At 37.5% G+C, this 142,959-nt stretch overlaps 4 protein-coding genes and 3 pseudogenes across 5 annotated transcripts; 4 read left to right on the top strand and 3 right to left on the bottom strand.

The window, feature by feature from the left end:
• Positions 1 to 4,870: 4,870 nt before the first annotated feature.
• Positions 4,871 to 15,234, bottom strand: LOC143530118 (anoctamin-like protein At1g73020; annotated as a pseudogene). Its single transcript, XR_013134793.1, has 17 exons — positions 15,187 to 15,234; positions 14,297 to 14,544; positions 14,074 to 14,143; positions 8,324 to 8,439; positions 7,890 to 8,016; positions 7,703 to 7,803; positions 7,531 to 7,622; positions 7,359 to 7,462; positions 6,871 to 7,132; positions 6,545 to 6,677; positions 6,365 to 6,478; positions 6,201 to 6,271; positions 5,983 to 6,110; positions 5,667 to 5,751; positions 5,456 to 5,563; positions 5,223 to 5,381; positions 4,871 to 5,070 (listed from the first exon to the last, which is right to left on the bottom strand). The product of XR_013134793.1 is annotated as an anoctamin-like protein At1g73020 (transcript).
• Positions 15,235 to 21,327: 6,093 nt separating this feature from the next.
• Positions 21,328 to 21,789, bottom strand: LOC143530117 (protein HEADING DATE 3B-like). Its single transcript, XM_077025744.1, has one exon. It carries the CDS (start codon positions 21,787 to 21,789, stop codon positions 21,328 to 21,330), a length of 462 nt encoding a protein of 153 aa, XP_076881859.1.
• A 56,782-nt stretch (positions 21,790 to 78,571) lies between these two features.
• On the bottom strand, positions 78,572 to 79,030 carry LOC143530116 (uncharacterized). The gene has a single exon (XM_077025743.1). The coding sequence runs from the start codon at positions 79,028 to 79,030 to the stop codon at positions 78,572 to 78,574; it is 459 nt and encodes a 152-aa protein (XP_076881858.1).
• A 13,945-nt stretch (positions 79,031 to 92,975) lies between these two features.
• LOC143530063 (uncharacterized) lies at positions 92,976 to 94,211 on the top strand. The gene has a single exon (XM_077025691.1). It carries the CDS (start codon positions 93,085 to 93,087, stop codon positions 93,952 to 93,954), a length of 870 nt encoding a protein of 289 aa, XP_076881806.1. The 5' UTR covers positions 92,976 to 93,084; the 3' UTR covers positions 93,955 to 94,211.
• Positions 94,212 to 105,109: 10,898 nt separating this feature from the next.
• On the top strand, positions 105,110 to 108,674 carry LOC143530062 (LRR receptor-like serine/threonine-protein kinase IOS1; annotated as a pseudogene).
• A 4,007-nt stretch (positions 108,675 to 112,681) lies between these two features.
• LOC143530115 (putative leucine-rich repeat receptor-like protein kinase At2g19210) lies at positions 112,682 to 116,481 on the top strand. The gene is made up of 13 exons (XM_077025742.1): positions 112,682 to 112,766; positions 112,844 to 113,417; positions 113,519 to 113,994; positions 114,089 to 114,230; positions 114,324 to 114,395; positions 114,470 to 114,541; positions 114,620 to 114,700; positions 114,781 to 114,950; positions 115,027 to 115,217; positions 115,320 to 115,459; positions 115,544 to 115,593; positions 115,675 to 115,864; positions 115,948 to 116,481. Exons 1-13 carry the CDS (start codon positions 112,682 to 112,684, stop codon positions 116,348 to 116,350), a joined length of 2,646 nt encoding a protein of 881 aa, XP_076881857.1. The 3' UTR covers positions 116,351 to 116,481.
• Positions 116,482 to 128,943: 12,462 nt separating this feature from the next.
• LOC143530113 (heat shock protein 90-6, mitochondrial pseudogene) lies at positions 128,944 to 140,999 on the top strand (annotated as a pseudogene).
• The last annotated feature ends 1,960 nt before the right edge of the window (positions 141,000 to 142,959 follow it).

Here is a 142,959-nt window from a genome sequence, read left to right as displayed (position 1 = left end):
ACCAACAAAGGTTTATGGGTCCTCCGGTGGTGGGTCCGCCGGCACATGTGTTTTATCCTCCTCCGTCACCACCGCCGCAGTTTTATCCGTACCGCGATGGGATGCCGCCTTATGGTTATCCTCCATGGGGTGGATATAGAGGTTGATGGCTGTTTACTTGTTTTAACAGTTTTATGTTGAATAATATTGAATAATAATAACAGTTATTTAGTTTGGTTTTTGTTTTGTGTTGAAGTTTAGATATTCGCCGTTTTTTTTAAGGTTGATTTCTTGGGCTTCTATAGTACCTTGGACATCTGATTTATATTTATTTTTCTTTCTTTTTGAATATGAAATAAACTTTAATCTTTTAGTTGTAGATAAAATATAATCAATTTCTTCTGAAAGTCGACTGAGCACAAAGGTTTGAAAGATGACTAAATATATAATTATGCCGGATTATAGTTTGTTGGTATTAACATACACACATCATAAGGGTGTGAAAAGTTCCGTTTTATAATGTGTTGGTATTAATAACATATACAACATCATAACATGCGTAACTAATTAAAAATTATGCCCGAAACTAATGTATATGATAGGTTATCTATATTCATGATCAATATTTGCCGTAGGGATTGATATTCTTGAAATATACAAAGCCGAAATCGTATTTAATATATATTTTATTTTTATTTACCTCAGTGATTGACATACTTAAAATGTACGATGTAGAAATCGTATTTTTTCTATAAGTATGAAAATTAATCATGAATAATTCTACTCTTAGAATTTATTCATGATATTACATCCTAAGTTTGCAATTCAAAAAAGCATAGTGACATAACTTGTTTTTCGTTTGTTTCGATGTAGTCATTACCTTACTTATTAATTAAAATTGATGAAAAGATTTTTTAATGATTCTGTTTTCTTGGAAATGTGTAACTTTATTTTCAAGTTTGAATAATCTAAATTAATTAATTGATTTTGAACTAATTAAAACAGAATATAAAATCCACACATTGAAAGTAACATATCATGAAAATAACTCTTAAAATTTCAAAGCCAAATTTATAGGGATAAAACAGTTTACGGGTATAATTCTCGGATTTTATAAGAGTTTACGGGTTTTACAACGAATATATATACTAATGCCTGGTCAAACGAAAATCGCATCACCAAACCATTTTGAGAAAAATTTTATGACAATAATGAATAGTTAGTTTTTGGAAGTGTATATTGTAATTTGTTAACCTTTGATTTGATTTATGTGAGGATTGTATATAAATAACTATAAGGGTTGGATTTAAATAGAAATTTGATTTTCTTAATAAGGTTAGGAAAATGGGTATTTTAGCCTATTTTTATCTCAAAAACATACTTCTTAATCAATCTTCTATAACCACACCACCATTCCACTATCAACTGTCACCATCCACCGTCACAAACTCCTTAGAAAAAGGTCCACAAAAGACGGCCTTTGGAAAAAGCAGACATGAGAAGGTTGTCGGAAAAGCGCCTGTCGATAAAATGCTCTCCAAAAAGGTCACTGAAAAAAGGTCGCCAACTTATCGTCGAAAAACGGTCACCATTTCCATCAATTGTGTTTTTCAAGATTAAAAGAACACTGAAAACACACACACACACACAACGATGAAAACACAAATGTATAACGAAATTTGATACAACACAATTTAGTAAAACTCAATTTTATAAAACACAATTTAGTAAAACTCAATTTTATAAAACACAATTTTAGTAAAACAGAATTAGTAAAACATAATGAAAAAATAAACTAAAAAACAACATGAACCATAATACCGCTATCACTTTTTTTTGTCTTTTTAAACTCATTCCATTTAGGTAGTGTTTGATATGCATGAATAAGATGCAGAATGAAATGAACCATTGCCTTCTCACCACCATCACCACCACCACCACTGCCTCCATCAACCGCCACCACCACCACTCGCCTCCGCCGCCCTCCGCCACCACTACCGCGCCCGCCGCCGCCACCAACCACCCACTTTTTCTAGCTTACCATAAAATAAAACTAATAATTTATGGTCATTCTCACATAGTAACCAAACATGTGAATGGAATGATAATAATTCATTCCATTCCATTGCTCATTCCATTTCATCGCTCATTCCATTACCTCATACCAAACAGACCCTTAATCTTAACCATCCATTACAAATTTGAATGACTTAATTATTTCCTAGTCTTTTTAGGGAAAAAAAACTATTTTCTATTTTATCCTAACATTTGATTAACATTGGAAGTTTAGTTTTTTTTTATATAGTTTTGTTAGCAAATTTTAAATATTTACCTTTTGGGTCCTAGAAGTTTAATTTAGTTCGTTATAGTTTGTCCGCCTAAGTTTTGAACATTTATCATTTGGCTTCTAAAATTTTGCCATATAAGTTATAAATATTTATCTTTTGCCTTCTCAACTTAGGTAATTCTTTCAACTTTTGTTACAATACCTTTTACCATTTTTGACCATCAAACTTTTAGTCTTTCAACTTTGATTACAAAATTTTTTACACTTTTACAATAAAACTTTTAGACTTTCAACTTTGGCGACATAGCTTGTACTACAACAAATCAAACCGATACTGGCCGAGTTCTCATTGCGTCCCCTCGACACGACGTTTGGTAGCTTTGAAACATGTAATGCATTAAACGTGTTTCGTTGTATGTATCGCTAGAAATACTTGTTGCGGTTTATTTAGAGATTGAAGTAGTTCGATGATACACACGAATTTTCAATCTAATAATAATTAAGAGAGATTTTTTCAAGAATGAAATATAAGCGTGTTATTTCTTTTTTCTTGTACCCTAAATTTGACATAGAATCAGACATTCAAGTTTTGGTGATAACTTCTATAAAGAAGTCATTCACGATTGGGTTTCGGGTGATAACAGGGTCCATTTCATTGTGTGTTGTCACCCATTGAACTCCACTCCCAGATGCATTGGAAGCAGAGGTGGGCACAAATTAAATATGGTCAAAAACGAGTCGGGTAAAAAACAACAGGGTTGGCTAACAATTTTCGAGACCCATAGCGGAATGAACTTTTCGGACACATGAAAGAATAAATTGGTCTTTTTTCACACAACATTTTATATAATTAAGTTGCATTTTGTTAAAAATTAAACCCAAAATCAAATAAAATAAGTTATAAATTAATCTATGAAAATAAAATAAACAAAATGTTAAATATTTAAACCTTAAATCAAATAAGTTATAAACTAATAAGTAATAACTAAAAAGTGTAAAACAACTAAAAATCTGCAAAGAATTTAATATAATAAAGTTAATTATGGTTTTGTTGCTAGCTTTATTTATTTATTTTATTTTATTTTATAAAAGAGTAATTCGCTTTCTAGTAAACGTTTACAATAAAGTGGCAGGCAAACGGGCAACAAGCTGCGCCGCTACTCCCTTTTGAATAACAAAGCCAATTCTACTAAAAACAAAGCTTTGAGACATAGGAAATGTGCTAATTTAATACATTTATCAAAAGTGACAAAAAGGTTATTAAAAGCATCTGACAACAAAAAAATAAACAATACAAAACCCAAAACGACATGGTAATAGTGTATATGTTCTTATATAACCAATCAACTTCGCTTGTCTTCCCCCACACCTTTTCAATGTCTACGCGCAACAACCTCCCTCCCATCGTCGGCTGCCGGAAAACTATGAACCAACAGTTTTTGAACTCGTTCTCCCGTCACCTTAAGTATTCATCCCAGTCATGGTAGCCTACGATGGGCACTGACTGATTGTTGACTCGTTATATAAAATGTACCTTTAAAAACGGCTTTCCGGCAGGCGGATGGTGGGTGCGCACTGGCCCACCCTATCCTAGCCACAGTCCCATAGATCCGCCCCCGATTGGAAGGTGTTTCCTTTGAAACCTTTCATCACTTAGCGGCTTGCCCCAACAAAGTTCTTAAATACTTGTAATAGTTATTACTCCAATATCAAAAGTCAAAACATGCTATTTGTGCAAAATATATTGGTTTTTATAAATCCCAACTAACGAATTGGCTGATATTTTAATGTATTTGTTCACAACGGTCTGTGACAAACGGAATCATAACGTCGTTACTTGCAATTTGTCGGAAAAACGTTTTTGTCCGTAAAATTCACATTTTTATTTCTGGAAAACTCATCGTTTTCGCCCCAAACATGTTTGTAACCTTATATCAGACCTCAAGAAACTTTTTTTCTAGTAAAAGCCCCAGTTATTGAGGTCACCGGACCCCTAGAACCAATGTCGAATGATGGTGGTTGGTTAGTCATGAGTAAGCTGGTGGTGTTCAAGTTGTGTTTAAGACAAATACGTTAAAAGTTAGGACCGTCAACAACCAACTTTTTAGTTAGGACCGGCATCGACCAAAAAGATGATAATTTGAGATTAATAAAAACCAATATACGTCTGTGCAGAGTGCAAACTTAACTTAACTAGCAATGGTGAGTGTACTGATATGGGAGATCGTCACGAACAACTACTCTTTTCTCGTTAAGGAGTTCGGGAACTCAGAGCGTCCAGTTCAGCAAAGAGCTTAATAATCTATACAATCTCTAGGAAATGAAACCAGGATGATCAACTGATTTGATAGTTTTGTCACAATGTTTTCTGATTGCCCCCTTTGTTTGCCATATCCTGGCTTTGTTTGCGGATAGTTATGTAAAACTCCAATCAGTTAATGTAATCACTAATCCGATTTTTGTTGAACTACAATTCTTATCATTAGGCGAATGCATTTGACATACATTATTAATATAATCTAAAACAAACAAAATGAAGATATAATATACTATGCTACAATCCGTGATTCCTTAGATACAAAAAAGCAAACACCCTAAATTGCATATAGTTAACTACACATAATTGGAATCGAGTGTTCTACCACCAGGAACGTTATCCATTAGTTGCGTGTAACATATGTTTTGTGCTTGGTGTTGCGTTCTGTGATTGGTTTGCTTGAGATGTCACTCAATAGTTGTTTAGAACACATGTTTTGTGCCTGATTCGCATTTTGCAATCGGTTTGCTTTTACCTAATCAGGTTCCTACAAGCGTAAATGCAAAATGTCCATGTTAGCTGATGTCAAAATGGATATTTAGATGCCAAATCTGAGAGCAGATTTTATGCATTTAATATACTCTGGTTGACTTTTAAATCTGCCTGACTCGTTTCTAATTCATAAGTAAAATAGTGTACCTCGGGTACAATCCTTGAGAACCCAAACTTGATGAGAAGGAGAACATGTTCGACGATGAGGATGGCTGCAAGACCGGGAGATATATTCCAGTTCTTCTCCTTATCATATAAACATACTAGAAGTATGCAGTTGGTGCATATCAATACAACTATCAAAAACTGAAAAACAAATATAAATAAATAAATAACTCAAAACACTGGTTTAAATTCCCTTATAATGCAGGAGTTAATACCTGAAATATGTTGAGCCATGCCCCTATTGTTGCAGCAACTCGAGGAGCAGGTCTTCTATACATGGCAAGAATTTTTAATGCGTTCGCTCTAATTTGTGTAACACTACTCTATAGACCACAATCATCATATATAAATTTTTGCAAATCCCATTTTATGGGTCAAATTTCTATTTATTTAGACTTGAAAATAAAAAAAAAGGTGTCAATTTACCAAGGCAGCAAAAGCAAATGCAGAAGGAAATGCACAAGCAAACATCATAATCATTCCAAATTGCAAAGCTAATTCAAGAAATTCGGCACAAGATTTTTATTACTATCACCAACTTTTTGTAAAGAGGTACTCATAAATGCAAAAATGTTAACTTTCATAGGGAAATTTTTTTGTTAGAAACCGTTCACTTTTGAATTTGCACATAAGTCCCGCCACTTCATTTTTGCATGATTAAATCCCTACAACTATATCATCAACCTTTTTTGTGCTCGGGACTTATGTGCGCTTCTTCAATTTATATTTTATAATATTACCATCAAAGAGCCCATCTTCAAGTTCTTCACAACACTTGCAGAAAACTTAGGCTTTAAATACTCCTTCTCAACCCTTGAATTCAAATAAGATTTTCTGGCTGTCACTCCCTTCTCCTGTTTTCTTTTATCACTTCACATAAAGTGAGTAAGATTAGCTACAAACTAATTAATATAATGGTGGTCAAACTTGAAGACCAAAGTCAAAGTCAAAGAGACATACTGAACAGCACTATATTTCCTATAGCTGTATTTGATGTAAGGCAGCAAGTTTCCTATTACAATTTCCAGCACCTGGTAGACAACTTTATATCAAATACATTCATTCTAACATATAATAAATAATAAAAAACTAATTTGAAGAAAGATATCAAGAAGTTTGACTACCTCGGATACGATTAGACGTTGGATAATTATATGACGGAGAGCCGTGAAATCACGATACATTATTGCATGATAAAGTAGTCCAATGTATGTCTGCATAAAGTACAGCCCAAAAACCTACATAAAAAAATTAAATTCATTATAGTAGTCATGTAATAACATTGTTTGAAATTTGGTTCTAACCTTGTAAACCAAGCTGTTAGCTTTGTATTCAGAGTTTTTATTCTTTTCATCCTTGATTAGCTTCACGGACTTTTTTCCGCCCTTTTGTGTGAAATACTGGATAGCATATAGATAAACAGCCGTCATCCCAAGCCTGAAAATAAAATTTGCTTCAAATAAAAATTAATTTCCAATTGCACTAAAGAAATACACAAAAAAGTTTTAAAGCATAAAAAACTAGCATACTTTCTCATTTAAAACACAAAAAAAAAAAAAATCCATGAATGTAAGAAGTATGAGAAAGCATGTTGGTTTTTTATGTTTTTACTGCTAAATAAAATGCTCACTTCATGATATCAGATCCAATACTCTCATACAAATGTGCATAAGCCAATTCAAACGGAAGCTGAAGGCCGATTATACTCAAAATAATAATTGCATCGTTTTTAAATCTTAGCACATGACCGGACCATTCTTCTCTCTGGATCTTCTCTTTCTCCATGGATTTATCAGCCCTGGATTTTTTAACTAATTCTATAGACGAACTCCATTCGGTGTCATTATATTCATAAGCAGACTCTGCACCAACTGAATTACCTATATGCCACCCGCATGTTGGAAATTAAGGGCATTAAATCAGAATGCACAAGTTATAACAAAAGAACTAATTACACGTGGTCCCAAGTTTTAAAAAACTACATCCACGGTCTACACTGTTCACTTCGTTGTAACATGTTTAATCATGTGAATAGTGGGGTCTGTGGATGTAGTTTTTGAAGCCAAAACCGTAATCAGGCGTTTCAAACATGTGTAGTTAACTCTATTATAAATTACCTGGCCAAAAGAGTAGAGTTTGTTCGCTTCCAGAATTGGAGAAACAAGGCTGCCCATGAAATTATGCATATAAAGAAAAAAGGAAGTACCACAAACTGCAAAGATCTACAAAAACAACGACAAAAGTACACAGTTATTAAAGATTTTAGTCTCTAGGTTATTAATGAGCGTACAAACCTGAAATTAACCGATTGCACATCCCAAATGCAGCTGCGAAAAATAACCAGTTTGTGTACATTCCAAGGAAAGCAAAATATGTCGCAATCTATGGCGAAAAAAAATAATATCGTTCTTGAAATTTATTTTCCGTGTTAAGCAATTTATTTAAAACAACTACGAGTATACCTTGGCTCCATAGTAAGCATAGATCTCATCAAGGGGTTGATTTGTAAGGTCCCACCAGTTCAGGGCCCAACATTTCAAAAGCCGCTTTCTCTTCAACTCGTCTTATTAAACAAAGCGCGTCATTTATAAAGCATGGTGAATCGATACGTGTAAAAATTATTAATAAAAATAAAAATAAGGCCCGTACCATGGATAGGAAAGACTTCTTTAACAATGGCTTCGTTTTCCAGCTTCCGCACAAGCGATTCTCCGGGCTCCCATCTAATATCTCTACTGTTGGATTTTAAAATGACGGTAGAACCACTTTTGTTAACCTGTGCATTTTAGTGAGTTCATTGTATCATTATTAGTGGCGAAGCTTGGACGTGAACGCCGGGGGGCCGAACTCAAAATGTATAGAAAATTTCATAAACGAGGGGGGGCCGGGCTTAAATTTTTGGTCGAAAATAGGCAAATTTACACTACACATAAAATATTTCGGACGAAAAACGGCTAAATTTACACTAACGCGCGAAAAAACCGGCCCCCCCTGGCCCTCGTTATACTTCGCCCCTGATCATTATGGAACATTAATGTCGTGTCATGTATGATTAAGGCTATTTAAACGCATGCATAACTCACGATTCCATAGATCATGTGATTGTAACAACGAAAACGCTCATTCCAGCTGAATAACGAACCATCGGTTTGTTTGGTAAAAGCTTCAGCCTCGTTCAGTTGAAATTGTAAATCCACTCCTGTAGTAATATTACACGTTCAGAAAAGCGTATTTGCACATATAATCAAGTTAAATGGAAATCCTGAGCACTTGCAAATAGGGGTGTGACCAGTGCTGTAGAACTCGCTAAGCGTTAGTCGGGTGGTGGGGTATAGACTAGCGATTATTAAGGATTAATCGGATTGTAACTTTTCAAATATACTTATACATACCATATTTTGTATATAAAGTTTTCAATTTTGACCGGTTTTGACCAAATAGAGATTAATCGCGACTAGACTAGTCGGTGGGGTATGAATATATATCGATTAATCGGTGCCTAGGCGGGGTTTTTACAGCCATGGGTGTGACACAACATGAACCTAACACAGAGTTAACAAGTTTGAGTTTAGTCTTAATGGTTTCAGGTAAACACCTATGTAAGTGAGTGAGGCTTGGGTCAACCTGGCGGGTTTGCAAGTCGACTCGTTTGTTTTTATACAATTTGAAAAATGTGTTTTATTAGATGTGTCAGAATTTAAAGGGTAAATTACAGTTTTGTCAGGTAAGGTTTTTAGCAAATTTCAAAAATCATTCTTAAACTAAGAAAATTACAAAATCCTTATTTACGTTCATATGTTGTAATGGTTCACGTGTCCTTTACTCTAACAGGCGTCAAGGGTGGTTTTGTCACTTGCGGTTGCTTAACCTAACGAAGAAGAGGGTAGTTTATGTTAAAATATACAACACTTGGGGAACAAGGAAAATGGTTGAAAGAATGCTACAAAGAAGGAGGATAATATTAGTTTGAATTTGAATATGTTTTAGTATTTGTGTTGGAGTCAAATTAGGAACCGTAGCCATTGTAGTTTAGTTATTTTATTGTATTGTTTATTTTGAGTCAATAAACCAGAAAAGAGTCGTACACAAGTTGTGTACGAAATTCTCGGTGTTCTTAGTTGCTTGATTCATCACTTGAAAACGTTACAAGTGGTATCAAGAGCCAACCCATGGCCGATTTTCAAGCGGTAGGAGGCGTGAAGAAACTCAACAACTAGAACTACAAAACATGGTCGACTTGCATCCAATCGTATTTGCAAGGTCAAGACTTGTGGGAGGTTGTAAACGGAGGAGACACGACACTACCAAGAATCGACACCAATGGGGCGATAAATAAGTGGAGAATCAAGGTGGGGAAATCGTTGTTCGCCTTGAAGACAACGGTTGAAGAAGAAATTCTTGAACACATACGAGAGGCAGAAACGCCTAAAGCGGCATGGGACATACTAGTCGCGTTGTTCTCTAAACGGAATGATTCGAAGCTACAATTGCTAGAAAATGAGTTGCTCTCCATAACGCAACGAGATCTAACTATTCCCCAGTACTTCCACAAAGTGAAAAGTTTGTGCCGAGAGATCGGGGAATTAGATCCGCAAGGAGTGATTGGCGAATCAAGAATGAAGAGAATTATCGTTCACGGTCTAAAGTTGGAATACCATAGCTTTGTCGCGGCGTTGAAAGGATGGCAAACTCAGCCGACCCTCAAATGAGTTTGAAAACCTACTTGCAAGCCAAGAAGCTCTTGTAAAACAGATGAGTGGCGCAACCGTTAAGACCGAAGAAGAAGCCATGTATGCGAGAAAAGGAAAGGCAAAGACCACTACAAACCGAAAGGAGGGTACTCGAAAAAATATGAGAACCCGAGGCGACACGAAGCTGAAAGAAAGCCAAAGGAAGGGTTCAAACCGGATCAACGGGGAGAAAAGAAAGGTAAATATGTTAAAAGGTTTTCCTTGGAGATGTCATAACTGTGGTATAAAAGGCCATATGGCCAAAGATTGTAAGCAACCAAGAGATGAAGGAAACACAACAACAGTCTAAGAGGAAGAACCATGGGATGTTGAGGCAAACGTTGCACAAACGCATGACCCGATAGCGTTAACAGCAAAAACCGAGGCATGTTCGAACCAACTAAGCGAGTGGATAGTTGACTCCGGATGCTCTAATCACATGACCGGAGAGAAAGGTAAGCTTCACAATCCATCGAAGTACAAAGGGAATCGGGTAGTCGTGATCGCCGATAACTCTCAACATTCGATCGCACATGTGGGGGATGTGAGATTTCCGGTTGACAAGGAGAAGAGGGAGTTCATGCTAAACGATGTATATCATGTACCCGGCATGAAGAAAAACTTATTCTCTGTGCCACAAGTAACAGCCTCGGGTAAGTACGTTCTCTTCGGGCCAAATGACGTGAAGATTTATGACAAGTTTGAAACCACATCAATACCAATCTTACAAGGAAAGAAGAACGAAACCGTATATGTGTTGTCAGCTGAAGAAGCCTACGTTGAGAAGACAAAACAGAATCATACTGCAGATTTATGGCACACGCGATTAAGTCACGTCGGGTATGATCGGCTTGAAGTGGTGATGAAAAAGAAGCTTGTTCTCGGTTTACCGCAAGTAGAAGTAAACAAGGAGGTTGTATGTGCCGGTTGTCAATATGGCAAGGCGCGCCAACAACCGTTCGAGAGCTCAAAATTTAAAGCCAAAGAACCACTTGAGTTGGTCCACTCCGACGTCTTCGGACCAGTAAAACAAGCCTCAATGAAAGGCATGCGGTACATGGTGACTTTCATAGACGATTATTCGCGTTATCTATGGGTCGATTTCATGAAAGAGAAATCAGAGGTGTTCGAGAAATTCAAAATTTTCAAAAGCGAAGCTGAGAAAACAACGGGTCGAGTGATACAATGCCTCCGATCAGACAACGGTGGGGAATATCTGGCCACTGAGTTTAGTAATTATCTAAAAGCTCATAAGATACGTGGGCAGCTTACATGTTCTAATACACCGGAGTAAAACGGAGTTTCCGAGAGGAAGAATAGGCACCTTGGCGAAACCTGTAGAAGTATGGTGCATGCGAAAAACGTCCCGGGCCGTTTTTGGGCTGAAGCAATGAGAACCGCTGCGTATGTAATTAATCGGTTGCCACCTCAGGAACAAGACTATGAATCACCATGTGAAAAGTTGTTTAAAATTAAACCAAACATAAGCCATCTACGGGTATTTGGGTGCGTTTGTTATGTGTTTATTCCGAACCACCTTAGACATAAGATGGAGAAGAAAGCCATTCGTTGCTTCTTTGTTGGATATGACTCGGAGAGAAAAGGGTGGAGATGTTGCGATCCGACAACAAGTGTTACGTATCCCGTCGTGTTGTATTCGATGAAAACTCTTCATGGTGGTCTACCAATCAAGAAGCGTTGCCTGATTCCGATCATTTAAAAGAATCCGTGAAGTCGTCTGATGTGATATTGAATTTAGACGAGAACGAGACAATAGTTGAAGAAGAGGATAATGAAGTTCAAGGAAATGATCAGCGACAACAACCATGGCAAACCGGTGTATACACTCACCCAACAGAAAATACAAGTACCGGTGAAGAAACGGATCTGAGGAGATCAACTAGATCAAAAAGACCGAATCCTAAGTATGTTGCATACCTGGCAGAGGTTGAAGATGATGAATGTGAACCAGAATGCTACGACCAAGCGCGTATAAAAGTCGAGTGGATTACAGCCATAAATGAAGAAGTAACAGCCTTGATAAATAATGAAACATGGGAATTAGTTCCCAAACCGAAGGACGTTAAACCGGTTTCTTGTAAATGGGTTTACAAAATCAAACGGAAAGCCGACGGGTCTATTGATAGGTACAAAGCACGGCTGGTAGCTCGTGAATTTTCACAACAACACGGCATAGATTATGAGGACACGTTTAGTCCCGTGGCGAAACTTACTACAGTCCGTGTTGCACTAGCAGATGCAGCAAGTAAAGGTTGGAGATTATGGCAAATGGATGTTAGTAATGCGTTCCTTTACGATGACCTAGATCATGTCATCCACATGGAACAACCGAAAGGTTTCGAAAGTGTGACACATCCCGATTACGTTTGTAAACTACGGAAGGCGTTGTACGGTTTGAAGCAATCACCACGGGCGTGGTTTGGTAAGATAAGCGAGTTTCTACAACATAATGGGTTTACCATGACAACCGCAGATGCTAGTTTATTTGTGAAAGCGATCGGTACCAAGGTGGTTGTCGTGCTCGTATACGTTGACGACTTAATAATTACCGGAGATAGTGAAGAGGCTATAATCCAACTCAAGGAGAACCTGTGTGTACGTTTTCATATGAAAGACCTTGGAAAGCTCAGTCACTTTCTTGGTCTTGAACTAAAAGAAGAGCATGATAGTATAGTTCTATGTCAACATCGGTATTCGGTGGACTTACTATCACGGTTTGGTATGTTGGAGTGCAAGCCAGCGCCAACACCAATGGATACTACTGTTAAGCTTTGTGTGGACAAAGGAAAGGAGCTAGAAGATGCTACGATGTACCGAAAAATTGTAGGTAGTCTTATCTACCTTACACTAACACGACCCGATATTGCGTTCGCGGTGGGAGTATTGTGCATGGCCAAGAAAACCACATCTAGATGCAGCTAGAAGAGTTCTTCGATACGTGAAAACAACTTTAGATTATGGAGTTAAGTTTAAGAAAAATTCGAAACTTGAGTTGGTGGGGGTTTTGTGATGCCGATTACGCGGGTGATTTGGATACTCGGAGATCAACTACCGGGTTTGTATTTATGTTGGGGCAAAGTACTACATCGTGGTGTAGCAAACGACAACCGACGGTGTCGTTGTCGACGACCGAGGCTGAGTACAGAGCTGCGGCTATGGCAGCTCAAGAGGTGAGTTGGTTGCGTCTTTGTTTGGAAGAAATGAAGCAAGACTTTGGCAGTAATATAACCTTGTTTTGTGACAACTTGTCATCGATAAAGTTAGCCGAAAATCCCACGTTCCATGCTCGTTCCAAACACATCGAAGTCCAGTATCATTTTATTAGAGAAAAGGTATTAAAGGGGGAGATTGAGTTAAAGTATATTGATACAAAAAGTCAGGTGGCGGATGCGTTTACTAAAAGTCTACCGGGACCAAAGTTGATCGGGTTTTGCAGTAGTATAGTGTTAAAATATACAACACTTGGGGAACAAGGAAAATGGTTGAAAGAATGCTACAAAGAAGGAGGATAATATTAGTTAATAATATTAGTTTGAATTTGAATATGTTTTCGTATTTGTGTTGGAGTCAAATTAGGAACCGTAGGGTGCAAGTTTTGTTTGGCTATAAAAGCCATTGTAGTTTAGTTATTTTATTGTATTGTTTATTTTGAGTCAATAAACCAGAAAAGAGTCGTACACAAGTTGTGTACAAAATTCTCGGTGTTCTTAGTTGCTTGATTCATCACTTGAAAACGTTACAGTTTAGTCATTTTACCCTATTACTTAATCCCTAGACAAGTGCATGTGTTCGAACTTAACCCCAAAATCTAAAGTCAGTCAGAGTAAAACATAAAGAATGATTTATGTTATCTCGTTAGTTTAACTAACGAATAATTCTTGAAATTTCCTATAAACCTAAAGGACAAAAGCGATAATTTAAAAGTGAAAAGGGAAGTTGTACTTGTAAATTTATAACTTAAAAAGTTTAAATTTAAAGTACTTATCTTAAAAATATAATATAAAAATGGTTTCGAGTTAAGTAGTAGGCATTGCCAACCCGCTAACACGACTGGTTTAGCACCCACACCATTGCAACTTTACCTAATTGAGTTCTTTTCTTCAACTGTAATTCCGCAGCCGCCTTCCCTATAACTTCAACCGGTGCGGCTAACTGGTTAATATAATATATTGTAAATCGTTCGGATGTTTTTATCGATTAATGAAAAGAATTAATTAGTGTTTTGATAAAAAAAATAATAATAAGACAATGAACAACAAAAGAACCACATGAATTAATAACAATTAATATTCTTAAGCAAATTACCTTGAGGAATTCATCATGAAGGCCAACTACTCTATCAACAATGAGACCAAATTTTGAAACTCATTAATAAGAACCTCAACACAATCATACACATAACCTTCTTCACCAATTTGTTCATCTATATTCCTCTTAGGAACCACCACCCCAATCTCAAACGCTGTTCTTTCTTCCTTTAATGTCTCCAATTCTGACCACCAAATATGCCGTACTACGTTTAAGGTTTTAATATATATATACGAAGAAGATGACTAGAAACTTAAGGAGACACGTGTCTGTGAACTCGTGATTTAAGGAGTGTGATAGATTGACACATGGCAGTGTGGGAATTGGACCAGTCGGCGCCGACTTTTATTAATTGGATGAAGATGACAAAGTTAAATCACCATGAAAACATTGGTGTTAGTTAATTGGTGGGGATGAATAATAATAATAAAACTATATATGGGGTTTCCGGCCTAAGTCAGTTTATTTGAAACTTGCGTCTTTCCCTCTAACTGTTCATTATTATTAGATTAAAAACCAGAAAACTAAGCCTAACATGCATAAACCAAACCGAAACTTTAAAAACCAAACCGAATCAACGTAACTGAATAACCCGAAAACCGAATAATGAAATTTGTAAAGTGACTATGTACGTACTTTATCACCGAATACATATCACGTAAATTAGAAAAGAACAACCTTCGGTTAAGTGTATGTTTTAGTTAATTTGGTTTAGCAAAACAACAAAACGTATGATTGTAAAATAACAAGTATGTATATGCTTTGACATATTGAACGTCATATGAAAGAAAAAACATAATACAAAATATAACTCTTTTAAGTATATATTTTATATAAAATTATCAAAACATAAATATTAGTTTGAACACCTTTTACGTATGTGTTACCATCTTTTCGTGGATGAAAAACCCATGAAAGTATCCCGACTTTTCCATTTTTGTTCTTGGTTTGGCCAACATTTGGTGATAAACTGAGGAAAAGTCCATGAAATATGGTGAAAACTAACAGGGAGAAACCGGGGTAGTACTATTCCCACGCGGTATCGATGGGTTCATCCAGGGACGGATCCAGTGTGGCTAGGGGGAGCGTTTGCACCCACTGAAATCCATAGTTTTCTTTATAAATTTATAATATATTAGGTCTAAAGCCCCAAGTGACCCATCCAAAAAATATTTAGTGACCCATTCATGATTTTTTCAATGCCCCAAACTTAACTTTTTAAATTTTAAGCCCAAATGTAATTTTGTTATGAATAATAAGAATTAAGCTCATATTAGTTTAATTACTCAACCACTTTAATTGAAATTTGAAATTAGCGGAAGACGAACAAATTAGGTTGATGACGGTTTCACACGTGGCATCTCAGGTTAGATAATGTGATTCCAAATTCTTGATTTTATTCTAATATAAAACAAACATTCATAATTCATGGTTCATCACTTGTTAATTTATTTCTTTCGTATTTGAATTCTACAACTACAAGGCGATAACCGGTTTCGATCTTTTGTATAAAATAAATAATGCCCTTTTCTTGAAATTCAAAAGACGAACAAATTAGGGTGATCTTTGTTGTCTTATGGTGAATGATTATTTGGTTTCTAGCTTTCTAATTTATTCATTGTATGAGTGTACCGTTTATTATTGTTGTTATTTTTTTAGTTGTAACATCCCGAAATTTCTAAGAATAAATAATTATATATTATTTATTTAAGACCGAAAAATTTACTTGAGTTAATAGAAAAATAGTAAAATAATAAAGATGAAGGATAAGTAGGCTAATTAGATGTAATTAATTATGGAACAAAAAGGAAAGATGGGCCTAAGGTCCATGGGCTTTAGGGAGTATAAATACCCCTTAAAACACTAATCCTTTCCATTTTCATACATCTGTACATCATAGCCTACACAATCAAAACACACACTTAACCCAATTCCTGTTTTTGAGAAAACCACCCCCAAAGACACAAAGATTTCCGAAGATCTAGCAGTCGGATCGGACTCAAATTTTAACTGAGTGTTCATGGTATATAAATGAATATTTTAACCGATTAGATCTTCGATCAGAGGTCGGGAAGTCCGATTTTTATCAGTAAAACCATAGCAGCTCAAAAGTGAAGATTCCGGCAACTGTTCAGCTGTTCCGGCGACTGTAGCGGCAGTTTCCGGCGAAGGTGAGCTGATGGGTTTGTAGATCGGGACGAGACGGTTCCGTGGCGGCTTGAATTACTCAAATCAGAGTTCGTTTGATATGGTTTTGAGCATCTCGAGTGATTTCAAACAAAAACCTCAAAGACACGTTTTTGTTAAAAAGTCTTACTTTTCATGAACGGATTTACATGAAAATTGGTAGGATGATAGATCGGGTCATGATTATTGATAAAGTAATGAACTTGATAATAAACGGGTTAGTTGGTTCGTTGCGGGTATAACGAGTAGTGTTCGGTTTGTGAAAAGGACGGGTAAACGAAGTCGGTTTTGCATGAAACTTAGTAGGATAGTAAATCGAGTATAGCTATACCATAAAGTTGCAAACTTGAGGATTAAAATGGACTTAACGAACTTATGATTATGTACGGTTCATAAAGGAAACTCTAGATCTAGCTAGAACGTTTTAACACTATAAGGGTTTAAACTTTATGACTAGAACGGGCTAGATCTTGAGGCCGTAATGATGATGGGTGTAAAACGGTTATGAATGATGGAGAAAAGTGGTTAAAAGTTCATGATATGAACCATAAACAGTTAACGGAGCTAGGTAAAAGTGATAAAGATAGAAAGATGAGTTGAACACCCGACCTGAGGGTTCTCGGCCAAGACTGAGGGTTCTCAACCAAGACTGAGGGTTCTCGGCCATTGAGTTCTCTGTGAAAAGAGTTCTCGGTCAAGAAAAGAGTTCTCGGTCAAAAAGGGAGTTCTCGCTCAACATGAGTATTCGGTCAACATGGGTTCTCGGTCCCAAGGGTTCTCTGCCTTGAGTTCTCGGCCACTCAGTTTTCTGTTTGGGTTGGGCCTGAACCCAGTTAAGCCCAGATGCTTTAATGGATAATGGGACTGACTTAAATAAGTCCGCAAATGTCAAGCCTATAAGTTAAAACAAGACTAGCCCATCATCATGAACTTAACCAGCAAGCCCAACTTATACAATACGTTGGTTAACTAAAATACCAACTTAAGTAATTATACGATTAATTAACAAATATATATTTAACAGTTAGCCGAGCTCAGATAAAGAAGGGAATAACGATTAACGGCTAACGCAACAGGATCCAGGACTCTTCTAGCCCCATTTTCCTTGTTATGTTTTCGGGGCTGTGTGCATACTCGATGTGATAGTTAATACACTTACCTTAATGGTAAGTGTATGCCATGTATGATTTATATGTTATTTATGTATATCTTGAATGTGAATGAAAGCTTGTCGGTACGTGAACGATCTTCGGATATTGCACGTATTGACAAGGGAGGTATGTGTATGATAGTTGAATGTGTATGATAGATATATGTGCAACATATGAATATGTATGAATGATTAAAGAAAGTATATGTATGTTACGGGTATGTAAAGATAGTATGCTCGAAGATGAAGAAGTAAGGGATCAGACCCTAATAATATCTGAGATAGAGAAGAAAGGGATCAGACCCTAATATCTGAGATAGAGAAGTAAAAAGGGATCAGACCCTAATAATATATGAGATAGACAAGAAAGGGATCAGACCCTAATAATATTTGAGATAGACAAAGGAAAGAGGGATCAGACCCTAATAATATCTGAGATAAACAAGAAAGGGATCAGACCCTAATAATATCTGAGATAGACAAAGGAAAGAGGGACCAGACCCTAATAATATCTGAGATAGACAAGAAATGGATCAGACCCTAATAATATCTGAGATAGACAAAGGAAAGAGGGATCAGACCCTAATAATATCTGAGATAGACAAGAAAGGAATCAGATCCTAATAATATCTGAGATAGACAAAGAAAAGAGGGATCAGACCCTAATAATATCTGAGATAGACAAGAAAGGGATCAGACCCTAATAATATATGAGATATACAAAGGAAAGAGGGATCAGACCCTAATAATATTTGAGATAGAATGAACAGTAATTATATAGTATGAAAGTAATAAAGTATGAACGTATGTATGAAATTATGTGATGAAAGTAAGTTAGTAAAGTAATCATTATGTATCTTCGGATGCACGATTGAAGGTAAGAGTATGTATTATATGATATATGATTAACTAGAACTCACTCAGCGTAGCTTACTTTTAGTATGCACGCAGGTGAGTAGAATGAGACAGCTGGCTTGAGCGGGGACACATGACAGAAGAATAAGAGTCTGGCATCTGAAGACTGATGATGTTTTATACTTATTGTTTAAATTTGAAAGACAAAGAATGTTTTAAGACAAGTTATGGTTTATTATTGTTATGTTATTGAAATTTTATATTCCGCGCAAAGTTTTAATTAACTATGATATTTAGAACTGTGTTTATGAGTAAATCCACCGTCTAAATGTGAGGCACCGGTAACGGGGCCTTACATTAGTGTTCTACACTATTTAACTTTGTAATCCATTTTATTTGTACAGTAAGAGCTTTTAGCTATGACAACTATGAAAAGGTTTTTGTTATTGAAACGACAAACACCATCTGCCAGACCCAGTTTAGTTGATCTAGATAATCTTCCTTGGGATCATGTCGATCGAAAAAGAATTTTAGATTGCCACCCTAATCAAAGAGACGAGATACGAAGAAAGTATTGGCTTAATGGACCTTGCCAACCAGGTGGACATCGTCATGTCTTTCCATATAGAAAGATAGGGTCTACAGAATGACATTTCAGCACGGGTTGGTATGATAAATACGGTAATTGGTTAGAGTATAGTGTAATTTGTAGTGTTGAAAAAGAAGCACTTTTAATTATTACGAATGAAGCTGTAATTGATTGTTTTTCATAGAATGAAATCACGTAGAGGTCAATTGTAATATGTATTTTGTTTATCTTTAATGAAATTTTGTTTACATTTCTATACGTAGTTTGTTTAATGTAACTTTTTACTCGACCCGTTTCGGTTTGACCCGAACCATTTGGTTTGACTTGTTTTAGTTTGAATTGACGAGTTCTAGGTTGAACTTTTTTTTGCACACACTGGCTAAATTTTCTGGATCCGCCACTGGGTTCATCCCGCCCCCCCCCCCCCCCCCCCCACAGACTCCACTTCAAGTGGCCTTAGACACGGTCACATGGATTACAACATATGATAACCCACCCCACAAAAAGGTCACGGATCCACTTATTGATTGTTTCACGCTTTCAGCATAAATTAAAAAAAAAAAACAATCCAAGCTCAAGGAAATTGCCGATAGATCAAAACTAGTGTTGAATAATCCATTTTCAACTTCATTGATTTCTCAGTTAATCTAAGAAAAACAATCGGACAAGCCCATAAATTGATGATCCAAATCTTGAAGCTGAAGTTCATGACCTCCAAGAGCGTGTAAGGCCAGGCCAGAAAGTGCAAGAAATAAGATAAATTTAAAGCTAAGAAAGAGATTGAGAAAATCAATGTGGACAGATGAATTGCCTCAAGTTGTCTTCACGCCTTGATGTGGTGGTTGCAAGGCTCGATATGGTGCCAAGATGACAACAATCAGATAATCTACCAGACTTGTCCCAAACAATGGGCCAATTTACACGTGAGTTTGTGAGTACGTTCTTAGAACATCTACAACAACAAATCCATACAAATCGACACATCATCGTCACATTAAATTTCGAACTTTTCCCAAAAAACTCATTTTTTTTACAACAACAAACCTTTACAAACCTATTAAAAATATTAAAACTATATATATATAGAGAGAGAGAGAGAATGGTTAAAATAAAAATACATAGCTTTGTAGAAAGATCATAAAAATTTAGAGTTAGAAAACCATGTAGCCTAAATCCTTGATCCTAGGAAACTATTTGGTATTTTAAAAACTACTAATCTCAATCATTAGATCCTATATCAAAATGTGTAGATTTATTCTTACTTTTCCTTAGAAAACTAATTATTATTACTATAACGCACCATATATATATATGTTTGTGTGTGTGTGTGAGAGAGAGAGAGAGAGAGAGAGAGAGAGAGAGAGATGGGACATTGGGACCCGCTTTGTTTGTTTGTTACAAGCTTGCCACCAAGGACTACAACTTAACAAACTTCCTCCACAATGGTGAGATTGTTAAAGAATGCATATAGATTCAAACCTATGGATTTAAAGCCCGTTGTAGATGCTCTTAGATCTACCGCTGTTTGACACTAGTCGTTTGTGTATATAATTATGAAACATGTATGGTTGAAAAATTATTGAAATTAACTACTCTATTAAGCAAAAAAACAACGTTGGCGTATTTTTAACAACTTTACAAACTATTGTTTTCAACTTAAATGGTTTCAATTTCAACTAATCGGTTGTTGATAGTCAAAGCCATGAAATTAACACTTGGGCCGATATATTCAACTATGCTAAAAACTTAGTATGGAAGTTATATATGCATGAAAGTAATGCTCATAATTTGCCTCTAATGATAATTATTTTATCAATGGCGTATCACGTTTATAGTTTAATTCTTTTAACGTACTCCAAATAATTTTTTTAACTTCTAAAATCATCCAATAATTTACTTCCCCTGCCTGGTCATAACCCATGATCTTCCAATTCTGACAAGTATTTTCACACGTTTCAATTTCTAAGAAAAAAAATACAGAAAACCAACCAAACGTGCTATGTTCATATACAATCATGCAAGCAATCCTAAACACCATCCAAAGATTTTATTATTATGATACCAAAAGGTAACAAATTAATAGATGCAATCACAAACACCCTCTAGGCTCTAACGGCACATTCCATATTTTTTGATAGAAAAAACTAACCTATATCAATTTCATGTATAACCCATGCATAATTATTCAAAAAGATTCTCAGTAACAAAAAAAAAGCACTAATAAATTATAAATTTATAATTACATCCTTATTCATTATGTTTCCTTCCCTCTTGTATGAACTGGAATATACGAGCAGCTGATTTTGATGCCAATTTGGGATTATGTGGTACAACTTTAATCACTTTCATTCGTTCATCAAATCCATGCTTTTCTTCTATACAATGATTATCTGAATCTTGAACCATCGGTGTCGTTGGAAAAAGAGGAAGTTCATCTTTTTTCCTTTCATTTGAGCTGCTTCCACTACTTCCATGCAAATCACTCTCTATATTACAAGCAATTTTGGTACTTTTGCCACAATTCAAACCATCATCAATTTTTGGAGAACAAACATGTTTCGTTATCGTTGGAAACCCGTACGATGTCAAAATCGAAGTGCTTGGAAATACACCGATTCCTTGTTGGTAATTAGATGTTGGAATATTATAACCGTTGGTGAGGAAGTCTGCATTTGTAGGAGTCAGGCTCATGCCGTATACTGGCGACATGAGGCCCACAGGTGGCAGAAAAGGTTCCACGAGGGGCTTATAAACAAGCCCCTCAGACTGTGACCTTACTGGCACCAACCATTGGTTTCCAGGAGGAGGTTATAGAAGGACGCACCATGGTGGTTCTTTGTTGCCATTGAGGGTGGGTAGTGGTGTAGGTTCCCAGCCGGATCTACACGGAATATCTCGTTCTACGTAGGTGCGGAATCCCTACGTAAGACGTTACGAGCGTAGAAGACGATACGAGCTAACACGAACAAACACACGTTACAATAAACAAAGACACGTTGTATTGCAACTGGAAACACGTGATATCAATCACAAACACTGGACTACTCGTTACAACTCGTACAATCGTTTTTGATCTCAGCCGTAACCTAGACTATTTAACAGTCGACAACTTCGCCTGGCATGTTCAGGCGAAGTTGTTCCTAACTTCGCTTGTTCCACAAGTTCGCCTATACAAGCGAACTTGTGAGAACTTCGCTTACATACAAAACACAAATCCAACTAACTCGATTACAGACACTATATACTGAACTACTGACATCATGCACCAACAGACTCCCCCTTGGCAGTAGCTTCATATCTTTATCTTCAAACACGTGTCTTGTAATCTTGAACAATCTTGGATCTTTCGTCTTCAAGCATGAACTCCTTCTCGTACACATACCGAAACAACTCTTTGGTATTTCTTCGCTTCGTCTTTCCAAGCAGGAATATAAAATATCTTCTTCTCATTCAGCACCTGCAGATCAGCTTGAGACAAGTTCACTAGATGCTTCGGATCATATACTCTCAGCAGCTCTTGTTCATCTTCGTCCTCCATTACTGCTTCAGCTGTTTCACAATCTACATACCACCACTTCAGATCTTTCAGCACATCCTTGGGCATTTGTTTCATCGGCACTTCTTTTAAACACCGGATCGGCTTATACTTCATGATCATCCAAGGCTTGCCATCTGCTCTCAATCCTCTATCTTTGTCTTCAATAAGTTTTCCCTTTTGTGGTTTCAACAGCTCGAACTTCTTCTCTTTTATACTTTCCTTCCAAACAATCTTCCCAATGACTCTAGCCATGTTATCATCACTCCTGTTTATTAACCCCAATCTGGCTAAGTCTTTCACTTCACATTCTGGCAATGTATTCAACGATCTCAACAGCCTTTTGAAGTACTGAACACCATCATACCTTTTAATCACAAAGAGCCTCAACTGCTCATCATATATCCAGCATATAATCCCCTTTCTCGATTCAGCATAACCTCTAATGTTGTAACTCTTCTTGAACATAGTAGGGACCGCCGGTTTCTTCGTTTTTACGAACCACTGAGCGTAGCCTTCTTTCCATCTTGGCTGCTCTTCCCATTCCGTCTCATCACTTCCAATCTCTTGACTCATATCTGCCTTATCAACTTCCGGAATCTCATGCTCCACATTCTCCTCCACAATCTCTCCCTCTTCTATCTCATTATCAATAACAATCTCTGCACCAATCTTCTCTATCTCTTCAACTGGTAACACATCCTCATCACCTACAATATCATCATCCATCTCCTCAACATCCACGACCACCACATCATCACCCGAACCGCCCGCTGCACTTGTTGACTCCCCCTGAGATGTGGAAGTCCCAAGAGCTTGTTCAGTTCTTGGCAACTCTCCACCTGCACCTTTCGATGCATTGGGATCATCGTCTCGATCATTTCGCTTCTTAGTCCTCAGCTCATCACCTTTACAGCTCGTCTCCCCCTGAGATGCCAAGAACTGCTTCAAAGCATCAATGATTTTGCCACGACCCGTTCAAGCGCTGCTATTCGTTCAGTGTCGGATAAGGTTGCATCGAAATCAAACCTCAGATGTGATATATCTTGAGTGTACTGAAAAGGGATTTCCAATGTAACCGGGACCTCAGAAGTAGGCGTAAACGTAACCGCAGGTGGCAACGTAACCGAGAACCCTGCAGTCGCTACAACCGTCGACTCAATAAATCTTGCCACGACCTCCGTTGGAGTAAGAGTTGGAGGTGGCAAGGATACAATCTCCGGAGCCGAAAGTTGGAATGTAGTGGGTGGGAGGCCGAATGCAGATGAGGTAGCCACCACGGGAACATCCGTGGCGCTTGGCCTTGAAACTTGCAACGATGAAGGAACCATGGTCATACCGGACAGTGCGGGTGGAGTGAAACGTACCACCCTTGAGCTCTCACCAGCTCCCGAACCTGCACCTGTCCGTTCCCTTCTTGATCTGCGAACCAACTGATGTACTTCTTCCTCATAATCTGACTCGCTGTCATCATCGGTTCTCTTTCTTTTCCCATGAATTCGTTCTTGAGTTACCAAAATTCGTCTCGCTTCAGCCACATCATCATCAGAATCAGAATCAGCCACCGTTGTAGCTGCCCTAGTCACATTCACACTCGAAACCTGTGCAACCGAGACTTGTACATGTTCCTCTGGATCAACCCTCTCCATATCAAAGAATCCTTGACCGCCAAACGCAGCGTCAAGGTCTACATTGTCCTCCGGTGACACAACAGGAGCAGCAGGTATAGCTTGAGGTGCTCCAGCCTGTTGTGGTGCCGGATCCCGAAACTCGTCCCCACGAGCTGGAACATACTCTGGGTTGATCAAGTACCCAAATAGTGGAGTATGTCGAGGACGGAGCTCAGGTTTACTCCTCGCACTGGAAGATCTGCACTGGGCAAAGATTCTTTTACTCACACTTTCCACATATCTGATTGGGCGGCGCTGAGGTAACGTGGGAGCAACATGATTCAAGATCATTTGGAGGAATCTTGGATACATGAGAAATATCTCACGCGCCACCGCTCTTCTTTGACGATCAATCTCGTAGAATACCATCTGACTAAAGCTGTAACGCTTATTGTAAGTCAGAGCAGTCATCGCCGACTGCATGGTCGCACCAATCCCATCAGTACCAGCCTTTCTCCCTGACATGCACACTATCATCACATGCATGAGAAAGCGCCACTGGTCTAGCAAGAATCCCTTGCGTCTCTGAGTATCCCCCAAGGGACCAGAGTATCCCATTCTCAGAAACGCTCTATCTCGGAATGGAGCCACAAAATCTGTCGGGTCGTCTCTCGTTTCATCTCCAAACCGCAAAGCCGCCCGGATCTGTTCAGATGAGAACTGAACAATCTGATTGTTGACCGTTGCTCGCATAACCGGGGGCTCGACGCGACAGTCATACTCCACAGTCTGCCAAAAATCTTCAATGTTTGGCAAAGATATCGGCAGTGTTGTGGTAATCGCGTGGAATATACGCGAGCGGAGTAAGAATGTGATGATCTCGCGGAAATCATCAACACCGCTCGCATCCGGGTCTAATGTTATGTACATGTTATGACCCGGGAAAAACTGTCGTTGGTTATCTCCACCTTCATCACCACCTGCACCGCCTGCTCCAGCTACAACAGCCATTTCTGCATCAAACAGACTAAGTTAGATAAACGTCAAGGCAAATCACAAGTTCGCCTCTTACCATGAGCGAAGTTATGATTTATTCTGTATAGGCGAAGTTAGAGGTGGGGCGAAGTTGGGAACAAGTTCGCCTCAACTTGAACTTCGCCTGATAAATGTTAAGTAAAAAGGGCCAGGCGAAGTTAATGATAACTTCGCATCACCACAACTTTGCCTCATATACTGTTACATAATTAATTGTCAGGCGAAGTTAAACCTCAGGCGAAGTTACGGATAACTTCGCCTAAACTGTAAGTTCGCCTGAATATGAATCGGCAACAGTTAGATTGTTCAATCGACGTGTAGTTGGTGAATTTGGAGATTGAGGATCTCGTAAAACATGTTTTTATGACGATCTAGACGTTCAAGTTGATTACGACCACGTAATAACAAGTTTGAAAATCGGGTGTTAGGTTTCGAATAAACGGGGTCGCGTATCGGGTCGAAACGACCTTTTGATTAACCTTAATGAACGTGATTATACGATACCACAACCCGACACACCTTTAATCACGGATTAGAACTGGAAAAATGAACACCGATGAATCGAGATATAAGTTCGCTTAGGGTTTCAGAAGATAAGTTCGCTGGTTTCTGAGAGTATCCCATTCTCAGAAACGCTCTATCTCGGAATGGAGCCACAAAATCTGTCGGGTCGTCTCTCGTTTCATCTCCAAACCGCAAAGCCGCCCGGATATGTTCAGATGAGAACTGAACAATCTGATTGTTGACCGTTGCTCGCATAACCGGGGGCTCGACGCGACAGTCATACTCCACAGTCTGCCAAAAATCTTCAATGTTTGGCAAAGATATCGGCAGTGTTGTGGTAATCGCGTGGAATATACGCGAGCGGAGTAAGAATGTGATGATCTCGCGGAAATCATCAACACCGCTCGCATCCGGGTCTAATGTTATGTACATGTTATGACCCGGGAAAAACTGTCGTTGGTTATCTCCACCTTCATCACCACCTGCACCGCCTGCTCCAGCTACAACAGCCATTTCTTCATCAAACAGACTAAGTTAGATAAACGTCAAGGCAAATCACAAGTTCGCCTCTTACCATGAGCGAAGTTATGATTTATTCTGTATAGGCGAAGTTAGAGGTGGGGCGAAGTTGGGAACAAGTTCGCCTCAACTTGAACTTCGCCTGATAAATGTTAAGTAAAAAAGGCCAGGCGAAGTTAATGATAACTTCGCCTCACCACAACTTTGCCTCATATACTGTTACATAATTAATTGTCAGGCGAAGTTAAACCTCAGGCGAAGTTACGGATAACTTCGCCTAAACTGTAAGTTCGCCTGAATATGAATCGGCAACAGTTAGATTGTTCAATCGACGTGTAGTTGGTGAATTTGGAGATTGAGGCTCTCGTAAAACATGTTTTTAAGACGATCTAGACGTTCAAGTTGATTACGACCACGTAATAACAAGTTTGAAAATCGGGTGTTAAGGTTTCGAATAAACGGGGTCGCGTATCGGGTCGAAACGACCTTTTGATTAACCTTAATGAACGTGATTATACGATACTACAACCCGACACACCTTTAATCACGGATTAGAACTGGAAAAATGAACACCGATGAATCGAGATATAAGTTCACTTAGGGTTTCAGAAGATAAGTTCGCTGGTTTTTGAAATAATGAACAGTTTGACCATTGATATTTCTTTATATAGGGTCAAAATTATACAGGCGAAGTTATGGATAACTTCGCCTATTGCAGGCGAAGTTATGCACAACTTCGCCGATATTAAAATTTACAAAACAAACCCTATAATTTGAACAATTTGCAATTAAGTTTTAAAACATCCTTTAAAGAGTTAAATGATACGATCAAGACCAAGTAACCAGGTATAAAATCATACAACTACATAAGTAGGAAAACTTTTAAATAAAGTACACGGGATCAAATTTCAGTCTCGATAGAGACTACCATGTTTTAGAAAAGATCCGAACAGGAATCATACTAATTACGTGACTGTCACATAGATCCATGTTCAGCTGTATTATGACATAAAGAAACAGGTTGTATGCAGGTAAATAACTTAAGATGGTTTTCATCGCTTCTGTGATACGGGTTAGGTTCAATTAAGCTCAAAACTTAAATGGGCAACCATTCAGAGATTATGATGCCTCATATCTATTCTCAAAGCGTATTTGGTTTTCCCCAAGTCACCCCGAGTTGACCTCGACCCGTAGTGTCTGATTAAATAGTAAGTACATGTTGATCTTTAGACTCTTCTTCCCGTTCTCTATCTTGCATCTTGATTGAGAAGTATTAACATTATAAACTCTAGAATGTCTTAATAACACACACATATTTTTTTTTAAGTATTTACACAACTTCAGAGTAGTAAACAACTGCAAGTCCCGAATCTGGATCACTGCAGTATGTTGACACGCTATCTTCACGGGAATCAGAACACTCACGGGCTCGTGTATGACTGGGTAATCGCTTTTCTGCCTATCATTCGGAAAGATATATATGAAGACATGCACAACTCTTAAGGAGTTTCCACGTAACATCGAGTAGATTTAGTTAGTATCACTTCTACTTTTACGCACCATAAAAAGCTACCATGACATACAATGACTGTTCTAAAGTCTTTTAGGCCTAATAACTTCACTAGTTAAGCACACAGAATCAGTATATCTATCACTTTCCAAGGTTGGATCAATTTTCTTTTAAACATAGTAAAGGAACTTCTTACGAAGTAGTAGACTTGATAAATAATTTCATCTCCCACAAAAAATTTTAACTTCTATCGCCCCGATCAAGTCGAAGTTTTCAGGTAAACGGCTATCCTGAAGATCCAATGGATCAGCTGGACCGACCACATACGAGTATGTGTCCTTCTAACTAAGTATGAACGACTAATTTTCAGCGAAAGAATTAAAAACACATCATAAACCGCCCCGGTCACTTTCAGTCATCTGGTTAATGGCTATCCTTATATTCTACAAGTAGAAATGAGGACCAAACATATCCGAAGATATGTCCTTCAAACTGAGGCAACCGACATAATTCTAAGCGATAGTGACGTTTTTTTTTTTTAAACAAAGACATTAAAAACATGGTTACTCGGGATTGATCATCCCATTCAGCTCAACAAGGTTTTGAAAACGAGTTTTGTCAAACGCTTTAGTGAACAAATCAGCGAAATTATCTAACGTATCAACCTTTTCGAGCACAATCAATTTCTTCTCAGCACAATCCCGTATAAAATGATGACGGATGTCAATGTGTTAAGTTTTGCAATGCTTTACGGGATTGTTAGTTACTGAGATAGCAGCAGTGTTATCTATGCAAATTGGAGTATGAGTGAAATTCAGACCATAATCGCGCAATTGCTGTTGTATCCAAAGAACCTGGGAGCAGCAGTTTGATGCTGCCATGTATTCTGCTTTACAGGTTGAAATGGCGACTGAGGTCTGCTTCTTGCACTGCCATGACACTAATCTGCCTCCAAGAAACTGACATCCACCTGTTGTTGACTTCCGATTCTGATTGCACCCTCCATAATCAGAATCTGTGTAGGCGACCAACTCCAAGTCTCCTCCTTTCGTGTACCACAACCCTAGCTTAGGTTTGCCTTTGAGATACCGCAATATCCTCTTCGCACCCTTCAAGTGAGATTCCTTTGGGTTTGCCTGAAAGCGAGCACAAAGACAAACTGCAAACATAATATCAGGCCTAGAAGCAGTTAAGTACATTAAAGAACCTATTATTGCCCGATATTGGGTTGGGTCCACGTCTGCATCGTTGTCTGAATCAGCACCCAATTTATGGTTGACGCAGACTGGAGTATCAAATGGAGTGTTGTCCTCCATCTTGAAGCGTTTGAGAACATCATGGACATACTTAGTCTGATGAATGAACATCCCATCTTTCTTCTGATCAACCTGCAGTCCTAAAAAGAAAGTTAGTTCACCCATAGCACTCATTTCAAACCTCTTTTTCATGACGGCCTCAAACTCCTGACACATGGCGACTTTTGATGCAGCAAAGATGATGTCGTCCACGTAGACTTGCACCAGAAGAAAGTCGCTCCCTTTTCTCTTAAAGAATAGTGTGCTATCAATCTTTCCCCTTTCAAACTCATTCTCAAGCAAGTAATCGGATAAAGTTGAGTACCAGGCACGAGGGGCCTGATGTAGCCCATACAGTGCTTTATTTAGCTTGTACACGTGATCAGGAAAGTCTGGGTCAGGAAAACCCGGAGGTTGCTCAACGTACACAACCTCATCGACTTTACCGTTAAGGAACTCACTCTTCACGTCTAACTGAAATACCTTCATCTCCTTGTGTGCAGCAAATGCCAAAAACAATCGAATGGCTTCCAATCTCGCCACAGGAGCAAACACCTCATTGTAGTCAATCCCCTCTTGCTGATTAAAACCTTTTACAACCAGCCTTTCCTTGTTCCTGATAATAATCCCTTTCTCATCTCTCTTGCATTTGAAAACCCATTTGGTGCCAATCGCATGCACATTCTTCGGTTTTGCAACCAAATTCCATACCTCCATATTCTTGAACTGGGCTAACTCTTCTTGCATGGCTTCGACCCACGAGCTGTCCTTGAGAGCCATTTGATAGTTCTTTGGTTCAATCTGGCTGATGAAGCAGGTGTACAAACATTCGTTAATGATGCCTGTATCTTTAATGCTTGTGTAAACACAGGTGTGCTCATTCAAGCTTTGTCTTGTTTGTACACCGTCGGACAGATCACCTATCATGTTCTCCAAAGGGTGATTTTTGTGAACTCTCGTAGTCGGAACCGAACTGACTTGCAGATTGTCTTCCAGGTTCGAAGGTAGCTCATCAATGGGTGATTGTTGTTGAGAGTGAAACGGATTGAAGAATTCCTCTTCTGTAGAAGTAGCAGGGGTATCGACAGCATTTGACGAGGAAGGCTGACATTCATCATACTGCGGTCGTTGCACAAAATTGTCTTCCTCATCGTAAAGCATCTTCGTAGCTATTCTCTCATCAACTTCTGCACAATCCAAGTAAGGCATGTTAAAAGATTTGAAAAGTCTATCATAGTCGAAAGCCCCAGGGGGTCCCGTGCTTGGTATTGGTGATTTGTAACTTGTGATATCAGTGTTACACACCACCTCAACCTTGCTGGTCGATATATTAAAGACTCGTCTGTTGGGAGTCCCAACAACATATCCGACTAAAATACCTTCGTCGGCTACTTCACCAAATTTAGAATTTGTCTTTAATATCGAACACGGGGACCCGAATGGTTCGAGACCACTCAAGTTGGGCTTTCTCCCATGCATAAGTTCATAACATGTTTTATTCAGTCTTTTAACAGTTAAAACTCTATTAAGGATATAACAGGCTGTTGCAACAACTTCAGCCCAGAACACCACAGGAAGTTTCGAATCAGCCAGCAATATTCTGGCTCCTTCAATTGACGTTCTGTTCTTCCTCTCAGCCACTCCATTTTGTTGCGGAGTATACGGAGCGCTGTACTGGTGTTCTATCCCTTTCTGTAAGCAGAAGATCTCCATCTGATAGTTCTTGAACTCAGTCCCATTGTCACTCCTGATGTATTTAACTCTTTTCCCCATAATATTCTCAACCTTGGTAATCAAATTTATTACCATCTGAACCGTTTCATCCTTTGACTTCAGGAAATATACCCAAGAATATCGAGAGAAATCATCAGTGATCACCAAACAGTATGATGTTCCACCTAGGCTTTTTACATTCACGGGACCGAAGAGATCCATGTGAAGTAGGTCTAGGGTACTGACTATTGAATTAACCTTCTTGGTGTGATGGGATTTCTTGTGTTGCTTTCCCTTTTTGCACGATAAGCATTGGTCTTCAAAGTTGAAATTTTTTAAGGGAACACCCAGCACCAGCCCATTCTTGACAATGTAGTTCATTTTCCGAAGATGAATATGCCCCATTCTTCTATGCCATAACTCGGACTCCGATTCAGTTGCTTTTGACAGAAGACAAGATTCTTCTGTTGCCATCTCAGTCGACCTCATGTCCATAATATACGTATTCTTTTCTCTTGGAGCCTTCATAACTATCCAATCCTCTGGTATCTTGAAACCAGGATACAGTACGATCGCTTCATTCTTGGTAAAGTGCACAGTGTAATCTTTGTCACAGATCTGCGATACACTCAGCAGATTATGCTTCAGTTCTTCAACGAAATTCACTTTCTCTAAAGTCATTTTTCCATTGGTCACCGTCCCAATTCCAGTAATCCTTCCACCACTCTCTCCAGCAAAACTCACTCTTCCTCCCTGAACAGGTTTCCATTCGTGTAACAAATTCTTGTTACCCGTCATGTGCCGGGAACAGCCGCTATCCACAACCCATAGATTGTTTGCAGCCCTGTTCAACTATTCCTGCACGATTAAAGAAGAGGATTAAAATCTGGGGACCCAAGACCTATTGGTCTTGGGTCGATACATCCCGTACTTTGGCTGTCCAAAGTTAGTATCAGTATGATTTCTGTAAGTCCTAAAAGGATACCTTCTTGTAAATTGACAATGAGGCCATCCAAACCTTCGTGAATTAAATGAATTATTACTCATGATTTGGTTGTTAACAGGGAAAAACTGAGATCGATTTCTTTGAAAACCTGGATTAGTCCAATTTCTGAACTTTGATGAGTTTTCATTTTTACCATTATTGTACTTACTGTTAGTTCTGTTCTCAGTTTTTGAAGGCCTCATACCTCTGAATTTCTGCTTCAGAGGGCAATCAGCAATTAGGTGTCCTAATTGATTGCATCTGAAACAACTCCTGTGTTCAACTTTCTTTTCAATAGTTGTTTTAGATGTTGAGGCTGCATTACTGCCCGTTTGTCTCACATATGGTGGGACATACGGGTTTAGTGGAGAATTCTTTTCAGTTGTTTTATGTTTCTCTCCACTTTTTGGTAACACTGCCTCTTCTTTTGTCTCACTAGACTCGGATGTCTTGTCCGAATTTGATGAGACAGGACTAGGAGCAGAAATCTTAACATTAGAAACAGGCTTACATGTTTCGCCTTTACTAACTTCTGGATCTTTAATCGTAACCTTAACCGGAACTGTCTGACCAAAATCAACATCAACAGATTTCTGATTACTAGGATCATAAGTATAGTTATGATTGTAAGGTGGTGGAACTTCATGATATCCAATTCCTCCCCTTTTAACTGGGGAACCTTGATCACTAACGAGGTGATCAAGTATAGCGGAGGAATTTCTAAATTGCTCAAGTTTTCTGTTTAGTTCCACCACTTTCACCTGGTGATCAACTATCTGTTTATCCCTTTCAGCTATTAGTTTGGTTTTCTCTTCTAACACTTCATAGCTAAGATCAATTACTTGTATTTTCTCAGCTAGACTGGCTTTAAGACTTCTAATATCTTTCTCACTAGCTTTTATTTTTACCTTATAACTGTTTTCTCTAGCTTTAGTGAAATGATGATCTTCTTTTAATGTTTTAAATTGAGCATCCAAACTAACAAACTGATCAGTTATAGTTGTCAATTGTTCAGACAGATTTTCACATTTCGTACAAGGGAGTTTAGTACTTACATTGGTGAGCTGGTCTGTCACTTCTGCCATGTAAGCTTCATTTTCTCCAGTTACTTTCTCACTTCCTGCAGTTTCGATGTTCGCTAAATTGGCCTGTTCGAACACTTCCTCAACATGCAGATTCCAGTTGTACTCCCCGTTCTGTCTGGATATCATAGCCCTATTCTCACTACCACCCCCACTCTGTTGTGTAGACCTGTTTTGACTGCGTTCCACACGTTCATTTGTGCACTCTTTAGCAAAGTGGCCATTCTGTTGACAGTTGTAACACCGGACCTTTGACTTGTCAAAACCTGGTCTCTCATCAACAAACTTTCTACCTGTCTTCTTCATAAACCTCTTAACCCTTCTTACAATCATCGCCATCTGCCACTGCAGATCCATCTCTTCCATATCATCAGCATCGATCTGATCATAGTCTTCATCTAAAGTTGCAGGATCAACAATCTTACCTTTAATGTAATTTTCATACGAAGCAATGAAAGATGCATAGAGGGCAAACTGCTGTTCAGCAGATTTAACACTCACGGGCATCTTCGAGTAGTTGTTGTTCGAAACACTTGGGGAAAAACTACCCTTGGTTGCTTGAGGTTTAGAAGCATTAGTTCCACCAGCTACAAAACACACATCACCATTCATGTTGAGAGATACATGACCTTCATGTGTTGAGTTAGCGCCCGAGTCTCCCTTTGAGTAGTAAGCAGATGATTCAGACTTCGAACTTGAACTTGAGTTAACTTTTGCACCATACATTCCTGGATTCTGAACCTGATCAGTTGGTGTCTCTTTTCGAAGCATGTTAAGTTCAAAAGTTCGTAGTTTGTTGACTGCTGTTTCCAAGTCATAGTCGGCAAACTCTTTGTCTTCTCTCATCAAGACAGTGTACATCTCCCATTTCGGTGGGAGAGCATCAAGAAGCTTTTCTACGATTTCATCTTCTTTGTAAGCAATGGAATAATTGCTGAGTTAAGTCATCAGGTGATAATATCTCGTGATGATATCATCGAGTGATTCATTCTTCAAATACTTGAACACCGAGAATTGGGTTTTAAGTAGTTTAATCTTGGATGCACGAATCCCCACATTACCCTCAAATCGGTTTTCAAGCGCTTCCCAAAGCTCTCTGGCAGTTTTATACTTCCTGAAGGTGTGAAGAATCTCTTGTGGAAGAGTCATTGTTATCGCTGCATGAGCTTTGCTTTCAGCCTCATACATTTTCTTTTCTTCTTCTTCCATCTTATTGTATTTCTTTATCTGTTCACGACCCTCATACAAAGCAGTTGGTGGAATGTAACCATCTTGAATGCACACCCACATCTTAGCATCTTGGTATTTAACATACTGTTCAAACCGATCCTTCCAAGCCACGAAATCGGTACTCTTAAGCATCTTTGGTGCCTTAGTAGCTGAACCCGCTTCCACTTCCATCTTCACCAGTTCCGTAATATTAATAGAAGTCATCTTTTTACGAAACGAAAACACAAAGAAATTCGAAAAATAAAATTTTATTCTTAACAGTACTGTAGGCGAAGTTAAAGTTAACTTCGCTTAAGTCTTATCTTCGCCAGAATTCTTAACTTCGCTCCCTTTTTATATTCGCCTGATTTGGCGAAGTTGAGAATAACTTCGCTTAAGTTAAGCGAACTTGGGAGGCAGGCGAAGTTGTGGGTAACTTCGCTTGAGATAAGCGAACTTGAGAGGTAGGCGAAGTTGTGGATAACTTCTCTTAACCTTATATCTTCGCCTAAACCCTACAAACAGTAGCGGCAACTTCGCCTGATGAACACGATGATTTTGCAGGTTTGATTTCTGGATTTTGCGAGGTATGCGAATGTGTAATGGGTTGTTTTTGATGGTGGGAGGTGAGTAGGACACAAAGACTCGTCCCGCGAATAGTCGAACGGAACGATTTCTACACCCGCGTGATAATCCCGAACCACACAATCACGAGCAAAAGCTCTGATACCAATTGTAGGTTCCCAGCCGGATCTACACGGAATATCTCGTTCTACGTAGGTGCGGAATCCCTACGTAAGACGTTACGAGCGTAGAAGACGATACGAGCTAACACGAACAAACACACGTTACAATAAACAAAGACACGTTGTATTGCAACTGGAAACACGTGATATCAATCACAAACACTGGACTACTCGTTACAACTCGTACAATCGTTTTTGATCTCAGCCGTAACCTAGACTATTTAACAGTCGACAACTTCGCCTGGCATGTTCAGGCGAAGTTGTTCCTAACTTCGCTTGTTCCACAAGTTCGCCTATACAAGCGAACTTGTGAGAACTTCGCTTACATACAAAACACAAATCCAACTAACTCGATTACAGACACTATATACTGAACTACTGACATCATGCACCAACAAGTGGAGGCGGTGGTGGGAGGTCTACTAAATACGGGTTGTATATTTTTTCAGTTTCATTGTTTACTTTTTGATGATCAAGATGCGGAAACATGTCTTCAGACGGCGATTTCTTTAGCTTGTAAAATCCGTCCTCGATCAAAAGATCGGGTGATTCTGCTAGTATTTTTTGAACCTGTTAATTTAAACTTCAAATTATGAGATGCCAATTTGATTAAAGTCTTGTATTTACATAAATGGCATGCAATATACCTTCATTAATCGATGTAACTCGAAGAGTTGCAATTGAAAAACCATTTGTTGTCTGAAATATCACGGAAAATGAAAACATTTATGAACACTTAGTAACTTTGATTAAGCATTTTGATCCTAGATTCAGACAATATATCTGATTCTGGGGTGATATAATCCTTTGGATAATTAGAATCAATATGTTATCCCAAATACAAATTACAGATACTTACTGAATAATTGTTCTCCTTGCCATGCAATATTGTTCTGGACCGATAATTTGTGAAACTTCCTAGGTGTTTATATTATATCCCGAAAGAAAGTATGTCTCTAATTTGTCTGTAATTCTCCCATCATCTCCTAAATGTAATGATCCATGATCTTCACTTTTGTTAACACGAGCAAGAGCTTCATGATGAGTACCTCTATAAATTTTCCGATTCTCTCCCATGAAAGTCCATATCTTTTTTGCATCATCTTCGTAAACCATGTTGTCTTGAGAAGCTTTTCTCTTAAGTGGTAACCTAGTCTTGGGATTATGTAACATTTGTTGTTCATCTATCAAGATGCTTCTCTTTATCGATGGAGAAACGTGTTTGTTTAACATTTCTGAAAACCGACCTCTATCTGAATTATAACATGGTGTTGGTTCTCTACAAATGTCTTTAGACAATGTAGTATTTTTTTTATCTTCATTGGCCGTCATATCTTTATCGGTTAGTTTCAAATGCTTTTGGTAAACATTTGTACTTAAAGATGGGAAACTCCCTCCATTTGTATTGTGTGATCGATCGTTCCCAAATGTAAAACTTGGAGCCAAGTAATCATCATCATATTCAAGTTTCTTGACTATAGTGTTGTTCCTTGTAGTTTTAAACTCTTGAGGTTTTGAATGTCCCGTGTTGCATAAAGTTTGACAGTTAGTCGTTTCTATCGTTTGTTTAACCGTTGTTAATGAGATATTTAAATTAACACCACTCGAGTGATAAGAATCGAGTCTTGTAGCTAATCTTGTTTGTCCACATGACCGCCCAAAAGTCGATATTGTACTTTTATTGTAGTTTGCATCCTATACAACATTGATTAAACACGATAATAAATCCATTCTACAGTAACTACTTATTTTATAATTTTTATGGTAATAACACAACTAATTAGTAACGTAACACATAATTAAATACTTGCATGATAAGAATATGTTGAAGGAACCAAATGACTTCCATTGTTGGTAGAAAGAGGTAACACCGGTGATACAGATCCATAAATACACCTTTGTGTATTTTGTGAAGGTACATTAAAATGTTGAGAAATAGCCATTTTATTCCTTGGAGGTGTTCTTGGACCTCCTTTATCGGCATCACTTATACGAAGCCTTGGGAACAAAGGATCCATTTTCTTCCCTTCATCTTTCATGTTCCCCATTAATATCACTATTTTTAGTGATTCCACATTAATCAATCAAATTAATAGTTATGCATTTTTCATATCTAGGCTGTATAGAGCCAAAATCCAACACCTCAGTGAAATATTTGGTGATAGCAAGGAACACGGCACATATTGATGAAAATAACTAAAATTATGATTCGCGGAGAGTTAGAAATGGAGAAAATGGTGGAGAGAGATCACATTGCAATCACAACTATTGAATTCAAACAATTTACATGTTTTAAGGTGATAGGTACTATATATGGAGATTGAGTGCGACTTAGTCTTCTCTCTCTACTCTCTCTATAGAAGCACAAGTGGTACAAATTCCGTCCATGCATTCGAATAATACTCGGAAAACAAGGAACATAAAGGGCCATTTTTCCCATCAAATCCGCATCAGAGATATTTTTGATCATCTATACCCTCTCTCTCAGTCACTATTTTTTTGTGTTCAACTATAGTTAACATGAAACATTCTTATACTAAATTCAACTTACACAAATAACCCACTTTTTGAAAATAGTTTCTATTTGGTTTATCTGAAATATATGTGGTTTTTGCCAAAAAAAAATGTGTAAACTTAGAAGTAGGATGAAAGAAAATGAATATTAATTATACGATCAAGCTATGTTAGTTTTCTTTAACCATGAGAACATGTTATCGGAAAATTTACGGGACACTTCAGTACCCTGTTAACCAACATGATCAGGCAAAATGTAACTTGCGTTGGTAAGAAACATATATGTGCTACAATAATTTTTATAATATAATTGTTTCGTATGTGACTATCAAATGTGACGATGCATAAGTCTTAACTTGAAGAACGGGGTGGGCCGGTGGGGAGAAGAGTGATTGATCATGGGCTTTGAATGCATACAATAATAAGTGGGCTTCAATTGTAATAATTAGGGTCATATAATTCGGACACTCAGTCAGAGCCTAATATAGTGATAACAATGCAAAACTATGCTACATTTTGATGTACTAAACTAGGGCTGAGTATGGTCGGTTATGAGCTAAAAGTTAAAACTAAATAATTTATGCTGATGTTCTGATTTTATTTGTTCATAACCAGCTGGTTCCGGTTATAAAGGTTCGTTTAGTTCAATTATTCAGCAAGATTGTTCAGTTAATTTGGTTAACCTTTGATTTTAGGCGTGAATGGATTCATGTTATACAGAAAATATTTTATTAGCTTCTTCATCGTTATTTTATTTATAGTATAAATATAAAATAAAATTTAGGCTCAAGTTTGTTTAAACGCGTCTGACTTAATAAGCCGATCTTGAGTCGCTCTATAACGGCTCGAGTGCTCGACTTATTTACACCCTATGAATATAATGCATCAAACTAGGATATTGGCCCGTGTTACACACTGGTGGAAAATACTTCAAACATATATAATCATATATGTAGATATTATAAGAATTATTTACCGTGTTCTTTGCAAAACCACAAGATCTAGAAAAAATATGTATAAATGGTGGAATGAGAAACTGTATAAATATACAAATAATTAAATTGCTAAATAATAGTCATATTAAAAAATGGGACACAAAATCAGTTATAAATAATTAATTGTGGTAAAATCGGTTTTTAAATCATTTAGAATGAAATAGTTGGTTATGATTCTAAAAAATATTAATTAGTGATGTTATGATTATAGAAAACATTAATTAGTGAATTATGTGACAATTCTGTAAATGGAAACCGGATGACTTGGAAGCCTATGTGAACATGCTAGTTGAAGTAATATCTTGTATTGCTTTAATAGTATACTAAGATATTAAATAACTTTGATTTTATGATTTTTAACTACTCTATTTTAACTTTAAACATCAAAAACTATTTGTGGTCTTTTTCGTATTTCTGTATTCAATTTTTTTTCTTTTTGTCGTTTTATGTCCACGGGTACAACTAACAAGAGGTTGAGGTCCCAATTAAAGGGACGGCTTGACATCAGTTTTCATGGATTAAGTACATCAAGAAGGCATGTATAGATTCATAGAATGGAACTATTACAAATTTGTCATGTTGTTTTAAACGTAGTTGATATTTTTGTAAATACCTTCGATGGTTCTGGAATGATGGGGACCTTTGCATTATCTCTAAAGATTTCATCTTGATGTTATGCCGACAAGGTGCTTCACAATATTCCCTAGAGACACCTCCATGGAAGTTGGGGACTTGCCCACTTGCCCATGGCCCCTTGTAGTTAAGATATGTTTATTCATCAAAGGAAGTCATAAAATTTATGAAAATTGGTTTTATTGGTCTAAACTATTTTATTTTTGTCGGCGCTGGTCCCAACTTTTATTTTGGTTGGCAACGGTCACAACTTTCACATTCGTTTCTTCCGTCAGTCCGCGACTAACGGAGTACTAACTCTGTTATGTAATTGATGACGTGCCCATCCTACATGTCAAAAAATATGATATGACTACCTACATGTATAATACCTTATGCATAACGTGTTTGCACTCACAATCAATCCCCAATTTTCACCAATCACCCCTTTATCAAAACCCCCAAACTCTTTCAAGAACCCTCGATGTGATACCTCTCGATTAAAATTATTTTTTTTTGTTGAATCTGTTCAAAAAAGTATGGGATACCTCTTGATGTGTTCATCCTCCAATGGAGAGTTTAATCGGATACCTTTCGATGTGTTTATGCATATCGTTAAACTGCTTCAACCAAACGACGTCGCTAGACTCACCGCGGTTCACAAGCTGTGGAGGTTAATTGTGTCGGATAATAGGGTTCTTGAGAGAATTGCGGGTTTTGATTTGGGTGTGACGGGTGAAAATTGGTGATTGATTGTGAATGTAAGCACCTTATATATAAGGTAATACACATGTAGGCAGCCATGTCATATTTTTTGACATGCAGGATGGACACGTCACCGATTACATAACAGAGTTAGTACTCCGTTAATCGCAGATTGGTGGAAGAAACGCATGTCAAAGTTGGGACCGTTGCCTGCCAAAATTGAAAGTTGGGACCAGCGCCGACAAAAATAAAATAGTTGGGACCAATAAAAAACGATTTTCCTAAAAAATTATAATACATATAGGTATATAAGTTTATGGTAAAGTTAAAATACAAAGTGAGACAAAAATGTGAATTATGAGAAGAATTTATGACCATACAAAAAACCCCTTAAAAATAAATTCAAAAAAAAAATAAAAAGAATCATAACTCAAAATATAAATAAAAAAATGAAAAGTTTAAAAGACAAAAATGTTTCCGCTATCATTCCCGTTCAAAGAAAAAATTAAACAAAAAATTGACGCAAAGACATAAGCCGGGATTAAAGACATAATGACGAAAATGAACAAAAGACATGATTATAATAAAAAAAGACACAATATATCGTAAAATATAACACAATGCCGAACAAAATATAGCACAATGCTAAGTAATATAACACAATATAAAAAAAACAATGTTAAGGAAAAAAAAAACACAATCAATAAATAAAATTAACACAAAACGCAATGATAAATAAAAATACATAATGATCTTTTTCATTCATCATTGTTTTTAGAACGAGTATGACGGTGAAAACATTTTTGTGTTTTTACTTTTTGTTGTTTTTATTAAATTTTGAGTTATACATTTTTATTGATTTTTTTTTATTTTTTAAGGGTTTTTTTTGTGTGGCTACAAATCCTTCTCATCCTTTTTAATTTTGTTCACCTTTATAGAATAATTTAACCAATTAAGTTTATATATATAGGAAAAAGATAAAATAAAAATCATTATCAATATTAGAAAACTTCATAAAAACCATTTTTTAAAACCCACTTTTAAATTTGAATTTTTGTTTTTCTTTATTTTATATGTTATTAATCTTTGTCAAAATAAAATAAAAAACATGTGTAGCTCTTGAAAATGAATATAGGTAGATTGTAATCTACACACATGTGTGCGTGCGCGCATACCTTGTACGAGATGCATATATATGCATATAGCTTCGCGAGCTACATATATATTTATTTTTGGAATACTAACCATATAATTATAAGAAATGAAATAAAAATTTTATAAAACCGATTAGTTAATAGTGGTTTTCGTAATTTTTGAGGTAAATGTGATTTTCGTTAAAGAATTGGGGTCATTTGAGAACTTATTTGAGTTGTAAGAACCATGAGGACCCCAATCAAACAATAAAATTTTTTTCAGGGAATATCTCATAGAATAGTAACTCACTTTCAAAAGTATTCCAATTTAGTCACTAATGTATATTTTCCTTAAATCAGGTCCTTAAATCTTCAAATCGAGTCTCACCGAGTTTTTTGTGCGTCAAGAAAGAAATGGAGGATAAGATGTGGGGGTCGGAATTTGCATTATATGTAGTTATGTATTTAAAAATTTTTTAAAAAAATTAATTATAATAAAATTCAAAAATAAAAAATAAAATCCACGTCGCCACTCAACGTCAACATCACAAAATAGATAATAATATTTTTTATGTGAAACAAAAAGAAAAACGTTAATAAAACATGTTAAAACCTTTAATTAAATAAAATATGAAAGTTAAGTGACTTAATTAGAATATTTTTTAAAGTTGAGTGACTTAATTGAAACACTTTTAAAACTTGGTTATTATTATAGGAAAGTGCCCCTTTTTTCATATGTGCTATATGTAAAGTATGTATACGAAAACAAGGTTAGTATCCCGTGTGATACACGGGTTAGATAGATAATATTTCGATTTTAATAAATGAATATAAAGATTTTATAAAGTCAAATAAATTATAAATTACAAAAGAAAAAAGAATCATGATAAAGTTATAAAAATCTAAAAAAAGATTGTTTATAAATGATTATGCCTGCGTAATTGGTAACACCCATTATATAAGAAAAGAATATAAATATTCAAATATTTTGATTAATAAATAGTATAAAAGAACAAATGAATTAACATGTTTTTCATATAAGGTCTTTCGAGGTACATCACAACCATAAAGAAACTTGATCCTACTAAAAAAGTTTGTACAAGTATCTGCTTATGCTAGTAACATTAAATTATATATGTTTAATTTACAAACAAAATATGAGAAACTACCAAAAAGATGATCAGATGATTGTGATAATTGGACAACCCAATATAATCTTAACAAAATAATTACTCATGATAAACTATGAAATACATATGATTATCCATAAATGAATACATATATTTATTTTACTTATATACTCTTTACAATAAATAATGTACGCCAACTTTGCAGATAAATTAGTTACACAAATAAGAAGTAATAAATAGATCTCTAACACCGTTTCGTTTATGATATAAAAAGACAAAATATTACACAGTTCATCAATTATATCAACAAAGTAGACATATTCTACAAATGTATCAGTGCTCGGTTCTAAAAATTAGTCATAAGCGTAACATTTACATCAATATTATTAAGTTTGTAAAGTCTCATAAACTGTTTCCCCAACTTGAAAATTACATGGGAACCTAAGGGTTCAAAGATCCACTGATATAAGCAAATGTAACATAATCATCAATAAAAACACATATATAGTGATAGAAATTAGAAAATTGTCACACCCTGACTTACGGTATGGGAGTGTGACCAACAGTTGGTACCGGTTCTGTAAATGTATCAGAGTTCAGCGGAAATCCTTAAAAATATATTTTGAAATATTAATTTATTTATAAACTTTTTATTTATAATAAAATATAATATATATATATATATATATATATATATATATATTTAAACATTAGTTTATTTGTACATCTTAATGAAACATTTTGATTTATTAGAAAACTTCATGGATAATAAATATCCACATGGTTGATTTATAAACCTTGTTTAGATTTTTATAAAACTTGTTTAAATATTTCTTTCAATATTTTATTTATTTAAAACTATGAGCCATCTCTACCTTGCAAACATCCACTTCATGAATGGCTCCGATTCTTGATACTTTAATCACCTGAAATGTTAGAAAATACGTCAGCGATGTGCTGGTTAATACGCTGACGCTAAAATATTTTCTTTACCTTTATTACCCCTCGAGACTACGCCTGCCTCGTCCCATCGTGGCTTAGGAATAACAAAGTTAAAACAACACATTCATAAATTCAAGTCTCTACTCTAGGTCACCTCAGCAAACACCGCAGCGTTCGACTTAGTTAAGTACCCGTAAGTATACACAATGATCGTACTTCCCGCGGGAAAGCGTCCTACGATCAGGGTGGTGCGATGTGCCCATCGCGTACTACCACATATGTAAGGATCCAGACAAAACGTATACCACAGCATGAGGGCTAGGTTTATACTCTCATTTATAACGGTTTTAGGAACACGTAGTCCCTTGTAAATCATTTTCATATAACATGTTTGACTCATTTGAAAACAAGTTTAAAAGTTTGGGGGCGTATTCACCTTTTCGCTTTGGGATCGGTTTCAAACACCGTCCTAGGGTCTTTCCCTTGCTATCTCGCACCTATAGTACGAGTATAACATTTTCTTTTGGATCAGCTTCAATACACTGTCCGAGGGTCTTTCCCTCTTCTTTGCTATCTCGCACCTATAGTACGAGTATAACTTTTTGTTAGTCGGATATGCAAGCCGGCTTAAGACCTTTAGTCTTATTTTATAAACTTTACCTCGATGAACCTTTAGTTAATAAATCTCTTTTACTTGAAAACCTTTAGTTTAAAAGTAAGTTTATAAACCTTTAGTTTATTTATAAAACCCGACGTTTCTTCTTATCTATGAAACGTATCATTTTCTTTTATTATTTAAGAATAATCATTATCACTTAAATAACATTTTCATAACAAAGAATATATATTTCACGCATATATAATATTCATATTCTATATTTTATTCTTTTCTTTGTTATGTTTTTTTTTTCTTTTATCGAGGTATCGAGTATAACCTCGACTTAAGGCTTAAGCCTTTAATATAATATTTTATTATAATCATTTGTCATTACGCCTAACCTTGTTGGCGTTTAGAAACCCTACTAACTTGAGCATCACTCCAACGCCGCTTGGTTTCATTTGTCGTCTTTGAACGATGTCCCTCCTTGTCGTGAAACTAAACACCAATCTTTAACACTCGTTGGCACGCTTATCGAGACTCATCTCCATGATAACAAACACCTTCTTGGTTGTATGTGGGTGGAGGGTGGCACGAACTTCGAGGAAACGATTGCACGAAAATCGAGGAATCGGGGCACGCTTATCGAGGTGGATCGTTAATATGGTTGGGATATTCTAGAGAGATGTTAGAGAGAGAAAGTAAAGCTGATTTTGGGATGTGAAAATATCAAACCCGGATGTTGCTATTTATAGGCAAAATTTTGGATCCTGTCGCGGTACGCGACGGCCTCCTGGGCACCCGTCGCATATCACGACGTAGCCCTGCGCAGTCATAACGTAGGTTTGCAGGTGTGCCACGTGGCAGACGATGTGCCACGTGTCGGGACAGGTGGCAGATGGTGCGCCACGTGGCGGAGCTGGTGCCAGACGTGTTAGGCCACGTCATCGCGTATCGCGATGCCGTAAGTTAACAGCAATCGCGTATCGCTGTTGACTTCTTCTAAAAGCTTTGACCAAGCCCCATCGCGATACGCGATGGCCTTGTCTTTTGTTCCGTCGCGTATCGCAAGAGGACAAGAAATCAGAATTTTCTGTTTTAACCTTGGAGTTTGGAATTTGGCGGAATTGATCCCCAAACTTTTTAAACTTTGATATTTTTGACCCGATATTTTCGTGATGTTACATCCTCCCGACCTTGAAATAAATCTTGTCCTCGTGATTGCTTCTTTCTAGAACGAGTGGGGGTATTTCTTTTTCACTTCAGATTCGAGTTTCCAAGTATACTCGGGGCCTCTTCGTGAGTCTCACTTTACTTTTCAAAATCTTTAGACTTCGTCATTTTACTTTCTTTGTTTTGGAATCTTTGAATTTTGAATTGGTTGTTCTAGATATTAAATTTTTATTTATTGCTATATCTTTTAAAAGGTATCGATAAAGATTTATGGTCTAGACATTTATGCAAATTAGAGACGTGGAATACATCATGTATCCTTTTTCATTTCTTCGATTAATTGCAAACGGTATGCAATAGAACCGATTTGCTTGAGTATCTCAAGTGAGCTAAGTTTTTTTTTCTTACCAAAGCGAATGACGGTTTTTCTAAGGCGAAATTTTAATTAACATCTTATCGTATATATTATATTCTAATGGTTTATGATGGACGTATAACTCTTTTGGCGATCTCACGCCACCTTGATTTGTTCACGGGTTTGCAATACTTTATTTGTCATTTCGTGGAGTATTTCGGTTCTAGACATTCGATTATCCCTTATCTTTAGACCAACACACGGATGTTTGGATTTATGTACATATATCGTTTTATGTGGTGTGGCTTGAATTTACTATGCGAATAATTATTCAACTTCTATTTAAATCTATCATACTTGCGCGGAGCATAACCTCGAACGTTTGGATTGTTCTTTTTCACTTTTTTATTTTGGGTGGGGAGGGATGATAGGCAATGTTTAAAGTTCAGTCGAGTTCCTAACATTTGCTGGAAAGTATCTCATAAATGAAATGTAATTCAACTGTCTTGATTGGAGATTATGATTAGTGGTACACGGTGTAGGGATACGGTGTTGTTCACATAATGCCAATCTATCTATCGAGTACGCATCATTTAGTTTGGGAGAAGGATGGGTAAACTTTGTTAGTCTATCAACAATAACCCATCTTGCATCCTATTGGTAGGAAATCTTGGGAAGCTTCGTAATACAGTTCGTAGTTATCATTACCCATTTTTACATGGGGAATTCGGGTTGTTTAATGTAGTTCATAGGTTTCTTGTGCTCGGTTTCAACATGTAAATGGATTTCATTACGTACGAAGTCATAGCTTTAAATATATTCTTCTATCACTAATTTGATCTTAAGGTTTGTGGTATGTTTTGTCACTTTCAAAGTGCATGTTATACTTATGAGCTTTGTTCATTATCATCTTGCGTATCTTTCCATTATCAGTATCCAATTTCGGTTTTCGAGTCTAAGGATTTCTTCATCTTTCTTGTCTAACAAGTCGATTGTGCCACTACCTTTCCCTTCAGAAGTTTGATTTTCGTTGATTACTTACTCTTGAGGTTTTCTTGGTTTTGCTTTGTTTATGTCTACTTAGGGTTTTAAACTTCTAAAGCTCCAACGTTCTTAGTTATTCAGGTGATCAGGTCTTCTCATTCTTTAATTTATGGGTGATAAAAATCTTCAGACTTGATGGTTTTCTCTTCAGCATTCTTTGAATCTACTATCCTAAGTAGATATTCTAATGCTACACCATCTTGTTTTACATTCACTCTTTATGTAATTATGCAATCCCCTTTGTACATACATCTTTGTGATTTGATAAGGAATAGATAGTTTTTCTTCTATAGTTATCTTGTTTGACTTTTATTAATACTTCCGAGTGTAATATATCTCTTTTGGTAGTTCTATATCTTTGGATGCTATAGTAAGTTTATAATTTAGAATTTCGTAAGTAATTGTAAATTTCTAAACAAAGTGGCCAATTGTGTTTAGTTATTTACCTTACCTTTAGTATTCTAAATATCTACTAATATTAACTAGATATTTCTCGGATTCCATCTATCGAATTTCTTTTGCAGAATTCTTCATCTATTCTTCATGCTTTTGGTATTTCCATCCATCATCCTTTCGATTCTTTCTTAGTTTCTATCTTCTTTAAGTCTAATTTAATCAATCCTTTTCTTTATATTCACTTTTCTTATTTATGATAGATGTTATTATTAAGCTTGAATAAATAATAGCATTCTTGTGTAAAGACACGATCTATATGCTAATATTTTCTTTATATATTAGGGACTTAAATACCCATTAATCATTACAAAATCTCTCGTTTAAAGAACGAGTTTGTAAACGAGTTACAAGAGTTAACTAGACTAATAGTTATTTACAAGAGTTATTTCTTTGACCTACTCTTGTCCTTTCTTGAGTGTCTTAACATTTCTTCATGTATTTATCGTGAGTGTTTCAACGTTCTTCTCTTTCTTTTTGCTCTTACTTGCTTTATTTCCGTACATTCGTTCTTGTAATGTCCTTTTTCTCCGCATGTGAAACACGTAACCGCTTTCCTTCTACAGTCATTCTCTAACTGCCCTTTTTTCTTACAGAAGGTACACATGACTATGCTGATTAGCTTCTTACATTTTCCTAGATGTCTTTTTCCACAATTTTCACAAATGGGTCTTGTGAATTTAGGCGGTCCTTTGTCTTTCTTGCTTTTCTTCACTTCTTTTGTTTTATTACTCTCTTTTTCCCCTGGTTTTATTACATATTTGGCTACCATCATAGCTTCGGGGGTTGTTTGTGGTACATGAAATTCTACTACCCTTCTTGTCTCTTTTGGTAGCCCCGATATGTATTTCATCATTTTGTCAACTTCCAAATTATCTAATCGCGGAGTTACTTGACAATATTCTAAGAATTTGGCGTTGGATTCCTTGAGATTGTTATTAATGACTTTCTGGTCCCATGGCAGGATTTGATCTTGTTTTATTTTGTTGATTGGGCAAAATTTTTGTAGAGTCAGATATTTAAATTACTCCCAATTTAAATTGTATATTGCTTCCTTTCCTTTAACTTGAATTAACATACTCCACCATTCTAAAGCTTTATCTATGAACATTTGTAAAGAACACCAAATGGCTTGTTCGCTTATGCAAACAATATTGCTCAAGATTGACTCTTGTTCTTTAAACCAACTCAAGGTGGTTATGACATTTTTATTTCCACGGAATTTTTTAGGCTCATAGGCTTTGTAACTCTTAAAAACATTTTCGGGTTGAAGTTTAAGTTTCTTCTTATTCCTTAATTCGTCTACATGACTAAATTGGTTACAACTTTCTTTTGAAGAATCAGGCTCGCTTTGAGTCATTTTCTTGATTCTAAGTTACTAGGGTCATTGAGCATCTTCATTATTGGAGCTACAGCTTCATTAATCATCTCCCGAACCTCTCTCTAAATTGGTTATTCATTTCTTTGTTTCTCTCACTTCTAACTTTTTTGAAAGAGTTTCCTTTTATATTTTCTTATTTTGACATACTACAAAATCCATAGATAAATTTAACACCTAAAGAAATCAAAATCTATCTTGTATTGTACAAGATTTTCTATTACGAATTGGTTTTAGAAAATCCTATTGGGTAACCAATTGGTTTTATTCTTTATAATTCCTTTTACTTATTCATCATAAATGTGGGTCTTCATATTTTTAACATTCCTCTTACTTCTTTGGAAATGTTTCTTTTCTTCTTTCTACAATCATTCATAGCTATATTTAGTTATATATAAAATCAAAACATATATTGTACTACGCAAGATTTTATACTATGAAATGGTTTATTGTTACCAATTGGACGAATGTATCTTCTTATTTCATATTTATAATTCATGTCCACTCATTCATCATGCATGAGGATCTTTATTTATTTATACCTACTAATTTCTTTATTTTACTTGATCATGTTTCAGGTATTTTTGTTTTCCATTTTTCAGACATTTTTCCTTTGTTTTTGCTTGGTTTCACTCTTTTACTATTCACATAGTAAATTTTTTTAAGCAAAATTCGTATTTTCTTCTTCCTTTTCTGTCGGAAGTTGCTTTGTTCTTTTAGTCGGACCATAGTCGACTATTTCCACATTATAGATTAGATGTAAAATGTACATTTCCTATCCGTACTTGTTATATCTTATCCCTAACTCTTTATATATATATATTTAAATTTTGTTATTGTTAATTTTAATTTAAGTAGAAAAACTTATAAAATCTTGTAATAAAATATTTATCTATCATTTGATCAAAGCCTGGGTATAGCTGAATACCTAATTCGCTAAGATCGATGGCTCTAATACCAACCTGTCACACCCCGACTTAAGGCCTGGGAGTGTGACCAACAGTTGGTACCGGTTTTGTAAATGTATCAGAGTTCAGCGGAAATCCTTAAAAATATATTTTGAAATATTAATTTATTTATAAACTTTTATTTATAATAAAATATGATATATATATATATAGGATGAGTATCATTACAGAACCCTTAAATTATTTGAGAACTTAAAGGAACCATTGAAAACTAACGATTTTTATAAAAAAAATTTGTATGTTAATGTTATTTGAGTGTAGTTTCATCATTTTGTATATCTATATTTATAATTACAGTTTTGAAAATTAGTTTTTATACATATCTATATTTTATTTTACACCTATGTAAATTTGTTAATACATAAATTTTACACATATGTAAACTTGTGATTTATATATGTAATCAAATTTTTTTATATAAAATATGATAAAACTACTCTTAAATAATGTTAGTATATAAAAAAAATTAAAAAAATGTTTGATTGTTTAGAGTTCCTAACAGTTTTAAACTTTTTTTGAAGTTCTTAAATGATACCAACCCTATATATATATATATACATATATACAAACATTAGTTTATTTGTACATCTTAATGAAACGTTTTGATTTATTAGAAAACTTCATGGATAATATATATCCACATGGTTGATTTATAAACCTTGTTTTGATTTTTATAAAACTTGTTTAAATATTTCTTTCAATATTTTATTTATTTGAAACTATGAGCCATCTCTACCTTGCGAACATCCACTTCATGAAAGGCTCCGATTCTTGATACTTTAATCACCTGAAATGTTAGAAAATACGTCAGCGATGTGTTGGTGAATACGCTAACGCTAAAATATTTTCTTTTACTTTATTACCCCTCAAGACTACGCCTGCCTCGGCCCATCGTTTTTATTTATTATAATAGTAGATAACAAAAGCATAGGTCAACTATTTACGTAATGTAATATATAGTCGTTCGAAAATAAGTGTGAATAGTGCAATATACACAATTTACATAATACAAAATAAAAATTCTTATAGTGTAGAATGACTTTTGACTTTTATCATACTAAGATCGATCCGTCTATGTGTTACTTATTCATTAAAGCATGTTAGATCAATATTTTTTATAAACATAAATAAATATTGCATATTTCGTTATTAAAAAGTACTATGTAATTTGCTAACCTACCTCTAACATGTTCACTAATTTCGTAACTTTCATTGTTCGATCGTGTATCCTTTCATAAGTACCCACGTATTTCTAACATTCTAATTATTCTATTATAGGAAACCTAGTTTGACTTTCCTAAATCAACGTGAATTTTACAATTTGACTTACAAATTAATTTGACGTTTACAGTTTGATGCATCAAACATAGCTTCTAGAGAAAGCGGAAGTGATCTAAATAAGAGGGAAATTGATTATGGAACCAAAGCCAAGAAGAAGCCAACATTCGACATTTTTTTATCTTCTCAGTTGTGTATTTCTAATTTTTATTAACCAATCTCTTGGTGCTATGAGTGTTGGATCACTTCATGTGATGTCAATTAAGTTATTGGTGTCTATGAAATGTTGTATGTTCTTATGACTAACGAAACATGGTGACAATAAAGTTATATATTGGCGTCTATGAGAAAGTTGGATTGATATATACGAAATGTTTTTGTTTGAATAGGTGAATTTTCAAGATATTCAATTCCCTGAATAAAAAGCTTTAATTATTTATCGTTTATAAGTACGATGATAAATATATATGTAAATACGAACCATTTTAATGGCAAAACTAAATTTCTTTGCCTTCTAAACTAAAACATTTGCCTTAGTTTAACTTATAAATTTGTGATATGACAATTCATCTCTTCATAAAAAAAAAATCTTAAATTTTCTAAGGGAATCATCACTTGAGCAAAAAATAGATTAGTGAAAGTTCACTACATAATTAATATGTATTTATTTATTATAAATTTCTTTTAATTTCATAATTATTTTGTGCTCAATCCCATGTATCAATCGAGTTTATAACCTATAGTATTTCTAATATTCTAATTATTCAATTAAAGGAAACCTAATTATTATTTTAATTTGAATTTCATAAAAATATTATATGTATAGTACCCAGTCCTACTTAATAAGTTATGCACATGAACCGAATCTTTCTTGCTTATTGTTCAACATTTTGATTGCCATTGTTCAACATGTTAATTGCCCCCGTATAAGTGTGATTGTACTCTTCTTTTTTCTGAAGTTAAAATTTGACAGAAAGTTACAGGCGATGTTCTTTTGTATGTTTAAATATTTTTCTTATATTATCATTAATAATAAATTACATGAATTTTTTTCCGTATTATCATGACATATATATATAATCTGTTTTTTAATGTTAAAACGTGACAATATTTTAATAAACTTGAAAATAAAGTATATAAGGCAATCCGTGGTGAGAGATAGATGTAAATTGCGATTCATCACCTAAACACTACTTGGGTATATGGACTTTCACATTTTACACTCATATGACCATATGTTATGGTAAATATGAAATGCGAGTGAGATGTTTTCTATCTTTTGGCAATTATTGTTTACAATGATATGTAAAGATATATGCTTTTATTAGGTTTGGATCAAATACAAATAAAATTAACAGGTTAAATGTGAGAATCAAGTAGAGTAATTATGTATATACAAGTAGAGTAATTATGTAACCACATCATAGAGTAATTATATAATTACTCTACTTGATTCTTACGTTTAGCACGTTAATTTCATTTGTATGTTAACATTCCCCTACTTTTATTGAATACTAAATATTTTTACATATATTTTTTTATCAACATGTTTCAAGTGACACTACAATTCACAATTATTTAGTTGATGGTCATACATCACTAATGATTGTTACGTAAACATATATTAAATACATAAAATAACTTCATGTATTTTGTTACTGGATAACTAAAATCCAAACTATTTAAGAAGTTAATAATTACTTCTTCCGTCTCATTAAAAGATCAATGGAAATACGATATAAATCTACTCATGAAGTTATTATTATTTCTTGATTTTATTTATACTATGTGCACATGTATGAGAATGGTGAAGAGGATGTTTGGTCCCCGGCTTCATCGCAAAACACGGTACTGTCTACAAGAGAACAATGATATGCCACATGGATCTTGGGTGGGAATTCAACCAGTACTATGAAGCCACGAGTCAACAAAAAGCATGCGTTCACGTGTAAAGCGGGCCATAGCATATGGACGTACACAACTTCATCGTGATACGTGCAAGATTGTGTACAACCTAGCAAGCAAATTCACGGTTAAAATAAACAGCGATACACTACATTAATTTAAGATTTTGATACCCTGATTACAATGGTAGGGACCATTGTCTTTGTCTTTTATTAAAGACTATCATCGATTTAACCTTAGCTGGTGCTATTTTACTTGGGTGTTATACATGAATTCTTTGAAATCTCTTAAAATTCCAGTTCGGGGCGAACATTAAAAAGACATAAAAAATCGTGTTTTTAATTAAATGATAAATAATTTGATAATTTTATCAATTTAGTTGCGTTTTCAAAGCTCAATGCAAAAAAAAATGATAATTAATTGTTATTAAAATAATAACTCATAAAGTTATTCTCCAACTTATTTTACCCAATACCCAAAAGTTATTGAACATTTATTTAAAATATGCATGATTTTCCTAGGTAAAAAAGAAGAAAAAATATAATTAAAATCAAACGTGAAAAAGAAATGCCATGCATAATAGTTAATCGACTATTTCATGCATGTAGATTCCTAGTGTTGATGACGTATGCTATTATTATCTAAATTTGTCCAAAAGATCATGCCAAATTATGTAACAAACCTTGATTTGATATCCTTTTGACCTAAAAGATATTGTTCTTTATGTATATTAAATCTACAAAATCAATGAAATTTATTTTTTAAGCACATTTGCATTTGAACAATGCTAAGCTTATGAAAATGAAAAGGTTGTAATGGTAGAAAACAATAAAGCAATAAATAAAAGAAGAAATGAAGCAGAGAAAAAACTATATTATCTCATAATCAAAATTAAATTAAAACAACAAACAAAGAACCATATATATAGGTAAACATATATGGGCGTATATGTCATACGACGTTGATACTAGACTGTCGCTATCTAGTAAAAAACAATTAAATCAAGTTCCTAATCACCTAAGCAAACTAGGGTAAGTAGGATGTCGAATCACGAGCAGTATGTGGTCAGTGTAACGTGTAACCAATTTATGATATTATGAAGTAATAAAGAGTAGTGTTGATCACACAAGCAAATAGTTTGGCTTTAATGATGATTAAGCAATTTAACAAATTCAAGCAATTAACGAAAGCAAATCACACCCAGGGTTCAAGAATGCAAACAAACAGTAATTTCATGCAACCTAACAGATTAACTATTACTGATTAACAGAAACTCATTAACGAGTTAAACCTTAGGCATCAATCGCTAACACACGGCATTGGTTATCAAACGGTCCCTACCGGTGTGACTCAACTAAGGACAATTGTATTCTTCTTCGTATTCAACTAATCAAAACAATCCTATGAGCAATTATTACAGCAACCGACAAACTAATCGTTCTGATCAACGTAAACCTAAACAGACTTAATGCACAACAATACTAAACATCAATACTCGTAGATTAATCGACAATAATTACAAAGTGTATGCTCTTAGTACATGAGAAAACTGAAAGTAATAAAAACTTTACATCCCGGGTATGATTCAAAAGGATTAGCCGAGTCTCGACATCACGAAATCTTCAATTCTAATGATGTGGAACATGTATGCGATCTTAGTATGAATCGATATGATGGATTTGACCTCTCTTTACTCTAGAAACTGCCTGAAATGAGTCAGATACCAATAGGGTCGTCCAAAGAATATTATATCAAAAACACTAACTAGTCCGTCTTCGCCACCCATCGCGGTACCCGATGGGGTCTTCAGGGGTCCATCACGTACCGCGATAGACCAAAGTCAACACAACTATTATTTTAACCCTATCGCGATACGCGATGGACCTTCAGGCTATCCTACCGCGTACCACGATGGGTCTCTTCACCAACAACAAATGTTATTTTGCATTGTTTTGCGTGTTGGACGTCCCGGATCTTCATCCCGTGCCTCAACGGGTCCAAACTAGCTGCTTTAAATACCCGTGACCTGAAATACAATACACGCGTATGAAGTACCAAAGTTCACACAATAAACTATTAAAACTAGTAAATAAACGAACATAAATATATACAAATTAATTAACCAACCATCACATCCTCACACTTATCTTTTCGTTGCTCTCAAGCAAACTTTAAAGTAAACATCAACCTCCATCATGTATCTCAATTATCACCATTAATACTAGTAAGGTTTAAGGTCATACCCAGTTTCCCAGACTGACATTTTCTAGACTGACAACCCACAAATATAAATATAAATATTAATGCTACAAAAAAAATAGAGCTGCCCTGACGAGTGTACTTTGTTTCTGGTTAAGGCATACATGTTCATACCCCTCACACCATCAACACTCCTCCCGGTTTAATACGTGGACTAGCAAAAGAGGTGTTAGTATATGTCTCTGCTCTCAAATACCAAATATGAGTCACAACTTAATATGTTTGCAAGTCAGTCTTATCTCCACCCCTTACCCACCGGTTGCATAAAGACTCGGACTAAGGTTTTTCTGTGGCTTAGGTTTGGGTGCAGATTAGACATATTTAGTGACTAGGGTGGATGAAACCCAGTTTTACAAATACACACTAAAATAATCAGAAACAAACTACTAATTAAATCGAATGAACATAAACCCGATACTTCTTTTTGGCTTTTTGTTGTTTTTTATTTTATAAATAAGCTATACAAAATGATAAACAAATACTTACAACTCTACCGAGACAATGTACATTGTGTACTATGCTTTACAACTGACTATGTACAACTCGATAACGAACTGGATTTCATCACACATGTAAAAATAAAAACAAAGTCCAAGGCTAAAATGGTGTGTAATGTGGGTTTAGCAAATTAAAAAAGAATAACGTCCAATTGAGCTCCTAGGCGGATAATGTCAGGTAAAGAATTTTATTTAGTAGGGGAAAATATATGTACAGGTTTTCTAAAGTCCTAATCTTCACACATGTGGTGGTATTAAGATCTAGATAAGCATGCGACAAGCAAGTTCTAATTCTGTAAAACATACCGGTTTCCCTCAATTAATGATAAGACATGTTTTATATTTATTATATAATATGTGTGTTAAGTATAGGGGCTATCTCACAATATGTCTGGAATTATGGGCTGCCGATATGAAACATGTATACCCGTCCTCTTGACTCGTTACCCTCGCCTAAACTACCCCATTTTCAACTTCTCTCTCTCTCTTTTTTTTTGAAAAAAGTTGTTAGGAAAACTATCAAGAAGCTGAAAAACCAACAATGACCAGAAACCTATAACTTGGAATTAATGACAATAATTAGCTATTAATAACTTTGGTTTCAGGACACTCTTCGAGGTACTATTAGGCTAAAATTTTCAAATTTCTTAATCCTTACACTTAAGATTTACATTGTCCTTCATGTTAAAATATTTCAACAATTAACGAACATTTGAGGGACAGGGTTAAAGTTGATCGTTTAACAACTTTTCTAAAACTCGGGCTTCTAATGTGATGGTTCTACTAAACAATTATACAATTACACTTCTAACACTTAAAACAAAAAAAACAAAGTAGATTATGAAACTGTAATAGCCTGATAGGAATGACAATGCAATACAATAACGTGGCTCGTGATAGCGTGCTGCGTGCTAGTGTTGTTTTTAAAATATAAGAGATGGATTATTTTGCTTTTGCACAAGATCGTGTTTAAAATTTATAAAAGTGATTTCTACAAAGACTAAACACACACAAAATAGGCAAGTGTACCTATCGTATATGTAGAATAGTATTGGTAAGAACCAAGTAGCGATTCGTGGACACAAATGTTTCTAATAATAAATCGTTGTTTTACTTTAATCGGAGGTTTTAATTATTTTGGGGATTAATTTTTCGAACTTTTTATAAAATATAAATACTTATGTAATATTTAGGTGACCAAGATGAGATATTCTAAATGAGTTGTTCAATTACACGAAGGTTACCATCTAAAATCAAGAATCCACTCCATTTTAGCATTGATAATTAATATTTAAACATGTGGTAAATTTGCCGTAGCAATATATGATAGATAGCTCCTTAAACCTTAAGTGAGCATCTTTAGCACTAAGGAGATAACATGCACATTTTAAAGTCCACCATTTCCTAATGTCATGCCATCTCAATGAAGTCAATTTACGTTGGCAAGTAGTTTCGTAAAGTAGAAAGATTATGATTGACTTCGATTTCTCAAATACCAATTCTAACAACTTCGGGTGGTTGTAGTTCATCACACAACCTCCCCTTGGTTGATTTATGTAGGTTATGATTACACATTCCATTAACATATGATTTCTTTAACTAGCTTGATATCTTAAGCAAAGCCATTTTCAGATTACCAAGACTTAGAGAAATACATCATAACTTATATCTCATCATTTCTAAGTACAATATAAGGATCGTTGATTCGATAATGTATCAAAGTATTTTTATCTTTCAAGAACATGAATCGATCATGAACGATTGCCAATATAATTGACAACCACCAACTTTGAATTAGTGATTTAAGATGGTGAAACATTTCTCATCAAGAGATAATTTTAATATAATCATGTGCTTTACTAGACTACACCACATGTTTTGTATATTTATCAAGTAAAACACAGCTTCTTCATAGATTTTAGATGGTAAAAGGAGTTTAGCTCATAATGAGCATGATGATAAACATTAAGATGAATGATGATAACAAATACATGATCAAACTTGGAATGATCTAACCAAATGTAGATGAATCTTCCTTCTTAATGATGGTGATGATGGATGATAATGATGGTTGATGGTGATGACCTCCAAGCCTTCAAACTATTCACTAAATCTTCTATGTGAGTGTTAGTGTGTGTTTTTATAAGAGAGAACCAGATAGAATTCTTTTCAAGGCACACTCTTCAAATGGCACAAGAGCCACTATTTATAGGCTGTTTGGAGAGAAAATCACGGCCTCGTGCTTTATTAAGCACGACCTCGTGTCTACGTGTCCCAGTTGCATGTTGTTAGATCGTACATGATGACTCACCATGACCCCGTGTCTTTTTATAACATGTGCTAATTCTTTTTCTCTTTTCTGAAAGGTGACCATGGCCCCGTGGTTGAGAGGCACGGCCCCGTGCTTTTTATTGATATGTGTGCTAATTCTTTTTTATTTTTTCTGAAAGGTGACCACGGCCCCATGCTTTTTATTGACATGTGTGCTAATTCTTTTTTATCTTTTCTGAAAGGTGACCACGGCCCCGTTGTTGAGAGGCACGACCCCGTGCTTTTTATTGACATGTGCTAATTCTTTTTGTCTTTTCTGGTGTTCAGAAGCATGGGGGCGTGTTTCTTGAGGCATGGGGGCGTGTTTCTTTGTTTTTCTTGTGTTTTCTTATGTTTTTCTTCGTGTTTTCGTTTGTTTCTTCGTTTGGGGCTTGATTTCACCTGAAATTACATTTTATTATGATAAGTAGTCTTTTATGCTGTGTTATTTGATAGAAATTGTAGTTTTTAGAGATTATTTAATGCCGAAAATATGTATATTTTTATGTACATCAGCTCGTAACTCTCGTAAAAACTCGTGCACACTTGTCTCATCCAAGTACCAACCGAACAACCAAATCTGCAAAGTATCGAGACGTGTAGAAGCAAGCTTCTCACATGTGTAAGACATAAGTTTTTTAAGAGTTATGTAAAAATGATTTTCTGTTAATTTTATCAAAAAAATTACCGAGCCGAATTAATTAAATTCATAATAAATTTTGTTAAACTAATTAAAAATGTTAAAAGACTTAACTCACTTTCGTATGAATCACGATTGTATTTAGCATATGCAACAAGCCCTTTAAACCCCCCGGTAGCCCGGGTGGACGAGTGAGATCTCGTGAGGGTTTATAGTTATCTACACCCACAAAGTTCCAAATACAACAAAAAATACGATAAATCAAACACAATAGACATCAAACTAAAGATATATATATATATATATATATATACATATTACCCATCCGGTTACCCATACAATTTTTCCTATTATAATATAAATTTATACATAACATGATCATCAAAAACAAAATAAAGGGAAAATAAAACAAACTTTAACCGGTAATCTGCTGAAAGTCGGCTCAAGGCTCCTCCATATGAACGTGATCATCCCTAGCCTGAGCCTAGTCACCACCTGCTCCCTCAGCTTGACCGCCAGCCTACGGGCCAGGAATATGAAGAAACGCGGGAATCGCACGTGCATATGAGTAAATAATACACGTAAATAATCATCATGGCGGGCCAAGTGGGCCCGCGTCTCCTCCTGACCCATAATAATGGTGAGCTTGTGTTGGTATATCATGTCAAGCGTCACCGGCTGTCGTGGCTGTGGCGGTGGCTGCCGCAATGCATATTGATGCTGCAGTCACATTAGGGTCGTCCAAACCGCTCGTCGCTCGAACTCGCTCGCCGCTCTGCTCGGTTCGATTTGTAAACGAACCAAGAAACGAGCAAAGGCCTGCTCGGTTCGGTTCGGTTAGAATCTTTTTAATTTATTTTATATATAATTATATATGAAAAAAATATATAAATATATAGACAAAACACATAAATATAAGCTTACAATTATTTTTACCCATTTAAAATTTTCATATTCCGTCAACTTTATTTTTTTATTTGTTCGATTCAAGTTTTTAGAATACTAGAAGTTTGTTTACATTATCATTATATCTCACTTTAAACTTATTTTTAATAAAAAGTTACAATATATTACACGTTTGTCTAAAAACTACTAATTTATTTGTAAAATATATTATTTACAACCTTCAAATTTGTTTATTATTAAAAATTTTAAAGTGAAGAAGAAATAAATAATGCTCGAAATCGCTCGATGTTCGATCGAAAAATGCTCTATTCGATTTTGGCTTGTTTCGGTTTTCGCTGGGTTCGAATTTCAGTCGTTCGGTTCGGTTTGGTTGGAAACGAGCCAAGCAATGAGCAAGCCTTCGCTTGTTTCGGCTCGACTCGTGAACATCCCTAAGTCGCATCATACGCGGCAGCGGAGCATGCAGTCGGTGTGTTGGAATACCCATCTGCATAGCGACCTCTGCTGCTGTACCCGGAGGTGGTGGAGCCTGTGGTCCATGTCGGATCGGTACCAACGCAGGAGGATCATGTAACTCACAAATCCCGGCCCTCCGGGCATCTTTCAATGTAAAAACCTCTGTCATGGGGCCAGGGGTGAAATACTCAACTGGGTATCTCTCGAACGCCCCTAACCTCTCAGCAATCCTCGTAATATACAGCCCCAACGATAAACGGGGCCGAAGACCCCTGCAGACTACAGCAACGAGCGAACGAAGTAAGGAGCGACATCACTATGTTGGCCTCTCGGCCGCCAATGATAGACAATAAACAAATCAAATCTTAGTTGCTGCACTTTTCATAGCCCGAATGACGACCAACGATAGTGCTGGAAACGATCCTGTGAAGATAGTAATATACGGGGTCCGTATAGATGACTCCACTACCGTGCTCGAGTGGGCCCCGTCTGCAATATGCTCCCAAAACCGAGCTAACTGAGCGGTCTGAGCCTATGTTAACCGAAACTCTCTATCCCTCTGCGCCCGAAGCGTATTATAACCCCTGACACTCTGCACAAACTTAGGAGTCTGAACCTACTCTCGTGTATAGAAACCCGTAGCCATCGCGAAGTCGGGAACTGACATCTCGTACACGTGCCGTCCTACCGAAAACTACACAATATGTGGCTCGGCAAAATCGGTGGTCGTGTTTCGAAATGTCGAATAGAAATCACGTGTGATCGTAGAAAGAAGAAACGATACCATGTAATCGTAGAAACGATAACACATAAATAAAACAAGAAATGACGCAGAGAAGAAAACTTTATTATCTCATAATCAAAATTACATCAAAACAACAAACAAAGAACCATATTTGTAGGCAAACATGCATATCGAGCGTATATGCTTTTATGACAACATATAAGTTTTATACGCTTACATGACAACGAAAGTGTAGTTTTAATACCAAGAAATGTCAAATTGGGACCCATTTATTGTTTAATCAAGCTGTCGTGATGGGTTGCCTCTGTGTCTATTCAGAACCCATATAACCATCACCAAACCTTAACTAATACCTATCTTAAAAATAGTTGCCGGATAATCTAAGACCATCTATACTTAGTCCTTTTAACGTGTTTTATAGTTCTACTAATAGAGATGTTTTGATATTTCATAACAAAATATTTTAGTTGTGCTTTTAGCTACAAATTATTCTACAAAATATGAAATGTCCTTGAAACGAATGACTTATTTCATTTAAAAGCGCGAGTTGATGAAATAATCATTTTTAGCATATTTATTCGAAGTTGTTGATATCGGAATTTTTCCGTATAGTTAATTATATATGGACTTATCACTTATGGTATACGCCACACATTATTAGTATGCGTTTTATTATTATTCTTTATCCTTTAAAGAATAAAGAAGGCACAAGTACGGAAGATGGAGGTAGCAGAAATGAGAATGCTACGTTGGATGTGTGGGCACACAAGGCTAGACCGAATAAGAAACGCTGTGTTTCACGAGAGATTAGGGGTGGCGAACATAGCAGACAAGATAAGAGAGTGGAGATTGAGATGGTTTGGACATGTGAAGAGAAGACAGACGACGAATCCTGTTAGATCCGTAGAAAACATTACTATAGAGGGGAGGAGGGGTAGAGGACGACCGAAATTGACTTGGGATGAGAGGATTAGGCATGATTTGATAGACCTAAACCTCTCCGAGGACATGGTTGAGGATAAGAATTCGTGGAGAAGTAGAAATAAAGTTAAGGATTTTTAGAGAGAATTGAATACCTTAGGGCTTAGACTTAACTTATTTAGGTCACATACCATAATGGTATTTCTCTTACATATATTATTATTTTTATAATTATTATTAGTTTTTATATAGCTGTTAAACTGTGATCTTATTATTAATATTATTATTATTATTAGTTTTTATATAACTGTTAAACTTTGATTTCCTTTATTTTGCTTTATACACATGTACTTAGAGCTGAGTGTCTCTCTGGAAGCCACCTCTTTATTCCTTTGGATAGAGGTACGGTGTGCCTACATCCCACCCTCCCCAGACCCTACTTATAGCTTTGCTGTCGGTGGGACTTTACTGGGTATGATTGATTGATATATATCCTTTAAAAATACAATATATAATACATTTTACTTATTTATTATCTTTTCAGGTCAACTGAAATGCTTTATGTTATAGGAAACGTATTTATGATTTTCTCTTAAAAACAAAAATGATTAAATCTTATTTACTGCCAGCAAGTTGCTTGCAAAATGGTGAAACCCTCCCCCCACCACCACATGATATCAACCTGAGAGCACTCACCTGCATATCTCCTTAATATATGTTTTTGTTTTTCGTGTGCAATCATTTATTATTTTCAAGTCATGTCTATGATTTTCCTTTTTCTTGTTTTTTTCTTTAACCATGATCAAAATAGTTTTAGAAAATTTATAGAATATAATTTTTTCACATACATCTAACTATACATATATACGTATAGATGGACGTTTATTCCAGAATAGTATGCTGTTGAAAACCGTCCCTAAAGAAAACCGGGTATCACTGATGGAGCAGTGCCCTGTTGGTAATATCTGTTGCTGAGATACTAACGCATATATGCCGTCAGAAATTATTTTAATTATACATTTTTTCTAGTCGACGATCCATCGGTAAAGGTACGATGATTCCATGGCCCGTCAATGATAATATATGAATATATGCCTTTAGATTTACAACTTTATTGCAAAAACTTAAATAATATTAAATTTCAGGTTTTCTTTTATGAAAAACTACTAATTACTGACATATTACAAACATCCATACGCCGGTAGGTGTTCGAGCTTTGGCGTTGATAATTCGTCGATAAAGTTTTCGTTAATGAATCATAGGTAATTAAAATCCATCGGTGTCGACAGGGCATAAGAGCCGCTTTCACTTTGTACTATTTTTGTTATATAAATTAAAAAATACATGTAAATTTTAATATGTTTAAAACTTACTTTTAAAAGTTTTTTTTTTCTTAAATGCATATGTGTGCATCTATATGCATAGATTTTTTTTTCTTATTTCATAACAGGAAGATAACATAAAGAGTATATAGCAGTAATAATCATTTACGTTAATATTTAGTTGCTTACTTACCTAACCTAAAACTAAAATTGCATACATATACCCCCCCCCCCCCCATTCTTTATAAAAATTTTAAATAATGACAAAATCACCCTCTGAAAATTAAAACAACCCTAACAAATATAGCAACCGTCATTCACAATCTTCTTCCAAGCAACGTACATACACAACCTACATTTCACTCTCGACGATTCCAAGTCGGAGATACACTCAAGGTCAATTCGATGTCGGCAAACTAGGGTTGATTGGGCGATACACATGTTCAGTATTGTTGGGATTTTAATGGGTTTAAATTGATAATATTGATATTGTTAAAAATATGCAACATACAATTTCCTCTAAAAAAATATTGTTTGATATAAGCTGTTACATACTTACATGACCACATGACCTATGATGATAAATGAGGTGACCCAACCCTGCGTGCGTATCTTACCCAATTCTAGCTGGCTATAATTAGTTAGTTACATGTATCCTGAAACTATCATGTACTTTCTCATCCACTGGTCACATCATGCTAGTTTCTTTCCTTTTTTTGAAGTTTAAAAATATTAAATGAATTACAATATGTTATTTAATATTTACCCATTATTTATTTTACTTTTACTTTTAATTATGTGACCGGTTAGTAGTTTTCTACTATAAAAACAAATTTATTTTACTTAATCCGACTTGTCTCAGTGAAGAAACACTAATCGTCCCCGGGTAGATTACGGATAATCTGGGGGTTAAGTAATGTTTCCCACGAGGGTTAGGTCCGGCAAAGAAAGATGTTCTTCAGATGACCTGCAAAACAGACACCGTGAGCTCGTCACTGAGAAGGGGGGGGTTCCTCCTTGTGACCACCCTCCGGCGTGAGAATCAGACTAGATTGCTCTGAATATAAGTGTATATTGAGAGAAATAGCTAGTGAAGGTAAAATACCAGATAATGATACCGTTCCAAGGTGTTGGAGTATTTATAGCCGAATGTAGGTTTCCAAGCAGGTACAGCCAGCTGTATAATATTCCTGTTCTACCAACTACGGGCTACGCACGTGCCATGCTGGTTGGTGGGTAGGCAGCGGCTGATAGTGACCAGGCCGGCTGTGTACTATTCCTTTTCCACCAACTGCAGGCTATGTGCGTGCCACGACAAGGGTTGGTGAGTAGGCAGCGGCTAATAGTGACAAACAGTACTAGAGCATGCTCCTCGTACTGTTTGTCGGTGAGCTGTCACCCTGTTATTGGTTCATGGGCTGCTTTGGTCAGATCTTGTCTATTTTGTCCATACCTTGGCAGGTATAGTACAAAAGATCTTCCAGAAGCATACGGACTGGCTCATTTGGGCGGGAGTATTCCCGCCTTGCTCATTCCTTCAGGTGACACTGAATTATTGAGTGCCTTGTGCGTGTAGCCTTGCTATTAGTGCGGGTAGCCTTCCCTGATGGCTTGTATCCGCAACTGCGGGGACAGGCGGGGTACTTCACCATTGGGAGGCTTTTCCTGCGGGAACAGCTGGCGTACTGCGCGTAAGGTCTTCATCTCTGAGCATGGTGGGTCCTGCGGCACCAGTTGGTCTTTGCGCAGACGTCCCTCTTCAAGGTGAGTCTTGCGGGTCCAACTGGGCTCTGCTGGGACCTACCTCTTCAAGTCCCCCCAGTCCAATGTTCTTCTCATGAATTGTTAGAGGTGAACTTTTGGACTTGAGCAAGAGGTTTTGAAAAGGGTTTTTGTAGTTTTAAGGTTTTCCGTGGGGATTCTTCCCGCGGTTTTCCTAATGTCACGCAGAAATTCCCGACTTTTCTGCTTGATCTTTGGGTCTGATGCGGGTAGGTGTGTAACCTCCTCGCAAGTCAGGAGCGCTGAGTTTCACTTGTAGATTCTCCACGAGGTTTTGGTAGTTTTAAACATAGTGATCAATTATGTTAAAGGAACCAATTCCATCCTGGAGCTTCAAACAATCTAGTTCTCACGTTCCCGCTATGCGGGGATGTTATTTCCCTTTCCGCAAGTATGGCCCAGAAGATCCTTCTTGGTTTCAATTCCCTGCGAGTGCTAAGTATGTGAAGGGTTTCGCCTTGACACTTTACCCGCACTCGTCTTATAGTTAATCTTACTTCCAAGGTATTCTTGGCGTCCATTCCCTGCAGGTGCTAAGTATGTGAAGGGTTTTGCCTTGACACTGTACTCGCACCTGTCTTATAGTTACTTGGTTGCCAAGGTAAGGGGTGTAGTCCCGCTTACTTTTGAATCTTTTTGAATCTTTTTGAGATTCGAAGAGTTGGTGAAAGGATAAGAACAGTCCAAACTGTTGAAACGTCATCCGACGGTTTCTTCTGACAGTCAGGACGTGCAGGAAGTTATGGCGACGTGACAGTATATGGTCATTCCAGGCGCTTTTTCAGGCGCGTGGGCGCGACTTTTCGGGCGCGTGGCCGCGAAATTAATGGCACGCGTCCTTTCAACAGCTGTTGCCAGCTTGCTCTTTGCCACGTGTCATAGTTTCATTGCACCTGCGATTTCTCTCTCTTCCGCATTAAATTCATCGCATTAATTGCGATGAGTATATAAAGGGCGAGAGGGTGCACCTTAGTCCACACTTTCACTTCTCTCTTCATCTTAACGATTTCCGGCGAATACTCACTATTCCGTCGAGCATTCTTCTGAAATCGTTGTTCTGTACATCCAAAACATGTCTTCTACCCGTGATTTTGAGGCCATTGCCGAGGATTCTGAGTTGTTCGTCGAGAACCCGACGTCGATGTCCGAAAAGGACGACAAGAGCACTGCTGGCGAGTGCCAGTGCGCTCTTCCTATTGACCTCTACCAGTACATCGTCCGGAAGTTCATGCTCGAGCCTTTCGAGCCTGAGTTTCCGGAGCCTCATCAAACGGTGTACGATGCCCCCAAGGGCAAGATAGGGGTGTACGCTGCATTCTTCGTCTATGGGAATCTGAGGTTCCCATTGACGAAGTTTGTGTACCGTGTTCTGGAGAGACACGGTGTACACTTGACGGATGTACACCCAATGGCGATCACAAAGATCCGCCATTTCGAGTGGGTGTGCCTCATTATGGGTGTAGAGCCCCATGTCGACCGCCTGATGACCTTCTACTCCTGGAGGTGCATCCAAGGGTGGTACACCCTGGTCAACCGGATCAAGGGTCTGAAGATTTGCGCCACCGAGCGCAGTCTTCGGTCTTGGAAGCGGGAGTTCTTCTACATCTCTGCACGTGTCGTCCCTATTGCGATGACATTCAAAAACGGGAGAGCACTCCCCAACCTTCACGCCTCCAACTACCAGGAGGCGGAATGGTTCTCCAAGATTTCCCGGATCCAGACTCCGGTTTACCGGTTTGCGGAGTCCGGGATGGTGATGCTTGGGATGAGCCGGGTATGGAAGGATGCCGGCTCTGAGACTCCGCAAGTGCCGATCGTCCTCGAATACGGTTTGAACTCTGTCCCTTACGGTATGCTTTATTTTATTTGCTAGGTTAGGGTTTTGTTCTAACCATCTCTTTATTTTCAGAGGGAAACGACTTGCAGTCTCTCCTGCAGCCGCGGGAGGCTGGTGGTCCCGCTCGGATGGGTACTCGCGCTCTTGACGAGAACGAGTTGCCCATCCTTGAGCAAACGGCGGATCTGTTCGTGGAGGTCTACCCGCCAGGCCATGAGATCCTGAGCGCCAGGCGGCCATGTAAAGAACTTTTTAACCCTCGCCCTGTCAATGCTGAAACCTCTGCGGGAATTCCTCTAATTTTGTCATCTTCTGATGAGGAATCCGCAGATGGTCCTTTCTTGGCGAGAAAGAAGAAGGTTGTCGGCGGGAAGGGCAAGGCGAAGGTTGCCTCCACTGCCGATCCGGTGAATCGGTCTGACTCAGAGACCGAAAGTGAAGAGGTGGCGGGGAACCCTGGTGGTGAGACCACTGTTCCGGAGGTTCAGACGGTTATCACCTCCGAGCAGCCCCGGACGACGGTGACCGGCGTGAAGAGGCCGGCTCCATCGGGTTCGTCCCCGCCCGTTCGCACCTTCAGGCTCAAAAAGACCCGTAAGTGTTCATAACTTTAACTTCTTATCTTTCCGCTATTATACTAATTTATCTTGTCTTCGTGTAGGCGTGGATGCTACGGCATTCCAAAGTGGAGCGGGAGGGAGCAGCTCTGGACCCATGAAGGTAGGTTTGGTCAACCTACCCGAGGCGATGACCCAGGCGGCTACGCCTGCTTGCAGTACTGGTTCAGTTGCTCATCCCGTTGAGCCAACTGTTCCAGCTGTAACCTTATCCCCGCCGGCTGTCAGTGCCATTTTCACCGAATCCATCACTGAGCCGGCGGTGATATCTCTTGCGGGTTCTTCCGCAGCCGCGGCCACGGTTGTGAGTTCACCTCCGGTGAGTTCACCTCCGTTGGTTTCCGCCGCGGCAGCCTCCACCACGTCTCCGGCGCCTGCGACTACGGCCGGTCCTTCAGGTACGTTTGGTGTTGGGGCGTCTAGCCAATCCTTGCCTCCTTCCCGTCTCCTTGACCTTTTGGATGGATATCCCTTAGGTTCAGGTGATGGGTTTGGTGGCTACCGGCCTGTTGTCGACCCTACAGGTGCGTAGGGTTAATTTGGCTTATATTCCTTATATCATTTCTTTTGCTAACTCTTTTTTGCTTTATTGCAGTTCGTGACTCCAACGAGGTGTACGCTCCTCGGTGGAGTATCCGCCGGGGAACGACCCTCCGGACGGCTGAGGATTGTGTCGAGTGGACACGCCATGCCGCCCCCGCTGGTGCGCTGGGGGAAGCCATGGCCAGCTACCAGGAGGGTAGGCTGTCCAACGAGCTTCGGATTCTCGTTGCCCGGATGCAGCCGCGCGTCGAGCTGCTTTGTCGTGAAAACGACAAGTTAAAGGCAGCTCGTAACCTGGAAGTGGCTCAGGCGCGGGCTATCCGGGAGGAGAATGCGAAGCTTGCCGCCGTTGCTGCGGAAAAGGAGAAGGCCTTCAAGGCCCTCGAGGTTGAAGTTCAGGCCCGGCTTGAGGCCCGTTCAAAGGCTGCCCAAGCTGTTAACGATCAGCTTCGGCTGGCCAAGGAAACCGCATGGAACGCAACCGAGAGGGCCACCAAGGCTGAAGCTGTTGTTGAGCCTCTACGCATCGAAAATGAGGAACTTAAAGCCAAATTAGAGAGGCTCCAGCAGGCTCATGATGCCTTGGTCATGGAAGATGCCAAGAAGCTTCAAGAGATCTTGGACCGGAGGGGGGTGCTTGACCACACTGAGCGTAAGCTAAAGGGCATCGAAGAGGCTGCAGCCAAAGATGTGTTGCTTGCCAACCTCACAAAGAACGAAGCCGAACGCGCCCGTAATGAAGCTCAAGCTGCCCTCCAGGAGGCTCTGGTTGCCAAGGAATGGCTTCTTCGAGAAGCGTTGTCGCAGGTATGCGCAGCTTCCTAACTTCTAACTTCTTTACGCTTTTCCTTACTCTTGAGTTTGACAAACTTCTGTTTTGTAGGTTGTGCATCGGGTGTTCACGAATACATCATATGACGATGCGATGAGCGCAGCCCTCAACGCTTCTCATGAGGATGGGGAAAAGGCTGGCTTCCTGCTTGGTCTAGGGTTTGTTGAACAAGGCATCCCGCCTTCCAACTTCCCTCTTTACAATGTGGATACTGAAGCTGCGTATGACCAAGCAGTGAAACAGTATGCTGCCTTCCCGCATCCGGTGGTGGAGAAGGTGAACGAGATTGCTGCTGCTGATGATGGGCTAGCTATCCTTAAAGCTTTCCTTGAACCTCCACACTCTACTGATGGTGCGGGTCCAAGTGGAAGTGGTCCTGAAGCTTGATCCTTTGGATCCCTTTCCACCATTAGAGTAGATTTTATTTTTGTATAGCTTCTTTTGTATGCGGGTATGTACCCAGCAATCTTTGTAATATTTGAATTTCGATGGAATAAAGATTATTTGCTAATGCCTTGCCTTGTTTATTTCACGCATATTTTGATTTAACTTAGCAATTTCTTTAGTTATTAGATAAGTTAACTTTTCAACGTGGCTGATAATAAGTTAAAAGTTTTGCTTCCTCTTTCGTGATTGTGCGGACAAGACCGTCACTTTCACTTAGTAGGATGGTTAATCTTTGCCTATATCTGACATGCGTGGAAGTTTTCCTCATCTTTTCCTTTGAAATTTTCTAAGTGTTTTGAATAAGTTAACCTTTCGACGCGCGGTTGCCAATAGGTCAATGTTCAGTTTCCTATATCATGATTGTGCGGGTAGGACCGTCACTTTCATTTATTTGGATGACCAAACTTTACCAATAGCTGACCTGCGTGAAGTTTTTCCTTAGAAATTTTTACCGTTTTATGTGTTTATGCGGGTTTTGCCGCCTTCCACACGCAACGACTTACTTCTTCCCACATTTATGCGGTGAATACCGACATATAAGCGTGGGAAGTTCATAAGTATAAAGGTAAGGCTATCAACACAATGTGAAAGGAGAATCATTTCCTTTAGAAGTGGCTATAGGCCTTTTCTTTACAAGTTTGGAATTGATCTACATGTAACATTTGCGTAATTGAGCTCCATTCCATGTTCTTGGGATGGGAGTGCCATCGAGCCTTTCAAGCCGGTATGCGCCCTTTCCCAAAACTTCTTTGATAATGTACGGTCCTTCCCAGACCGGTGCCAGTTTTCCTGGGCGCTCTTGGTTTGAAGCCTCGTTGTTACGCAATATGTAGTCTCCTACATTGAAGTTGCAGAGTTTTACCCGCGTGTTGTAGTGCTTTTGCATTTGCCGCTTGTAGTTTTCTTCACGCGCTGCGGCTAAGTCTCTGCGTTCCTCGGTTAGCATAAGGTCTAACCGTCTGTCCGCATCATTGTCATCTTGCTGAATCAAGACCCTTGGTGAGGGCAAACCAATTTCGACTGGGACCATGGCTTCAGTGCCATAAGTGAGGCTGAACGGGGTTTCTCCCGTACTGGCCTTTTTCAGCGTTCTGTTTGCCCAAAGGACGTGTGGAACTTCGTCTACCCAACCGGATCTGTGTTCCAGGAGTCTTTTCTTTATGCCTTCGATGATGCTTTTGTTCGCTCTTTCCACCTCACCGTTACCTTGCGGGTGTGCCACTGAAGTAAAGGTGTGGGTGATTTGAAGTTCTTCTAGCCACTTTTGTAGCTTCTTGTCAGCAAAGTTGGTGCCGTTATCACTCACCAAAGTCTGTGGAAATCCAAAACGACAAATAATAAATTCCCAAATAAATTTTTAATATGTTTTGCGGTTGTTTGGGCTAAGGGTTTTGCTTCTATCCACTTGGTAAAGTAGTCGATGGCTACCACTAGGAACTGAACGTTTCCTGCTGCTGTAGGAAATGGGCCTGTCACATTGATGGCCCACTTCTGAAATGGCCATGAAGAGGTGACTGGAACAAGTTCATTCTTCGGGCGATGCGTGTTGGGTGCGTAGAGCTGGCAAGACCTACACTTTCTGATGTATGCCAGCGCATCCATATGCATCCCCGGCCAAAAGTATCCCGCGTTGTTTAGCTTAGCTACAACAGCGCGTGGACCTGCGTGTACTCCACAGATGCCTTCGTGTACTTCCCTTAGGAGGTAGTCAGCATCTTGGTTGTCCACGCATCTTAAGAGTGGGCCAAGAAAGTTACGTCTGTAAAGGATGTCATCAATGAGTTGATAGTTTAATGCTTTACAACGTATTTTTCTTGCCTGTGTTTTTGACTCTGGTAGTATACCCGCTGCAAGGTAATTTATTATTGGTGTCATCCACGTTTCTGTACCGGTTTGGATGACACAAATTTCCTTGTGCGGAACTGATGGTGCTTCAAGGAGTTCAATGCGGATGTCCTTTCCCAAATGGGTGAAGGCTAATGACGCAAGCTTGCTTAACGCATCCGCAGATTTGTTTTCGCTACGCTTGACGTGTATGACTTTACAATCATTAAAATCGCGCATAAGGGTTTTTGCTTGTGCGAGGTACAGGGCCATTGTGTCGTTCACGGCCGTGTACGTTCCGTTTACCTGATTGGCTACTAACATGGAATCTACGTGGGCTTCCAAGTTTTTCACTCCCATTTTACGCGCAATTCTCAGCCCTGCCAAGAATGCTTCGTACTCAGCTTCGTTATTCGTACTTGGAAAGTCCAGTCGAATAGCGTAAGTGTATTCTTGGCCTGCTGGGTTGGTTAATTTCAACCCTGCGCCTGAACCCTCGTTGCTGGCTGCTCCATCAGTGTAGAGTCGCCAGACATCATTGATGTCCTGTGCTGGGGAGGGTTGAGCCTCCTCCAGGCACTCTTTCTCCCGTGAAGCGGGGACTTCTGCAATAAAGTCGGCCAGGACCTGGCCTTTCATAGCTGGTCTTGGCTTGTACTTTATCGCATATTCCCCCAACTCAATTGCCCATTTGGCTAGACGTCCCGATAATTCGGGTTTGCCTAGAACGTTTGCGAGTTTGAAGTTGGTGAGAATGGTGATTGGGTGACCCTGGAAATATCGTCTCAGTCTGCGTGAAGCTTGTACAAGTGCTAAGACTAATTTTTCCAGGGTGGAGTACCGGGTTTCTACGTCTGTCAAGACACGGCTAACATAGTAGATTGGCATCTGGATGCCTTTCCGCTCTGCTAGCAGGACTGCTCCGGTTGCTCTATCTGTGGCGGAAAGGTATAGGATTAATTCCTCCCCCGCTTCTGGTGCTGTGAGCGTTGGGAGTTCAATCAAGCGTGACCGAATCTCCTGAAAAGCTGCTTCCGCTTCTGGTGTCCAGCGGAAGTGCGTTTTCTTTAAACAGTTCCTTAATGTTGACACGAAAGGAAACGACTTATCCGCATGGTTTGCCAAAAAGCGGTTAAGTGCAACTAGTCGTCCATTCAGTGTCTGAGCTTGCTTGATGGTAGTAGGTGATTCCATTTTGATAATGGCTTCGACCTTTTCAGGGTTCGCTCTGAAGCCATCTTTAGTGACGATGACCCCTAAGAACTTCCCTTCTTCCATCCCAAAGGAACACTTGCTCAGGTTGAGCTTCATGTTTATCTTCCTGAGCGTGTTGAAAGTTTCTTCGATGTCTTTCAACATCGCTTCTGCGTCAGGGCTTTTGATGACCAAGTCATCCATGTAGACTTCCAAGTTCCTCCCAATTTGGGCAATGAACTCTTTGTCCATCAGTCGTTGATATGTGGACCCGGCATTCTTAAGTCCGAATGGCATCATTTGATAACAAAATGTGCCATCGGGCGTCCGAAAAGCGGTTTTGTCCTGATCATCAACGGCCATGTGGATTTGATGATACCCCTTGTACGCATCCAGGAAGCATTTAAGGCGAAACGGTGCTAACGAATCTACCTTAAGATCAATTTCGGGTAACGGATAACAATCTTTGGGGCATGCTTTGTTTAAGTCTTGGAAATCTATGCACATGCGCCATTGTTTGTTATTCTTCGGTACCATAACGGGATTTGCAACCCATGTTTGATATCTGCTAACGCGTACGATGCCCGCGTCAAGGAGTTCCTTGACTTGGGTTCTACACGCGTTAGCTTGTTCCGCCCCCATTACTCTGCGCTTTTGTATGACTGGCGTAAAAGCCGGGTCACACTTCAGCTTATGCTCTGCCTTTCTTCGAGGTACACCAGTCATGTCAGCTGGTGTCCATGCGAAGATGTCAGCGTTTTTCAGTAGTAAGCGTTTGAGTAAGGTGCGCGTGGGATCAATGAGTGTTGGGCCAATGGTAACGGCCTGGTCAGGGTATTTGCCATTGAAGGCCCATTCTTCCGGTTTGGTGATGGTTGGTTTAGCCATCTTTGGTTTAGGTTTAGATGAGACAGATGCGATGCATACCTGGGGAATGCCGGTGATCATCGCTACACCCTCAGCTGTTGGCCATCCCATCATTCCGTGGACTGAAGATACCACGGCGTTGAATCTAGCCATCCCGTCTCTCCCAAAGAGAATGTCGTATGTGTGGTGTGGCTTCCTCATTACGACAAAGTCCACATCTTCTGTGCGGGAGTGTTTCCCGTCCGAGAGAGTTACGGGGAAAGATAGGATACCCAAGGGGGTGTTTGTGCTGCCGTCAAACCCTTCCATCGAGGCGCAGACCGTTTCCAGGCGTTCCTTGTCTTCGTCATCTAGCTTGTCGAAGAACTGCCTGTACATCACCGTTGACGATGCGCCGTTGTCAGCAAGAGTGCGTGAAGTGATGTAGTGCCCCAGCTGGCTTTTGATGACGATAGGGCCTTCTTTGCTGGGTCCTCCTGGTACTCGCGGGAAGCGCACTTCAGCTTCCTTCCACGCGCATGGTTCTGTCGCTCGTCTTTTTCTTCCTGTGATGTTAGTATGAACCATGTGGATGCTGATGTCAACGGGCTTTCGTCCATTGCCTTTGTACCGTTTCTTATTCCTCCCTCCATTCTTGATTGATGCCACAAGGTGTGCAAGTCTTCCATCCTTGACGAATGTTTCAACTATATCCTTCAAGGATGTACACTCCTCTGTACTGTGACCCTTTGTCCCGTGGAAGTCACAGAATTTGCTCTGATCCGCATTAGGTCGTTGCCGGATCATTGGAGCTTTTGGCCATGGGAGTTTTTCGGTGGCAAATATCTCCGTGACGCTTTTGGTGAGTGGCGTCCACCGGTGTTTTCGGCTTGAAGGGTGCGTGTTATCCCTTCCGCCAACAAGAGGGCGAGAGCTGGATGAGGTGTCAAAGTTTACCCTTGACTGCCAAATACCTAACTTCCTCTTTTTGTTCTGCCGGGCGATCCGAACATTGTTTTCTCTGGTCCTCTGCGTGTAGAGATGTGTACTCTGGGGAAGGTCCCTACCCAGTTGCTTCTCCGTCTCGGCAAAGCGCTTGGCTACCGTCATGATGGCATCCCATGTGGATGGCATGCCGTCCTTACCTGTCAACGTTCGGATAAGCTCTGGGTATTCGGCACCCTGGATGAAAGCGGCGCGAACAAGATCTTCACTTATGTCGCCCAGACTCAGCTTTTTGGAGTTGAAGCGAGTGATGAAGTATAGTAAAGATTCATCCTCCTCTCTGACGCAGTTGAGGATCGTCCACTGTTCTTCAGTATATTTCCTCTGTTGACTGAAGTGTTGGCTGAACTTGTGCTGAAAGTCCGCCCAATCATAGATGTGGTGGACCGGTAAACGATCGAACCACGCCCTGGCCGCTCCAACCAGCGTCATCTGGAACATATAACACCACGTGGGTTCCGTCCAGCTGCTGACGGTTGCCCCCGCTATGAATCTGTTCAAGTGATCATCAGGGTCGGACATACCATCATAAGTGCCGATGTTGGACATCTGTTTGGCACTTTTCGGGGCGATTGCTTCCGCAATGTCCCTTGCAAATTTGGACTTTCCCGCATTTGCGGCAGTTGGTCTAAAGGTTTTGGAGAAGTCACGTGGGTTTCCTCCCGTGTTCCTTGGTTTGAAGGTTTCTCCAAAATTCCTTCTTGGTTGGGAGTCCGTTTCCTTACGCTTCCCTTTCGCCCTGTGGCGAGGGTTTGCGTCAGTGTCGGATTCCTCCCGATCATCGTCCGAGTACTCGCACTCACTGTTCATGTTGAGCTGTTGTCGAGTACTTCCGAATTCGTCAGCCTGTTGGAGTGAACGCAAACGTTCATCCAACTCCGCTTGGAACTCTTTCTGACGTGCTTCGGCCCACGCCTTAACTTGATCGAGTGTTTGGCGAGGGGGCCTCGCCTGTTTATCCAACTGGGCATCAGTGAACCCCAGTGAAATATTGTTTACTGCACTTGCCCCGGCTTGGGTAACCGGGGTAGTGTTCGTAAAATTTGTATAACCGCCGGTGTTCCTCCCAGTGGCTGGGGTTGTGGTTACCGGGGTTTCCTGGTCACTTCCTGGCCTTGGGACCGGAGTAATGTTAACCATTTCTTCAGAAATTTTGAAAAAACTGAGAATTAGTTCTAGCTTTTATGCACGGATGGCGCCAATGAAGAAACACTAATCGTCCCCGGGTAGATTACGGATAATCTGGGGGTTAAGTAATGTTTCCCACGAGGGTTAGGTCCGGCAAAGAAAGATGTTCTTCAGATGACCTGCAAAACAGACACCGTGAGCTCGTCACTGAGAAGGGGGGGTTCCTCCTTGTGACCACGCTTCGGCATGAGAATCAGACTAGATTGCTCTGAATATAAGTGTATATTGAGAGAAATAGCTAGTGAAGGTAAAATACCAGATAATGATACCGTTCCAAGGTGTTGGAGTATTTATAGCCGAAGGTAGGTTTCCAAGCAGGTACAGCCAGCTGTATAATATTCCTGTTCTACCAACTACGGGCTACGCACGTGCCATGCTAGTTGGTGGGTAGGTAGCGGCTGATAGTGACCAGGCCGGCTGTGTACTATTCCTTTTCCACCAACTGCAGGCTATGTGTGTGCAACGACAAGGGTTGGTGAGTAGGCAGCGGCTAATAGTGACAAACAGTACTAGAGCATGCTCCTCATACTGTTTGTCGGTGAGCTGTCACCCTGTGATTGGTTCATGGGCTGCTTTGGTCAGATCTTGTCTATTTTGTCCATACCTTGGCAGGTATAGTACAAAAGATCTTCCAGAAGCATACGGACTGGCTCATTTGGGCGGGAGTATTCCCGCCTTGCTCATTCCTTCAGGTGACACAGAATTATTGAGTGCCTTGTGCGTGTAGCCTTGCTATTAGTGCGGGTAGCCTTCCCTGATGGCTTGTATCCGCAACTGCGGGGACAGGCGGGGTACTTCACCATTGGGAGGCTTTTCCTGCGGGAACAGATGGCGTACTGCGCGTAAGGTCTTCATCTCTGAGCATGGTGGGTCCTGCGGCACCAGTTGGTCTTTGCGCAGACGTCCCTCTTCAAGGTGAGTCTTGCGGGTCCAACTGGGCTCTGCTGGGACCTACCTCTTCACTCAGGATCCTTGAATGTTTATAAAAAGCTTTTTCTCTTTTATTGGGCTATCGATCTATAACGATCAGATAGTAATTAATGCACCATATAATATAAACCGTAACATGTAAGGCCCCGAACCCGGTAACCCTACTTTAACGTCGTATTTACTCATAAACGCAGTTCTTACAATCAGAGTTAATTAAAACTTTCACGGAAACGTCAACTTAAAGCATTCGTTACAAAACATTAAATCTTTTATTTGATACCATAACACAAAACATTATATTTAAAACATCGTTTCTTCAATCTTCAGATGCCAGCCGTTCAATCCATGTCATGTGCCATCCTCATGCTAACTCTTTGGTCAAATCACCTGCGTGCGTACTAAAAGTCAGCTACGCTGAGTGAGTTCTAGTTAATAACATAGCATACTTTACATACGTACGTACATACTTTCATAATTCAAATCTCTACTTTACTTTATTCTATTCTGCCTCGATATTATTAGGGTTCAGTCCCATTTCTGCCTTGGATATTGTTAGGGTCCAGTCCCTTTTCTGCCTCGAGATTATTAAAGGGCTCGGTCTCTTTTCTGCTTTGGTTATTATTAGGGTCCAGTCCATTTTGTGCCTCGAGATTATTAAAGGGCTCGGTCCCTTTTCTGCCTTGAATATTATTAGGGTCCAGTCCCTTTTCTACCTTTCTATCTCTTACATTCAATCATAACATACATGCATATCATTCATAGTTCATACATAACATTTATATTCATAATTATAACTTGGCAGTACGTGCAATATCCGAAGATCGTTTACGTACCGACAAGCCATCATTCATACATTATACATAGCATTCATATTCATAACTATAAATTGACAGTACGTGCAATATCCGAAGATCGTTCACGTACCGACAAGCAATCATTCATACCGTTCACATATATCACATAGGGCATACACTTATCACTTAGGATAAGTGTATTAACAAATCACATCGAGTATGCACACAGCCCCGAAAACATAACAAGAAATGGGGCTAGAAACTCACCCGGATCCTGTTGCGTTCGCCGTTAATCGTTATTCCCTTCTTTACTTGTGCACGGCTAACTGTTATATATATATATGTTAATTACCGTGTAATTAATTAAGTTGGTAGTTTAGTTAACCAGCGTATTTTCCAAGTTGGGCTTGTTTGTTTAGTTTAGACAAGGGCTTAACAACTTGTGGACATTAATTTAGACCAGGCCCAACTGTCCAGTAAAGCACCTGGACCCGGCTGGGTTCAGGCCCAAACCCAACAGAAATGGGATGGCCGAGAACTCCAGGCAGAGAACCCTCGTTGACCGAGAACTCCCAGGTTTGACCGAGAACGCCCAGATTTGACCGAGAACGCCTAGGTTTGACTGAGAATGCCCAGGTTTGATGCTTTCAGCTTGATTTCTTATCTTAACACCCTTAACCCAGCTTTAGGTACCCATTTCATTATTTCTACACCCTTTTCTACCATTCATAATAATTTTGCACCCCCTATTAGTTCATCACCAAGATCTAGCCTCTTTTTAGTATAAAGTTTAAACCTTTACGGATTCAAAACATTCTAAGCTAGATCTAGGGTTTCCTTCATGAACCGCATCTAACCGTAGGTCCATTAAGTCCATTTAACCATCAAGTTTGCAACTTTATGGTTTGTCTAGACCCGATCTACTCTAGGTTTGAGTTTCATGATTATTCGTTCATAAAAACATAACCTTTAGGATCAAGAACATACCTTTATGATTCCCTCCGACTACGGTTAGCTTGTTGCGTGACCTTGGACTTGTTAGCTTGCTTGTATGATCGAAGATCTAACGTTACTATGATCGGTTTTAGGGTTTGGATGGTGGCCGGCGGCTAAGGAGGTGTTGTTTGGCTTAAGTGTGTGTTTTAAGGTGTGTAGGGAAAATTATGAATAAGATGGATGGTAATGGAAAGATTTAGGGTTTAAGGGGGTATTTATACTCCCCAAAGCCCATTGACCTAAGACCCATCTTTCCGTTTTGATCCATGATTAATTTCCATCTATTTAGCCTACTTTTCTTTTCCTCATTATTATATTATTTATTTACTAACTCGAGTAAACTTTTCCATAGAATAAATAATATATTAAATGTTTTTTTATTTGAAATTTGGGATGTTACGTAACATTATTTATAACTAATCTTACATAAATTTTACATTCTTATATAAAATTTATATACTTTTATAGCAAGTAATCGAGCTCTTATAACCTTTTCACATGTACAAAAGAAGTATAATGATTAAATAAGTGAAATAACAACTTAATATATATTAACAACTTAGGTACTTTTATTAAGTCATGTGTAGTTAAGAACAAGATATACAAAATGGTAAACAAATATATATCCGATCCAATATATTCAAAAGTTTATATTTAATATACGCATCTGATCAGACTTTTGAAATTTGAATGTAACCGGAAAAAACTAATAATTAGTAAATAATGAGCACAGATCGAAGTGGGTTTGTGAATTGTGATGGTCAGTAGTGCCTGATTCTAACTGCACTTCTCTCAACTTTATAGAGCGCATGAAACATGCCATGAGCATTCCCAAAGGGACTCCACTACTCACTACACACTCATAATTATATATATATATATATATATATATATATATATATATATACTAGGTTAGGTACCCGTGTAGGTTGGATAAATTATATTATAAAATAGTCAATGAATTTAAAGATGCACTTAAAACATCTAATAAATTACAATGAAGACAAATAGAATTACATGACAAAACTCTCTAAAAATCTATTTATTTACAACGTTCGTAGTCCTTTTTAAACTTGACCATCTTTATAAAAAATGAGTACTTTGAGTCCTCTTGTTTTAACTCTAAACAACGCAACATATAATTGGCCATGAGTGAAAATTGGTTGTCTAAGAAATAAACCAACTCTAGAAAGTGACTGGCTTTGCCTTTTATTGATTGTCATTGCAAAACAAACAGCAACAGAAAATTGCCTCCTTTGAAATCTTAACCGAATTTTTTTATCTGTTGGTATAAGATTTGTTCTTGAAATATAAGTGTGGTCACCAATATTGGTTCCAGATATGACAACTTCAATAACACGATTATAAATTCTTTTTAGCTGTAGTTTTATTCCATTACATAGACCATTTTTTTTGTAAACATTTCTAAGTAGCATGATCGGTACTCAAACTTTTAGTACTAACTTGTGATTTGACATTCCAGAAATTTTTAACCCATTTAAAACATCAGAAGAGTACATATTTTCTTGAAGCGTGTCACAAACATTTTCATCTGGACTTATACTTTAAGAGCAAAGGTATTCTTTCTCTTCTCCTGGAAACATGGACAACAAACGATCGTTAACTTCCTCAACGACCTCATTTGTTGGTGAGTAAGGCTCATTCACTAAAGAATTATGGATTTTCATAGTCTTTGAGGATACAAGGATATACAAAGTTAATTAATTGTGAAATAGGATCACTGGTATCCTTAATAAGAAAATCGTCAGGAATATCAAAAGTCGCGTCACCATCATTTTGACCACCAAGATTTCCCTCTCCTAGACCCAAAAGCCAATTAGCGAACTCTTTTGTTTCTTGTATTTTAGATTTGTCACTTCCAACGGTTAACCTCGTGTTTTTTTTTGTTAGTTTAAGTAGTTTGCAAATACCCCAAAGGTAGGATGAATACAAAGATGCATTAACAATGTCTTGCCTTGTGCCGCCTTGAACAATAGAAAGAGTTTGTCTAAAATCACCACAAAAAACGACAACTTTTCCACCAAATGGCCTTTCACAATTCATGTTACCATTTTGACCCAACATGTATCTCAAGGTTCTGTCCAAAGCTTCAAACGCATGTTTATGAGTCATAGGTGCCTCGTCCCATATAAATAACTTTGTTTTCTTTAATAAATGGGCAACATCAGTGTTTTTTTAATGCCACAAGATGAAACCTTAGTAAGATTTATAGAAATTCCAAACCTTGAATGTGTTGTTCTTCCTCCCGACAATAATAAAGATGCAATGCTGCTTGAAGCAACATTCAAAATTATTTCTCCTTTAGATCTTATTGAAGCATAAAGTGTCTTCCACAAAAAGATTTTACCAGTTCCATCATAACCGTAAACAAAGAATACAACATTAGTTTTGTACATATTGTAAACGGTTATATGGTTACTATACACTAAAATTAACAATATCTAAAATTGTGATATTTAAATAATTTATGTAGGTAAGTATAATGTGTATATTTAATATTGATGTGATGATTGATAAGACTAATAAGGAATGTTTTAAATCTTTATTATAATTGTATTTTAAATAATAAATTTAATTAGAAATTACATGAGTGTGCCACTTGTCAAAATACTAGGCCAACTAAGGGGTTTGCTGTTCAACCAACATTTTTGTTTATTATAATAGTAGATTTGTATCCACAAATACCCTACCTCTATGTACTTTCGTTGTTTAAGATTCAAATCTCATAGATAAATAAATTTGGTTGTATATAAGACACGAATATATACATGTTTTATATCGATGCACCAACAAAATTACATGAAAGAAAGGGGGCTAAACGCTACACCAAGGCGCTCGTCGACCTAATACTTCTACCTTTTTTTGTATCTTAATTACCTCCTTTACTTTAAGACACCGTGTGAAAAGTGTGCACTAGATCTATGCAATGATAGTCAGTGAAGGATTTATGAAATTTTATTAGAGGCCAGGTATATAATCGAATCCTTTTTAAAACGGGATGGACTGGAATGAGTTGGATCCGAACAGTCTGGTTAAAATATATGCATGTTGATGGAATAATTTCGATTGTCGCATATTAGTAATAACCTAAATTTATATGTTCGTTAGATAAGTTAATCAAGGTTGTTAATCGGCGGTTAAACCAACCATATTGGTAGTTATTGTTGGTCACGTTATATAATTGGACAAAATTTGTTAAAAAAAACAGTGTGCAAATTTACTCTTTGATGTGTGCGTGCGCGTGCGGTTAAAATATAAAAGGTTGGATGTTTAGCTTTTGCACAAGATCGTGTTTTAAATTTATAAAAGTGATTTCTACAAAGACTAAACACACACAAAATAGGCAAGTGTACCTATCGTATATGTAGAATAATATTGGTAAAAACCAAGTATCGATCCGTGGATACAAAGGTTTCTAATAACATTTCGTTGTTTTACTTCAATCGGAGGTTTTAATCATTTTGGGGTTGATTTTTAACTTTTTTTATAAAATATAAATACTTATATATATAATATATAGGTGACCGAGGAAAGAGATTCTAAACGAGTTGTTCAATTATGCGAAGGTTCATATATAATATATAGGTGACCGAGGAAAGAGATTCTAAACGAGTTATTCAATTATGCGAAGGTTACCATCTAAGATCAAGAATTCACTCCATTTTAACATTGATAATTAATATGTAGACATGTGATAAACTTGCCGTAGCAATATATGATAGATAGCTCCTTAAACCTTAAGTGAGCATCTTCGGCACTAAGGAGATGGTATGCGCATTTTAAAGTCCACCCTTTCCTAATGTCATACCATCTCAATGATGTCGATTTGAGTTGACAAGTAGTTTCGTAAAGTAGAAAGATTAGGATTGACTTCGATTTCTCAAATACCAATTCTAACAACTTCGGGTGGTTGTAGTTCATCACACAACCTCCCCTTGGTTGATTTATGTAGGTTATAATTACACATTCCGTTAACATATAGTTTCTTTAACTAATTTGATATCCTAAGCAAAGCCATTTTCGGATTACCAAGGTTTAGAAAAATACACCATAACTTATATCTCATCATTTCTAAGTACAGTATAAGGATCCATGTTTCGATAATGTATCAAAGTATTTCTATCTTTCAAGAACATGAATCGATCATGAACGATTGCCAAAGATATTGACAACCACCAACTTTGATTTAGTGATTTAAGATGGTGAAACATTTCTCATCAAAAGATAATTGTAATATAACCATGTACTTTACTAGACTACATCACATGTCATGATTAATTATCAAGTAAAACAAAGCTTCTTCATAGATTTTAGATGGTAAAAGGAGTTTAGCTCATTATGAGCATAATGATAAGCATTAAGATGATTAATAATAACAAATACATGATTAAACTTGGAACAATCTAACCAATTGTAGATGAATCCTTCTTATTAATGATGGTAATGATGGTTGATGATGATGATTAGTGGTGATGACCTCCAAACCTTCAAACTCTTCACTAGATCTTCAAAGTGAGTGTTAGTGTGTGTTTTTATAAGTGAAAACCGGAGAGAATTCTTTTCAAGGCACACTCTTCAAATGCCACAAGAGCCACTATTTATAGGCAATAAGGAGAGTGAAGCACGGCCCCGTGCATGATGAGCACGCCCCCGTGCATTTTTATGACATGTGCCAGATTTGTTTTGTCTTTTCTGTGACGTGGCCACGGCCCCGTGGTTGGTAGGCACGGCCCCGTGATTTTTAGTGACATGTGCTAAATTCTTCTTGTCTTGTCTGTGTTCCCGTCCACGGCCCCGTGCATGATAAGCACGGCCCCGTGCTTTTGCTTCCAGATTTTGTCTTTTCTTGTGTCAGCCTCATGGGGGCGTGTTTCTTTGTTTTATTGTGTTTTCTTCTGTTTTTCTTCGTCTTTTTGCTTGTTTCTTCGTTTGAGGCTTGGTTTCACCTGAAATTATGTTTTATTATGATAAGTAGTCTTTTATGCTATGTTACTGGATAGAAATTGCAGTTTTTAGAGATTATTTGATGCCGAAAAGATGTATATTTATATGTACATCACTCTTATATAAAGTAATATTGTAAAATTAGGCTTCCAAGGCCGAGTATTCTCCGATTACACGCTATAAGGTATGGTGTTGTAACATCCTAAAATTTTTATAATGATAAATAAAAGAAAGTTATGTTTAGTGATTTCACGTTTTAGTTATTTAATGTCGAGTAAGGAACGGGTCATGGGCTTAGATTACGTAAGATGGGTTAAATGAGAATGGGCCTTGGGCCCGTGGGCTCGAGAGTTACTACCACAAGACCCTACCTCCCATTTTTCACTAACTTCCTTCCACTCCCACACCCAAACACTCTCAATTCTAGAGAGAGAAACTAGAGAGAGAAAGTTCTCAAATCACAAATCCGAGTCCACAATCTTGTTCCTAATCGTTTTTGGTAAGTCCCTCTCGAAAATCATCCGTTTTCATAACCATTTTCGGCCTCAAATCGAGCAAAAACTCCCATTTTCGTAACTTGAGTTTTCGGGTCAAAAACCGTCTTGTTTTGGTGTCAAAATGCAACTTTTGATGTTTAAAATCACTGGGAATCGATAGCCCTTTCAATCCCGAACATTTCCATGTCAAAAACTTCGATTTTGGGTCAAAATCTGGAAAATCCGGAAAAACCCGTAGGTTTCTCCGTCGCCCAGCTTGAAGGCGTCGAATCAGTCCATTCGATCGAATGAGTCAATCGAATCAGTCCATTCGATCGAATGAGTCAATCGAACCAGTCCATTCGATCGAATAAGAAAGCAACCGAATGGTCTCCGCCTCATTCGACCGAATGAGATCCGTATTCGATCGAACGAGTATCTATCCGATCGAACGAGTGCCATGTTCGATCGAACGAGTTTTCCCAGCTGGTTCGATCGAGTGTGTGTCTAGTTCGATCGAGTGTGCCTCAGATTCGATCGAATATGTCCCTATTCGACCGAATCAAGCCAGAACCAAGTTGTTTCCAAGTTCGCCTAAGGTTTAACTTCGCATGAAGTGAAGTTCGTTTATAAAATGAATTAAAAACCTAATGGAAAATGTGTTAAGGCAGTTATCGAAAACGAGTAGTAGTAGTTAATTGATATGTGTAAATATTATACAGTTAGCCGAGCCCAGTTAAAGAAAGGAATTACAATCAACGGAGAACGTAACCGTGTTCAGGTGAGTTTCTAGCCCCCTTATGTGTTATGTTTTCGGGGCTGTGTGCATACTCAATATGTTGTTAATACGCTTATCCTAAGAGATAAGTGTATGCCTTATGTGAATGATATGATATGTATGAATGATTGCTTGATGTTACGTGAACGATCTTCGGATATTGCACGTACTGTCAGGTTGTAACGCTATGTGTAAGGTAAGTATGATATGTATGTTTACGTGTATGAACGTGATAAAGATAATAAAAGAAAGAAATGATAATGTATGGTTGTATGGTAACGAAGAGGGAATCGAACCCTACTAATATTCGAGAACTAGGGAACCGAACCCTACTAATGTTCGAGGAAAGAGGGTACCGAGCCCTAATAATACTCGAGGAAAGAGGATACCGAGCCCTAATAATACTCGAGGAAGGAGGGTACCGAGCCCTAATAATACTCGAGGAAGGAGGGTACCGAGCCCTAATAATACTCGAGGAAAGAGGGTACCGAGCCCTAATAATACTCGAGGAAGGAGGGTACCGAGCCCTAATAATACTCGAGGAATGTAGGGCGTAATGCTCTTTATAACATAAGATATGAAAGTAAGTTAATACAAAAGAAAGTAAGAAAGTATGAAAGTAAGAAAGTATGAATGTAAGAAAGTAAGAAAGTATGAAAGTATAAAAGTATGAATGAAAGGATGAATATATTGTTATGTGAAGGGTATGATTATGTGATTATCTAGAACTCACTCAGCGTAGCTGACTTTTAGTATGCACGCAGGTGAGTAGAATGAGGCAGCTCGCTTGAGGGGACACATGGCACTGAACGAGAGTCTGGCATCTGAAGACTTATGACGTTTTAATTTTAATAGTTTAATGTGAAAAACAAAGGATGTTTTGAGACAAGTTATGAATTATGTAATGTTTTATGAAAGTTTCATATTCCGCGTAAATGTTTAAATTAACTCTGATATTTAGAACTGTGTTTATGAGTAAATCCAACGCGAAAGTAGGGCTTCCGGTAACGGGGCCTTACAAGTTGGTATCAGAGCAAAGTTCGAGAGATTTAAGCATCCTACATGCTTAGACTCGAACAGAGAATGGGATTTAAGTAAGAAAGGAAAGAAGATGCCAGTTCAAGAATGCCATGTGTCGCTCAAGCAAGATCAGTAAAGGTAAAATGCATGATTAAATGATGTATGTTAATAAGAAAGAAAGGATATGTGAACGATAGGGATAGGAATAATTGACTGTTTAAATTGACAAACTGCTTAAGTAGAACCAGCACAAATAGACTCATAAAGGGAAGTGTATATGACACGGAAAGTAACGTGATCAGCTAATCACAACTGGCCACTGTTATTACCTGTTAGCCTTACTATCCTTGTACTAGATAGTTCCTTGAGTGATGATGTTTGTGTTTTTCCCTTTAGAATACTGATGGCTGGAGCTGGAGAATTTGTTGAAGCTGGGGGTCGCACTGGACGTCGTGGCAGGCCTCGTCTTGTCCGGCAACCCTCGGTGGAAGAAGCTTCCCACACCGAAGATGAAGGAAGCGCAGCTGGAGGAGACCAGAACAACAACGAGGAAGTTCAACTTAGCCCTGCAGTTCAAGCAGCCATTGTTCAGGCTGTGGTTGCTGCTGTGAAGAACCTGAATCCCGAAGGATCTGCTGGAAGCCGTGAACGAACTGCTGAAGGGGCGGGTGGTGATGGTAGGAAGGATGGGGAAGGTGAAAGAGGGGCCTCGAGTGGGGATAAGTCTGTGAAAGTCGATGATGGGAGAAGAGGACAAGGTGGGTGCAGCTATAAGTCCTTCAAAGGATGCGACCCGCCAAAGCTGACCGGGTTGGGAGACGCAATCGCTACTCTCCAATGGATAACCGCTATGGACAAGGTTATCCGCATTAGCGAATGCCGCCCCGACCAAGCTGTGGGTTATGCTACTCAGTCATTCGTAGACGAGGCTATGTATTGGTGGGAGAGTGTGGAGCAGAGGAAGACCCGTGAAGAGCTCAAAGAGATGAGGTGGGATGATCTGAAAGAGTTAGTGATGATGAAGTTCTGTGCTGACGCCGAGGTTGAAAGGGCGGAGATGAAATTCTTAAACTTGAAAGCTGGGACAATGACACATCGTGAGTACACCACCGAGTTCAATCGAATGTCTAGGTTGGTGCCCGATATGGTCAACACTGAGGCAAAAAGGATCAAGTGTTATGTGAGGGGATTACCGCAGAGAGTTCGCATGTTAGTCAGAACAAGTAAACCTACTACTTTCGATTCTGCTGTCGAACTCGCAGAAATGGTTTATGCAGACTTGGTTGCGGATGATGTGGTGGTGGGAGATGAGAAGAAAGAGAAGAAATGGGTCGCTCCTGCTAAACGACCCGGTACCCAGATGTGGAACCCTAAGAACAAACAGCCGAGAGTTTGGGAGAACAGGTCGTGCAAGACTTGTGGCAAGGCGCACAGTGGTGAGTGTAGGTGGGGAAAGGGTTCGGATACATGTCATAAGTGTGGAAAGATACATGCCGGAGAATGTAAATTTGGGTCGAATGTTTGCTACAAGTGTGGGAAGGCAGGTCATTATGCTCATGAGTGCAGTTCTAAGCCTGCATGCTACAAGTGTGGTAAGACGGGTCATTTTGCTAGGGAGTGTACCGAAAGTGAAGCTGGAGGTAGTAGAAAGAAGGATGCCGATCAAGCTAGGCCAAGAACTAGAGCCTACATGCTGACCCAAGAACAAGCCAAGCAGATTCCTGATGTTGTGACCGGTACGTTCCTAGTAAACGGCATTTCTGCTTTAGTATTATTTGATTCTGGTGCGAATAGAAGTTTTGTAGCTACGACATTTAGTAAACTCGCTAAAATGAAAGGCTGCCGAGTGTCCGAAACTTTTGTAGTAGAAACCGCTAGTGACACTTCGGTTAAAATAACGAAGATGGTTAAGAACTGTACGATAGAATTGGAAGGGCATGAGTTCCCGATTACCTTGTACGTTATGACCTTGGGAGGGTTCGATGTGGTTTTGGGTATGGATTGGTTGTCTGAGTTTGAGGCTCAGATAGTATGTAAGAGTAGGATTATAAGGTTAAAGTCATCGGATGGTAGCGCGGTAACGGTTTATGGTGATAAGGAAAGTTCTGGGCTTAATGTCATTTCGATGATAAAAGCTGAGGGTTTGCTAAGGCGAGGGTGTGGTGCCTACCTGGCGTATGTTGTCAACGCTACGGCCGAGACGAAAGAAATGAAGGATGTTCCTATTGTGCGCGACTACCCAGAAGTATTCCCTGAGGATCTTCCGGGGCTGCCACCGGAGCGAGAAATAGAATTTCAGATAGATTTAATACCAGGAGCCCAGCCCGTCGCGAAAGCGCCTTACCGTCTAGCACCGTCCGAGATGAAGGAATTAATGTCCCAACTGCAAGAACTCCTCGACAAGGGTTTTATCAGACCGAGTGTTTCTCCATGGGGCGCACCGGTTTTGTTTGTGAAGAAAAAGGATGGAAGTATGAGAATGTGCATAGACTATCGTGAGTTGAATAAGCTTACGGTAAAGAATAGATACCCCTTGCCTAGGATTGACGATCTGTTTGACCAACTGCAAGGTTCGAGTTGGTTCTCACGAATAGATCTCAGATCAGGCTACCATCAGCTGAAGGTGAAGGAGGCAGACATCCCTAAGACAGCGTTCCGAACGCGGTATGGACACTACGAGTTCCTCGTAATGTCATTCGGTCTAACAAATGCTCCTGCAGCATTTATGGACATGATGAATAGGGTGTGTCGGCCGATGTTGGATAAGTCGGTTATCGTCTTCATTGACGATATATTGATTTATTCAAAGAACGAGTCTGACCATGCTGAGCATCTGAGAGAGGTATTGGAAGTTCTGAAGAAAGAAAGGTTGTACGCCAAGTTTTCGAAGTGCGCGTTCTGGTTAAGAGAAGTGCAATTTTTAGGTCATGTGGTTAATCCGGAGGGGATTACCGTGGACCCAGCTAAGATTAAAGCGATAACGAATTGGAAGACTCCGCAGAATCCGACTGATATACGAAGCTTCCTAGGGTTAGCTGGCTACTATAGGAGATTCATCGAAGGTTTCTCCAAGATAGCCGCACCGCTGACCGGTATGACCCGAAAGTCGATAGTATTCAGTTGGGGAAAATTTCAAGAAGAAGCCTTTGAAGAGTTAAAGAGAAGACTCACGCAAGCTCCAATCCTTACTCTACCCGATGGTGACGAGGATTTCGTTGTTTGTGCTGATGCTTCGCATCAAGGATTAGGTTGCGTGTTGATGCAACGAGGGAAGGTGATAGCTTACGCGTCCAGACAGTTGAAGGTCCATGAAAGTACTTATCCGACGCATGATTTGGAGTTAGCAGCTGTAGTGCATGCTCTTAAGATATGGAGGCACTATCTGTACGGCACTAAGTGTACTATCTATACCGATCATAAGAGTTTAAAGTACTTCTTCGAGCAGAAAGAATTGAACATGAGGCAGAGAAGATGGTTAGAATTGATAAAGGATTACGACTGTGAGATTAAGTATTACCCCGGTAAAGCTAACGTGGTTGCTGATGCGCTAAGTCGTAAGAATGAGGAAGTCCTTGCAACAGTGAAGTCATACAAGCTGATTGTGAACTCAAGTCTTTTTGAAGAAATCATCAAAGTGCAGTCGGAGGTGTTAGTAGATGAAGGGTTAGTAAAGAAAGAAAGGATTTATGGCCAGCAAGATGAGTTGGTGGAAAACACTCATGGAGTTAAAACTAGGTTCGACCGTATGTGGATCCCACGCCATGGTGATCTTAGAAGTCGAATCTTAGATGAAGCTCATAAGTCAAGGTACTCAATCCATCCTGGAGCTACAAAGATGTACCAAGACCTGAAGAGAGATTACTGGTGGCCAGGAATGAAGAATGATGTAGTGGATTATGTTAGTAAGTGCTTAACTTGCTTACAAGTCAAAGCCGAGCATCAGAAGCCTTATGGGAAGATGCAACCGCTAGAGATACCTGAGTGGAAATGGGAACACATCACCATGGATTTCATAACTAAGCTACCTCGTACGGCTAAGCAACATGATACCATCTGGGTGATTGTGGACCGTTTGACCAAGAGTGCTCACTTTCTGCCCATACGAGAGGCCATCTCGTCAGAAACGTTAGCAAGCTTGTTCATCAAGGAAGTGGTAACCAAGCATGGAGTACCGTTATCGATCGTGTCTGATAGGGATACACGGTTTACTTCGAGGTTCTGGAAGAAATTTCATGAAGCTTTGGGGACGAGGTTGAACATCGGTACGGCGTATCATCCTCAAACTGATGGACAGTCCGAGCGGACGATCCAAACCCTTGAGGATATGCTACGTGCTTGTGTTTTAGATTTTGGTGGAAGTTGGGATGATCATCTGCATCTGGCAGAGTTCTCCTATAACAACAGTTACCATTCAAGTATCGGTATGCCACCGTTTGAGATGTTGTACGGTAGACGATGTAGAACCCCGGTGTGTTGGGGTGAGATTGGTCAGAAAGAAATGGGAAGCCTAGAAGTGGTTCAAGAAACGTCTTCAAAGTTCGATCAGATCAAAGCAAGAATGAAAGCCGCTCAAGACAGACAAAAGTCTTATGCAGATAAGCGGCGACGACCAATTGAGTTTGACGTTGGTGACAATGTGATGCTTAAGGTCTCGCCTTGGAAGGGGATTATCCGTTTTAGGAAAAGAGGAAAGTTGAGTCCGAGGTACATTGGACCGTTCAAGATTGTAAAACGTGTGGGTGAAGTAGCTTACAAACTGGACTTACCCGATGAGTTAGAAGGAATTCATTCAACCTTCCATGTCTCTCATCTGAGGAAGTGTCTAGCTGATGACAAGTCTCACGTGCCATTAATGGACATCGAGGTTGATGAACAATTGAACTACATCGAGCCACCGATAAAGATCGTTGATCGCAAGGAGAAGCAGCTTCGTCATAAGGTTATACCCTTGGTCAAAGTGATATGGAAACACCGCAAGGGATCAGATGCTACTTGGGAAGTTGAGGATGAGATGCGCAAGTTTTACCCTAGTTTGTTTATGTAATAGTTAGGTTTCGGGGACGAAACCTCTTTAAGGGAGGAAGACTTGTAACATCCTAAAATTTTTATAATGATAAATAAAAGAAAGTTATGTTTAGTGATTTCACGTTTTAGTTATTTAATGTCGAGTAAGGAACGGGTCATGGGCTTAGATTACGTAAGATGGGTTAAATGAGAATGGGCCTTGGGCCCGTGGGCTCGAGAGTTACTACCACAAGACCCTACCTCCCATTTTTCACTAACTTCCTTCCACTCCCACACCCAAACACTCTCAATTCTAGAGAGAGAAACTAGAGAGAGAAAGTTCTCAAATCACAAATCCGAGTCCACAATCTTGTTCCTAATCGTTTTTGGTAAGTCCCTCTCGAAAATCATCCGTTTTCATAACCATTTTCGGCCTCAAATCGAGCAAAAACTCCCATTTTCGTAACTTGAGTTTTCGGGTCAAAAACCGTCTTGTTTTGGTGTCAAAATGCAACTTTTGATGTTTAAAATCACTGGGAATCGATAGCCCTTTCAATCCCGAACATTTCCATGTCAAAAACTTCGATTTTGGGTCAAAATCTGGAAAATCCGGAAAAACCCGTAGGTTTCTCCGTCGCCCAGCTTGAAGGCGTCGAATCAGTCCATTCGATCGAATGAGTCAATCGAATCAGTCCATTCGATCGAATGAGTCAATCGAACCAGTCCATTCGATCGAATAAGAAAGCAACCGAATGGTCTCCGCCTCATTCGACCGAATGAGATCCGTATTCGATCGAACGAGTATCTATCCGATCGAACGAGTGCCATGTTCGATCGAACGAGTTTTCCCAGCTGGTTCGATCGAGTGTGTGTCTAGTTCGATCGAGTGTGCCTCAGATTCGATCGAATATGTCCCTATTCGACCGAATCAAGCCAGAACCAAGTTGTTTCCAAGTTCGCCTAAGGTTTAACTTCGCCTGAAGTGAAGTTCGTTTATAAAATGAATTAAAAACCTAATGGAAAATGTGTTAAGGCAGTTATCGAAAACGAGTAGTAGTAGTTAATTGATATGTGTAAATATTATACAGTTAGCCGAGCCCAGTTAAAGAAAGGAATTACAATCAACGGAGAACGTAACCGTGTTCAGGTGAGTTTCTAGCCCCCTTATGTGTTATGTTTTCGGGGCTGTGTGCATACTCAATATGTTGTTAATACGCTTATCCTAAGAGATAAGTGTATGCCTTATGTGAATGATATGATATGTATGAATGATTGCTTGATGTTACGTGAACGATCTTCGGATATTGCACGTACTGTCAGGTTGTAACGCTATGTGTAAGGTAAGTATGATATGTATGTTTACGTGTATGAACGTGATAAAGATAATAAAAGAAAGAAATGATAATGTATGGTTGTATGGTAACGAAGAGGGAATCGAACCCTACTAATATTCGAGAACTAGGGAACCGAACCCTACTAATGTTCGAGGAAAGAGGGTACCGAGCCCTAATAATACTCGAGGAAAGAGGGTACCGAGCCCTAATAATACTCGAGGAAGGAGGGTACCGAGCCCTAATAATACTCGAGGAAAGAGGGTACCGAGCCCTAATAATACTCGAGGAAGGAGGGTACCGAGCCCTAATAATACTCGAGGAATGTAGGGCGTAATGCTCTTTATAACATAAGATATGAAAGTAAGTTAATACAAAAGAAAGTAAGAAAGTATGAAAGTAAGAAAGTATGAATGTAAGAAAGTAAGAAAGTATGAAAGTATAAAAGTATGAATGAAAGGATGAATATATTGTTATGTGAAGGGTATGATTATGTGATTATCTAGAACTCACTCAGCGTAGCTGACTTTTAGTATGCACGCAGGTGAGTAGAATGAGGCAGCTCGCTTGAGGGGACACATGGCACTGAACGAGAGTCTGGCATCTGAAGACTTATGACGTTTTAATTTTAATAGTTTAATGTGAAAAACAAAGGATGTTTTGAGACAAGTTATGAATTATGTAATGTTTTATGAAAGTTTCATATTCCGCGTAAATGTTTAAATTAACTCTGATATTTAGAACTGTGTTTATGAGTAAATCCAACGCGAAAGTAGGGCTTCCGGTAACGGGGCCTTACAGGTGTCGAGGAGAGTTTCTTCAACTCCACATAGTACTTACAAAGAATTGATTAGATGTGGATAACCTAGCTCAACCATAATAATATCTAGTCTGTCAACTTGAGCCGATTTTGACTTTAAGAATAAAACACAAAATTCAAATTTCTATAATATTAAAAAAATATATCACATCTTTTAGTTAATATTAGCAAATTTTAGAATAATTTAGGTTGCATTCGGTATACATGAATGAGAGGCAGAATGGAATGGACCATTATGATGGAATGAAAAAAAATGTTTGATTGGTCAATGGAATGAAATCACTCATTACCATGTTCATTCCATTCCCTCCAAAACACTTCAAATTCATTCCATCCACCCCCTTGTTTTCTTTTTTCATTTCATCCCTCTTTCACCACCACTACCACCCACCACCACCACCACCACCGCCACCGCCGCCCGCCACCACCACCCGCCTCCACCGCTCGTCGCCACCACCACCCCCCCTTTGCCGCCTGCCGCCATTAACACCCGCGTTCGTTGCCCGCCGCCACCACCACCCGTCTCCGATGCCGCCACCAACCACCCACCACCACCTACCATCGCCGCCAACCAATCATCGCTCCCAGCCGTCACCGCCATCACCCGCCTGCAACCACCGCCACCGCCACCACCACTCATTATCACCGCCACCCACCACCACCAACAATTGCTCCCGCCGCCCACCACCACCATCCCACCGCCACTCACTACCATATTATTTTATTTTGACTTTTTTTAGCTTACCAAAAAAATAAAAACTAATCATTTATGTCATTCCCACATGATAACCAAACATGTAATTGGAATGGTAATGATTCATTCCATTACCTCATTCATTCCATTACCTCGCTCATTCTATTCCATCGCTCATTCCATTAATTTATACCAAACAGACCATTAGTATTTAAACAATGTATTTTTCTTATTTATATTAATATTAACTTATTTAATTATAAATATTAGTATACTTATATATGGGGGGAAGTTAACGTACAAATGAAATTACGTGTTAATTGTGATAATTAAGTAAATTGATTATATATAAAAATAGTGTAATTTTGTAATTACATCATAGAGTAATTATGTAATTACTTTATGATGAATTACATAATTACATTACTTGATTATCACAATTAACATGTTAATTTTATTTGTATTTGATCAAAATCCCTTATATATGATACTTAAAATATATATAATATTTAGATTTTTTTTTTAATATATATCAATTCCAAGTACTCCATAAATACTCTGAATACACCAAACTCCTTAATCAATAATCTACTATTCGTCTAGCAACTTTTACAACTATGAAATAAAGTTAGAGGTGGTTAGCTAGTGAGAACTCCTGAAAGCTGCAAATTACTTCCTCACCTAATTATATGAAAATAAAAATTAAAAGATATTGGATAGCAATATTACGAATAAAAAAATGTAGCAATAGCACCACCTATATATTTTTATTATAAAAGCCTTATCTTTTTCAACTATTTCTTTTGGAATTAACCATTTTTTGTACTTCCAAGTTGTCCCAATTGCTCGTCTCTCTCTACACATATATACTCACACACAACCTACAAAATCATCAACAGGTATCCTCGCTAAATTAAACACCAACACTCCTTAATTCATTGATCTCCTCATTACTCTCTTTCGTTGCATCCACTCCCGAACATATAAACATCGGACATTGTTTGGTCTGATAAATCGTTTGCTCCAACAAAATCCTTGCTCCATTTATTTAATTTTGTTCATTTTGATAAAACAGTGAGCAATTTTTTTTTGTACAATTATGGAAGATTTGAGTTGGGAAAAAAACATGTGGTGTCCATTTAGTAACATCAATCATCATCGACAAGAAACCGATCAAGAAACCTTCGTTTTCGCTTCCGAAAATATCTTCTTGAATCCGATCACCACCACCACTGACACCTCTTTCGAGTCACTAGATTGCTTACTTTCCGCCACAAACAGCAACGCCGACACGTCATCGGATCATGACGATGGCATTTCCGTAATTTTCCCAGATTACAAAAACTCACATACCAATAATAATAATAATAATAATAATAATAATACATCCGTTGCAAAAGAACCAGACGACCCACCAAGATCCAAGAAACCCAGATTGGATCCGGTTCGACCCATCTCCTCCACCATAAATTTCCGGCAAGGGTCGTCGGAATCCGACGAGACGGACTCGGAGGCGATAGCGCAGATGAAGGAGATGATATACCGGGCGGCGGCTTTCCGGCCGGTGAGTTTTGGCGACGATGAGGTGGGTGAGAAGCCAAAGAGGAAGAACGTGAGGATATCAAGTGACCCACAGACGGTGGCGGCACGGCAGCGGCGTGAGAAGATCAGTGAGAGAATTAGGGTTTTGCAGAAACTGGTACCCGGTGGTAATAAAATGGATACTGCTTCTATGCTTGATGAAGCTGCTAACTATTTGAAGTTTTTGACGTCACAAGTGAAAGCATTGGAACAGTTTGGACAGAAGCTTGATTGTGTCAACTGTGGCATAAGTGGTAATACAAGTGGTACAAGTACTAATGCAGACTGTACAAGTCAACTAGTTCAGAATATTGATCCTAATGTTACACTTGGTGTGCCATTTCCCATGCAGAGTTGTTTTTTACCACCTTATCAACCACCTGCATGATATAGTTGTACTTTACGCAGTAGAAAGTATACTGAGTTTAGTAGGTTAAAGTTGGTGTGAGGATTCATTCCCAATAAAGATTCAAGAAAGCTATCAAACCCCAAGAACCGTGATATGGTTATGATCACTTCATCATGAAACTATGATTTTATTTGTTGAAGGATTAATATGATTTGATCATAATTGTGTCATCATTATTGTATTTCCATGTGTGTTCTACACTTTTGATAATCTGATATCATTAATTAATTGTTAAAATTCCTGACTTTTGATGTTGTTTTCTTTTTTAGGATCAAAACCTTTTTAAAGGTGATAAAAAGGCTTGTTAGTAATTATGGGACCTATCACCTATGATTGTATCAAAAGGTAAACGGTAAAAAGATAACTAGTTGTAGTGATTGAAGATGTATATTTTAAATAAATATGGAAACATTTAATCTTTGGTACATTTTATTTTTTAACTATCAATAAATTAAGCCCAGTCATCTGGATATATTCAAATAAAATCCTTTGCCTGAAAGTCCACTATGAGAATCTGTTATGAACGAACTCGAACCCGTAATCGTAAGGAAAGCATGTAGCTACCCAATGGACCAATTTGTTTCGGTATTCTTTGGTACATTTACTTATTGTCTAGATAAAATTTTATGTTATTGTCATGAAACCATAACGTTATTTCACATACTGATTGAATTAATATTTGCTTATAATAAAAAAATTTGAAATAAATAAGTTAACTAAATTTTTACTTTTTTGTTTATATGTAAGATATTTATCGTTTCACGTATATACACTTTTTCACTTTTGGATTTACTATTCACAAATCACAATAACTACTCCATCTGTCCTAGTTTGATTTTTCAAATCTTTCTTGTTTAACTTTGACCGACAATATTTTTGTTTATGTTATATATTAATTGATGTAAAATATATGAATGAGTTGGGTTTTAAATGTATTTTACATTGATATAATTTTCATCAAGTATTATATGACACGAACAAAAATATTTACGGTCAAAGTTGCAAAAGAAAGACTTGAAAAGTCAAACTAGGACACTTATAATGAGCGGAGGGAGTACTTTATTTTCTTAAATAAAGATCCAAGTTTGTATATTTAAAGCTTTAATTTGTTACACGTGAATAAAAGATAACTACGTGAAATGCATTTCTTATATCATATGACTAGAGAAATAAATTTTCATATGCCACTATTACTACCTTATAAATACCTAAAAATAATTATTGTCAAATTTCTGTGTGTTTGTGAGGGCAGGGGTTAATTAGTAGGCGACCGATGGGAGTGCAATGGGACATTAATTCTGTGTCGAACACATGAATGGGACCGTGAGCCCCTGGTCGGTGGCAGTGATCTGCTGTCCCATCTTGATCCAACCCAAGGCTAGGCGTGCCCCTCGATTATCATCCCCTTCTAACGCCTATTTATTGCTTCCCACATGCCTACCTTCTTTCCCATTTACTTTTTATTTTTTATGACTTTATGCCTTATAAATATTTTTATATCATTACTAGCTTAACCAATCGTAAGTATAGTCATCCAAAGGAAATGTTCTCCCCATTAAACCAAGAAAATCGATATTAAGGGGGTGTTTGGAATTTCTTATTTTTATCAACTTATAACTTATAAACTTTAAAAAAGTTAATAAGTTTTTGCAAACCATAATGCCTTATAAATTTTAATTTAAGGAGAAAACTAAATAAAGAGGTTTTGAAAAATTATGAATATGTAATTTATTAACTAAATGAGTTTGAGTTACCTACTAGAGGGGAAGTGACACTCACGGGTATTACCCATGCACTGGTCAATAATGTATTGCCCACCTTATTTCTACTCTTAATTACCCACAAACCACAAAGTTAATGGAAACACTTACCTACAAGTACCATAAAACTTTATTAATTCATTTTAATTCTTGAATGGTTAACAATGAATCAATTTTGTGTGACAATTTTTTGCCATGAAATGAGCCATGCACCTTACCCACATGGTGTGGGGTGGTGTTGCCATGTGGTTTGGAACCCATACACCCTACAAATACGGGTGCCCCTTCCTCTCTTACACCCCTCTAACCCTCAAAACACATAACACTCCTTAGGGCGTTTTCGTGTCATAGAATTCGTGGGAATTCAAAGGAATTGGAATTAAAATCTCATGACATGGCGTGTTCGTTTAGTTGGAATTGGAATCTTAATTCCATTTTGGTGTGTTCGGTTCAAAGAATTGGAATTGGAATTGGAATTCAATTTCTTCAAATTCCTTTAAATAGAAGGATTCCAAATCCTTCCAAAATGTGGAGGAATTCAAGAATATTCATTAGTCACTTATCTCGAGTTTTTTTTAATGAGGACAACGAATAAATAAAACATTTTAGTTTTTTTTTTTACTTTTTTATTTTTAATTTATATTTGAGTTATAAATTTATTATTATTATTTTTGAATATTTTTTTGAGGGGTTTTTGATCTTAATAGAAAACCCATAAAAAAATTCAAAAATAAAATAATAATAAAAAAATCATAACGCAAAATATAAATTAAAAAATCTAAAAAAACTATAACGTTTTTGTAGTTATCATTGTAAAAAAAAATCTTTATGATTTCTGTTCATTTGTCAAACGAACACATTAAGAATGTATTTGGATTTCAATTCCCCTCGATTCAAATTCCTATTGGAATGTTCAGATTTCAAACCCGATTCCTTCAAATTCCAAATCATATGCAAATTCCAATTCCATTCCATTCCGTGAAACGAACGCGCCCTTAATTTTTTTTAAAAGTGTCATTTTTAGTCATTTTGGTTTCCCAATACATAAGCTAATCCAAACATTTTTTTAGAACTTATTTTAAAAAATTCATAAGTTAATAAGTCCTTTTAACAAAAAAGTCATATTTCACTTAAATAATCAATCTCAAACACACCCTAAGTTCTTTCAGTTTCAAAGTCGCTTTGAAAACGTTCTTCCATGTGTCTATCATTGTTTGTTTCATAGGATCGAACGTTTAACAAATACATCCTCTAATCGTAATTTTACAGATTCCCCCCCCCCTCCGAAAGGAATTCATCACACCTTTATACCACTATACGACAACTCCACCAGTTGTTAATAAATCTCGACGAGAAAAAGTATAAATTAAGAAATCGTTACAAAGAATTTTTTTTTAATTTCACTAATAAGCATCCCCATAGAATAATGGGAGTAAGTTCCCATTCTTTTTATTTAGGGAGCCACTGTATAAATCATCATATTTTATGAGTAGAAGGAGAACAAATAATAAACAAATTTAGAAATTAAGATGTTTTTTTAGTTAATTTATAAGGATAAGGATAAAGAATCAAGTGTAAGTAACGTGTCAGGTTTTAATGCTAATACGAGAATGTAAAGTAGGCGCGTAATTTCTTGTATTTCATGGTTAGTAAAGTAAAATTTATGTGAAATAAATAATAAGGCTTAGAATACATCATATCTGATCTAAGAAAACAAGTATATTCGAAAAATATCTCCTTATGCATTTTTGAATGTAGCAAAAGAGACTAATAATGAGACTTTGAATACATAATATATAATCTAATCTAATCTTTACGGATGATTAATAATTAATATACGTTCATATATTCCGTGAGGATCACGTAGTGATATCGTTTTTAATGATTGATATTGACAATGGAATTTGACTCGATCTCAAGCTTGGACTAAAATAGAGAGACAGTTTGTGTGGTTGATGTTCCTTTGCTATTTTTGGAAAATTCTGTTATGCAAATATCATATCATGATTCATTTACGTCTAGTTATTATATTCATTTTGAAACAAATAAAAAAAATTCTAAAAACTTGTAATACTACTATATTTGGAACGGCTTTAGTGTTCTTCTTTGAATATGATTTTCCCATGGCCGTCTCCGAGAATTCCTTAAAATTTCAAGGCTCGCTCAGGACAATTAAAGGCAAAGGCTCCTAAAATCACGTTTTACCAATTGAGTTGCATTTCAAAAACCTAATATGGATCAACATAAATAATAATAATAATAATAATAATAAGTTACTAAAATGATCAATATAAAACACAAAGTTACATTTTTTTTTCATATACAAAAAAGAACACCCTCATGGCAATTAAATATATGATCTTTGGTTTTATATACTAGCACTATTTTCATTGCTCCAAATAATTATTTTGTAAACTGTTGTTTTAAAATAAAATTATATATAAAATATATTAAAAAAAAAATAATAGTTACAGGCCTCTTCAAAGACTAGACCTGGAGTGATCGCCCTCCATTTTGGACGTCCTTGATCCCCCCAATGAAACTTTATGATAGGTTGAAAAAATATCACTACTACAAGTACAAAATAATGAAAATATGATAAACACAACTAAAGTTTAGCACCGGCTACTAAAATTTACAGCTGGGGAAAAATGCTCGATAGTATAACATTAGAATAAAATAAAGTAAATTGATTTGATCATAGCATGATTAACATTTGTAAAAAATAAAAAAATATTAAAGGAACTTTGGCCTATTGGTATCAAAGTGTGTAGAATGATGTCCCTCATTATTACATTAACTCCATCCTCGTGGTAGAAATGAAGTAGATTTATAAGTCAGCTTAACTTGTGTGTTAGACATTTAAAAAAAAGAAAAAGTGAATACGACGCTGTTAGCCGTTTAAGCTTAGACGCAAAACCAATCAAAACTACGTAGTTTTGATTAAATCCAACTAATATTTTATTTGATTTTCTTATTCCCTGATTTCTCTCTAATAATTTTATACTCCTTGTTCATCTATTTTCTTGCTCCCAACTGTCTCCGGTTCCACGTGAAGAACACCACAAACAAAATGAATGAAATCAATCTTTAAAATTGCTATTACGATTATTAATGCCTTCGGAGATCTATGAGAAAATCAATTAATGTTTTATATCAATTTCAATGAATTATTTATTATTTGATAGCCACCTGTTGGAAAAAAAAAATTATCTTGAATGCAAAACTTTTGGTTCGTAAAATTTTCATTTCAGTTTTTAATTTTCAGTTGGTTGTCTAAATCAAACATGGTAATAGATGAACAAAAGATGCTGAATTAAAGCTTCTTTATTTGATTAATTTTTAAGATGTATGAAGAATTGTGTGAGTTCTGTCTAGAATTTCTTTCATGGCAAATATGGAGAAACATCAGAGATGATAATATGTGAACAAACAAGTGCATAATTAATGGAATAGAAATAGGAAATAATAAGAATAGCGTTGATTTTCCTTATATATAATCAAAACAACGTAGTTTTGATTGATTTTGCGTCTAAGCTTAAACGGCTAACAGCACTGTATTCACTTACCCCTTAAAAAATGAATACAATATCTTAAAAGTAAGTGGGTCGCAAAAACAATATTTCATAGAGAAAATGTTGCTAAAAATAGCTCATACATTTTATTTTAACGGTTGAAAAAGAAACAATAAAATTAAGTAAAATAAAACTATTATTAATTTCTTACGTGAGAGAGTATCTCATTGTACGTATATATGGAAGGCACAAGTAGTTGACAAAAATAACGATAAGGTTGATCTAAATAACGATAACGTTGTTGAAGATGAGAATGCGATAAATATTGCTGACCCAAAATTTTGATTGATAACGATAACGTTGTGCAATGTTTTATACTTTTGTTTTATTATGTTCTTAAAGTGGCACGTTTAAAACTTTTAATGGATTACCTCTCTTTTTTGCTAGGCGTTTTTACTTTTAGTATGAATGATCATGAGCCCATTTAGCATCTTCTTCAACCATAGTAAAAGATTTGAGCCCAAATCAAGCCCAACCCTGACAATAAGAAACCCAACCTCAACCTTGTAAGAATATTATTAGTTAAATATTTTTTCTTTCATTTTGTAATTACCACTATGTCTAGTGACCGAGACAAAGTCTGCTGGGTTTTCATAAAAGAAAACTGTCACCGGTAACTATATACTATTTAAAAGAAATACTTTGTGAGACAAAGTTACTATTTTATTCATTTAAAGCTTTATAACTTGTTTCGATTTTTATTCAATTCTTTTGTGGTTTGTTAGTAAAAGTATAAAATAATCTTGTTAACTATTAAAAAAACGATAAAAAAAAGTCACAAAAATTTTAACTTTAGTGATAAATTACGGATATTGTCTTTACTGTTTGTGAAGTTATCACGTTTTTGTACTTGACACAAATGTTACACAACATAAAAGACATTCAAGTATCTTTAAAATTAAAAAACACGATCCATAATTTGGAAGTATTCCGATCCAAAATTAGGTTTATAACTATTATATTTACTTTCAAATTTCAATTATTGAAGCTACCCATGAAGTCAATAACCAAAAAGATAGCCAATAAATGTTAATGGGCGGTTTCTAATCTCTGTTGCTAATAACATGAAAAAACAATATAAAATTAAATATAATAGTTATAAACCTAATTTTTACAATCTAATTTATACAAAGTCATTAAGTCAACACCAGGCATGAATCACACGCAAACATTCTCTCCACTTCGTAACAAGATTCCAAAATTGACTTTTTTTTAATCTTCAAAATCAAACGTACAACTTATCCTATCAAAATAGCCTGAAATTAAAAAATAAAAAAATAAATCGAAAGTAACATAAAAATCAAAAAAGCATATGAAACATGAACATACTACCTCGTTTGAATGTTTATAGTTATAATGGTTACCACTATTGTCAATAGCCGAGCCATGAATATTTTTTGTATGATTTCAGTATTTTCCGGGGTTTGAATTAATAACCATCCGGCGTTAAAATTTTTGGGTTTTGCTGGGTTAAGTCGAGTCACATAATAAAAAGACAAAATTATAATAAAACTAACATTGGTTCATATTGGATTTAGTTTATTCGAGTTTGATCAGATTTCAAAAAGAGATTTGTTGATTTAAATTATTTTGTTGAGAAATTAATTGATTGGGATTTGTCACCTCTATATATTTGTCGTGTAAACGAGTTCGAGCAGGAGGAGGCACGGTCGACTACTGAGTCGGTCGCATGGAATTTGGTTTATTTACACCATTAGCTCATTACTTCTTAACAAACTGGGTTTATTTTATTACTTAGACCATTATTAGTTACAAAATCAAATTGGCTCATCATGTCTCAGTTTTGTTTATAATTTATCTATTTATATTAAATATAATTATATATAAACTTTATTTACTAAAACTTTTTTGTACTAATTTGGTTTAAAATCGTTTTTGTAATACACAATCGGCAAAAAAGAGTGGATTCGTTCGAAGATATCGTGTTACACAACATTAAAGAAACCATGAAAATAAACTGTTGTTGGGCAAACCCATAAGGTGGCTCCACCAATGACTATTGTCGAAACCGGAGTGGAATATTACTACGAAATGAAAGGAGCATATATAGCGCGTTTACTTGGACAAATTTGACAAATGACAATGACAAGTAAGTTGCATGAATATTACAGAATAATTTCCAACAATTTACAGATTACTGAATGAGGGATTAAGTGGTTGACCATACTTAATTAATAATCTTAAACTATGATGGATAATTATGATTAATTATGGTCCAGCCCATCACAGCCTAGTAACCAGAATTCCGTAGGTTAAGCTAGCTAGCCAACCCCACATTATAATATTCTATGTTTTTTAGGAGAAAATTCCTAAAATGGCCCTTTTAAAGAGAGAGAAAGAGGTAAATAGCCTTTATTCCCTACATATTTCCAAAATGGTCCATCAAATTTGGACTGAGGAAACAAGATCTGAAAAAATCTTTAGGCCAATAAAATTCTGACAAATGTCAAAATCCGACGGTTTTTTAAAAATATTGGGGGACCAGTCCATATTTTCCATTAAATGTTCTTATAAAAAACAGTCTTTTCCGACAGTTAAATAATGTTTCATAACAAATCCCCTCTACTTCCAAAAACTTTGGAAATTGTGTCTTCAAACTCAGTCTTTCAAGACGCATTTAGGGTGAATTTGTACCAAGAAGACGAGCTATATTTTATTTCTTATGTGTTGAAATCTAGTCCACACCTTCAAAATTTATTTATAATCCGTCTACACCGACAATATATTATGAGATTCCGTCTATTCCGACACGATCGTCCAAATAATATACATGAGTTTATCTTCTTTTTCTTCTTCCGCTTCATACCACCATAAACCATCCTCTCATACCACCCTAAACCTTAACTTCCATGGAATTTGATAATGTTGGTGTTTGTTATGGTGGTAATTGACAAACCGGTAACGGAAGGTATGATTATGTTCCAATAATCTGTAAACGAGGAGATGTTAGTCTTGCTTCAAATGAACCCGAGACCCATATCCATAACCTCCACTTGATCACCCCTCTTAAACTTTATGATTTGATTCAAGACTTAGGGAGTTAGAGTTGATGAAGATAGATGTGAATGAATTATTGAGGATTGAGGAAGATGATACATATAAAGTAATATGGACGGACACGTAAAATTATACTACATAATCGTCTCCTTAGTACAAATTAAAAAGATATGTGTCTTGAAAGACAAATTTGTAAGACACATTTTTCTATGAGTTCAAAATTTGTAGGGTTCAAATAAGAATCTTTAATAAACTGTCTGTCAAGACAACTTTTAATATTAAGATTTAGTGAAGAAATATGGACAAGAGTCTCAATATTTTCAAAAATATGATCCCCTTAGTTCAAATTTACCAAACAAGTGTCTTGAAAGACAAAATTAAATGTCACATTTTTCCATGTGTTTAAAATTTTTAGGGGTTAGTTAAGAAACCTAAATAATCCGTCTAGCAAGAAAGCTTTGTAAAATAAGTTTTAGTTAAAAAATATGGACGGGTCCCTCAATATTTATAAATTTATGGTCTTCTTGGTACAAATTCATCCGAAATGTGTCTTGAAAGACTGAGTTTGAAGGTGCAATTTCCAAAGTTTTTGGAAGTTGAGGGATTTGTTAGAAAACATTATTAAACGTCGGAAAAGACTGTCTTTTATAAGAACATTTAATGGAAAATATGAACTAGTCCCTCAATATTTTTAAAAATACCGTCGGATTTTGACACTTGTCAGAATTCTATTTGCTTAAAGATTTTTCCAGATCTCGTCTTCTCAATCAAAATTTAATGGGTCATTTTGATAATGTATAAGAAATATGGACTATTTACCTCTTTCTCTCTCTTAAAAAAAGATCATTTTAGGAAGTTTCCCGTTTTTTAAAGCTTTAAATACACAATTTTTAAGCCAGGATGAGGAAGTCCACGAAGAAACAGCCCACTGTATTCGTGATTTAATAATAGCTTTTTTATTACGAGAGAAAAAAAAAGGAACCAGAGGGAATATTCAGATTATTTTCTCTTCAAAATTATACTCCTTTTGACCAAGATAGTCGATTAGTCTCAGAAGGAATGAAACCCACAAGTTTATAAAGATAGATAGAAGCGCCATTTTGGAGCTCCAAAAAGCACCAACGGAGATGTTGCGTCCACATGACATCTTTTGATTGCAGGGCCGGCCCAACGATTTTGGTGACCTAAAGTGAATTCTAAAACCGAGGCCTTTTCATGAAAAATAATTAATAATTTTGCTAAAAATCTTACAAGTTGAAAGGTGGATCAATTTTTGGACAACAACCTGGGTTTGAGAGGGGAGGTCTTGGTTCAAGTCCCACAGACAATCGACAAGACTTAAAAAGAAATTTGCATTTAGGAAGAATAATAAAATCCACAAAATATGGTCCTATGTTTTATTAAACAAACATGAAATTTGTTAGCATTCTAAATGATCACTTGTGGAATGTTGATAAATGATCACTTGTGGAATGTTGATAAATCAATTCCTCTACCATCAAAAGTTCAAAACTATAAATAAATATGTAAAAGAACCCATCCATGATGAATTATGGAAAACATCATGAAATATGTATATACATGTACTATCCCTATCAATATAGGCAAGGATTGAACTTAAAAGAGATGAATACTTAGTTTTTGAGTCCCTAAAATAGTGGTGGCCCCAAACTACTGCTTGGGTTGGTAACTAAGCATAAGGGCCGGGCACTGTTTGATTGAGTTATACTTTCTTATAATCATTTCAAGTTAAAACATATATGTCTTAACAAACTTAGCGAGACGGCTATTTGTCTATATTTGTATAAAAACTTTAGCCAATATTGAAAGTACTAATGATATATTATAATAATCTAAACTTGATCGTTTATTAATTGTTCCTCTACTTACGTAAGATTAGTTTAACAATCACCCACCATAATCTTGCAATACCAGGAAGATATATCATCTCGATAATCTTTAGTCGTGGCATGGATTTCGTGAGGATGTCACCCCATTGCAATTCCCGCTAACATATTTCACTTTAACTTGCTCTCCCAATAACTGAAAGTACAAATGATATCTGATAATATATAGTCTAAACTTGGTCGTCCTTAATGAATAAGATTTTCCATAAAGTTGACTTTTAAATTTTCCATAAACATATATTTCTCTCATTTGCTTTTAATACATTTGGTTTTCTGGCCCCAGAGGCTATGAATTTTTTGAGTAGGGTTCGGCGTGTCGTACACGGAACCTCTTCAGCTCCTAGGTCCCAAAGCTTCGTTTTTAGTAGGATTGGCTTTGCTATTCAAAAGGGGATTGCGGCGCAGCTTGTTGCCCGTTTGCCTGTCACTTTATTGTAATCGCTTTGTAGTAGATGGATGTTAATTACCATTAAAATAAAAAATAAAAAATGTAGGAATAACAATATAAGGTATTCAACAGACAATACAACAAGTCTCCAGCTCAAATGTTAGTTGCATACGAGGTATAATAATATAATATTATTCAACAAACACAATACAGCAAGAACAAATATAAACAATAAAGAATACTAAATAAATGAAGTAGAAATCTTTTAAGCATGTATAAGATGAACCTAGCAACCTGAAAATAAGCATTTCTCAAAGAAATGAAGTTGTTCCAAGGTTTTCTTCCAATGTTAATTCTTTATGGTTTAGTGCTTACACAGTTTTGGTTAATGCCCAAGATGATCAATCTGGTACTAAACAATATTTCTCTAAATATGAATATATAATCACTAATTCTCTGTATAATCCTCAATAACTAACATCTACTTCCTGTTTTTGCAGGCTTCATAAGCATAGATTGTGGGATCGTCGAAGGCTCAACCTACACCGATAACGTAACAAACATAAACTATGTATCAGATGCTGACTTCATAGACAGTGGTGAAATCCATAATATATTGGCCATATACAATTCATTTGACGTTGATACACAGCTTACCACCCTCAGAAGTTTTCCACAGAACACCAGAAACTGCTACACATTAAAACCAACCCAAGGAAAAGGTAACAGGTATTTAATAAGAGCAAGGTTTATGTATGGGAATTATGACTTCAAGGAGCAACTCCCAGAATTCGATGTCTATCTTGGACCTGATTACTAGGATACCGTTAAATTTAATTCATCATCAAAACCAATAAACATGGAGATTGTACATGTTTTGTCATCAGATTATATACATGTTTGTTTTATAAATACTGGCCGTGGAACGCCTTTTGTATCAGCCATAGAATTACGGCTTCTGGCAAGTAACATGTATAAAGAAACTGCTTTTGGATCATTATATCTTTTTGCGCGTGTGAATTTTGGCTCTGCATTTGGAACAATCAGGTAAATATTTTCACTTCTTGGATAAAAATTTTATTATCTTTAGAACCACAAAAATACTAACATTGTTTTTGTTGATTCTTGGCATAGGTATGAGGCTGACAAGTATGATCGACTGTGGGGTCCAATTAGTTGGGCTAACAGCACTTACTTGTACACTTTTGACAAAGTTTCTACGGCACTTTTCACAACTATTGACCCACCATCAGAGGTCATGAGTGATGCCATCACTCCAAAATACCCGCAGGAATCGTTTAACATTAATTGGACTCCTGATCATACCACCGATAAGTTTTTCATGTACATGCACTTTGCTGAAATTGAAATACTGAAAAGAAACCAGAAAAGAGAATTCAACATTTACCTAAATGGGAATCTCTCTTATGGACCTTTCTTTCCACTAAATCACTCAACCACCACTATTTATAGCACAGAACCGGAGTTCATAGCACCCAAGTATACACTAACAATAAATAAAACTAAAAACTCAACCCTTCCTCCGATCATCAATGCTCTCGAGCTTTATACGTTAAAGCAGCTCCCCCAAAATCAAACAAATGATCAAGATGGTAAGTGTAGAATCTTTTCTTTGATTTTATAACAAAGTAGGTTTTTATTGTAACCAATTTCTTTTTTCTTTTTAATGGATACTAGTTGCTGCATTGTTGAGCATTAAGTCAGCTTACAAAATAAATACAAAAAACTGGCAAGGAGATCCATGTACTCCACAGGAATTTGTCTGGGAAGGCATTGGATGCAGCAACAATGATACTGAATCTCCTAGGATCGTGTCGTTGTAAGTAATTTCCGTACCCCCCACCCCATCCTCCAAGTAAAAATTTCCGTCCCACATGCAAAAGTTTATTAACGCTTAATTAATTCGAAAATCAGGAACTTGTCTACTAGCGGATTGAATGGAGGCATAGATCCTGGAATAGCTAATCTCACAATGATACATACCTTGTAAGTGAACACGTCTATGGAAATAAACATAACTGTAATATATACAAAAGGTGATCATTCCAATTAACATAGTCTTATTATTCAAATTCCAGGGATTTGTCGAATAATAATTTGACAGGAACTGTGCCTAATTTTCTCTCCAGCCTTAAATTCCTAACAGTCCTGTAAGTTTATATCCCTTAAACTAGCTAGCATCACAAGCCTAGTTAAGTGGTAAAAACTAATTTACTACTCATTATAGCAATCTAAAAGGTAACAATTTCGTCGGGCCGATTCCAGCAGAGCTCCAAGCAAAGGCAAGCAAGGGAACATTATCATTAAGGTTTGGCTCTCATTTTTGAACTTGATGAATGAATATAATACAATCTATTGCTTTAGAATTTGACATTGACTCCCCCAATATCAGTTTTGATGGTGAGAGTACAGGTGATCCTGCAAGTTCATGTGACGGGAATACTTGTAAAGACAGCAAGGATAACAAAATCATTGTCCCGGTAATAGCATCCGTTGCATCACTTATTGTGATTTTGATTGCACTCTCTGCTATATGGATAATTAAAAAACAGAAAGAACACGGTATGAGAACCCTTTCTGTTTAAATAGATAGTTTTGTCAAATAATCTTTAATCCAAATCCGTACACACAAAAACAGGCATCGGGCCGGACATAAGAAAACAACAGTACACATACTCTGAGGTACAAAGCATGACAAACAACTTTAGTCTTGTTCTTGGGAAAGGAGGATTTGGAACAGTTTACCATGGGTTCATAGGTGATACACAAGTTGCTGTCAAGATGCTTTCTGGATCATCTATCCAAGGGGACAAGGAATTTCAGGCTGAGGTAAACATTAATTTAACACATGCATAAGATGATAATTAGAAACAAGAACATTAATGAATACATGGTAAATACTTACAGGCCTATCTTCTCCTTGGTATTCATCATAAAAACTTAATTTCACTTATTGGATACTGCGATGATGAAAGCCACAAGGGGATCATTTATGAATACATGGCTAATGGGAACTTAGATAGTCACATATTCGGTATTTTTCATTGTGACTTTATCTTTTTGTTTTGACATCTTTATTTCCTCAAGTGCTGTAAGTGAATTAAGGTTTGCAAATATGTAAGATTTAGTACTAATTTTCTATATTACTTGAGCAGATGCATCTTCTAGTTTTTTGAATTGGGAAGAAAGGTTGCAAATAGTGTGCGATGCAGCACATGGTTCGTAAGCAAATTATCCCAAATCTATCTTGTATTTGTTTGCTTTAATGATCATGAAGAAGATTTCTAACCAAATAGGATTCTGTTTGTAGGCCTAGAGTACCTGCATCATGGTTGCAAGCCACCAATAGTCCATAGAGATATCAAGGGTACCAACATTTTACTGAATGAAACATTTCAGGCAAAACTAGCAGACTTTGGGTTGTCCAAGGCCTTTCCTACAGAAGGCGGCACACATATTTCAACAGCAGTTGCCGGCACTCCTGGTTACCTTGACCCTGAGTGAGTTTTCTTAATCTTGACATATACTATGTAACACTTATGCTATCCATGGACTTTTTGGTAGTAAGAACTCTGGATTGCAGGTATTACACGTCAACCAGGCTGACCGAGAAAAGTGATGTTTATAGCTTTGGGGTTGTGCTTCTAGTGATAATAACAGGCCAACCAGCAATAACCAAATATGATAACGACAACATACACATAAGTCGATTGGTCAATTTAAAGCTAGCAGAGGGCGACATAAATAGCATTGTTGATCCAAGGCTATTGGGGGATTTTGACGTCAATTCAGCATGGAAGGCGGTAGAGCTGGCAATGGCCTGCGTTGCACACACACCGAGCAGGAGACCAACAATGAAGGAAGTGGTGATGGAGTTAAATGATTGTTTAGTCACAGAAAGAGCTCGTCAGGAGACCAAACCAAAGAAGTTAACTGGACTCATGTCACTTAATCTGGAGAATGCATATGATCCAACACCAATATAGTAAATTCAAAATAAACTTTAATTTGACATTTGTGTAATGCTATACTTTATGTTGTGCTTCTTGGTATGCTTTGTGTAATAAATGTTACTAATCTTTTACATTTGCATCCCTAAAATTATGTGTTTCCAACATATGCTTTCTAACCTTTTAGGCACCGTCACGTTGTGGAAACGGGTCTTACCCTTCTTGCTCATCCAAGAACACCATCAAACCACAGTAGAAAAACCACTTGAGTCAGGTTTCAAACCTGAAACCACAATGTCCCAAATCTAAACCATCATTCCATTGCTATCGAACTAGAAGACCAATTACACACACAATCCATAAACTAGAAGTAACTTTCTCTTTATTATTTTTATTCGCTCAATGGGGTTTTTTTGGCTTTAGTTTTAATTTACTCTCGATCTCAATTATTGAATCTAATTGAGAAGTCAATAACCACAAAGATCGTCAATAATTGTTTTTTAACGACTAAATGTTACCTGTATGGGGTTTGTAGATAAATTTAAATGGGCCGTTTAACCCATCATGTGCGAGAAACCATGACCCAAATTGGATCTCCATATTTCATATATTGTCACATGTTGGATTTGAACCGATGACCTCCTCTTTAAATTGACCGTGGTCACCGGCCTTTGGTTCGACACCGAAGAACGTCGCTTGACCTTGGTCACCGGACCTTGGTTTGACACATCGTGAAGGACCATGTTCAACGAGTGTCAATTACTTTTATATGTTTTTTTTTTCTGTTTCATTCCCATCGGTTGTGTTTATACTAACATGTACAATGAACCAAAACCGGGGAATGTCGTTGATGTGCAACACTTCAGGATCAAGCTACTTTGAAGAATATGAATTATTTCTTCAAACAATTAAGCAGCTCACATATATTTTGACTGAATTTTGGACTTATATATTAAGAACCTAGACCGGGACTAGTTATTATTAATATATTATCATTGTTCTTTCTATTATGTTTCTTGTTTTACAGTCTTAGCGTTCGATTCTCTACCGCTCTGACTATGTAGGAGTATTGGAACCTACAAGATTAGCTAGAGTTTAGTATCAAGCCCACCAACCTATTTATGTCTATTTATTGTAACCCTGTATTGATGCCAATACTAGTTAAAAATCAAATTGGACTCACTAGGTTTCAATTTTGTTTATAATTTCTCTATTTGTATTAAATATTATTTTACAAAAAATTATTTACTAGAATATTTTATTCACTAAAACTTTATTTACTTAGTGGGTTCACAAAATTTTTATGTGCAATATACAATCACCAAAAAAATAATGGGTTTGCTCGAAAATATCATGTTACACGCACTACAGAAAACACGAAAAATATTAGTGTCGGGCGAACTCCTAAGGTGGCTCCACCAATGACTGTCATCAAGACCGGAATGGAATATTACTACAAAATGAAGGGAGCATATCACGCTTACTTGGACAAATTTGATAATGACAAGTAAGCTATATGAAATATCTCGGAAAAATTCCAGCAATTTATAGATTACTACTATACTTAATTAATAATATTAATCTAAGATGGATAATTAATAATCTTATATGATGGATACTTAATTAATAATCTTAATCTATGATAGTGTCGGGCAAACCCATAAGGTGGCTCCATCAATGGTTGTTATCGAGACCAGAGTGGAATAATACTACAAAATGAAGGGAGCATACCAAGTTTACTTGGACAAATTTGACAACGACAGGTAAGATGTATGAAATATTCTAGGAAAATACCATCAACTTATAGATTACTACTATACTTAATTAATAATCTTAATCTTTGATGGATAATTAATAATCTTAATCTATGACAGATACTTAATTAATAATATTAATTTATGATGGTATCGGGCAAATTCATAAAGTGACTCCACCATTGATTATTGTCAAGATCTGAGAGGAATAGTACTACGAAATGAGGGGAGTGTACCACGTTTACTTGGACAAATTTGACAATGACAAGTAAGCTGCATGAAACATTCTAAGAAAATTCCAACAATTTATAGATGACTGAAGGATTAATTGGTTAAATATACTTAATTAATAATCTTAATCTACTATAAGTACTTAAGCAATAATCTTAATCTACGATGGATATTATTATTAATATCTTAAATATTGCCCTTATGATTATTTATTTGTTAATTATCAATCATGGATTTAAATCCTATAGATATCGTAATTATTTGATGGATACAAATAGAGAGCTAATTAGAAAGAATATGGGTTAATCACCAACATTAAGTTCGTCCCTCTCCCCCTTTCATAAGTACTTAAGCAATAATCTTAATCTACGATGGTTATTATTATTAATATATTAAATATTGCCCTTATGATTATTTATTTATTAATTATCAATCATGGATTTAAATCATATAGATATCTTGATTATTTGATGGATACAAATAGAGAGCTAATTAGAAAGAATATGGGTTAATCGCCAACATTAAGTTCGTCCCTCTCCCCCTTTCATAAATTCACCATCCTCACATACACCTTAAAGTTCAACCGGAGACCAGGCATGAGGCTGGTCCGGCTCAATGTATATAACCGTTTTTTATTGAGTTGTTCAGAGCAATTAAGCGGTTGAACCGGTAAATCAAGTTAGTGGTTGGACCGGTGTTGGGCAAAATATATAAATGAAACTTTTTGTAACTTTAAAGAAACTTGATAACTCCATTGTGAAAACTAAAGCCTTTACAAACTCTTCTAAAATGGTATTTATGTCCTTTTCCTACGTATATATATGTTTAATATCCTTTTTAATTAGTGCTTTAATTACTTCTTGTTTTTTTTTTCTTACAAAGTGCGTTGTTTTTTCATAAAACCAAATACATTTCTTTTGTTTTTTAAATATAAATTGAGAACATAGTTTTATTAAACTTTTAATTTAATAGTATTCAAAGTTTGTCATATTTGGTCGTTTTTGGAATGAATTATATATGACTTGGTCCGGGTCTTAAATCCAGTCTGATCTTTGACCAAGTAAGACGGCCGGTTCGGTGTTAGGTCCAATTCTGAAAATATTGGCTGCAAGAGTTAAGTGAACTGATCGGAAACGACGAAGGATCAGGTTTCCTAAAACAATATACATTGATGACAAGTATACCACGTTTACTTGGACCAATTTAACAATGACAAGTAATCGGGATGAAGTATTCCAGGAGTTTTCCAACCATTACAAATTACAAAATGAGAGGTTAACCATAACTAAGAATCTTAAACTATGATGGATAATCTTGATTAATTATGGTCCAATCCAGCACAGCGCTAACCAGAATTCCTTAGATTAAGCTAATCAAACACATATTATATTTATGGTTTTTCAAATCTAAAATATACACATTGTTTATGGTAGGAATCATGCATGTATATACGCTACAAAGTCAATGAGGATGTCCACTAAGAAACTGCCAAGTCTCTTGCAGGGTTAAAAAAAGGAACCGAGGGAATGTTTGATTACATTTCTCTTCAAAACTCTCCTCCCACACATGGGACTTTATATGGGGTGATCAGGGTGCTAAATAAAACTTTTATAGAAGGTAGTAGAAGATAGAAGGGGATTTTTAGGTATAAATTAGGCTAATATTCTTTTTATGAAAAAGAGTTGTCCCATCCTTTGTGTGTAGGTTCGCCAATGCCTAGAACGTTACATGTTGCTATTCGCTTTTCGGGAACACACGCAATAACAACGCAGACAATATCAAGGCATCAACAAATTAAACCGAGTACACATGCATGATCATGAGTCATGATATATTAAATGCTATAAAATATTTGACTAAATATGTAAAACCAGCCTCGCAGAAGTCGCCACTTTCAATACCATACCAAGTCTCCAGTTCAAATTAATACTAACCTTAAGGTATAGATTAATCAACACACACAATACAGCAAGAATAAATGCATATAATAAATATAATAATGATACACAAATAAATAAATAAACGAGGAATCTTTTAAACATGTATAAGATGAGGGATCCCATATCTAACTAGAGACTTCAAACTAAGTGTTTCTCAGAGAAATGAAGCTGTTCGAATGTTTTCTTCCAATGTTGATTCTTGTTGGTTTAGTTCTTACCTTGGTTCATACCCAAGATGCTCAATCAGGTACTAGACTATATTTCTCTAGATATAAATGTACAACCACTAAGTATCTCTATCTAATTGACCTCCTCACTAATTAGCCTCTCTTTTCTCTTTTGTTGCAGGCTTCATAAGCATAGATTGTGGGATTGTCGAAGGCTCAACCTACACCGATAATGTAACAAACATAAACTATGTATCAGATGCTGACTTCATAGACAGTGGTGAAATCCATAATATATTGGCCATATACAATTCATACGACGTTGATACACAGCTTACCACCCTCAGAAGTTTTCCTAAAAACACTAGAAACTGCTACACGCTAAAACCAACTCAAGGAAAGGGTCGCAGGTATCTAATAAGGGTGCAGTTTATGTATGGAAACTATGACTTCAAGGATCAACTTCCAGAATTTGACGTCTATCTTGGACCTGATTACTGGCAAACCATTAAAATCAATTCGTCATCTAAACCAATAAACAGGGAGATTATACATGTTTTGTCATCCGATTATCTACATGTTTGTCTTATAAATACAGGTCATGGAATACCTTTTATATCGGCCATAGAGCTACGGCTTCTGGCAGATAACATGTATAAAGAAAGTGCTGATTTTGGATCATTACATGCGTTTTCACGTGTGAATTTTGGTGATGCGTTTACAACAGTCAGGTAAACATTTTACAATCTGTTTAGTATATGGAAAATTAATTAATAGATCATCTTAAAGAACACAAAATTAGTAACTTCATTGGTATTGACTCTTAACTTAGATATGAGGCTGACAAATATGATCGACTATGGCTTCCGGTTAGCTGGCCTGATAGTACTAGGTTATATACTTTAGACAAAGTTTATACATCGCTCTCATTCAATGACCCGCCAGAAGAGGTCATGAGTACTGCCATCACTCCAGAATACCCAAATGATTCAATTAGCATGAGCTGGAGTCCTGTTAATCCCACTGATCAATTTTTCATTTACATACACTTTGCTGATATTCAAATACTGAAAAGAAACCAGTTAAGAGAATTCACCATTTACCTGAACGGGAACCATTGGATTGGACCTTTCTCTCCATTTAATCACTCAACCATCACCACTGCAAGCACAGAACCGGAGACCGTAGCACCCACCTATATTCTCACAATTAACAAAACCAAAAATTCAACCCTTCCTCCAATCATCAATGCCATCGAGCTTTATACATTAAAGCAGCTCCCACAAAAGCAAACATATGATCAAGATGGTAAGTGTAGAATATGTTCTTTGATTCAATATGTGAACTGTTCTTTTAACATAACTATTTTTAATTTAAGTCTTTTGTATTGTGATGGATATAGTTTCTGTATTGTGGAGCATTAAGTCAACTTACAAAATAAATACAAAAAACTGGCAAGGTGATCCATGTACTCCACAAGAATTTGTTTGGGAAGGCATTGGATGCAGCAACAATGATACTGAATCTCCTAGGATTGTGTCGTTGTAAGTAAAAAACTTCAAGAACCCCCACCCTGCCTTGAAGTTAAAATTTTGTTCTGCGTCCAAGAATTTATTAACACTTGATCTGAAAATCAGGAACTTGTCTAGCAATGGACTGAATGGAGACATAGATCCTGGAATAGCTAATCTCACAATGATACATACTTTGTAAGCGAACACTTGTATATATACAAATGGTGAGTCTAATTACCATATTCTTATTCTCTGCATCCCTATTGCAGGGATTTGTCAAATAATAATTTGACAGGAATTGTGCCCAACTTTCTCTCCAGACTTAGATTCCTAACGGTCCTGTAAGTTTATATCGTTTGAACTAGAATCTCAAGTCTAGTTTGGTGGTAATAACTAATCTTACTTACTATTGGTTATAGCAATCTAAAAGGAAACAATTTCATTGGGCCGATTCCAGCAGAGCTCCAAGCAAAGGCAAACAAGGGATCGTTGTCATTAAGGTTTGGCTAACATCTGTTAATATGCTGATTGAATTTAATACACATTGCTTTAGTATGTGACATTTACCCTCCAATATCAGTTTTGATGGCGTGAGTACAGATGGCCCGGCAAGTTCATGTGACGGGAATACTTGTAAAGACAGTAAGGATAACAAAATCATTGTCCCGGTTATAGCCTCCGTTGCATCACTCGTTGTGATTTTGATTGCACTCTCTGCTGTATGGATAATTAAAAAACAAAAAGAGCACGGTATGAGAACCCCTTCTATTTAATTAGATTGCCTTATCAAATAATCTTTAATCCAAACCCATACGCACAAAAACAGGCATCGGGCCGGACATAAGAAAACAACAGTACACATACCCCGAGGTACAAAGCATGACAAACAACTTTAGTGTTGTTCTTGGGAAAGGAGGATTTGGAACAGTTTACCATGGGTTCATAGGTGATACACAAGTTGCTATCAAGATGCTTTCTGGATCATCTCTCCAAGGGGACAAGGAATTTCAGGCGGAGGTAAACTTTAACTTAAAACATGCATAAGATCAAAATTAGAAACAAGAACATGTGTGCCATGAACATTACATGGAAAACTAAAAAGATTTATCACATGTGCAGGCCTATCTTCTCCTAGGTATTCATCATAAAAACTTAATTTCACTTATTGGATACTGCAATGATGAAAGCCACAAGGGGATCATTTATGAATACATGGCTAATGGGAACTTAGAAAGCCGCATATTTGGTATTTTATCATTGTGACTTTATGCCTTTTGTTAAAACATCTTTTTTCCCTCAAACAAGTTAATGTTTTAAATTACTTGAGCAGATACATCTTCAAGTTTCTTGAACTGGGAAAAAAGGCTGCAAATAGTATGCGATGCAGCACATGGTTCGTGAGAAAATCATACCCAATCTACCTACTTTTATCTTTAATCATGAATATTTCTAACTAAATGGGACTCGATTTTAGGCCTAGAGTACCTGCATCATGGTTGCAAGCCACCAATAGTCCATAGAGATATCAAGGGTACCAACATTTTACTGAATGAAACATTTCAGGCAAAACTAGCAGACTTTGGGTTGTCCAAGGCCTTTCCTACAGAAGGCGGCACACATATTTCAACAGCAGTTGCCGGCACTCCTGGTTACCTTGACCCTGAGTGAGTTTTCTTAATCTTGACATATACTATGTAACACTTATGCTATCCATGGACTTTTTGGTAGTAAGAACTCTGGATTGCAGGTATTACACGTCAACCAGGCTGACCGAGAAAAGTGATGTTTATAGCTTTGGGGTTGTGCTTCTAGTGATAATAACAGGCCAACCAGCAATTACCAAACATGATAATGAAAACATACACATAAGTCGATTGGTCAATTTAAAGCTAGCAGAGGGGGACATAAATAGCATTGTTGATCCAAGGCTATTGGGGGATTTTGACGTCAATTCGGCATGGAAGGCGGTAGAGCTGGCAATGGCCTGCGTTGCACACACACCGAGCAGGAGACCAACAATGAAGGAAGTGGTGATGGAGTTAAATGATTGTTTAGTCACAGAAAGAGCTCGTCAGGAGACCAAACCAAAGAAGTTAACTGGACTCATGTCACTTAATCTAGAGAGTGCATATGATCCAACACCATTATAGTAAATTCAAATGAACTTTAATTTGACATTTGTGTAATGCTATACTTTATGTTGTGCTTCTACTTTCTGTTGTGCTTCTTGGTATGTTTTGTGTAATATCTGTAACTAACCTTTTACATTTTGCACCCCTTAAAATATATGCGTTTCATGGTTTGTGTTCCAGCATATGCTTTCAGTTTTCCTCATTAGAATGCTCGGTTATGACAGCCTTGAAAGCATAAGCATAATCAAACATAGAGTGTCCATTTAGACCCATTTAAAGTTAGCTAGTTATATAAGAGTGGCCATTTTGACCCATTGAATAACTTGAGTAGACCCATATGAACACATAAGTAAACGAAAACCCCCAGAATGGCTAGACCCATTACTTAATGAGCGGGCCAAAAGTGTCAGGTGTAAGCATGCAAGGATATTGCCAAAGAATTTGTAGAAGACTTACCTTATAAAAAGGATTCTATATAGCCACCCCTTCATATCTCCTGAAGTTGCGCACGCCTATCACTTGGACGAGCAACCAAAGGGCCAAAGTGTGCCCCTAGCAACCTTAGATGCGCTACACCATCTGATGCAAATTGTCATGACTTTTGACAGCTATGGCACTCGGTTTTGAACTTGTCAAAGCTATTCATTAGCTTTTACATATCCTTCTTATGAATATCCTCACTCTCCACATGGGCTAATTGTTTAGGACTGCTCCAATTCTATATCATCTAGATCGTATAGATGTATTTTGTTCTAGCTCTTCTAGAGTGTTGTTATCAAATTCTAGAAGTAATTCTTCTATTGACCCGCTTGGTAATCGGTTAACTTTATAAGCATTTTATTTGAGACGATTAGATGCTAATAACAGACGAGTAAATCTTCAGTTGATATTTATATATTATATTATTATGAATCTGTTATATTTATGATTGATAATAAATAATATTTATGATTAAACTTACCAATGGCCAAATACAACAAAAATGCTAGAATTGTTGGTGATGCGGGTGCGGGTAGGGTGGCAACAACAAAAAGAAATCAATTGGATTATAATTTATTTGACCCAACAAAATCAGATTTAATTGGGTTATCGAAATGAACTTGGGCCGGTGAATTCAATTATTGGAAGAAGCTTGAGGAGTCGCCTAAGGCTATGGGGCATGATTAAGGAAGAAAGAAGAATGATATCTTACGTAGAAAAAATAATTGAGAATAGAATAATTGAACACCCTCCCCCATCCCTTGATCACGCGTGACGTGATAGGCCTGACCACCATCACGCACATCACGGAGCATGGAGAGCCCTTTGTGACCGTTGTGCAACGGTAATTTAAAAAATATATATATTTGTTTTATATTTAATAATTAATCATCAACTACATATACATCTCATGCTACAAATCCATTTTCAATTCATCTTTCATCTTCATCATTCACCAAAGAGTAAAGTCTCATTTTCGTCCTTGTGGTTTGGCAAATAATGCGAATTTAGTTCAAAAAGTTTATTTTTTGCATATGGACCCTTCACGTACACTACTACACAAAGGGGCAAAAGCGACCGAAATTTGCGACCAACCAAAATGGTCGCAAAATTAGCGACCGTATTAGCGACCAAATCGACAGCGGTTGCAAATTTACCGACCAAAACAAAATCGGTCGCAAAATCAGCGACCTAAACAAAATCGGTCGTAAAATTAAAGACCGAACATTTTCGGTCGTTAATCGGTCTCAGTTGTAGCGACCGAAGTTGTTTCGGTTGCAAATATGGTTGCTAATTTTTTTAAAAAAATATAAATATGTTCGGTCGCAAAAATGGTTGCAAAGTTTTTCGACCAAATTGTTTTGGTCGCAAAATCAGTTATCTGAACAAGATCGGCCGCAAAATTAGCGACCAAACATTTTCGATCATTAAACGGTCACAAATGTTGCGACCGAAATGTTTCAGTTGTAAATATGGTCGCGGTTGTAAAGAATAACCAAATCGAAGTTTACTTGGTCGCAAAAATGGTTGCAAATGTTTACACCGAATTAATTGGTCGCAAAATTAGCGACAAAAGCAAGATCGGCCGTTTACCCAACTCTCTATTGTAATTGGATCATTTTATTTAATAGTATGTTGATTTGATATATATATATATATATATATTACACCCAATTGAGTTAAGGTAATCAGTCAAAAGTCCCCGAGACCCACCAGGTCTTTTTTATTTCTACGGGATTAAAGCAACCCCAACTAAACGAAGAACCCCGGTGTTGCGACGGCCTGCTGGTGTAGTCAGAAAAAAAATTACATTTTCAACGTCCAAATATAACAAACTTATATTAAAGAAAAAAATACCCCCTATGTCACACCCCGACCAAAGGCGGCGGAACATGCCGGGGTGCAACGATTGCTCATAAGCGCATGACACTATTTAAAGCGACAATATTTAACAAACTCATTTCATTTCACAACATCGAAAATGTCACATAACCAAATATTCATAACTCAAATACAACAAAATATAACAAAATATAGCAAATCAAATATTGTTCATTTTTGCTAATATCCTAACGGTATTTGTGACGTTTTCTTCACCGAACTCCATAATCAACCTAGATGCAAACCTGTAACATTTCATAAAATAAAGTTTATCAACACAAAGGTTGGTGAGCAATTCATAAGTTTGAACAATAGATATATAGTATGAAAAGCCACAAAACTAGTATACAAAACCATAAATAATAGCTATAAACTTGGATAAATAGTTATCGCTAACAAGTTAGCGACACCCAACTATAAGGGGTTGCCAAATAGTTTAGGATTTTATAGTTATCGTTAATTGCATTACGTTAACGACACCTTGCCATGAGGGGTTGCCAAATGGTCTAGGATTTATAGTTCCACCATTCAAAAGCGATAAACACATAGTCAAATAAGCATAGAACTCCAAATCGAGCAATTATTCAAGTAAGGTATACAACAACGTTTGTGGTTTAAGACCCAAGTATAAAACATTTAGTTTAGATAAGTTGAAATGTCACCCCCAAAATAAAAGATAGAAAACGGGGTATGAAGTTACTTACGTTCAAGTAATAAACTTGAAAGATTGATTATTTGAAGATTTGCCGGAACGACGAGTTTAACGTATGAAGCCTAAATAAAAGAAAGTCTTGGATTTAGAAAGGTTGTCTTGAAGATCTTTAAATAAAATAATTCTTGCAAAAACTAATCAATTAAAGTTCAAGGTTTAAAATGTAACTATTTAAGAATTTATAATAATAACCCTTTTAAAAAAAGTAAGTTTGCTCAAAACCAGGTTAAAGTATCTAACCTTAATATTTACTTAACCAATGTTAAGTAATAAGGTGGGGAAAATGCTAAAATGCAAGTTCCATTATGCTAAAGATACTAAAACGGGTTTTTAACGAGTGTTCGGGTTGTCGGTTCGGGTCTTGACAAATGGTCAAACCCAAAGTCAACTTTCCAAAATATTAATTGTTATGAGATAACTCATTAAAACATACTAACACTTAACCAAGTATGTAGATCTATTGTTTAGAACTAACAACGCACGTTAAGCGAGTGTTTGGTTTTGTCGGTCCAAACTATGTTATGAGATCAAGTTGGATCCAACTATTCCAAGTACTTAAGAAAATAATTAAAATCAGTTTGTAAACTATTTTTTAAAGAAATATACAAGTTTTGATAGCTAAAAACACACTTGTGTGTCTTAAGCGAGTAAAAGTCGGTATAGTTCGGTTTGGTTCGGTCTCCATCTCACAAATAGTTCATAGATGGTTTCTACATGCCCAAATATCATAGAACTTGTATATTGGTTTATAAATGAAGAAAACTTAAATTTTACAACAAAAAAAGTTAACTACAAGTCTTTTAAGCAAAAGTTTCGGTTTAGTTCGGTTTCCATCTCCCAACGAGTTCATAGATGGATTCCATATGCTTAATATCAAAGAACTTGTAAAAATGATTTTTGAAACTCAAATCTAGCAATAAACATGTTTAAACAACTATTTTAACAAAACTAGTAAACAAAAGTTCGGTTTCCGGTTTGGACTAGTTTCGGTTAAACCGAGGTTAGTCTTATACAAACCCACACCATGGAACTTATAAATAAGTTGAACAAACTAAAGGGTTAGAAGTTAGTCATAAGTAATATGTATAATAAGTTAGGTGTGTGTAAATATATATCAAGAACACGAAGTCCTCCATGAAGCCTTGCCTTATGACATTCGAAACTTAACCAACCAAAGTCGGTGAAGTAACAAATAAAGAAAACAAGGGGTGTGTATTATATATATGTTGTACCACCATATTCAAGAGTTAGTAATGCTGGATGAACAAGTTAGAATGAAAGACTATAGTTAGTTTGACTTGAAAAGTCAAAACTTCAAGAATACATAAGAAATAACAACCTGGAATCTATGGAGTTTTGAGAGAGTTTTTGGAGATGTAGCAAGAGTAAAATGAAGAAGATGGGTGTGTATATATAGGGATGGAGTGAAGGGTTGGATATAAAGATTCTTTTATGGTTTGCATAAAAATGGGTATGTTTAAATAGTCAAACAATGCATAATATAAAAAAACCAATATTTTATATATTTTATATATTTTAAATGACAAGATCCAATATTTTATATATTTGAAATGTTCGGGTTACAAACGGGTCGGGTTTACATAACAAAAGTGACCCGAAATTGACGAATGTCACACCCTAGTTGCGGTCGTGAACGACGTGAATTCGGTCAATATTGACATTAATGAAAAAACCGTGCACTGCGGCCGAGAACGGGCCGGTACAGACGTTGTAGACACTAAATCATCAAACACAAAATGTCTTAAATAAAAAAATAAACATAAAAAGAAAAAAAATATTAAATGGCTAATTTGGTGTTGCCAAGTGGACCAATTCGTTACCAGAACTAAAATAATAAAAAACTTGTATAGTTTTTGATAAAAAAAAGTGACATGTTTAAAACGACATTTATATGGTCGGTAAAACTCGGGCGTTACAGTGGCAACATATTTAAAACAACGTTTATTTAATCGGTAAAACGTAGGCGTTGTGGCGGTGCTCGACTCGCATTTAATCGGTTACGTTTGTACATCACATGAATTTTTTTAAAAAACTTACATATTAAAAAGGGGTGATAAGAGAAAATTAATTGCAATATGCAAAAAATGTTTATTGTGAACCACCTAGTATATACAGCTGGACCCATTTAAAAGAAACAAAATAGACAGCGGTTGCAAATTTACCGACCAAAACAAAATCGGTCGCAAAATCAGCGACCTAAACAAAATCGGTCGTAAAATTAAAGACCTAACATTTTCGGTCGTTAATCGGTCGCAGTTGTAGTGACCGAAGTTGTTTCGGTTGCAAATATGGTTGCTAATTTTTTTTAAAAAAATATAAATATGTTCGGTCGCAAAAATGGTTGCAAAGTTTTTCGACCAAATTGTTTTGGTCGCAAAATCAGTTATCTGAACAAGATCGGCCGCAAAATTAGCGACCAAACATTTTCGATCATTAAACGGTCACAAATGTTGCGACCGAAATGTTTCAGTTGTAAATATGGTCGCGGTTGTAAAGAATAACCAAATCGAAGTTTATTTGGTCGCAAAAATGGTTGCAAATGTTTACACCGAATTAATTGGTCGCAAAATTAGCGACAAAAGCAAGATCGGCCGTTTACCCAACTCTCTATTGTAATTGGATCATTTTATTTAATAGTATGTTGATTTGATATATATATATATATATATATATATATATATATATATATATATATATATTACACCCAATTGAGTTAAGGTAATCAGTCAAAAGTCCCCGAGACCCACCAGTCTTTTTTATTTCTACGGGATTAAAGCAACCCCAACTAAACGAAGAACCCCGGTGTTGCGACGGCCTGCTGGTGTAGTCAGAAAAAAAATTACATTTTCAACGTCCAAATATAACAAACTTATATTAAAGAAAAAAAATACCCCCTATGTCACACCCCGACCAAAGGCGGCGGAACATGCCGGGGTGCAACGATTGCTCATAAGCGCATGACACTATTTAAAGCGACAATATTTAACAAACTCATTTCATTTCACAACATCGAAAATGTCACATAACAAAATATTTATAACTCAAATATAATTTGAGCAGCACTCCAACGCCGCTTGGTTTTCTTTGTCGTCTTTGAACGATGTCCCTCATTGTCGTCAAACGAAACACCAATCTTTAACACTCGTTGGCACGCTTATCGAGACTCATCTCCATGATAACAAACGCCTTCTTGGTTGTATGTGGGTTGAGGGTGGCACGAACTTCGAGGAAACGTTGGCACGGAAATCGAGGAATCGGAGCACGCTTATCGAGGTGGATCGTTAATATGGTTGGGATATTCTAGAGAGATGTTAGAGAGAAAGCAAAGCTGATTTTGGGATGTGAAAATATCAAACCCGGATGTTGCTATTTATAGGCAAAATTTTTGATCCCGTCGCGGTACGCGACGGCCTCTTGGGCACCCGTCGCATATCACGACGTAGCCCTGCGCAGTCACAACGTAGGTCTGCCACATGGCAGACGGTGTGCCACGTGTTGACACGAGGCGGACGATGTGCCACGTGTGGCCACGTGTTGGGACACGTGGCAGACGGCGCGCCACGTGTGGACACGTGGCGGAGCTGGTGCCAGACGTGTCAGGCCACGTCATCGCGTATCGTGATGCCGTAAGTTAACAACGATCGCGTATCGCTGTTGACTTCTTCTAGAAGCTTTGACCAAGTGTAGGTTCCCGGACGGATCTTACACGGGATATCGCTATCTACGTAGGTGCGGAATCCCTGCGTAGGTAGTTACGAGCGTAGAATACGTAAAACAAACACACGCGATACAAACGAACACGTTATGTATTATAACTTGAAACACGTCTATTACAGACTCTCGACACGTTCACTGAACTCAACAACTGACTCCTCTCTCATAACCTAAACACACCGTCAGCTACGGTATATATAGACACGACAACTTCGCCTGATATGTTCAGGCGAAGTTGTCCATAACTTCGCTCGTTCAACAAGTTCGCCTAGGCGAACTTGTCGACAACTTCCCTTGTTCAACAAGTTCGCCTAAGCGAACTTGTTGACAACTTCGCTTACATATATAAATATAAACTTAAACATAATTAAATTACAGACTCGATTACAAACGCTAGACTATGAACTACTGACATTTATGTACCAACAGACTCCCCCTTGGCAGTAGCTTCATATCTTGATCTTCAAAGCTTGTGTCTTGTAATCTCTCGTCTTCTCTCTTCATCTCTTCAAGCATGCACTCCCTGTCTAACACATACAGAAACCAACTTCTGGTACTTCTTAGCTTCCTCTTTCCAAGCAAGAATGTAGAAAATCTTCTTAGCATGTAGTACCTGCAAGTCAGCTTGAGACAGATTGACTAAGTGCATAGGATCATACACTCTCATGATCTCTTGCTCATCCTCATCCTCCATGACCGCTTCAGCAGTTTCACAATCCACGTACCACCACTTCAAGTCTTTCAAGACGTTCTTGGGCATCACCTTCATCGGCACTTCTTTTAAATGACGGACTGGTTTATACTTCATAACCATCCATGGTTTGCCGTCTGCCCTCATCCCTCTATCTTTGTCTTCTACTAACTTCCCTTTCTGAGGCTTCAGAAGTTCAAACTTTTTGTCTTTAATGGCCTCCTTCCAAACAATTTTCCCAATTACTCTCGCCATGTTATCATCGCTTCTGTTTATCAGCCCCAGTCTTGCTAAGTCTTTCACCTCACACGCCGGTAAGGTATTCAGGGATCTTAACATCTTCTTGAAGTACTGAATGCCGTCGTAACGTTTGATCACAAATAGTTTCAACTCTTCATCGTACAACCAGCATATGATTCCCTTCTTTGATTCTGCATATCCCTTTATATTATACGACTTTTTGAACATCGTCGGTACTGCTGGCTTCTTCGTCTTTACAAACCACTGAGCGCAGCCTTCCTTCCAGTTTGGCTGATCTTCCCACTCAGTGTTGTCAACCGCAGCATCTTCACAAATAGTCGACTGTTCAACCACAGGGATCTCATGCTCTACATTTTCTTCAACAATCTCTCCTTCTTCTATCACATTCTCAACAACAATTTCTGCACCAATCTTTTCAATCTCATCGATTGGCAGAACATCATCTTCATCTATCAACTCATCCTCTAACATATCATCTATCTCTTTTAGCGCATCAATCATATCATCAACAACTTCAACATCTTCAACCACAACCACATCATCACCAGCTGTAGACTCCCCCTCAACTGTGGAAGCCCCAAGAGCTATAGAAGTTCTTGGCAACTCACCACCTGCACCTTCCGGTGCATTGGGATCATCGTCTTGATCTTCTCTTCTTTTGGACCTCAGCTCATCTCCTTTACAGCTCATCTCCCCCTGAGATGCCAAGAACACCTTCAAGGCATCTATAACTTTCCCGTGCTCAACCAGGAGGGATGCCTGCAGTTGATTTGCTTCCACTAGGCTTTGAATAGTCTTGGACTGCTCAGCTACAATCCGCTCTAGTGAAGCTATTCGTTCCGAGTCTGAAGTGGGCGTGTCCGCAGGTGGTACCGTACCCGATAACCCTGCAGTAGTGGTAACCGTAGACTCGACAAATCGTGCTACTTCCACCGATGGAGTAATCGTTTGAGGTGGTAGAGACACAATTGCTGGAGTCGACGTCTGGACAGCCGTGATTGATGGAATGTCAGCCGACGATGTAGCCACTACGGGAACAACCGTAGCGCTTGTACTCGATACCTGCACAGAGGTAGGAACAAAGGACATACCAGATAGGGCAGGTGGAGCAAAACGTACCAACCGTGAAGTCTCTCCAGCTCCTACACCCATACCTGTCCTTTCCCTTCGTGACCGCTTTCTTACCAGCTGCACAGCTTCTTCTTCATCATCTTCCTCGTCGTCGTCATCAACAATTCTCTTTTGTTTACCAACCGTTCTCTCATGCGTTACCATCATCCTTCTAGCCTCTTCCATCACATCATCAAAATCAGCTTGTGGACCCGAGACTTGAATATTCTCTTGTGGATCAACTCGGTCCATATCAAACAATCCTTGCCCGCCGAACATGGCGTCAAGATCAATCTCTGCAGCTGACACAGCAGCAGATACAGCAGGCGCAGCTGATACAGCCTGAGGTGCTGCCGCCTGTTGTGGTCTTGGGTCTCTGAACTCGTCCCCTGCCGCAGGCACATACTCCGGGTTTATAAGATACCCAAAGAGCGGAGTATGCCTGGGACGCAGCTCAGGCTTGCTTCGTGCGCTGGAAGTGCGACACTGTGCAAAGATACGTTTTGTCACACTTTCCACGTATCGAATAGGGCGTCGTTGAGGCAGCGTCGGAGCCACATGATTGAAAATCATCTGTAGGAATCGAGGATACATTGTAAACCGCTCACGCGCCACAGCCCTTCGTTGCCTATCGATCTCATAAAAGATCATCTGGCTGAAAGAATATCTTTTATTATAAGTCAATGCAGTCATAGCAGACTGCATTGTCGCACCCATTCCATCAGTGCCTGCCTTCCGTCCTGACATACATACGATCATGACGTGCATAAGGAAGCGCCACTGATCTAAAAGGAATCCCTTCCTCCGTTGTGTGTCCCCTAAGAGACCAGAATACCCCATCCTGAGAAACGCCCCATCACGGAATGGCGCAACAAACTCTGTTGGGTCATCCCTCGTCTCTTCACCAAACTGCAACGCCACCCGTATATGTTCAGAAGAAAACTGAACAACTTGACCGTTTACGGTGGCTCGCATAACCGGGGGCTCAACCCGGCAATCGTACTCTACCGTCTCCCAAAAGTCTTCAATATTCGGTAGGGAAATAGGCAGGGTAGTGGTTATTGCATGATATATCCTTGAGCGCAGGAGAAAAGTAATTATCTCCCTATAGTCCTCCATGCCCTTTGCATCTGGGTCAAGTGTTATGAACTGGTTATGAGCTGGGAAGAATTGTCTGTGATCATCACCGTCATCACCTGCACCTCCTGCACCTCCAACAGCAGCCATATCTGCACTAAACGAACCAAGTTAGATAAACGTTTAAGTTGTACACAAGTTCGCTTGATTACCAGGAGCGAAGTTGTGATCAAACCTGTATAGGCGAAGTTAAAGGTGAGGCGAAGTTGGGAACAACTTCGCTTCATCTTTAAGTTCGTCTAATTATTTTAAGTAAAATGGTCTGGGCGAAGTTAATGATAACTTCGCCTCTTCACAACATCGCCTCAGGCGAAGATAAGGGTTAGGCGAAATTAAGCCTCAGGCGAAGTTGCGGATAACTTCGCCTCAGGCGAAATTAATCGTCAGGCGAAGTTGTGGATAACTTCGCCGAAACCCTAACTTCGCCTGAACTGAATCGGCGACTGTTAGGATTCTCATGTAGGTCCCCCCGGGGGCGTCGCCGATCGATACGAGATCCGCACGAGGTCTAGGAGTGCGGAATCCTCCTAGACTCGTTAATGGTGTACAAGATGAAGAACACAAACACGTACACGAACAAATACACGAACAAATACAAGAACGGGATAAACAAATCTGCAGATTCTTTATAATAATAATTAAACAAACACGTTACATACCGTAACATAAACAGAAACACGTCCGACCCGAGGTGAGCTCTACCTCGGGTCGTCCCTAACGACACTCTCTCTCTGTTTGTTTTCTCTCGACACTCAAACTGTAACACACAACTCTCTGAATTACTGAATACAAAACCTAAACAAGACACACATATATATAGACAAAACATCTTCTCGGGCTTGGGCTTGGGCCAGTAGGCGAAGTTGTTCTTAACTTCGCCTATGGCGAAGTTGTTACAACTTCGCCTAAGGCAGAAGTTGTTACAACTTCGCCGTTGGCGAAGTTGTTATAACTTCGCCTAAGGCGAAGTTGTTCTAACTTCGCCGTTGGCGTCTCCGCTGGTCTGAATTGCATAGCGACGGTCACAAACTGCACCAACAGTCTCCCCTTTGACCGTTGCTCTCAATTCTAACAAACACAAAAGATCATCTGTTACACGACATGCACCAACACCAAGCCCCATCGCGATACGCGATGGGCTCGTCTTTTGTTCCGTCGCATATCGCGATAGGACAAGAAATCAGAATTTTCATTTTTAACCTTGGAGTTTGGAATTTGGCAGAATTGATCCCTAGACTTTTTGAACTTTGATATTTTTGACCCGATTTATTCATGATGTTACAAAAATACTATTTAATAAATTCAATAGTATTGTAATAATTTTAAGACGTTAACCTAGATTTTCATAAAATCTATCAAATCAAACATGCAAACAAATCGTAAACCTTAGACGTTTATTATCGAGTTTTGGAGAAATCATGAAAGTATTTACAGATAAATCGACATAACTAAGATTTGATAGATGGAATAGCTTGAGATTATGTTATTGATTTTTTATTATCTAGATAAAATTTCAAACTCTAATTTGATAGATGGAATTGCTTGAGATTATGTGTATGATATCATTAAGGGAGAAAGTCAATTACGTCATATATGATTTACGGAGTCACGAAATGTCAACATGCGTGTTATAAATTATATGAAAATTAATATATTTTTTTTATAACAAAAGGTTAGTTATGGGATACCCTTGTACCAATTTTGATTATCTTTTTTAAAGAAAAAGAGTTTTAATGATTGAAAATAAAAATTTACAAAATGGTACAAACACAAATATAGACATATATACTCTATTTCATTACATGTGATTATATTTTTAATGCATGATGTATAAGTGTTTGTGTGATTTTCATAATTTTCTACTTCAAATTAGTTTTGAATTGAACACTTGTATATATAATATTATTAATTATAAATCATATTGTAATACTGAAATATTTAAAAACTGAGCGCTGATTCTTTAAGCTAAGTCCTTTAATCTTGTATTTTTAAATAATTATGATGATGATGATTAATGGAAGAATAATATGCGCTCATATGACTCGTGTCAAGTAGAGATACTTCTATTCTTGGAGTCTCAAAAATTACAATAATTTTATCTTACAATGTTACACCATTATTATTTTTAATCACTAAATAATTAATTCATAAATGGGGTGACATATTTAAAGAAAAAGTCAGTTACCAAAACATTTACCAAATTTGATTATCTTTTTAATTTAAATAAAGAAAAAAAAGTTTTAATGATTGAACAAAAATTTGCCAAGTGTCACAAATATAGTATAATTAGTTGCCATGTGGCAAAAATAGGTTTTTATTTATTATATTAGTAGATAACAAAAGCATAGGTCAACTATTTACGTAATGTAATATATAGTCGTTCGAAAATAAGTGTGAATAGTGCAATATACATAATTTACATAATACAAAATAAAAATTCTTATAGTATAGAATGACTTTTGACTTTTATCATACTAAGATCGATCCGTCTATGTGTTACTTATTCATTAAAGCATGTTAGATCAATATTTTTTATAAACATAAATAAATATTGCATATTTCGTTATTAAAAAGTACTATGTAATTTGCTAACCTACCTCTAACATGTTCACTAATTTCGTAACTTTCATTGTTCGATCGTGTATCCTTTCATAAGTACCCACGTATTTCTAACATTCTAATTATTCTATTATAGGAAACCTAGTTTGACTTTCCTAAATCAACGTGAATTTTACAATTTGACTTACAAATTAATTTGACGTTTACAGTTTGATGCATCAAACATAGCTTCTAGAGAAAGCGGAAGTGATCTAAATAAGAGGGAAATTGATTATGGAACCAAAGCCAAGAAGAAGCCAACATTCGACATTTTTTTATCTTCTCAGTTGTGTATTTCTAATTTTTATTAACCAATCTCTTGGTGCTATGAGTGTTGGATCACTTCATGTGATGTCAATTAAGTTATTGGTGTCTATGAAAAGTTGTATGTTCTTATGACTAACGAAACATGGTGACAATAAAGTTATATATTGGCGTCTATGAGAAAGTTGGATTGATATATACGAAATGTTTTTGTTTGAATAGGTGAATTTTCAAGATATTCAATACCCTGAATAAAAAGCTTTAATTATTTATCGTTTATAAGTACGATGATAAATATATATGTAAATACGAACCATTTTAATGGCAAAACTAAATTTCTTTGCCTTCTAAACTAAAACATTTGCCTTAGTTTAACTTATAAATTTGTGATATGACAATTCATCTCTTCATAAAAAAAAAATCTTAAATTTTCTAAGGGAATCATCACTTGAGCAAAAAATAGATTAGTGAAAGTTCACTACATAATTAATATGTATTTATTTATTATAAATTTCTTTTAATTTCATAATTATTTTGTGCTCAATCCCATGTATCAATCGAGTTTATAACCTATAGTATTTCTAATATTCTAATTATTCAATTAAAGGAAACCTAATTATTATTTTAATTTGAATTTCATAAAAATATTATATGTATAGTACCCAGTCCTACTTAATAAGTTATGCACATGAACCGAATCTTTCTTGCCCATTGTTCAACATGTTGATTGCCATTGTTCAACATGTTAATTGCCCCCGTATAAGTGTGATTGTACTCTTCTTTTTTCTGAAGTTAAAATTTGACAGAAAGTTACAGGCGATGTTCTTTTGTATGTTTAAATATTTTTCTTATATTATCATTAATAATAAATTACATGAATTTTTTTCCGTATTATCATGACATATATATATAATATTTTTTAATGTTAAAACGTGACAATATTTTAATAAACTTGAAAATAAAGTATATAAGGCAATCCGTGGTGAGAGATAGATGTAAATTGCGATTCATCACCTAAACACTACTTGGGTATATGGACTTTCACATTTTACACTCATATGACCATATGTTATGGTAAATATGAAATGCGAGTGAGATGTTTTCTATCTTTTGGCAATTATTGTTTACAATGATATGTAAAGATATATGCTTTTATTAGGTTTGGATCAAATACAAATAAAATTAACAGGTTAAATGTGAGAATCAAGTAGAGTAATTATGTATATACAAGTAGAGTAATTATGTAATCACATCATAGAGTAATTACATAATTACTCTACTTGATTCTTACGTTTAGCACGTTAATTTCATTTGTATGTTAACATTCCCCTACTTTTATTGAATACTAAATATTTTTACATATATTTTTTTATCAACATGTTTCAAGTGACACTACAACTCACAATTATTTAGTTGATGGTCATACATCACTAATGATTGTTACGTAAACATATATTAAATACATAAAATAACTTCATGTATTTTGTTACTGGATAACTAAAATCCAAACTATTTAAGAAGTTAATAATTACCTCTTCACCAACAACAAATGTTATTTTGCATTGTTTTGCGTGTTGGACGTCCCGGATCTTCATCCCGTGCCTCAACGGGTCCAAACTAGCTGCTTTAAATACCCGTGACCTGAAATACAATACACGCGTATGAAGTACCAAAGTTCACACAATAAACTATTAAAACTAGTAAATAAACGAACATAAATATATACAAATTAATTAACCAACCATCACATCCTCACACTCATCTTTTCATTGCTCTCAAGCAAACTTTAAAGTAAACATCAACCTCCATCATGTATGTCAATTATCACTATTAATACTAGTAAGGTTTAAGGTCATACCCAGTTTCCCAGACTGACATTTTCTAGACTGACAACCCACAAATATAAATATAAATATTAATGCTACAAAAAAAATAGAGCTGCCCTGACGAGTGTACTTTGTTTCTGATTAAGGCATACATGTTCATACCCCTCACACCATCAACACTCCTCCCGGTTTAATACGTGGACTAGCAAAAGAGGTGTTAGTATATGTCTCTGCTCTCAAATACCAAATATGAGTCACAACTTAATATATTTGCAAGTCAGTCTTATCTCCACCCATTACCCACCGGTTGCATAAAGACTCGGACTAAGGTTTTTCTGTGGCTTAGGTTTGGGTGCAGATTAGACATATTTAGTGACTAAGGTGGATGAAACCTAGTTTTACAAATACACACTTGTAGGTTCCCTGGACGGATCACACGAGATATCTCGGTCTACTCAGGTGCGGAATCCCTGCGTAGATCGTTACGAGCGTAGAAAGCAAACCAAACAAACACACACGAATAAAACGAAACACGTTATATATTAATAACTGAACTCACGTGATATGAATCACTGATACAGACTCTCGTCCTCACGTTTCAATGAACTCGATTAACCAAAACGACTAACTTCTTGACCAACACAAAACAAGCCGTAACCTATATATAAATACACGACAACTTCGCCTGATATGTTCAGGCGAAGTTGTCCATAACTTCGCTTGTTCAACAAGTTCGCCTAGGCGAACTTGTTAACAACTTCGCTTAAACAAAAACATAAATAACATTACAGACTCGATTACAGACACTAAACTATGAACTACTGACATTCATGCACCAACAGACTCCCCCTTGGCAGTAGCTTCATATCTTGATCTTTAAGCACTTGTCTTGTAATCTTCACGCATGCACTCATTCTCTAACACATACCGTGACTACTCGCTGATACTTCCTCGCTTCGTCTTTCCAAGCAGGAATATAGAATATCTTCTTTTCATTCAACACTTGCAGATCAGCTTTCGATAAGTTAACAAGATGCATCGGATCATACACCCTCAGCACTTCTTGTTCGTCTTCGTCTTCCATCACGGCTTCAGCAATCTGGCAATCAACATACCACCATTTAAGATTCTTCAACACATCTTGAGGCATAATCTTCATTGGAACCTCCTTAATGCATCGAATCGGTTTATACTTCATTACCATCCATGGCTTGCCATCTGCTCTCATTCCCCTTTCTTTATCTTCCACTAGCTTTCCCTTCTGTGGCTTTAATAACTCAAACTTCTTCTCTTTTATGCTTTCTTTCCACACGATCTTCCCAATAACCCTTGCCATGTTGTCATCACTTCTATTGATCAGCCCCAATCTAGCCAAATCCTTCACCTCACATTCAGGCAATGTATTGAGAGATCTCAACGTTCTTTTAAAATACTGAATCCCATCAAAACGTTTCACCACAAACAACTTTATCTGTTCATCATATAGCCAACAAATAATTCATTTCTTCGACTCAGCATAGCCTTTGATATTATAACTCTTCTTGAACATGGTTGGAACAGCAGGCTTCTTATTTTAATAAACCAATGAGCACAGCCTTCCTTCCACCTAGGCTGCTCCTCCCACTCAGTCTCGTCATTTTCCATCTCAGTACCCATATCGGCTTTCTCAACATCTGGGATCTCGTGTTCAACATTTTCTTCAAGTATTTCACCTTCTTCAATCTCATCTTCAATCACAATCTGTGCTCCAATCTTCTCAATCTCCTCAATAGGCAGCACATCATCATCAAACATCACATCATCCTCTAGCATATCATCATCCAATTCTTTCAACTCATCGATCACATCATCATCATCAACCATCACCACCTCATCACCACCAGACTCCCCCTGAGCTGTGGAAGTCCCAAGAGTTTGAGTAGTTCTTGGCAACTCACCACCTGCACCTTTCGGTGCATTGGGATCATCGTCTCTATCAAAACGCTTCTTCGTCCTTAACTCGTCGCCTCTATAGCCTGTCTCCCCCTGAGATGCCAAGAACTCCTTCATAGCATCTATAATTCGCCCATGTTCAACCAGGAGGGACGACTGTAATTGATTCTCTGCCACAAGGCGCTGAATAGCCTGGGTCTGGATAAAGTTTATCCTTGATTGCTCTGCCACGACCTGTTCAAGTGCAGCTATTCTCTCCGAGTCTGAGAGGGTTGCATCGAAATCAAACCTCATGTTAGATGTATCTTGAGTATACTGAGAAGGGATCTCGAATGTAACCGGGACATCAGAAGCAGTTGTGGACGTAACCGCAGGTGGTATCGTGACCGACAACCCTGCAGTTGCAACGACGGTAGACTCTACAAATTGTGCCACCACCTCTGAAGGAGTAAGCGTTGGAGGTGGTAACGACACAATCTCCGGAGTCGTCGTCTGTAGTGTGATGGATGGGATGCCGACAGCTGATGTAGCCACCACGGGAACATCCGCGGCGCTTGTAACCTGTACAGAAGTAGGAACAATCGACATGCAAATTGTCTTCCAAGTTAGAAGAGAGCTCGTCTATGGTTGTTTCATGCTGAGAGTGAAATGGATTGAAAAATTCTTCTTCAGTCGAGGTAGCAGGGGTATCGACAGCATTTGATGAGGAAGGTTGACATTTATCGATCAGCTGTCTTTGCAATAGGTTTTCTTCCTCATCAAGGATCATCTTCGTAGCAACTCTCTCTTCTTCTTCAGCAATATCCAAATACGGTATGTTAAAAGACTTAAAAAGTTTAACATAGTCGAAAAACTCAGCAGGTCCGTTGCTTGGTTTTGGCGGTTGGTAACTTGTGATATCGGTGTTACACACCACCTCAACCTTGCTGGTCGATGTATTGAAGACACGTCTGTTGGGAGTCCCAACAACATAACCGACTAAGATTCCTTCATCGGCTACTTCACCAAATTTAGAATTTGTCTTCAAAATCGAACAAGGGGACCCGAATGGTTCAAGACCACTCAAGTTGGGCTTTCTCCCATGCATAAGCTCATAACACGTTTTACCAAGTCTTTTAACAGTTAAGACTCTATTCAGAACATAACAGGCTGTAGCAACAGCTTCAGCCCAAAACACCACAGGAAGCTTCGAATCAGCCAGCATAGTTCTGGCTCCTTCAATTAATGTTCTATTCTTCCTTTCAGCCACTCCATTCTGTTGCGGTGTATACGGAGCGCTGTATTGGTGTTCAATCCCACTCTGAAGGCAGAAGATCTCCATCTCAAAATTCTTGAACTCCGTTCCATTGTCACTCCTGATGAACTTAACCCTTTTATCCATAACGTTCTCAACTTTGGTAATCAAATTCTTCACCATCTGAGCCGTTTCGTCTTTTGATTTCAGGAAATACACCCACGAATATCGTGAGTAGTCATCAGTGATCACCAAGCAATAAGAAGTTCCTCCTAGACTTTTTGCATTCACGGGACCGAAGAGATCCATGTGAAGCAATTCCAGAGTACTGGCAATTGAATTGACTTTCTTGGTGAGATGGGATTTCTTGTGCTGCTTTCCCTTCTTGCACGCTATACATTTATCTTCAAAATTGAAATTCTTCAAGGGAACGCCCAGCACAAGTCCATTCCTGACAATGTGGTTCATCTTCCGAAGATGAATGTGCCCCATTCTCCTATGCCACAATTCGGACTCTGATTCACTCGCTTTTGTCATAAGGCATGATTCTGCCGTGGCCATTTCAGTTGATCTCATATCCATAATATATGTATTTCTTTCACGTGGAGCCTTCATCACAATCCACTCCTCTGGTATCTGAAAACCAGGTTTCAACACAATCGCCTCATTCTTAGTAAAATGAACGGTGTACTCCTTATCACAGATCTGCGACACACTCAGCAGATTGTGCTTCAATTCTTCTACAAAGTTAACCTTCTCCAAAGTCATCTTTCCGTTTGACACCGTTCCCATTCCAGTAATCTTGCCACCACTTTCACCGGCAAAGCTCACTCTCCCTCCTTGAACAGGTTTCAAATCGTGTAACAAGTATTTGTTACCCGTCATGTGCCGGGAACAGCCGCTATCTACAACCCAAAGATTGTTGGCAGCCCTGTTCAACTGTTCCTGCACAATAAAGCAAAAGATTAGAATTTAGGGACCCAAGACCAATTGGTCTTGGATCTATACATCCCAAACTTTGGCTTTCCAAAGTTAGTATCTCGATAATTCCTGTAAGTCCCATTAGGATATCTCATTGAAGATTGATTGTGAGGCCTTCCAAACCTTTGTGAATTGAAAGAATTATCGCTTGTGGTTTGGTTATTAGTAGTGTACAACTGAGATTTGTTTCTATGAAAACCTGAATTAGTCACATTTTTGAATTTTAAATGGTTTTCATTTTTAGGAGCATGATAATAACTCTTAGTATTATTCTCAGTTTTAGTAGGCCTTACACCTCTGAATCGCTGCTTCAGAGGGCAATTTGCAACAAGATGTCCTAATTGATTACATCTAAAACAACACCTATGTTCAACCTTTTTATCAACAGGTGCTTTAGATGTCGAGGCTATATTACCGCCCTTTCGTCTCACATATGGTGGGACGTACGGGTTTAGTGGAGTACTCCTTTTATTTGTTTTATCTTTTTCTCCACTCTTGGGTAACACAACCTCCTCTTTTGCCTTACCAGACTCGGATGACTTATCCGAATCTGACGAGACTGGACTTTGATCAGAAATTTCAACACTTGAAACAGGCGAACTTGTTTCGCCTCTACTAACATTTGGTTCTTTAACCGTTACTTTAATTGGCACTGTCTGAGCAACCTCAAAGTCAACAGATTTCTGAACACTAGGGTTAAAAGTGTAATTGTGATTGTACGGTGGTGGAACCTCATGATAACCGATTCCTCATCTCTTAGCAGAGGAACCTTGATCACTAACAAGGTGATCAAGAATAGCAGAGGAATTTCTGAACTGCTCCAGTTTTCGATTCAGTTCCACCACTTTCACCTGGTGGTCAGCAATCTGTTTTTCTCTCTCATCAATTAGTTTGGTCTTTTCTTCCAAAACTTCATAGCTTAAATCAATCACTTCAATTTTTTCAGCAAGTTTTGTTTTTAGACTTTTAACATCTTTTTCACAAGCTTTTATTTTAATTTTATAATTATTTTCTCTTGATTTAATAAAGTGATGATCTTCTTTTAAGGTTTTAAATTCAGCATCCAACCTAACATACTGATCGGTTATGGTTGCTAGTTGCTCAGACAAGTTCTCACATTTTGAACAAGTTGGTTTAGAACATACCTCGGAGAGCTGGTCATTAACGTCTGCCATAAGAGCTTTTTCCTCTCCGGTAACCTTCTCGCTTTCTTCAGTTTCTACCTTTGCCAAATTTGCCTGCTCAAAAGTTTCTTTAGAAAGCAGGTTCCAGTTGTATTCACCATCTTCTCTGGACATCATGGCACTATAATCTTTTCTACCCTCACTTTGCTGTGGAGACCTACCCTGACTTCGTTCCACACACTCATTCCTGCATTCTTTTGCAAAGTGACCGTTTTGTTGACAATTGTAGCATCTCACCTTTGCCTTGTCAAACCCCGGCTTTCCACCGACAAACTTCCTTCCCGTCTTTCTCATAAACCTTTTTACTCTTCTCACGATCATGGCCATTTGCCATTGTAAATCCATTTCTTCCATATCGTCAGCATCAATTTGATCGTAATCTTCATCCAACATAGCTGGATCAACAATCTTCCCTTGAATGTAGTTCTCATATGAAGCAATAAAAGAAGCATAGAGGCCAAACTGCTCTTCAGCAGACTTGACACTCATAGGCATCTTGGAGTAGTTGTTGCTGGGAGAACTTGGAGAGCAACTACTCTTGCTTACCTGGGGATGAGAACCACTCGATCCAGCTGCTACATAGCAAACATCCCCATTTGTGTTAACTGACACATGCCCCTCATGTGATGAGTTGGGGCCCGACTCTCCCTTTGTGTAGTAGGCAGCAGATTCAGTCTTCGATCCTGAGCTAGTGTTGACTTTAGCTCCATACATACCTGGATCTTGAACCTGATCCATAGGTGTCTCTTTTCTGACCATGTTAAGCTCAAAGGTTCTGAGCTTGTTGACTGTCGTTTCTAGATCATATGTGGGAAAGTCTTTGTCTTCCCTCATCAGCACAGTGTACATCTCCCATTTTGGTGGGAGAGCATCTAGAAGCTTCTCAACTATTTCTTCTTCTCGGTAGGAAATTGAATAGTTGCTCAATTCAGTCATCAGATGGTAATATCGAGTGATAATATCATCTAAGGATTCATTCTTCAAATACTTGAAGACTGAGAACTGGGTTTTGAGCAATTTTATCTTTGAAGCACGGATTCCTACATTCCCTTCAAATCTGTTCTCAAGAGCTTCCCAAAGTTCTCTTGCTGACGTATACTTTCTGAACGTATGAAGGATCTCTTGAGGAAGAGCCATAGTAATAGCAGCATGAGCCTTGCTCTCGGCCTCATACATCTTTTTCTCTTCTTCTTCCATTTTGCTATATTTTTTTATTTGATCACGACCTTCATACTCCATAACTGGTGGAATATAACCATCCTGGATGCATACCCACATCTTCGCATCCTGGTATTTGACGTATTGTATGAACCGATCCTTCCATGCAACGAAATCGGTTCCCTTCAGCAATCTTGGGGCCTTGGTAGCTGACCCTGCTTCAACTTCCATCTTCACTAACTCAGAGATGTTGATCGACGACATCTTTCCCGAAAAGTAAGAAACCTGAAAAAAATAAGAAATTTTTTTTTTATATTAAAGTACTGTAGGCGAAGTTACGGATAACTTCGCTTGAAGTAGGCGAAGTTGTAGAGAACTTCGCTGAAGAACTTCGCTGATAACACTGCTGATTAACTTCGCTGATTCTTAACTTCGCTTGAGGTAAGCGAACTTAAGAGGTAGGCGAAGTTGTAGAGAACTTCGCTTGAGTTAGGCGAACTTGAGAAGGTAGGCGAAGTTGTGGATAACTTCGCTTAACCTTATATCTTCGCCGAAACCCTACGCACAGTGATGGCAACTTCGCCTGATGAACATGGAAGATTTGCAGATCTGTAAATCGGATTTTAACGAGGTTTTTGATGGTGTAAAGGCTTGAACACGATGGTAGGAGGTAAGAATGATCAAAAACACAGAAAACACGTCCCGCGAATAGTCGAAACGGGACGATTTCTACACCCGCGTGAATATCCCGAACCACACAATCGAGCAAATGCTCTGATACCAATTGTAGGTTCCCTGGACGGATCACACGAGATATCTCGGTCTACTCAGGTGCGGAATCCCTGCGTAGATCGTTACGAGCGTAGAAAGCAAACCAAACAAACACACACGAATAAAACGAAACACGTTATATATTAATAACTGAACTCACGTGATATGAATCACTGATACAGACTCTCTCCTCCGCTACGGCGCCCATCGCCGCCGTGACGCCGTAGCAGCCGCCGCGGCTTCCCCCAATTTCAATGATTCGGATGTTAAGAGGGATGCTAGTGGGAGATGGTATTCGGTTTTAGCTCCTGCATCGTACAGTGGGCCTGCTTCTGCTAAGCCTTTGAAATCGGTTAACATGATTCCATCTGGTAGGCGGTTTGAGTCGACTGCTTCCGACTTTCAGAGACCTGATGCACCTGTGGAGAAGTATGAGTATCAAGCAGAGGTAAGTCGGCTTATGGATCTTATTGTTAACAGTCTATATAGCAACAAAGAGGTGTTCCTCCGTGAACTCATCAGCAATGCAAGTGACGCGTTGGACAAGCTACGTTTCCTAAGTGTTACTGACCCACAGCTTTTGGAGGGTGCTCCTGAACTTGACATACGCATTCAAACCGATCAAGAAAATGGAATAATCACTCTCACGGACTCAGGTATTGGTATGACGCATCAAGAGCTTGTTGATTCTCTAGGAACAATCGCCCATAGTGGAACTGCAAAGTTTCTTAAAGCTTTGAAGGATAGCAAAGATGCTGGTACCGACAACAATTTGATTGGTCAGTTTGGTGTGGGATTTTATTCAGCTTTTTTGGTTGCTGATAAGGTGGTGGTCTCAACAAAGAGTCCCAAATCTGATAAGCAATATGTTTGGGAAGGAGAGGCCAATTCAAGCTCTTATATTGTCCGAGAAGAAACCGATACTGAGAAACTTATACCTAGAGGAACTTCTATCCAATTGCATCTCAAGCGTGATGAAAAACATTTTGCTCATCCCGAGAGAATCGAGAGACTCGTAAAGAATTATTCTCAGTTTGTGTCGTTCCCGATTTACACGTGGCAAGAAAAGGGCTACACAAAAGAGGTTGAGGTTGATGAGGATCCAGCCGAGGCCAAGAAGGACGGGACTGATGACGGTGTTGAGAAAAAGAAGAAAACTAAAAAGGTTGTTGAGAAATACTGGGATTGGGATCTCACTAACGAGACACAGCCTATATGGCTTCGGAACCCTAAGGAAGTTACAACAGAAGAATATAATGAATTCTACAAGAATACATTCAATGAGTACTTAGAACCTTTAGCATCTTCACACTTTACAACAGAGGGTGAGGTTGAGTTCAGATCAATTCTATATGTGCCCGCTATCACTCCAATGGATAAGGGAGACATTGTGAGTCCAAAAACCAAGAATATAAGACTTTATGTCAAACGTGTTTTCATTTCAGACGACTTTGATGGAGAATTGTTTCCACGATATTTAAGCTTTATCAAAGGTGTTGTTGACTCTAATGACCTTCCTTTGAACGTGTCACGTGAAATTCTTCAAGAAAGCCGCATCGTGCGGATAATGAGGAAACGACTGGTTCGGAAGGCGTTTGATATGATTCTTGGCATATCCGTGAGTGAGAACCGAGAGGACTATGAGAAATTCTGGGAGAATTTTGGGAAGCATTTGAAGCTGGGATGCATTGAAGATCGTGAAAATCACAAGCGTCTCGGTCCATTGCTTCGATTCTTTTCTTCACTGAGTGAAGAAGAAATGATCAGCTTGGATGAATATGTTGAGAACGTGAAACCTGACCAAAAAGATATCTATTATATCGCTGCTGACAGTGTCACAAGTGCAAAAAATACACCATTTTTGGAGAGATTATACGAGGAGGATCTCGAGGTGCTGTTCCTTGTTGATCCTATTGATGAAGTTGCTGTCACAAATCTCAAATCATATAAAGAAAAGAACTTTGTTGACATCAACAAGGAAGATTTGGACATTGGTGACAAGAATGAGGAGAAGGAAAAAGAGATGAAGCAAGAATTTGGACATATTTGTGATTGGATGAAGAAACGATTGGGTGATAAAGTTGCAAGTGTCCAAATTTCAAATCGCCTTAAAACATCGCCTTGTGTTCTTGTTTCTGGAAAGTTTGGTTGGTCTGCAAACATGGAGAGATTGATGAAGTCGCAAACAGTTGGTGACACATCTAGTCTGGACTTCATGAGAAGCAGGAGAGTGTTTGAGATCAATCCTGAACATCCTATTATTCAGACATTAAGTGCTGCTTGCAAGAGCAATGGTGACGATGAAGAAGCTCTTAGAGCTATTGATCTGCTGTATGATACTGCATTGATTTCGAGTGGTTTCACTCCTGAGAGTCCGTCGCAGCTTGGTGGGAAGATTTATGAAATGATGAACATGGCTTTGTCAAACAAATGGTCGACTAGACAGCCAGCTTTCAACATGCACAGCTCACAGGCACAAGAGGCAGAGATTGTGACTGAACCACAACCAACCCTTGAAGCAGAGGTGGTCGAGCCAGTTGAAACCACCACTGCTCAGAAATGATGCTTGCACGTCGAGCGAAGTTGAAGCCAGGGCTCTGGAATAATGTGATTAGAGAGGTCTAGTGTTATTAATGTTTCTGTTTTTGCAGTCTAAAATGGAAACGGACACGAATGTAGAGTTGCTATATTACTTACCAGAAAGGGAATTGATTTTGAAAAAAAAAAAAAAAAAAAAAAAAAAGAGGTCTGTATCAGTGATTCATATCACGTGAGTTCAGTTATTAATATATAACGTGTTTCGTTTTATTCGTGTGTGTTTGTTTGGTTTGCTTTCTACGCTCGTAACGATCTACGCAGGGATTCCGCACCTGAGTAGACCGAGATATCTCGTGTGATCCGTCCAGGGAACCTACAACACTAAAATAATCAGAAACAAACTGCTAATTAAATCGAATGAACATAAACCCGATACTTCTTTTTGGCTTTTGTTGTTTTTTATTTTATAAATAAGCTATACAAAATGATAAACAAATACTTACAACTCTACCGAGACATATGTACAACTGACTATGTACAACTCGATAACGAACTGGATTTCATCACACATGTAAAAATAAAAACAAAGTCCAAGGCTAAAATGGTGTGTAATGTGGGTTTAGCAAATTAAAAAAGAATAACGTCCAATTGAGCTCCTAGGCGGATAATGTCATGTAAAGAATTTTATTTAGTAGGGAAAAATATATGTACAGGTTTTCTAAAGTCCTAATCTTCACACATGTGGTGGTATTAAGATCTAGATAAGCATGCGACAAGCAAGTTCTAATTCTATAAAACATACCGGTTTCCCTCAATTAATGATAAGACATGTTTTATATTTATTATATAATATGTGTGTTAAGTATAGGGGCTATCTCACAATATGTCGGGAATTATGGGCTGCCGATATGAAACATGTATACCCGTCCCCTTGACTCGTTACCCTCGCCTAAACTACCCCATTTTCAACTTCTCTCTCTCTTTTTTTTTGAAAAAAATTGTTAGAAAAACTATCAAGAAGCTGAAAAACCAACAATGACCAGAAACCTATAACTTGGAATTAATGACAATAATTAGCTATTAATAACTTTGGTTTCAGGACACTCTTCGAGGTACTATTAGGCTAAAATTTTCAAATTTCTTAATCCCTACACTTAAGATTTACATTGTCCTTCATGTTAAAATATTTCAACAATTAACGAACATTTGAGGGACAGGGTTAAAGTTGATCGTTTAACAACTTTTCTAAAACTCGGGCTTCTAATGTGATGGTCCTACTAAACAATTATACAATTACACTTCTAACACTTAAAACAAAAAAAACAAAGTAGATTATGAAACTGTAATAGCCTGATAGGAATGACAATGCAATACAATAACGTGGCTCGTGATAGCGTGCTGCGTGCTAGTGTTGTTTTTAAAATATAAGAGATGGATTATTTTGCTTTTGCACAAGATCGTGTTTAAAATTTATAAAAGTGATTTCTACAAAGACTAAACACACAAAATAGGCAAGTGTACCTATCGTATATGTAGAATAGTATTGGTAAGAACCAAGTAGCGATTCGTGGACACAAATGTTTCTAATAATAAATCGTTGTTTTACTTTAATCGGAGGTTTTAATTATTTTGGGGATTAATTTTTCAAACTTTTTATAAAATATAAATACTTATGTAATATTTAGGTGACCAAGATGAGATATTCTAAATGAGTTGTTCAATTACACGAAGGTTACCATCTAAAATCAAGAATCCACTCCATTTTAGCATTGATAATTAATATTTAAACATGTGGTAAACTTGCCGTAGCAATATATGATAGATAGCTCCTTAAACCTTAAGTGAGCATCTTTAGCACTAAGGAGATAACATGCACATTTTAAAGTCCACCATTTCCTAATGTCATGCCATCTCAATGAAGTCAATTTACGTTGGCAAGTAGTTTCGTAAAGTAGAAAGATTATGATTGACTTCGATTTCTCAAATACCAATTCTAACAACTTCGGGTGGTTGTAGTTCATCACACAATCTCCCCTTGGTTGATTTATGTAGGTTATGATTACACATTCCATTAACATATGATTTCTTTAACTAGCTTGATATCTTAAGCAAAGCCATTTTCAGATTACCAAGA

Source organism: Bidens hawaiensis, unplaced genomic scaffold, assembly GCF_021521415.1.
Source record: "Bidens hawaiensis isolate Kalapana, Puna unplaced genomic scaffold, B.hawaiensis_p1.1 tig00008841_1, whole genome shotgun sequence".
In the NCBI taxonomy this organism is placed as follows: domain Eukaryota; kingdom Viridiplantae; phylum Streptophyta; class Magnoliopsida; order Asterales; family Asteraceae; genus Bidens; species Bidens hawaiensis.
This window is presented reverse-complemented; position numbering and strand designations above follow the sequence as displayed.

What these genes read in the sequence shown, in the direction of transcription:
- LOC143530117 (XM_077025744.1), bottom strand. Translation starts at nt 21,789, where the DNA reads ATGTCGCCAGTATACGGCATGAGCCTGACTCCTACAAATGCAGACTTC.
- LOC143530116 (XM_077025743.1), bottom strand. Translation starts at nt 79,030, where the DNA reads ATGACTCATAAACATGCGTTTGAAGCTTTGGACAGAACCTTGAGATAC.
- LOC143530063 (XM_077025691.1), top strand. Translation starts at nt 93,085, where the DNA reads ATGGAAGATTTGAGTTGGGAAAAAAACATGTGGTGTCCATTTAGTAAC.
- LOC143530115 (XM_077025742.1), top strand. Translation starts at nt 112,682, where the DNA reads ATGAAGCTGTTCGAATGTTTTCTTCCAATGTTGATTCTTGTTGGTTTA. An exon ending in CTCACAATGATACATACTTT is followed by an intron (nt 114,396 to 114,469) that starts GTAAGCGAACAC and finishes TCCCTATTGCAG; the next exon opens with GGATTTGTCAAATAATAATT. An exon ending in AAGGGATCGTTGTCATTAAG is followed by an intron (nt 114,701 to 114,780) that starts GTTTGGCTAACA and finishes CTCCAATATCAG; the next exon opens with TTTTGATGGCGTGAGTACAG.